This window comes from Quercus lobata, chromosome 11 (assembly GCF_001633185.2).
Source record: "Quercus lobata isolate SW786 chromosome 11, ValleyOak3.0 Primary Assembly, whole genome shotgun sequence".
Classification (NCBI taxonomy): domain Eukaryota; kingdom Viridiplantae; phylum Streptophyta; class Magnoliopsida; order Fagales; family Fagaceae; genus Quercus; species Quercus lobata.
In genome coordinates this window covers 23,806,006-23,932,946 of record NC_044914.1, presented here as the reverse complement: position 1 = coordinate 23,932,946, position 126,941 = coordinate 23,806,006, and the positions used below count along the sequence as shown (strand labels likewise).

The 126,941-nt window shown below is 36.0% G+C and overlaps 6 protein-coding genes, 1 long non-coding RNA gene and 1 pseudogene across 11 annotated transcripts; 5 read left to right on the top strand and 3 right to left on the bottom strand.

Annotated features, from left to right (window-relative positions):
* The first annotated feature begins 38,130 nt into the window (after positions 1 to 38,130).
* Positions 38,131 to 38,644, top strand: LOC115967757 (S-protein homolog 5-like). The gene has a single exon (XM_031086888.1). It carries the CDS (start codon positions 38,132 to 38,134, stop codon positions 38,561 to 38,563), a length of 432 nt encoding a protein of 143 aa, XP_030942748.1. The 5' UTR covers position 38,131; the 3' UTR covers positions 38,564 to 38,644.
* An 18,550-nt stretch (positions 38,645 to 57,194) lies between these two features.
* LOC115968825 (cyclin-L1-1-like) lies at positions 57,195 to 62,459 on the bottom strand. Of its 3 annotated transcripts, XM_031088337.1 has the most exons (6): positions 62,256 to 62,459; positions 62,000 to 62,088; positions 58,205 to 58,392; positions 58,014 to 58,095; positions 57,657 to 57,797; positions 57,196 to 57,401 (listed from the first exon to the last, which is right to left on the bottom strand). In XM_031088337.1, exons 3-6 carry the CDS (start codon positions 58,354 to 58,356, stop codon positions 57,219 to 57,221), a joined length of 558 nt encoding a protein of 185 aa, XP_030944197.1. In that variant the 5' UTR covers positions 58,357 to 58,392; positions 62,000 to 62,088; positions 62,256 to 62,459; the 3' UTR covers positions 57,196 to 57,218. The 3 variants fall into 3 exon arrangements, with proteins under 3 accessions (XP_030944198.1, XP_030944197.1, XP_030944196.1); XM_031088336.1 differs by lacking the exon at positions 62,256 to 62,459 and having other exon boundaries at positions 62,000 to 62,179; XM_031088338.1 differs by lacking the exons at positions 62,000 to 62,088; positions 62,256 to 62,459 and having other exon boundaries at positions 57,195 to 57,401; positions 58,228 to 58,311.
* A 5,044-nt stretch (positions 62,460 to 67,503) lies between these two features.
* Positions 67,504 to 72,031, top strand: LOC115969412 (peptidyl-prolyl cis-trans isomerase FKBP12). The gene is made up of 5 exons (XM_031089048.1): positions 67,504 to 67,697; positions 67,785 to 67,818; positions 67,914 to 67,975; positions 68,816 to 68,868; positions 71,718 to 72,031. The coding sequence occupies exons 1-5, from the start codon at positions 67,610 to 67,612 to the stop codon at positions 71,817 to 71,819; spliced, it is 339 nt and encodes a 112-aa protein (XP_030944908.1). The 5' UTR covers positions 67,504 to 67,609; the 3' UTR covers positions 71,820 to 72,031.
* A 6,920-nt stretch (positions 72,032 to 78,951) lies between these two features.
* LOC115968650 lies at positions 78,952 to 80,030 on the top strand (annotated as a pseudogene). Its single transcript, XR_004086784.1, has one exon. The product of XR_004086784.1 is annotated as a mitochondrial uncoupling protein 5-like (transcript).
* A 14,959-nt stretch (positions 80,031 to 94,989) lies between these two features.
* LOC115968210 (transcription factor bHLH143) lies at positions 94,990 to 99,310 on the top strand. Its single transcript, XM_031087524.1, has 4 exons — positions 94,990 to 95,141; positions 96,202 to 96,858; positions 96,995 to 97,158; positions 97,247 to 99,310. The coding sequence occupies exon 4, from the start codon at positions 97,263 to 97,265 to the stop codon at positions 98,334 to 98,336; it is 1,074 nt and encodes a 357-aa protein (XP_030943384.1). The 5' UTR covers positions 94,990 to 95,141; positions 96,202 to 96,858; positions 96,995 to 97,158; positions 97,247 to 97,262; the 3' UTR covers positions 98,337 to 99,310.
* A 10,397-nt stretch (positions 99,311 to 109,707) lies between these two features.
* Positions 109,708 to 110,970, bottom strand: LOC115966605 (putative nuclease HARBI1). Its single transcript, XM_031085808.1, has one exon. It carries the CDS (start codon positions 110,968 to 110,970, stop codon positions 109,708 to 109,710), a length of 1,263 nt encoding a protein of 420 aa, XP_030941668.1.
* Positions 110,971 to 120,063: 9,093 nt separating this feature from the next.
* LOC115968167 lies at positions 120,064 to 122,734 on the top strand. The gene is made up of 2 exons (XR_004086682.1): positions 120,064 to 121,674; positions 121,783 to 122,734. It is a non-coding gene; the product is annotated as an uncharacterized LOC115968167 (long non-coding RNA).
* On the bottom strand, positions 122,513 to 126,493 carry LOC115968166 (root phototropism protein 3). 2 transcript variants are annotated; one of them, XM_031087473.1, is made up of 5 exons: positions 126,302 to 126,493; positions 125,973 to 126,168; positions 125,592 to 125,661; positions 124,172 to 125,464; positions 122,566 to 123,354 (listed from the first exon to the last, which is right to left on the bottom strand). In XM_031087473.1, the coding sequence occupies exons 1-5, from the start codon at positions 126,342 to 126,344 to the stop codon at positions 122,806 to 122,808; spliced, it is 2,151 nt and encodes a 716-aa protein (XP_030943333.1). In that variant the 5' UTR covers positions 126,345 to 126,493; the 3' UTR covers positions 122,566 to 122,805. The 2 variants fall into 2 exon arrangements, with proteins under 2 accessions (XP_030943332.1, XP_030943333.1); XM_031087472.1 differs by having other exon boundaries at positions 122,513 to 123,354; positions 125,973 to 126,493.
* Positions 126,494 to 126,941: the final 448 nt, after the last annotated feature.

The window sequence follows — 126,941 nt, the reverse complement described above, 5'->3', positions numbered from 1 at the left end:
TTTAAAACAATACAAGAATCTGTATCAAAAAAAAAAAATAATAATAATAATAATACAAGAATCAGTCTTACTTAGTTTGCCATGATTCTTTTCTCACCCAACTAGAATTATTCTAGCTAAGAAAGAATCCATTGTGCTTTACTAGCCAATAGACTGTCCCATGGCTCACATCCCTACGAGGCTGAAATGCATGCCAGGAAGCAAACCATCTTTCCCATAGAGCTTCACTGTAATGTAATGACTTATGTGTAACATTTTGGTAATCATCACTGACGTAGAGCGTGTACTCTCCGAGGTGTGTATCTGTACGTGGTGAGATGCATTGAATCCTTATCGGTTCGGAGTTGTTAGGCAAAGCGCTGATGACATGAATGATGGCCAAATGATTGTCATGCTTCTCAAATGCTATTGCAATAATAATGAAAGACCACGCAAGAGCAAGGAAGAGAAAGCAGCTCCATGTAGTCATTTTGTGAATATTGCGCTTCTGAGGATGCATAGATGGAAGCCTAAACTCTACAACATAAATAGAGAAAAAATATATGTCACTATGTAATGACTGTTGAGTACAAACAAAAGATGGGATTTTGCATACTCGTTAACCAAGATTTGAGCCCATTTAACCCTTTATATTAACTGAAGGGGATACGTAGTGAGTGCTCTTTATCTCACTTTATTTGCCTCCCTTACCTTTTTAATTGAAAATCAGTAACTAGCACATAATTGTTTAAATTATCTACTTTTTTTTTTTTAAGAAGAATTATGTGATAGTTGTTGCAGAAACTTATCAATAAATTAAGTATTATTATGAAAACTGTAGAATCAATTCATTAACTAAATTTGAACTAGTTTTAGTGAAAACAATCATTCATAATTTTATAATTGATAGACACCATTAAGGTGGGAGACACACTAATGCAGGCCATCCCTTTTCTTGGCATATTGAAATACTATAGTACTAGTTACTGCTTATTAAAACAATTGAAAAGCCTTAGATTTATATTGGGCTTCTTTAATTATTAATTCTACTTCTACTAGAGGGACACTAATCAACAAACTTATGTGAAGGGCTCCCTTGGCCCTTGCCTTGACCTGGAGAGTATAGATGACTTTCTTAATGGTGTGGTGGAAACTCTTCAAATGGTATCTGGTACCACGTGTTTCATGTACGCAATTATTTGTCAAAAGTTCATGCACGAAAAATTTTCAATTAGAAATAATGGATTCCACCGCTAATTTAAATTTAATTGGACAAAACTTGAGTCCACTTACTCCAATACATAGGATATGTAAGACCAAAATTAGACACGAGTCCAATGTACTAAAGCATTGGACCTAAACTAAGTTCAATTTAATTAACGAAACTAATTATTATATATGTGAAGATGAAGCATTATTCTTGTGTTATTGTACTTGTTTATGCATGCATGTCGTGAATTGTGATTTCCACCGTCTGCCATCAAGTAAGCAATCTTTTGGGAAAAAAAAAAAAAAAAGACGTGATAAACCAATAGTTGGATTCTTTACGTGAATAATTGCAGACATGGCTGACTTTCTAGCCAATATTCATGTACTTTTTTGGTCACTTCTAGAAGTTTAATACACAAACGTAATAGAGAAAGTACTTGCCATTCAAGTATGAAGTATCGCATGGCATTGCTTGCGTTTTAGGAATGGAACTCGGTGGGGGGTTTGTCGGCCTTTTGGGGTTTGTTATCTATCTTTTATTTTTTTTATAATTGATATTACCAGTGAGAGAGGGATTTAAACATTGAATCTCATTGTAAAGGAGATAATATAATACTATCGAGTTGTAAAACTCATCGATTATAAAAATTATTAGGTTTGTCAGAAATGATGTGACTCTCTTCTCTCATATGAATGACTGATCTATCATGAATTTCAGTACTGAAATTTACTATTATATCAGATAATAGAACACCGTATTTTTTTTTTTTTTTATTCTTTTATTTATAGGAGAACATCATGTTATTGTATTCTTAGAATACTGAATAACTACTCAGTGGTTTATTAGGTTTGAACTTCAAAACATGATTCATAAATTATTGTTTTATTTTACGATTTACTAATGTAAATGATTTAATCCATTGTGAATATAAGATTACTGTTCTAATCATCAAGTTAAGATACCAATCACTTTTTTGGTGTAAGTGGGGTTTGAACCTTAAATCTCTATTGATGATAGTATACTTTACTAGTTAAGCTAATTAATACCCACATAATTATAGTTAAACTAAATGATTATTTTCTCTACGTGGCAAGTGTTACACACAAATATTATTAATTAAAGATTTGAGTAATTTATATAATGCCTATAATTTTCAAGGTGTTATATATTAATTTTTTTTAAATTAAAATTCTTTAAATTATTTCAATTGTTGTCCTTAATAAGTTTTTTTTTTTTTTTTTTTTTTTTTGAGGAAGAGTCCTTAATAAGTTTGTTAATTAAAAGTAACAAAAATCAATATAAGTAGTGACTGAAATCTAAGCAGAAAAGATCCTTCTATAAAACTATATGTTGGAGCATTTTAATATTAATTAATTAAAATGGATTTATATGACAATATAAATATAAAGATATGAGAGTTAATATGGAAGATAAGGAATTAGTGGAATGTTCAATCCCACATTGAAAAGGAGAGAGACTCTTTTATTCTTTTTAATTGTGGTGATTAATGAGCTAATATGTATTGATTCGGATATTGGGCTAGATACGTGCGCAAATGAAGGTGAAGGGAGGACGTGTTTTGTTTTATAAAGTTTAGCCAACCAAGGGCTTAAATCTCCTTAAAGAGAGCGAGCGCCAATAAATAAACAATATTCAGAAGTACTATTTAGTTCATCTTTGTGTTATTTCCATTATTATTGTGTTTACACCAACAATTTTAAGGAGATTCCACACATGGAGCCTACACGAGAAACTAAATGAGACTGTTGGAGATCTCAACAAGCCCTTATGCTGCTAATAGATGTTTTTGTTACCAAATGGTAGATGAGAAATTGGTGGTGGATCAAGCACAAGACTTCTAGATGATCATGGCAGAATTGAAATCCGAAGGCATAAAGATTGGAGATAATATGGTGGTAGCTGGCATAATTGATAAACTACCACAATCTTGGAGTGAATTTCAAAAGACTTTGTAGTACAAACAAAAAGAGACATCTTTAGAGACATTGATCACACACATCCGTGTGGAGGAGGAGGTTAGAGGATAAGATGCACTCATGACACAGGAGAGCAATGGTAATTTCACCCCAAAGGTAGACCTTATTTTAGCCAATAATAATATGCCCAAAAATCATTTTCCTAGAAATGGTCAATTGAAGTCTAAAAAGAGAGTTTTCAAAAATAATAATAGACCTCAAGGAAGGGAAAACCCGAATAAAAATAACAATAAGAACTAAGGACCCCTTCACAATATCAATTTAATAGATCTTGTTTTATCTGTGGCAAGAGTGGGCATAATCAATATTTTTTAAGAGGCAACTTGGAGATAAATAGTAGGCCTCAATTTCTGAGAAGTGATTTTATGTAAATTGCAATCAAAGATTTGGGAGAAAATGGGCAAATGCCCTTTTCGCGCAAATTATCTAGCGTTTTGCCATCTTTCCCAAACTAATTAGGGGAATGCCCTTCTTTTGAAACTCGATTTGAGATAAATCGAGTTAGGCCCTATAGTAGCGTTTTTAAGAAGTCTATAGTGACGTTTTAAGGACCTATAGTGGCATTTTGTAACTCGACCTCCATGAACTCGAGTTATAGGTAAAAATAAATAAAAAAAAAAAAAAATTTGCCTATAACTCGAGTTCATGGAGGTTGAGTTACAAAATGCCACTAGAGGTTCTTAAAACGTCACTATAGGCTCCTTAAAACGCCACTATAGGGCTCCAATATATATATATATATATATATATATATATTTAACTTGATTTATCTCAAATCGAGTTACAAAAGAGGGGCATTTTTCTAATTAGTTTAAAAAATGGGGCAAAACGCTACAATTTTCGCTCAAAAAGGGCATTTGCCAATTTTTTTCCCAAAGATTTGACCATTTCCTTATAAATGCATGTTGCATGCATAATTTATAACCTACTCCTGCATTTTAATACAAGTCAGATCATACAATATTTCTTACCAATACAAAATTCATTTCGGTGTTGTTAGTCAATAAATTCGCCTTAACCAAGCGAATTGAACCATCTTACTCAGGTGCTTTCTTTCGCAAATCAGTGGCTCTGCTCAGTTCTTTTATTTGATGATCACAACCAACCAAATTTGGTTGGTTCTTTCCATTTGCTGTCCTTAAGCTTTTTGGAACATTGAAAAATAATATCGTGTAAAGGATGAACAGATAAACATAATTTGAAGTGCAGGGTGTGAAAAGAAGGAATGTTTTGAAAAAAGAGAGAAGAAAATGACTAATTAGTATCTCCATGACAATTAACAAGCAATAATCAAAACGAAAGCCTTCCCAATTGTTGGGCCGTCTCTCCTATGAGGAGGTGATTTCATCAGCCCAATCAATTAAAATACCAGAAAAGAACAAGGAGTAGTAATTGACGTGGCTGCGCAAAGCCATGCCTAACAGGATTAAGATTTACACTAGCTATAGAGAAGGACAAATTTACAACAGGATTTTGTTATTATATGTATTAATGCTTTCAAATCTAGATGGAATGGACATGTATTATAATTGTTACATCCAAGCTCGATACTTTTGAGAGAATAATTTCATCTTGGGAAATGTTACATCCACAATATTTTTACAAAAATTTTATATCGTAGGTTGTTACGTTTAATTAAAAGTTAAGTTACAAAAAATAAAAAACTATAAGAAATAGGTTCCAGTTAACTCAACTTGTAAAAAAATTTATCGTTGCATCAGAGATTTTGGATTAAACCCTGTTTACACTAATAACCAATTAATGTCTTAACTAAATAATAAAAGCAATAATCATAAAGTGCGTGTTATAGGTTTGAATTCTACCGTGTCAAAATACAACTATACACAAATTTTGTTGGTATTATAATAGAACTAGTATGCAACCCGTGCGGAATGGATATATTATTAATCATGAGTTTATTCATGTTTAAAAGGCTCAGTTAAGTCTAAATTCATATTATTAACCAGAAAATTTCATTAACAAAATTTAGCAGTATATATATATATATATATATATATATATATATATATTATTTGTTACATTTTTGTGGTTTGAAAATGATATTTATGTGCAGATGGAAGTTGTTGATGAGAATGAGCGGCGGGGTAAGATAGAGCAAATGAAAGGAGGAGGGGAAGAGAAGATGATAATTAAGCACAATTTCAGTCGAGCAGGCCAGCAAACCTTATATGAAATGGCTTGTACCTTAATTCAGTTTTCACATCACGTATGTACTTCCATTCTCCAATTGACCATTTGGAGGAACATATGAAATGAGCAACCACCACTTTTATTACTTCCATTGTGTTCAAATGAGTTTGAATGAAGGGAATTCTCTAGGATGCTTCTCTATTTTGCATGCAAAAATGCAATATCTTCAAAGCAATTAAAACTTGACTTACTTTGACATCATAACTTACTTAGAAATAAGGGGAAACAAATAATAACAATTTATTACAGTGGAAATCATTTAGGAAATAGTGCAAATATATCCAAATGAGTTGGTATAACATCATTGTCTAAACATTTGGGACTAATCTTCAAAGTCAAGTCAGTACATTGAGGAGGATATTCATCAAGGGTTTGTTGTAAATAATATTATTGTAGGGGCCTTTTTTGTGTATTGTGCGTTGGGCTGGGTTGCCTCCCGCGGTAATGGACCCGAATGTTTCTGAGTAAGGGAGTTGGGACCGGTCTAACTGTAACTCAACTTGGGCTGGCTTGTGCACAAACTATGCCTCGTCTGCCAGGAGTGTGCTTACGGCAACTGTTTCAGATGAGTTACGACAGACAGATATAATAATAATAACAAAACAGAGTACTCTGACTATTTAATGGAAAATGGCCAAGTAATCCCTACTTATAAGACATAATTACAGTCATAACAACGTCATTTACAAAGAAAGTAAAGGAGAAAGAAGGTAATATGAACTAATCAAAAATGAGCATAAAGTCAAGTTTAAGTTTGGTCCGCAAAAGCAAAACCAAAGAGAGGAGAACGCCTCCTCTCAATGCAAATAATTTCCTTGAAAAGATCCTGCCGTGGGGATTAATAGCTTTGAAGGGAGTCGGACTTGAATAGTTAATGCCCAAAAGGAATCCTTGTTATGTTTTGGAAGAGAGCAGGATTTAAAGGGGGAGAGAGGGAAATCGACCTACTAGTGTATGCCCATTGTATTATCCCTCCTTTTTCTTTTGTTTTCTCTCTTATCTTTTTTCTTTCTCTTGTTTTCTTTTCATTCTTTTCTTTTACTCCGCAGCACTCTCTGTTTTTCGATTCCCCGTTCAGGGCACGGCAAGGGTCCTTTTATAGTGCCTGCCGTGACTAGATTTTATCACTTTGCCCCTTAACCGCCTTTGTCTGTTCTGGGCGTACTTGCCGACCACTAAAGGGTTTGTCTGTGTGCCACTCACCCTTGCCAGACAAAGGCAGGTTTGTTTCATTCGTTAGTCCACTGTAGCACTCTTACCTGACAGCGTAAATGCTTTCTCTCTCTTTCCCTCAAGACATGCACTTAACGGTTCCCCCCTTAACCTTGCCTCTTTTGGGTGGTCTGTCATCCCAGCAAGACGTACCTCTCAAAAAGGGCTTGGACAGGAGCCGCAAAATAGGTCCTTTCCCCTCTCTCCACCACCAAATCATACCCCTCTTACCTCTTACCTCTAACCCATGACCCCACCACGTCCCATATTGGCTGGGTACAGGCTGGTGGTGCCTGGGCCTTGCGCGTGTTTTCCTTTCAGATATGTCTAAAAATCTGCCTGCTGCTCATGCGTTTGCCGCAGTCTGGAGCTTTGTTTGCACAGTCTGCCTTACTTCTTCGTTCTTTTACGTGGGCCGTTCTTTGTTTCCACGCTCCACTCACGAGCTAGGCTTTATTTGATAATGGGTCTTACATTTCTTTGACCCACTCCTTGGTTTCCTTTATTTCTTGTAATGTCGTTTTGTTATTCCTGCCGTAACAACTTAATCCTGCTAGGCCTCTTTTAGGCCAGCCGTTTATTCCTTCTCTCAATGGCTTGGAATAGCCATTGTTTTGCTTTTACTTATGGGCTCCTATATCCCTTTGGGCTTTCCTTTGGGCATCCTTGGCCCGTTTGCTTTCTTTGGGTTTCCTCGGCCCTTTTGCTAATTCCACACTCTCATGGGCTTTTTACTAACTTCATTGGGCTTCCCTGGCCCAATAACCTTATTCTCATCCTTGGGGTTCATGGGCCAGCCATAAACCCCTTACTTTCTTAGTTTGCATTACCTTGGGCCTACGGCGGCCCTTTCTCGCTTTTCTACCTCATACATTGCCCATGGGATGCTATTTCTTTCTTTCAGGACTTCTTTGAGCCCACTTGCCTCTTCAAGACCCATTTGTTTATTTCTTGGGCCTGTGATCCATTATTCCTGCTGCTTGGACCTAATGGTTTTGTTGTCTACTTTGTCAATTCTTTGTTGCCCTTGTTATTGGGCTTTCTTTCTCACAAATGACCCTCAACAATTATGATGGGACATTTGTTCTTAATCTTTGAGGGCCTATTTCTAATAAGCCATCTGAAATATAGTGAATCCAAAATATCACTATAAAAAATAGTTATAGCACCGAATTTGTCAAGAGTTTGATGAAACCTAACACAAAAAATTAACACAATGATTACATAATGACAAGATAATATGTTTGTAATTTAGATAATATATAAACCATCAAGAAAATATATTAAAAGGCAACCTTTATAAAAAATTGTCCCTTTCGACTCATCTCTATTCAGTATTAATAGTATTATTACAAACTTATATAATATGTCTTCCCCTGTAATTCCAATTCACGTGAAAATTGCTCTAGGTATTATAAGTTCTATTGCAATTTTGTTACAAACCGATTTGGAAGCTGAATTATGATGCCATGCATAACTGATCGACAAGTCCACATCAATTCACAATAGAAATGTACTTAATGTCTGGTAGTATAGATTGTTGTGAATTAAGTTCAATGCATAATTAACCATTATTCCTCACTAAAACAACCACCATATGCTCAAGAATTAATGAACATAGAAATTAGTATCGATCAAAACCAAATGTCAAGAAAGCATGCAATACCAGATTATCATTAGCTTGCATCCACAATCAAGATATCATTATTAAAGTAAGTGATCATGCATATCATAACATAACCATTCAACAAAAATTTAATTGCAACTTATATTCTTTAAAGCAACATGTATATAACCAAATTGAAATCCTTCTTCTAGTATAGAGCAATGCAAACTGCATGGTGATTAACTCTTCCCACTCTACCTAATTCTTGATAATTAGACACTTTAATGTGCATGACAAATCACTAAACTTTTATGATAGAGGTTTATAGTTCATCAAAAATAATAATAATAATAGAGGTTTATAGTTACATATCTTTTAAGTAAATCAAACACAAAAAATAACTTTGTTGTAAGCATATGGTACTGCTAACAAATGTTGAAACACCAATGTAACACACACACACACACAAAGATAAATAAATAATTTGAATAATGTTCAATATTCACCTAGTGTGAGTAGCAACACTTTGAGCTTTGGTGTGATACCTAATTGACCAAGTCATCTATTAAATCTAATGCTTTTCTAACATAAATCATGAATGCAAATTTTTAAGTCAATTACCAATCTGTTGATACTATTTTTGCGAAAAGAACTCAAGTTTCATTACAATACACTACCGAGAATTTAGGAACATACCTATTTTGCAATGAATTGTCTAGGTCTTCATTTTCTTTGCCTTTGCCCTCAACATCACCCGCCACATCTTTCGACATAAAAGAGAGAACCAATTGTGGTAGAATATAGATGCAAAAATAAAAAGTACAATGAAAAAAATATATTAAAGTATTAACCGTACGTATGAGGATTCTGTAAAAGTGTAAATAATTGATACATAATATGATAGAGTTGAAATATTAAATAAAGCCGAAAACTTTATATGCAAAAGAAATGAAGTTATTGTAATCAGTAGATAGATACCCAAAGTACCAATCCATTAAAACTACAAACTTTGAAACACAAATTGAAAGGGATTTCAATAAAGGGAAAAATAGACCTAACCGTACCCATTCTTCTTGGACTTTGGGTTGCCTCAAAGGCTTGGCCTTTCCACATACAAACCCAGAAATAAATAAAGAAACATTAACAAAGATAGCAGTCGAGATCTCATAGGGAATCTATACTTGAAATAAATCAATGATAAATGATATTAAAATCGAATCAACAGAGAGTCAAAGGAACCTACCTAATAATGGCTCTGGCGGTGCGACGACAGAAGAAATAAAGTTTCACAAAAGAGGGTAGAAATAGACATTTGCAAGAGTTCTGCTATATGTATGGAGTGCCTCATTCTTGTCCCCTGTAGATAAATAGAAAAATAAAATAATAAAATTTTACATTCCAAACAACAATCATAATTATAATAAGAAAAGGGTAATACAAATCAAATAGTTGGCGTGCAATACTCAATCCAGTTTGGAGTATTCATTAAATTAGAAAGTTAACATTGTCACCCAAACCAGTAGATATGAAAATTAAAAGGAAAAAAAAAAGACACCAAAATCAAAAGGAGTTAAAAAACAAATGATTAAAAAATAAAACTAAATAAAATTCAGAGAATGAATTGAAATAAGAAGAAGAAGAAGAAAAGAACATCACATAGGATGACAACCAAACCACGTTTAAGCAAAGAAAATTCCATGTTTCTCGGCAATACCTTCAATAGCTGTCAACCCTAAGCTAAATGGGTTTCAAACGTCTTTGATCATGCCCTTTATTTCTTCGTCATTCAAGCTTAATCTAAACCAATAACCCAAATACCTAAATTAATAAAAATCAACCCAAAATCTTGAAAAATCATCAAGCAAATCTGGATGATCATCAAAAAGAGTTGCAACCTGAAAATTGTAAAACAAAAACCACTAAGAATATTAAAATCCAGCCCACTAAGACTACTGAAAGTTACATGAATAAGAAAACTTTAGAATTAAAAAAGAAAAAAAAGGAGCCATAACACGCTAACCTCATTGTAGGCCTTAATTGTTATGCCCTTGTGCTCTTTCTGGCACACATTCATAATGTCTTAGAATGCTTTATAAACATGTTCATCATTTTGAAAGCGTCTCTGTACCAAAAAAAAAAAATTCAACATTAAATTGCAAGGAACCAACATTTGCAGTTGAAATTCATCAAGGCAAAACAATATCTTCACCTTTATCTTGTTCACAAAGCTGATAGCTTCTTGAAATTCAACCTTATTTTGTGGAGGACCTAGAAATTCAACTATTGACTCACTCTTTAAGGTATCTTTGTCATCATAAGAAGCCAAATTTGCATTCACTCCAAAACCTTCACATGTCCTTTACCGCATTGAGATAGGTTAAGGCGTCAGTCTTTTTTAGTTTCCGCGTGGTAACACCAAGACCACTACCTCCTTCTCCACCCTCTGGGACGTGGGATTGCCCATAGCTTCAAATCCACAAACACATATACCAAGAGCACAATTCAAACTCAAACCAATAGCCTCTTTGGTTTTCACGTTTGGCTGCAAAATTAAGAAAAAACTTAATTAGCACAGTAACTCACTTGACCCGATACATAGAAGTGGTTTTAATGAGAATGAGCCCACAAACATCTAGCCACATGGAGCAAAATTCAACTTCAATTTCAGATTCTAATTGAACAATTGGAAGGATAATTATGAACTGATTGCCACATAGATATAGACACATGGCACAAAATTATAGTTCTAATTTGAAATTGCAATTTGAGTTTCTCTCTACTTCACCTATTATTATATATATAGATTATGAAGAAAAAGACCAAATCCTCAAAAGATCTGGCGGCAGATGCCTACCTTTCATATTTACATGTTCCAACTTTCAAATCTAACTTCGCGGTTGGTTGGCTAAACTTTTTGTGTCTGTGGACTTTTGGCCAAAGTTTGTTTATTTATTTATTTTTATTATATCTTTGGAGAACATTTTGTTGTGAATTATGATCTTCTTGATCGTTCTTACAAGACCCAATAGAATCCAATTCCCCTGGCATGAACGTCCACAACTACTTTATAAACTTTTGTATAGTATATTCTGCAACATGATTACACATGTCTTGCTTCCTTAAAACTTAGGCGAAGTTTGGAATTCGAAGTCTTTAACTTATAAATCAAATAGCTTTTGCAATGATAATGGTCCCATTATAACCCCTCTTTACTTAATCTCCAGTTAAAAAAATGCATTTTGGAAAACGCAACCGCCATGGCTTCAATCTCTTTGACTATAAAAAATTTGATTGTCCACTCAACCTATTTGTTCATTGGACACAAGTTGTCTCCAATGCATGCACTGGACACATTAAAATACGGAACATGTCTAGTGCACTAATACACTGAACACAATTCCGACTCTTGTTTATTCACATGAACATTAGCTAGAATAAAAAGTCTCTACTACTCTCACCATTACTTGAATCTCTTAAAATATGAAAATTTGACTGTCCAATAAAAACCATTTTGTTCATTCACAAAAACATTTAAATAATTTGTATCTGCTTAGTGAGTGATTTTTCTTTTAATTTTTTAGTTTATTTACTTATGTATAGCTTTTTGAAGTCTTTTTTTTTTTTTTTTTTTTTTTAAATCACTTGTATTTGTATGACTTCTTTCTAATTTCTAACCGGAAAAATTACCATTTTTCAATTGAAATATAAAGATGATCTCTCATGGACCATTTCTAAACATTCTAAAAGATATTTTTAAATTTTATTATTAAACAAGCTTGTGTGACACCGTGATACCCAGCTGGGTTGAAACTGGCTGGGTATCTACTTACATCAATTATCATCATCTTTGGCATAATCTAATGTTAGTTTGTATTTATTTAGGATAAAATTTAGCTAAAAAATTTGGTTGTAGCTAATGACTACAACTTCACTCAATATTTTTTTATTAGATTTAAATTTTGAAAAATCCATCATTGGATTACATTTTCTTCTTATATCCTTCATACTTGCAAAATTTCTAGAAAATCAAAGATTAATAGCTATGTCATCAATCAAATATTTAAATTTCAAGTTTTTGTAATTTAAAATTATGCATAAAAAATAAGTTTATAAATTGAATAGTAAATCCGATTGGGATGAAATTTGATATATATGTTAAGAATATAAAGAACATACAATCCAATAGTTAGATTTTTAAAATATGTAATCATGATAATTGTTTTAGTGGAAATTGTAGTAATTGGCTAGAACCAAGTTTGTAGCCAAATTTTGTGCATTTATTTATTCATCCCTTAAAATATATGTAAATTTTCTTCTATGCTCGTGACAAACCATTAATCCCTTTACATCAATACATATTGAAACACATTGATTCAATTTGGATTTCTCCTAATGGACTCAATTAATTCAGCTGAAAAATGAGCTCACCCATATTACCAACTACAATTAAGTTTTTACCATAACTATTTCTATAACTTTACCACAACTTGCTAATATGGTAGCTTGTGAGTTGTGAAATTGTAAACCCACCATTTTTTTTTCTCCCGTTTACAACTACCAACTACAGATTAAAACTTCAGCGTGATTCTTATAGAATTGGTGGCAGTTTAGAGTAAAATTTGAACCCCTCCACTAATTATAAACTTGGGGTAAAACCCTAAAATATCCAATCTCAACCCCCCCCCCCCTTCCCCTCCCCCTTTTTTTTGGGGTATGATAACTGATATCTCTAGTAGTTAACCACGAAAGAGGTTAAAATACGTTATTTCCTTTTCTTTTCTTTTTTAATAATTTATCTAGTTGCCAAAAACCTTCTAGCTCAACTAATTGGAACTTTTTGGTAATTTTAAGTCATCCATTGTGAAAATCCTCCTTCCATTTTGTAATTATTGATTTATAAAAAATAAATATAAAAATCTCTTTTTTAGTATCAGTTTGGAAACAGCTTATTTAGCTTTTGCTGAAATTTTTTTGCTGAAAGTGTGCTAAAATATACTTGTACCTTAAAAAAAGTGGAAAAAAAAAAAGTGAGAAAAAGTGGGGAAAAGTGAGATTTTAAAAAGATGTACATAAAAAATAAAAATTAAAAGTTAAAAGCTGAAGCAGATGCCAAACATACCTGTGGGGCCCGACCCAGAAATAATGGGCTATTCCAAATTCAGGCCCGTCCGAGGAGCGTCCTGTCCGAAGAGAAACCACATATGAAGCATTACTCAATCCCAATAAACGCCAAGGAAATCTGTCCGAGGAGTAACTCCTCCTCGGACATCACGAAGCCCAGACGAGGAACTCTCCCCAGCCATTTCAGTTTATCCTCCCAACATATAAAATAAATAAAATCCAAAATATCTCATGGAGAGCCACCACCACATTAATTGCGCCCCAACCACCCTCTTGGCCGCATTAATGAGGAAAAGACCCCTGAACAGTACCGCCTTGGCCTCTGCAACTCACAAAGGGAGAGATGAGGGCGTCTGATGGGACAGGTACTCAAGTAGATGCTTAGATGATCAACAAGTGTAAGGTTGAGATGAGAGGAGGGGAACTATATAATGTAGTGGAGTCCCTCAAAGAAGAGGACGGAAAAAACTGTATTATGAACTGAAGAAATAGAATTATACGTGAGAGATCCATTCTTGTGCTTTTGTTTTCTGCAACAATACTGTCCATGTATCAGACCGAAGAGGCTCACTGAGGCTAAGTTCTTTGACCCATCCTCTACAAATATTTATTGTGGGTTGCGCTTTGGGCCAAGGCCTGATCAATAGAATTTGGGCCAGGAAAATCGTGCAACTACAATTGGCGCCGTCTGTGGGAAGAACTAGGGCATCAGCTAGCACAACGGTCGAGCATGGCAGAACTAGGTCCGCACCAGGAGAATCCTCACCAGGCTAACTCCCAACAGACAACCCGCCGAGTCCCAGAGGCAAAATAACCCTGTCAACCCAGGCCACAGGGGAAATCGTGAGGGAAGTGTGCATACTATCCGGACAAGCCAGAGTCACACTCAGATAGGTAGTCACGTGTCCCAAAGGCGAAATAGTCACCAGGCCATGCAGCGAGAGATAGACGATCTGAAGAGGAAGCTACGACGGGTACAGCAAAAGCGATCTCCTTCAGACTCAGACGAGTCCTTTAATGCGGAGGATGCGAGTTACCGACGGAGATCAAGGACCCCCCCAAGTGAAACCTTTTCCTACGAAAAGGAACCACGCCCTGTACGGAAATATGAGAGCACATCTAGCAAGGGTTCGGGAAACGATGCCATGAAGAAGGCATTGGACCAGGTTTCAAGGTCCCCCTTCACGTACAGAATTGAAGGGGCTAAGCTGCCTCGACGGTTCAACCAACCGGCATTCGCCATCTATAACGGTCGAACAGACCCGGTAGAGCATGTGAGTCAATTTAACCAAAAGATGGCGATCTACTCGCAAAATGAAGCCCTTATGTGTAAAATCTTCCCGTCTAGCTTGGGATCAATGGCGATGAGGTGGTTCAACGGCCTGAAGACAAATTCCGTAAACTCATACAAGCAGCTCACTCAGGATTTCTGCTCCCGCTATATCACCAACACCAGAGTCCCCAGGCCCCTCGGTTCGCTATTGTCCTTATCCATGTACGAGGGAGAGACTCTGAAAGCATATTCGGATAGATACTGGGAAGTGTATAACGACCTGGATGACAACCATGATGCTGTCGCTATCAACACATTCAAAAGCGGGCTCCCCACCGACCATGGCTTAAGGAAATCCCTCACTGGTAAACCGGTTGCCAACGTTGATCAGTTGAGGGATAGGATCGACAAATACAAAAGGGTGGAGGAAGATCAGCTGCAAGGGAGGGGAAAGGAGAAGGTTATCCCCCCCAAAGCGACTGATTTCAGGTCAGAACGACACAACCCTGGTCAGCCGAGGAGAGATTTTTCGCGACAGGCTGGGCAGGGCAACCCGCAAACAGTGAATGCCGTATTCAGAGAGCCAGTACAACAGGTACTGGAGAAAGTAAGGGATGAGCCCTATTTCAGGTGGCCGGGAAAGATGGCTAGAGACCCTTCCAAACGTAACCAGAACCTGTACTGTCACTATCATTAGGACCATGGGCATACTACTGAGGACTGCAAGAATCTATGGAATCACCTAGATTAGTTGGTCCGAGAAGGAAAGTTGCGCCACCTGCTGCACCCATCGAGTGGCCATCCCGGCCAAGCAACACAAGAGCCTCGAAAGGACGTGTCCTTAAGACCCCCCACCGGGACGATACATGTCATTCTCGCTGCACCAGGAAGAACGGGGCCACCCATCCCCAGGGTGTTAGCTGTGGATTGGCTCCTCTCCGAGGGCAGGTAAAGGGAACCCAAAAGGTCAAAAAAGGGAAGCTCTTTGATACTGGGATTCTCGGATGAGGATAAGAAAGGAACTATTCAACCTCACGATGATGCCTTGGTGGTCACGCTGAGGATTGGGGGCTTCGACGTGAAAAGGGTGTTGGTGGATTCGGGAAGTGCAGTAGAGATAATGTACCCCGATCTATACAAGGGGCTGAACCTGAAGCCGGAAGATTTGACAGCTTACGATTCTCCCCTTCTCAGTTTCGAGGGAAGGATTGTTACGCCAAAAGGGCAAATCCGACTACCCGTGCAGAGTGGGGCGGAGATAGTGGAGGTAAATTTTATTGTGGTCGACGCTTATTCACCTTACACCGCAATAGTTGCAAGGCCGTGGATCCATGCCCTAGAGGCCGTGTCCTCCACACTTCACCAAAAAGTAAAATACCCATCCAGAGGACAAGTAGAAGAGATCCGAGGAGATCATGCCGTATCCAGGCAGTGTATGGTGGCCGCCGTCTTACATCGGCCCCATGCCGAGTCCTCAGCCCCTGAAAGTTTATAGCAATCAGCCGCCTCGGCAAAGCAAGACGATGGACTAGCCGAGGAGATAAGGTGTAAAAGTTTAGATAAAATCGCTGTCAACGACGACCCGGAGAAGTTCTTTCTGGTCGGCTCTGAATTACCCTCTCAAGAAAAGGAGGAACTGGTCAGATTTCTTAGAGAAAATATCGACGTGTTCGCATGGGACGCCTACGACGCCCCGGGCGTTGATCCTAGCCTTATTTGTCACCACCTGAACGTCAACCCCTCTTCCACTCCGAAGAAGCAGCCACCCCGACGCCCTTCAAAGGAACATGCTAGTGCCGTAAAAGACGAAGTGGCAAAACTAAAAAGAGCGGGGGCTATTAAAGAGGTCTTTTACCGGGAATGGTTGGCAAACACTGTGGTGGTAAAGAAGAAGACAGGGAAATGGAGGGTCTGCGTGGACTTCACGGACCTAAACAAGGCGTGCCCAAAGGACCCATACCCCCTACCCCGAATTGATCGATTGGTGGATGCAACCGTGAGGCACCCTCGAATGAGCTTCCTGGACGCCTTCCAGGGCTATCATCAGATACCCCTTGCGCTAGATGACCAAGAGAAAACGGCTTTCATGACGCCCATCGGAAATTATCATTATAAGGTGATGCCGTTTGGGCTAAAGAACGCAGGCTCAACCTACCAAAGGATGATGACTCGGATGTTTGAACCACAACTGGGCAAGATCATTGAGGTTTATATAGACGATATGGTTGTGAAGAGTAAAAGGGTGTCCGAGCACGTGAAGGACCTCGGAACAATCTTCACTATATTAAGGGAGCACCGGTTGCGACTGAATGCCTCCAAATGTTCATTCGGGGTCGGGTCTGGGAAATTCCTAGGGTATATGGTCACCCACAGGGGAATAGAAGTAAGTCCCGACCAAATCAAAGCCATTAATAGCCTACAGGCTCCTCGGAATCCGAAGGAAGTACAGAAGCTCACTGGCATGATTACGGCGTTGAACCGGTTCATATCGCGATCGGCGGATCGATGTCGGCCTTTCTACCTCCTGATATACAAGTGGAAAGAGTTCAAATGGTCGGAGGATTGCGTTCAGGCTTTCCAGCAGCTTAAAGACTACCTGTCCCGACCACCCATCATGTCCAGCCCTGAGGCAGATGAGGTGCTGTTTGCCTACATCGCCATAGCTCCCCACGCCGTAAGCCTGGTACTGATACGGGATGATAATGGGGTGCAGCGACCAGTGTACTATGTGAGCAAATCACTACATGAGGCCGAGGTGCGATACCTACCTTTAGAAAAGGCAATTCTGGCGATAGTGCATGCAACCCGAAAACTTCCTCATTACTTTCAGGCGCACACGGTCATCGTTCTAACTCAGCTTCCCCTTCGAGCAGTGCTTCGAAGCGCTGACTACACCAGAAGGATCGCCATGTGGAGTGCGCTTTTGGGGGCCTTTGATATTAAATATATGCCCAGATCCTCCATCAAAGGACAGGTCCTCGCAGACTTGGTAGCGGAGTTTGCTGAGCCCTCTATAGAAACAATAACCGAGAAGAAAGACACGGATGGAAAGACGGTTGGTGCAATTTCAACAGGGAGGAACACGCATTGGAAGGTCTACGTAGATGGCGCAGCTAACCAGAGAGGGTCAGGAGTTGGGATAGTTTTAATATCCCCGGACGGTGCTGCCATTGAAAAATCATTGAGGCTCGGATTCTCGGCTACGAACAATGAAGCCGAATACGAAGCCTTACTTCAAGGGATGACGATGGTTCAAAGATTGGGCGGAAGAATAATAGAAGCGTTCTCGGACTCCAGACTGGTAGTCGGACAAGTGATGGGTGAACTGGAAGCTCGAGATACTAGGATGCAAGAGTATCTGGGACAAGTCAAGCGGCTGCAGACGAATTTTGAGTCCTTCAATCTGACACACATTTCCAGGAGTGTAAACACCCATGCAGACTCGCTGGCCACTCTCGCCACATCCTCGGCACATAATCTGCCGCGAGTGATCCTGGTTGAAGATCTAGCCCAGGCAAGTCCCATCAGCAGAAGCCCGGCCAGAGTCCATCAGATCAGAAAGAGTCACAGCTGGATGGATCCCATAAAGAACTTCCTTCAAAACGACGTCTTGCCGGAGGAAAAATCGGAAGCCGAGAAGATACGTAGGAATGCTCCTCGGTTCTGGCTGTCAGAGGACCACAAACTATATCGGCGCTCTTACTCTGGACCGTACCTACTCTGCGTACATCCAGAAGAATCCGAATCTATACTTGAGGAGTTACACGAGGGGATTTGTGGAAGTCATACCGGAGGGAGGTCGCTGGCGCACAGGGCACTTACCCAAGGGTATTGGTGGCCGAACATGCAGAGAGAGGCCCAAGAATACGCTAAGAAGTGCGATCAGTGCCAAAGGTTCGCCCCGAATATCCACCAACCCGGAGGAGTTCTCAACCCCCTCTCTAGCCCATGGCCGTTCGCACAATGGGGCCTTGATATAGTTGGACCCTTCCCCAAAGCTGCGAGGAACAAGCGGTACATAATAGTCGGAACTGATTACTTCACTAAATGGGTGGAAGCTGAACCCTTGGCCAACATTAGGGACGTGGACGCCCAAAAATTCATCTGGAAGAACATCATCACCCGCTTCGGGACTCTGCGTACACTCATTTCCGACAATGGTCTGCAGTTCGACAGTAAGAACTTTAGGGAGTATTGCCGCGAGTTTGGAATCATCGACCGATATTCCACCCCCGCCTACCCTCAGGGAAATGGGCAAGTCGAAGCCGTGAACAAGGTCATAGTGAACGGACTGAAGAAGAGACTGGACGAGGCAAAGGGGAGATAGGTAGAAGAACTCCCCCACGTCTTATGGACTTATCAGACGACGCCGCGACGATCGACCGGTGAGACCCCCTTCTCGATGACTTATGGGGCTGAGGCCGTGCTCCCAATCGAGAACAACTTTCCCACACTAAGGTCTAGATCGTTTACCCCAAACGATAACGACGAGTTATTGGATCGGAGTCTGGACCTAGTCGAAGAAAGAAGGGAAAAAGCGATGATTCACATGGCCTATTATCACCAGAAGCTGAGACAAGGGTATGATGCTAACGTCAAACTGCGGCCTCTGGGTCCAGGTGATCTCGTGATGAGGAAGATTCTTGGCAGCGCAAAAAACCCCTCTTGGGGCAAGTTGGGGCCCAATTGGGAGGGACCATACCGTGTCACATCCGTGGCCGGAATAGGCGCTTACTACCTAGAAGATTTAGATGAAAAAGCTGTACCTCGACCATGGAATGTAAATAACCTTAGAAGATATTATTATTAATGAGAATGGCTTAGCATACGTTTTCTTTCATGACTATCCGCTACTTGCTGGTCTACTGGCAACTATTCATAGTTTTAAACAGAACCTAAGTCCTGCATGGCTCCTCGGACCACAGATTAAGGGGAAATTATTACTCATGACAATTTTGATAAGTTTTAAACAGAACCTAAGTCCTGCATGGCTCCTCGGACCACAGACTTAGCGGAAATTATTACTTAAGGCAACTATTCATAGTTTTAAACAGAACCTAAGTCCTGCATGGCTCCTCGGACCACAGACTTAGGGGAAATTATTACTCATGACAATTTTTATAAGTTTTAAACAGAACCTAAGTCCTGCATGGCTCCTCGGACCACAGACTTAGCGGAAATTATTACTTAAGGCAACTATTCATAGTTTTAAACAGAACCTAAGTCCTGCATGGCTCCTCGGACCACAGACTTAGGGGAAATTATTACTCATGACAATTTTGATAAGTTTTAAACAGAACCTAAGTCCTGCATGGCTCCTCGGACCCCAGACTTAGGGGAAATTAATACTTAGGGCAGCTGTTCATAAGTTCTAAACAGAATCTAAGTCCTGCATGGCTCCTCGGACCACAGACTTAGGGGAAATTATTACTTATGATAGATTGGGAGGTTATTACTTAAAGGAAATCATTTTAATGCGCAGCCCAAAAACTTATTTCATTTTGACCGTCTACCTGTATCCCCATCGTTGCAAATGTTTAAAAAAAAAAAAAGGCGCTACTGACATACATCCATAGTAAGCAAAACGAACATTTTATATTAATATTCCAAGTACATTAGAAAGAGAGGTCCTTACAAAAGAATGGAAAAATAGGACGACTCTCATTCAAAAAAAAAAAGGGGGGCGGGGGGAAAGAGTACAAAGATCAAAAGCCTAAAAGGCTAAGCCTTAGCAGGAGGATCTTCTTTCTGCTCGGGCTGAGGAGGAGGAACCTCGATGGTAGAGTCTGCGGCGGGATCCGTCGCCATATCAAGCACGAGGACGGCATTAGGCACCGCCAGGTCCTGCTCTGAAGCCACTTGGGCACCATCAGGATTCTCTCGGATCTCCTGAGGATAGAAGATGTTCTCGGGTAGTCTTAGTGCCGAATCCGCAGGAACTCCTGCAGCATCGAGAGCGTGAGCCCATGAAATACTGCAATAATCCCTGCACACCTCGGGGATCTCCTCGGATAGTCTGGCCTCCGTCTCTTCGGCCCCAAGCTGGCTAGCAGCATTCTTCTCAGCCTCTATAGCCTCTCGGATCAGCTGGGCCTCCTCTTTGACCCACCGCAGCTCATCCTCGACTTTTTGCAGAGCAGTCTTGAGGTCCTGCACTGCCTGCTTCTCGGTGGCGAGGTTAATCTGGGTCGTGAACAGCTCTTTGCGCTGGTCCTCCGCCTGGGTCTCGGCACTCTTCAAACCAGCCTCTGCAAATTTGCGCCAGTTCTCTAACTCCTTGAACTTGTCCATGAGTTCACCGTGATCGTGCTTGAGGGACCCCAAGGTTTTCTCCATCTCCGCCCAAGCCTGGTTCTCGACCTCAGCCCGACTACTGTCACCGCGGCAAAATTCCTCAGCCACAAATACCTGCTGAGTAATCTACAAACGAAACAAGATTGCTTTAATCTAACAAGGTCAAAAAATTAATGAAACAGTAAAAGGATTACTTACCATCGCGAGATCCCTTTTAAGGGATAGGAAGATCTCGGGCTGAGAAAACCGCCTATAAGCCTCCATGTCCCGAGGAAGGAGTAGGGGTTGCTCTAAGGCCTCGGCCACGTACCCTGCTCGGCCTCGATTGTACTCTCGGACTGAAGCATTGTAGGGGATGGCAACCCCATCCAGCTCCAACTTGAGGCTCCATACACGCGGGGTAACACGTACCTCCGCAAGGTTCTCCTCGTCCCGACTCTCCGAGGAGTTGCCCCTTCTGCTCCTTGGCGCGCGAGTGGTTTTTTGCTGCTTGGTCGGCTGGGTGACCACCCCGCCCTCCTCAGGAGTGTTAGCCGGCCTTTTCTTCTTTAAATCCGGATTAGCCTTAAGGCCAAGGTCCGAGGTGTCCGGAGGGGCCACAGGAGGGAGGGTTTTGACCTTTGGTGGAGTTGGTCCCTTCGATGACTGTCCTTTCGATGACTGGCCTTTCCCTCGAGAGGCCATCAACTCCTTTAGAGTTTTTCCTTTTCCTGCCATGGGCTCTGTCTCTTCGTCCGAAGTGTCGTCCGAGCAGATAACAATGGAAGGAACGCCAACTGCAGAATGCCGGTCCCGCTCTCCTTCAGGATCGGAAAGTTCCACCAAGGGGGTTTGTTGAACTTCCTCCTCAAAATAAAACTCGTCTATCTCTTCCTCAAGGGAAAGACGAGATGACTCAGCTTCCTCTTCAACCTGAACGGCAACACCGGGCTCGTTTGGCGGAGGTAGCTGCTCTGCTAAGTAGGGATCTCTGACACCGGGCAACACAACTGGTGGCAGATCGTGATCAGCTAGGAACCCGTCCTTGGACACGTCAATCCTAGCCAACCTCGGACTGCCAGCCCTTATAGCGTGACCGATAGCCTGGAAAGAGTTGCTCAGAGGTTGATAGCCCAAAACCAGATGGGCCGCACGCAACTATCCGTCCTCGGAAACGTAAATCTCCAACCTAAGAAGGTAGTTCAACGCTGGCACATTCACAATGTTCAACCGAGGAGCGACGTGAACTTTATCTGCAAACAACCAAGAAAAGCGGGGTTAGTACATGAAATTTTCCAATTACAAAGAAAGCAAGAAAAATAACCCCTCAATACTAAATCCTTTCCCAAAAAGGACCGATCCTAAAAACGCCGCACCTGGGTTTCCTACCCGAGTTGGACAATGAATACCGTCGAACCACTCCCCAGAAGCAATAAGGAAGTCATTCTTCACGGTCTTATTGGATATTGGGAGACAAGAGATCAACCTAACGTCCTCGTTCCGAGATTTAAGATAATACCCATCATCCCCGAGGCGGTGACATTCGTACAGATAAGCCACATCGTGCCAAGTAAGGCCTAGATTCATCCGCTCGTCTAAGACATCTACACAGCCTAGTATCTTGAACATATTCGGGGCACACTGATACGGCGTCAACTTGTGGTTGAACAGGTATTCCCTTGTAATCCTACGCATGGGAAGTGTCATCCCTTCCTCTATGAAAGCAATCATGGGGATAACAACTTCTCCCATACCTCTCTCTGTCAATACTCCTTCAAGAGGACAGTACTGCAGCCCAACCCCCGAGGGAATGTGGTATTTAGCCCTAAAGACCTCCATAGCGGCTGGAGTTTTTACTAATTTCTCAAATCTACCCATCTGAACTGAACTGAGGAAACGAAAGTAAAGACTGAGAAGAAAAGTAGAGTCCGAGGAGGGAATTGAAACAGCAAGATGAACGAAATGTACTGGTACCTTCACAAAACGCTCAATGAGACGCCTGGGAATCTCTCGTGGACGAAACGCTTCACAAAAAACGGCTACGGTGGCGTAACGGACGCAAGTGTTCGTATATCTCTGGGGTTCGATGGAGTTCTCTAGAAGCCTCTGAGGTTTATGAAATGCAGATAAAAAGAAGAAACTGAATCCCTATGACGTCTTATATAGCCAGGAGGAGAGAGAAAAGATCACTCCTGCCTAAAAATACGAGAAAAAACGATGGTCGTTCGATCTACGCCACACCGTTGGATGAGGGAATATAACGCCTCCAGAAGTTAATGGCCGCGCCTCGTAAATTGTAGCGGGTCAAAAATAACGGTCCGTACGCGCGCTACACGCTCTCCTTATTTCCATCCTCTCCCAAACATCAAAACCCCGTTTTTCTCCTCGGAAGGAGATAGAAACCGGAGTTTTGAGGGGCTATTGTGGGGCCCGGCCCAGAAATAATGGGCTATTCCAAATTCAGGCCCGTCCGAGGAGCGTCCTGTCTGAAGAGAAACCACATATGAAGCATTACTCAATCCCAATAAATGCCAAGGAAACCTGTCCGAGGAGTAACTCCTCCTCGGACATCACGAAGCCCAGACGAGGAACTCTCCCCAGCCATTTCAGTTCATCCTTCCAACATATAAAATGAATAAAATCCAAAATATCTCATGGAGAGCCACCACCACATAAATTGCGCCCCAACCACCCTCTTGGCCGCATTAATGAGGAAAAGACCCCTGAACAGTACCGCCTTGGCCTCTACAACTCACAAAGGGAGAGATGAGGGCGTCTGATGGGACAGGTACTCAAGTAGATGCTTAGATAATCAACAAGTGTAAGGTTGAGATGAGAGGAGGGGAACTATATAATGTAGTGGAGTCCCTCAAAGAAGAGGACGGAAAAAACTGTATTATAAACTGAAGAAATAGAATTATACGTGAGAGATCCATTCTTGTGCTTTTGTTTTCTGCAATAATACTGTCCATGTATCAGACCGAAGAGGCTCACTGAGGCTAAGTTCTTTGACCCATCCTCTACAAATATTTATTGTGGGTTGCGCTTTGGGCTAAGGCCTGATCAATAGAATTTGGGCCAGGAAAATCGTGCAACTACAATACCCTTAATGTGATTTTTCTAAATGAATTAATTTGTACGAGCATGAAAAACAGAATTTGAAGATAGATAAGCAGCCCAATATTTTCACACCACAAAATAGGAGAATTGGATACGGGAGTACCATGGCTCCCCTTTAATGTGGGTTTTCAAAATGAACAAATTTGTTAAAAGTTACATTCCATGAACTTTGAAACTTGTTTTCTCACCAATTAATTTATCCAAATTATGTGTCTTCAAAATAGATTTTTCATAGAAACATTTTCTTTTTTCAAATCATGAGATTTTTACACGTACAAACACTGCTTTTTCACCCAAAAAAAAAAAAAAATCATGAAGTTACTTGAAAATATTTTCCAAAGAGTTATAAATGAAAAACTCATAGATTTACATTCAAAACAATTTTTCCATAAAAGCCATTGGACATTTTAATGAAGAAGTCATTTTCTCAAAAGCTTTTCATGGAAAGTGTTTTTCTTAAGAATTGAAAAAAGAGTAATGCTAGAAATACAAACTTTTTTACAAAAAGTTTTACAAACTGCTGATGTGATGAGTGATTATTAATAAATGAAAAAATGATGTTAATGGTGGGTCTAAATGAAAACCAATAAGAAAATGCCCACATCAACAATTTGTAAAAATATTGTAAAATAGTTTGTGACTATAGCATTACTCTTGACAAAATGGATTTTCAAGACACATGAACTTTATTTTCCCATAAAAAATATTTTTCCTAAAGGGGTTTTTTTCCTTATAAAATCTCATTCTCTATAAAAACTCATGAGAAATTACAAAATTTTCCATAATATCTATTTTCGCCAAGGACAAAGTTTAGCTACAAAATTAGTTGTAACTTAAAACTACAAATTCACTCAATAAAATAAATATTATTACATATTTTGAAAATCTAACCGTTGAATTACATGTTCTTTACGCTCTTAATATACATGTCAAATTTTGTGTCAATAAGATATTATTTACTATATGATCTATAAGTTTATATTTTATGCATAATTTTAAATTTCAAAAACTTTCAATTTAAAAAATTTATTGATAACATAACTAGTGATCTTTAATTTTCTTAAAATTTTGCAAGTATAGAAGATATAAGAAGAAAATGTAATTGTAGGAACCAAGTATGAGGCTGTTGGGCCTTAAATCACTTGGGCTCACAATTTATTTGTAGTGGGCTTGAGGATTTCCTACTCTGAGTTGTTCTCGGTAGAGAGACTCAAAGTAACACTCTATTTACACTTTTTCACTAGACTGTTTTCTCTCTATTTCTCTAAACCCCTTCTTCCTTCCAAACTTCTGCTATTTATAGCCAAGGTTAGTGGTGAGATTACGTTTTCAGCCTCTGTTAGTGCTATGGAAGGTCCAGTATTATCTGATTTAAGTGGATTTTTAGGTGAGAGTGGGGTGCAACAATTATGACCTTGGAACTTGGTTCTAGCTTAGTTGATGGTGCTCGGTAATGCAGTTTACCGAGCATATCACGATTAACCCGGACACGGTTAATAAGCTTGTTCGGGGAACATATGCCGAGCACACATCGGAACACAAGGCCCGAAATTGTTTTTTTGCGCTAAGGCAGATCCAAGAAGGGCTTAGGGCAATGGGGTTGTTCCTGTTGGGCCTGGGCCCAAGGGCCTTTATAGGTCTTGGGATCTCGGTGCCGTACATTAGCCCCCCCTTGATTCATACCCGATTGTCGGGAAGAATCAAGGAGTTGGCCGAGCCTCTTGACCTCGGAGACTTTTATGGCCTGGGAATCGTCGTTATGGTTCCCAATTAATGCTCACCTCAAAAGACGTGCCATTTCGTAGCGCCAGGTACAGTCGTCATTATTGCCTGACGCTTCGTGAACCGGGGCGGCGCGCGTTTTGCTTACGTTTGGCATCCGTAGGGTCGTTTGTAAATTGTGCCCATTTACTACTTGATTAAACGCTTCTTTGCCCCCCCCCTTCTTTCTGACTCTATAAATAGTTCCCCACAGAACATTCTTTCATTTTTCCCCCGCCTCTGATATTTCGTGCTCACTCTCTGCCGACCAACTCTCTGTGTGCTTATTCTCCTGCCCAGTGTTCTCTTCCTACTTAGAACCCAAAGTAAGTTTTTCTTCCTTTTTCTATTCCTTCAGCTTATTTCTTCAAGTTTCCTTTCATAGTATTAGGTGTTATAGATGGGTTACTTTTACCTTCTAGAATCCTCGGATGCCTTGGCCTCCTTTAGGAGCACATTTAGTATTCCCGATGACGTGGATGTGGCTTACTGCCACGAGAGTGATATTGATCTCCACCGAGGATTTGGTACAGCCTTTTTTCCTTTTATGGCAATCTTAGAAGGAGGGGTTAGGTTCCCCGTGGATCCCTTTTTGTCCGATATACTTAGGTATTACGGGCTATGTCCCGATCAGCTTCCCCCCAACTTTTACCGGGTAGTTAGCTGTGTCAGTAGGTTGAACCATACCTTCAATTTACAATTAAATTACCATGACATTAACCACATGTATAGACTCTGTGGGAACAAAGCTACCAACTATTATCTAAAGGCACGAGATAATCGGGTACGACTGATATCATGCCTGCCTGATTCGAACAGGAACTCCGCCGGGGAGTTCGTTAGGGTGCGCGGCAATTGGTTTGCCGGGGATGTCCCTTGCCCCCTTTCACGGCGTGAAGTGGGTTTGTACCAATCCTTTGATCTAACTATTTTCCCCCGCTTTTCTTTTTTCTTTTAATGGAATAAATCTTTATATTCAAATACTGATATGACACCTGTTCTTTTGCAGACGGCAAAGTGTTCGTTCCAGACATCAGAACCATCCTCGCCAAGGATTTGAACTTCATCCTTCGCTCGGAGATATACGTGCACTGGGACGGACAACTCCGAGCTTCGCACCTGATCCTCGGGGTAGAGCCGGTTTACTCCACATGGCAGAATTTTAAGCAGGCGCTTTTGGTCAACAGTCCCCTTCTGTCCTACATAGACGTCCGATACGTGAATTTCCTGCCGCCGACGCTTACAACTGGGGAGGCGAGAGACCTTGGACGGCGCTTTACCTGCTCGGATGAGCTAGCCCCACTGCGAGACGAGTTCGCGGAACGGGTGTCTCGGTGCATTAGGGAGTTAGCGCACGAAGCTGTCCAACAAGAGGGCCTTGTTCAAGAGTAATCACAGCCCGAGAATCCCCCGGCTGAGACTCAGCAACCAGTGGTTGAAGCAGCTTCCCTGTTAGCTGAAGCTATCCATCCCGGCGTAAGGATGGTGTCAAGGAAGGTCATGACCATTGACCGTTTCGTGCCCGGTGCACGGCAATCAAACCAGACCCCACCTTCTTAGGGCCGTGGCCAGGGGCCTCAGCCTCCACCCTCGTCGCAGGCTAGACGGGCCCGTAAGAAACAGAAGGTAACTGATCAACCTTCCACGGGCCCGGGGGATGCCGCCGTCCAGACTCCTCCCCAACCAACAGGGGGAATTGTCATCCGTGAGCCGCCAACCCAAGCTGGTACGGGGGTTGCGTCCTTCTCTCAAGTGGCTCCAGCGTGGAAGCCCAAATTCCTATTGGACGGCAAGCCGCTGCCTTCAACCGCCTGTGTTCGGATGTGGGAGAAGGGTGAGGGCGGCCGTATTGCCCAAACGCTGGCCGAAGGCCTTCTTCTTCCCGAGGACGTGCATGCCTTCGAGGAGGGATCTGAGGAGTCTGTGGGGCGCCGGTTAGAGTGGCACGCCATTGCGGTAATTACTTAGTTTATTCGTTTTCTTTCCACACATTCACTTCTGCATCTTTATTAACTTTTGTGCTTGCTAGGCTGCCCAACTGGCTCACATAGTAGCCAGCCGGACGCGAGATCTCGCCGAGGAAGTCGAGCGCGAAAAAGGAGCGCGGGAGTCAGCGGCCAAAACGGCAAAGGAAAAGCTCAAAATAGCTGACACTGCCGAGAAGAAGGCTGCTGCCGCGGAGAAGAACAGGGCACTGGCTGAGAAGAGGTGTGCTGAGCTCCTGGCCAAGCAGAATGAGACGGAGGTCAAGCTAGCTGAAGCCATCCGCCTCAATACTGCCAACGCCGAGGAGTTAGTCGACCTTAGGGCAGCCCTGGCGGCCGCGGAGCAAAAATGGTATAACGAAGGCTTCGCTGATGCCGAGAATTCCACAGAACCGGTAGTCGCTCGGGCTCGAAACCTAGGTTTTGAGGCCGGGTGGTTCGCCGCTCTCCAGGCACTGGGTGTTCCCAAAGATTCGCACCTGAGAGACCCTGGCCAAATCCCCTTTCCGAGCCCTGTCACTGTCGTCCAGGATACCCCAGCTGCTATTGACGAGGAGGAAACGACCAGTATGAGGGAGCTGGTTGAACAGATTGACGCTCATGCCGAGCCAGAGGATACGGAAGCCACCAGCATCCCGACTGTGCAGGAGCTTCTCGGTGAAGACTCGCATTTCCCCTTGGCTGACCAGCCAGAAGCGACGGACCCTGCCCGACCCTCCAGCTGATTTTCTTATAGTCATTTTATGCTTTCACTTTGTTTTTATCATATTTCTAATTTTAATGGTTTTATTTGCCTAAGGCACAGGGATGTGGTGCATGAACAATTACCCTTATTTATTTGACTGGTAAAATGCTTTCCGTTTGACTTTCATTTTAATCTGTTGAATGAATTTCTGTCTATTTGTATGTTTCACGTGGATTATGCCAGTGTTTTGGCCATTTAGCTTAACCGAGAGCCAGGCTTCTGTCCTTTATGTTTTTAATCGAGCTGAGTATCAGGTCTTTGTCCTTAGAGATTTATTTGTAAGGTTTCCACCTGCTCGGCGATTTTGATCGAGCCGATGGTCAGGTTTCTGTTCTTAGAGATTTATTTGTAAGGTTTCCACCTGCTCGGCGATTTTGATCGAGCCGATGGTCAGGTTTCTGTCCTTAGAGATTTACTTGTAAGGTTTCCACCTGCTTGGCAATTTTGATCGAGCCGATGGTCAGGTTTCTGTCCTTAGAGATTTACTTGTAAGGTTTCCACCTGCTCAGCGATTTTGATCGAGCCGAGGGTCAGGTTTCTGTCCTTAGAGATTTATTTGTAAGGTTTCCACCTGCTCGGTGATTTTGATCGAGCCGAGGGTTAGGTTTCTGTCCTTAGGGATTTATTTGTAAGGTTTCCACCTGCTCGGCGATTTTGATCGAGCCGAGGGTCAGGTTTCTGTCCTTTGAAATATTATTTGCAATTCTCTTGGTGTGCAGTCATGGAACCAAAAACAGTATATACAAATAAGTTCATCATAATCTTGATTTTAACGAAATACAAGTTCTGACTTACGGATGATCATGCGTAGAATTTCTTTAAGTTGTTGGCGTTCCATGGCCGGGAAAGTGGCCTCTCGTCGAGGTCTTCCAAGTAGTAGGCCCCTGCACTCGCGATGGCTGTAACTCTGTATGGTCCTTCCCAGGTCTGAGCAAGCTTCCCTGCAGCTATGTCTCGCATGTTTTCCATGACCTTTCTTAGCACTAGTTCCCCGGCACTGAATTCCCTCCCCCTCACATTTCGGTTGTATCTTTGGGACAGCTTCTGCTGATACTCGACAAGCCATATGGTCGCGGCGTCTCTGCATTCTTCTAACCAATCTAAACGCTCCATCATCAGGTCGGCGTTCTGGACGGGGTCAAACCTGGTGACCCGTGCGCTGCATAGGCTCACCTCGGTTGGTATCACTGCCTCCGCTCCGTATGTCAGAGAAAACGGGGTTTCTCCCGTGGATCTCCTGGGTGTCGTGCAGTAAGCCCACAGTACACTGGGTAGCTCTTCTGCCCATCTTCCTTTTGCCCCGTCCAACCTTCTCTTGAGCCCGTTCAAAATAGTCTTGTTTACTGCCTCAGCTTGGCCGTTGCTTTGTGGGTAAGCCGGGGTTGAATACTTGTTCCTGATGCCGAGTTCGTTGCAGAAGGTCCGAAAAGCTTTGCTGTCAAACTGTAGCCCATTGTCTGTTACTAGCGAATTTGGCACCTCAAACCTTGTAACTATGTTTTTCCATACAAACTTTTTCACGTCAGTATCCTAGATATTGGCCAAGGCCTCAGCTTCTGCCCACTTTGTGAAGTAATCTACAGCCACCAATACAAAACGGCGATTCCCCGTTGCTCGGAGGAACGGTCCCAAGATGTCAAACCCCCACTGTGCGAACGGCCACGGGCTGCTGACAGGATTTAGACGTCCTGCAGGCTGATGGATCAAAGGGGCGTGCTTTTGACACTGTTCGCAACTCCGAACATATTCAGCGGCATCCTTCTGCATCTGTGGCCACCAAAACCCCTAGGTCATCGCTCTGTGTGCTAAAGACCGTCCCCCAACATGTCTGCCACACACTCCCCTATGTAGCTCGGTCAGAAGCTCTTTGACTTTCTCGGGATGTAAGCACAAGAGGTAAGGGCCTACGAAGGACCTTCGGTACAATTTGCAGTCTGAAGACAGTCAGTACCGGGGAGCCACCCGACGAATCTTGTTGGCCTCGTCTTCGTCCTCTGGAACTTTATCCTCGGCAAGGAAATCTATGATCGGGTTCATCCAACACGGATCAGCCACTGCTACCCGCGCAACCTTTACTCTGGCTTGGTCGGGAACACTCTTCACACAGATACTTGGCTCCCTTATAAGTTCTATTGTGACTAGCCGTGGCGTGTCCACGGTAGCCGATGAAGCTAACGTGGCAAGGGAATCAGCGTGCTTGTTTTGTGACCGAGCTACCTGGGATACCTTTACCGTTCCGAATTGACCGATAATCTGCTTTGCCGCACTTAGATAAGCTTTCATTCGAGAGTCCCGAGCCTCGAAGTCTCCTGTGATCTGATAAACAACAAGTCGAGAGTCCGAGTAAATCTCTACATCCTTTGCGCCCAGATGCAATACGGCCCTCAAACCGGCCAGTAGGGCCTCATACTCGGCTTCATTGTTTGAGGCTTTGAATCCCAATCTGAAGGAGTGTTCCAATCGTATGCCCTCAGGGGTGATTATGACAATACCAGCCCTGGCCCCCATAGCATTTGATGCGCCGTCCACAAATACCCTTCACGGGCTAATTTTTGCACTACAGATTACCTTGCCGTCGTTCTTGGGTGTGAATTCTGCGATGAAATCTGCGAGAACCTATCCCTTCACCGAGCTTCTAGGTCGGTATCTTATGTCAAATGATCCCAACCAAGTCCCCCATTTGGCAATTCGGCCTGTGAAGTCTGATCTCTTTAACAGTGACTGCAATGGATACTTAGTGAGGACGAACACCGTGTGAGCCTAGAAGTAATGCGGCAACTTCCTCGTGGCGTGCACCAGGGCTAAAACTAACTTCTCCAGGGGCAGGTACCTTGTCTCGGCATCTACTAAGGTTTTGCTTACGTAATACACTGGCATTTGTACTCCCTAATCCCTTAGTAGTACAGCACTTACGACATGTTCGGTAACTGAGAGGTACATAAACAAATCCTTCCCAGGCTCCGGGGCTATCAACCTCGGAGCCTTTGCCAAGTATTCCTTCAGCTCTCGAAAAGTCTCATCACATCCCTCGTCCCAACGAAACCCCTTCCACTTCTTCAGAAGTTGATAAAACAGCCGGCAACAATCGACAAACTTGGAGATAAATCGGTTCAGGGCGGCTAACATTCCAGTGAGCACTTGCACTTCTTTAGGATTGCTTGGTGGTTTGAGGTGGTTCACGACCTCTATTTGGTCGGGATTAGCTTCTATTCCCCGAGTAGAGATCAGATATCCCAGGAACTTACCAGTTCCCACTCCGAAAGTGCACTTCTCGGCATTCAAGCGCAATTTATGCTGCCGTAGTATCTCGAATACTTCCCGGAGGTCTTCGGTATGTTGTGACTCTTTTCTACTTTTTACCACCATGTCGTCAATATAAACTTCAATCGTGCATCCAATTTTTTCTCGGAACATTCTCGTCATCATTCGCTGATACGTGGCTCCAGCGTTCTTCAATCCAAACGGCATGACCTCGTTGTGATAGTTTGCATTCGGGGAAATAAATGCTGTCTTTTCTCGGTCCTCGAGCGCCAAGGCAATCTGGTGGTAGCCTTGGAAGGCATCCAGGAAGCTCATCCTCGGGTGCCCATACGTGGCATCTACTAGTTGATCAATCTTGGGCATTGGGAATGGGTCCTTGGGACAAGCCCTGTTCAAGTCTGTGAAGTCCACACAAACTCTCCATTTGCCGTTCTTCTTCTTCACTACGACAGTGTTTGCCAACCATCTCGGGAAGAATATTTCTTTTATGACTCCGGCCTCCTTCAGTCGCTGGACCTCCAGTGTTCTTTTGACGCTCTTCTCGGTTTCTGCTTCTTCGGGGGAAATGATGGGTCCACGTTCAGTTTATGGACAATGAACTCGGGATCTACGCCGGGAACTTCATATGGTTTCCACGCGAAAACATCTACGTTCTGCAAAAGGAACAACAACATCTCTACCTTTTCCCGGTCATTCATGCTTGTACCTATCTGGAAATATCTGTCAGTATCTGGAAGAATTCTAACCCTCAACACCTCCTCGGCCACGTCCGCCCCTGTTTCCCCTAGGGGTTTCTGTAATTGCTATGAAGTTTCTTTCTCGGCCTACTCGGCTTGCCCGAGCTGTTCATTTTTCCATCTGACCGCGACGACAAGGCACTGCCTCGCCACTTGTTGGTTCCCCCTCACCTCGGCAACTCCATACTCAGTAGGAAATTTTACTTTCACGTGGAGGGTGGACGGAACGGCCTTCATGGTGTGAATCCACGGCCTCCCCAGGATTACGGTGTATGGTGAGTATGATCGGACTACTATGAAGGTAACTATAACTCCCTTGCCTTCCATGTCCACCGGGAGAGAGATTTGTCCCTCGGGAATTACGACTCTCCCGTCAAATGAGACCAGCGGTGTGTCATACTTCGCCAAATCCTGGGTCTTTAAACCGAGCCCTTCGAAGAGGTCCGGGTACATGACGTCAGCCCCGCTCCCTTGATCAATCATTACCCTCTTCACTAGAAATCCGCCTATCCGGGCTGTCACCACCAAAGCATCGTCGTGAGGTTGGACCGTTCCTTCCAAATCGTCTTCTCCGAATGAGATGGTTAGCCGTCCAACTTTCTTCTTCTTCTCGGCTGATTCTCCCCCCGTGCAAGCCACTGTCAATACCCTTTTTGCTGCTGCTATTCCTCTTGGTGCGGCATGGATAACTTCGATTACCCCCAGTGGAGGCGGGAGGGGTTCCTTTTCTGTTGGACGCCTTGTCCGGCTTCTTGGTCAATGGAGTCTACTACAAACTCTTTCAGGTATCCTGCCTTTACTAGCTGTCCGAGATGGTCTTTTAATACCCGGCACTGCTCGGTGGTGTGTCCTTTGTCTCTGTGATAGGTGCAGTATAGGTTTCGGTTTCTCCGAGACGGGTCGCCCCCCATTTTGTTTGGCCACCTGAAGAATGACTCGTTCTTGATCCGCTCCAAGATTTTGTGCACGGGCTCTTTAAACGCCACATTAACCCCTTCGATTTGCACCTCTGGTTCCTGCATTCTGAAATCTCTTTTTGGTTTTGTTGGCAAACCGCCTTGCCAAGATCGCCCAATTAATGGTGCTTTCCCCCTGCTCTGCAGCCAGTCGTCCTCCAGGCGTTTGTACTCCTCTATGCATCTCATCAGTTGCCTCATATTCTCGGGGGGTCTTTTTGTCAACGACTCCCGTAATTCAGAGTCCTCGGGGAGCCCCATCCTGAAGGTGCTTGCCGCAATTTTCTCATTCCCTCCACCAATCTCGTTGTAGAGTTCCCAGTATCGGCTGGCATAACTCCGAAGGGTTTCCCCGACCCTCATCTTCATGGAAAGTAGCGCGTCAACTGGCTGTTACACTCGGCTGCATGTCATGAATCTACTGCCAAACTCTTGAATCAGCTCGGCAAAGCTGTGTATGGAGCCTTTCCGTAACCCATTGAACCATCTCAGGGCCGTTGAGCCAAGACTAGAGGGGAACACTTTACACATCAATGCGTCATTGTGTGCATGCAAAGACATCATGTGGATGTAATGACTGACATGCTCCACGGGGTCTGTCCTACCCTCATAGGAATTGAACGGCGGTCGCGTGAATCTGCTAGGCATAGGGGCCCGTTCAATCTCATCGGAGAATGGAGACTGGGCTGTCATCTGCAAGGCTCGGCTCATGGCGTCCATGGCGGCATTGTGGCACTGCCATTCCTCCGGCAATTCTGATCCTCGGTCATCGTATCCATGCGACCGCGAACGGTCCCGTTGATGACGTGGTTCCCGGAAGTGCCGTTGTGACTCTTGAGAGCATGATCGGTCTCGGGATCGTTGCGTTCCAGATCAGCTGGAGCCCTCCTCGCCCCGATTTCTTCTTTGCTGGGGGTTGCAATCCATTTCTTGGCGCCGACCCCTTGCCTCCAGCTCCAAATCCATTACCAACCTGTGCAACCGCTCCAGCTCTCGGTCTCTATCATCATACTGCCGATGTGCCGAGATGCCTGAAACCGTTCGGTGTGTCTTGGCCGACCCTTCTCCTAATCCGGACCTTTCCTCTCCTCTTGGGTGCTCCCTATCCTCACGTCGTTTCTGCCTTCTCTCCCTCCATGTCGATCCCCGAGAAGATCCTATGGAACCACTCGACGCATGCCCTCCTGAACGCTCCTCAGACATTTCCCTTGTTTGAGTCTCAGTCGAACCACGGCTTCGTAGGAGAGCCCCACGGTGGGCGCCAATTGTAGGAACCAAGTATGAAGCTGTTGAGCCTTAAATCACTTGGGCTCACAATTTATTTGTAGTGGGCTTGAGGATTTCCTACTCTGGGTTGTTCTCGACAGAGAGACTCAAAGTAACACTCTGTTTACACTTTTTCACTAGACTGTTTTCTCTTTATTTCTCTGAACCCCTTCTTCCTTCTAAACTTCTGCTATTTATAGCCAAGGTTAGTGGTGAGATTACATTTTCAGCCTCTGTTAGTGCTATGGAAGGTCCAGTATTATCTGATTTAAGTGAATTTTTAGGTGAGAGTGGGGTGCAACAATTATGACCTTGGAACTTGGTTCCAGCTTAGTTGATAGTGCTCAGTAATGCAGTTTACCGAGCATATCACGATTAACCCGGACACGGTTAATAAGCTTGTTCGGGGAACATATGCCGAGCACACATCAGAGCACAAGGCCCGAAATTGTTTTTTTGTGCTAAGGCAGATCCAAGAAGGGCTTAGGGCAATGGGGTTGTTCCTGTTGGGCCTGGGCCCAAGGGCCTTAATAAGTCTTGGGATCTCGGTGCCGTACAGTAATCTAATTGTAGATTTGTCAAAATTTACCTCTAATAAAAAGATATTAAATAAGGTTGTAATTTAAGGTTACAACCAAATTTGTAACTAAACTCTATCATTTCGTCAAAAGCTCATAAGAGATTTCACCATTTTCCGTATAATCTTTTTTTTTTCTTAAAAACTCATTAGAGGTTGCACTCTTTTTGCTAAAATATCTTTTTTTTCCTCAAAAATTCATGAAAGGTTGTGCCATTTTCCACAAAATCTATTTTTCTTAAAAACTCATGAGAAGTTGCACCATTTTCATTTCATTCTCTACATAATCTCATGGGATTTTCATGTTAGTTTGCAAATAAAATATCTCTCAAAAACATCTAAGGAGAATATTCCTTTGTCAAAAATCTCTTTTTACAGAAATATATAATAAAGACTTTTCTAAATGTCTTCCAAAATATTCAAGGAATATTCCCTCTTTTCCAAAATCATTTACAAAAATGTTTTCTTAAAAAGAGAAATTATCCTTAACTTAAATCAATTGAGTTAATGGGTACATGAGTCACATCAAGCCAACACTCCCCCTCCCCTTGAAACTATCTTACATTTTTTACCTTTATCTTGTTTACATGTAATTTACAAGAAAAATAAATAAATTGTTTTAAAAGGATGATAAGGTAAGCTTCTTGAAACTCTTTTTCTCTTGGATTCCATGGTATAGTACATGTACTTCAATTGAAAAATGCATGTTTTAAATATTGCTCTCATGTCATGTCGTGCATTCTCTCATGTTAAATATTATTACATGTTGAAAGCCTTGAGGAAACACTGTGGGAAACCAAAATATATATATATATATATATATATTATTACATGTTAGTACATTTCATATCACATATTAGTATTTTTCATTCCACATGTTAGTACTTAGATCTTATATATCATTCTTACATGCCAAGTACATATTTGTGATACCTATCTCACGTGCTAATTATGTATATATTATCTTATATGTTAGTTGTCTATATATCTTGATTCACATGTCATGTATATAATATAAAATTGAATTCACATCTTTTTTCCCAAAAGTCAAATATAATATAAAATTAATTGTTAGAATTCACACCTTTTTCCCAAAAGCCAAATAGTCAAATATAAGAGTTATATTTCAAATGATTAAAATTATTAATACAATCAAAACAAGTTATTATCTTAAGATAGGCGTTGTGGGATGCCTAACACCTTCCTCACATATAATCAAACTTCTTAGTCCATATCTTTGGTTCAAGACATTTACCGTACCCTTTAACTTAAGAACCCCTGGGGAAATCCTTAGTTAATTAGGTAATAAATGGATTAGACATAAATGACTAATCACACCTAAAAAACTAATGGTTGATGGCGACTCTAATAAAATGGAAACATAAAATGGACTCACTAAATACACATCTGTGCACTCAAGCGTCCACTTATCACACACATTCACGACATGTCTCGCCAAATAACCATTCAAGGAACTCTCAAAGTGTTGGAGGGGCAAACTGTCCAAAATCTGGCATCAGCAAGTGCCATTACTCACAACCTGTCAATTCAACAAATCTATAATTTATAATCTTATATAATATAAATATACATAAAACCAAAGCAATTTGAATTTTGGTTGGCTTCATATTGTTGTGTCACATAAACTTTTGAATTCTCACAATTTTACACGTATTTGTTTCTAATATATTAATAGTTTGTGTTGGGGGAATGGAATCCTAGATGCCTTTATTGAAAATATTAAAAGTTGTTAATTGAGTTACTAGACTATAGGCTACATATCATTATTTTAATGTATTTTTAATTGAGTTATTTTTAAAAAATAATTGAATTTAAATTTTATTCTATATTTAAACTCTCTATTAAAATTTTGACACATCATGTTTTCTTTAAATGGTACTATGGAAGAAAATATAGAATATATGGTTCCATATATAAACACAATCATGATAAATGCCTATTAACAATTATCATATTTTATATTTATTAAAAAAATAAAAAGGCAAAAGAAATCATATTTTGTTGAAAATTCCTGTGCATTGCTTGGGTTATCATTGTAGAAAAAAAATTATTAGCCTACCAAAGCTGTGTAACCAAAATATTCTTTATAATTCATTGCTCATGCATATTCATGATACTTGATTTTTTTTTAATAAGTAGTTTATTAAATGAAGAAAAAAAATGGACTGAAATATAGTACAATAGCTAGAACTATGCATCATTTAATTATCACCTCATGTGAGATGTTAAAATTGATAGGGAAAAATCTTTCTTAACCTTATTTTTTTACCCTATTAGCTCTTAAATATCACATAGAGATGGTAATTGCATGGTGCAATAGCCCAAATTCAAATAATAATAATAATAATAATAATAATGAGATGAAATTTGTTATGTAAAGCACCAAATCTACCAAAAAAAGGAGAGTTAATTGATTTAAAAGTAACATACAAATATTACACTTTCTCCTTTTGCTAAAAATACAAATAAGCTACACTTTAATATTTGCACACATATAGAAATAACCTTTACAAATAACAGATTTAGAGTAAGTAATACATCCTCCTAGAGCACGGTGGCATACATAGTATTTACTCCTCTTACATTTATGGTACATTTCACTAATAAAATTAATATTACAATCTACTATAAATATGAGAGGAGGGACACCAAATTATTGTGCTTTGGAAGCACATAATTTTCCTAAAGAATTGCACATGAAGTACAAATGTTATTTTTTCTTAAAAAAAAAAAAAAAAAAAGTACAAATGTTATTGCTTTATATAATATGCATTCTCAAAAGTGGGAACACCACTATCATTGCACTATCACCCGAACAACATGAAGATTGCCATCAGTCTTATGCTTCCTTTCTCCTTCGCAATTGCATTGTTGGTTGTTTACATGCTAATATTACAACCTGACCAGTTACATGGCAGGGAATATGACGTTCGTGTGGTCAATGGCTTCACAAACAACGACTCGCTTCCTTTGGTGATTTGGTGTGCATCCAAAGACAGTGATCTCGGAGGGCGTGCACTCCAAGAGCACGACGACTTCAGCTGGAGACTCAGGACCAACTTATGGGGCACCACTCATTTCTTATGCAACATGAAATGGGACCAAAAGAGGAAGAGTTTTGATGCGTTTAAGGTTCCCAGGGATATTTATCGCTGTGGTCCTCTTAGGAAGTGCTCTTGGTTGGTGAGAGAGGATGGGTTTTATTTCAGCAATGATGAAGTGAATTGGAAAAGAGAATTTTCATGGTATTAGCTTTCATGGTTCTTCGGTTCAAGCTATATATCCTGGATTTTGCAATGCTAATTGGGCTATGTTAAACTTGTATGAGGTAGATCAGATCAGTTACCGACTATAAAGGAAAAGTAAGTTTATGTTTCAGTTTTCACTCTAATTAAATGGGTCTGTCGTGTTTTACTTTATATTTGATATTCTTCTCCAAAAAAAAAAAAAAAAAACTTTATTTTTGATAACATAGTATCATAAAGTAAGGATTCATTGAAAAACTGTTATGCAATCATTAGCTTTGAGAATACTAGAACAACTTAATCATACATGGACTGGAATAGAGTACATTTCATAATTAAAATTTTATTTAATTTAACAGTAACATGACCTTAGATACATCTTTAAATTTATATTATTTGATCTAAATTATGAAATATATCTATTTCAAATTAATATAACATACAAGATTGAGTGGTAGAGATTTAGTTATTTCGGATGGAAAATACTTGTTGCACCACCTAAAAATTGCACTAAAATCATGACTAAAGTCATGGTTTTCAATTTGAAAATCGTAACTTCAAATAATGTTTTTAGTGCAATTTTCACACAAGTGTGAAGATGTGTGCAACAAGTAGTATATAATAAACATCACCCTATTTTGGAATGGAATATGCTGGATATAAATCATAAACCATGGTAATTCTCTATGTTCTTTTACTTTTCCTTTTTTTTCTTATTATCTATTATTAGTATGTTTATAATTTAATAATTTCTTTAACTATCTCATCTTCTTTTTATTTCTTTCTAATCAGTGGTGAAGGAAAAAATTTTCCTGGGGAGAGGGGATGATAAATAAATAAATATATATATATATATATATATATGTATATAACGAAAAACCAACTTTTTGGAGGGCTAAATATATGTATATACATGTAAAGTATGTTTGTGTACATGATCTAACATATTTTTCTCAAAAAAGAAAAAATATATGTTATTGTATCATTTATAGTAAATTTTATATCAAAATAATCTTTCTACAACTCAAAAAAATATTTTCCTAAAAATTAGCTTTAACTAAAAAAAGTTGTGTTCCTTGTTCTTTTATGGTACTAAAATCATTTATAGTGATGCTATACTAAATTTTCTAGCAAACTATCTTTCTATATGATTCTTATTATAAATTTAAAAAATTCTTTCTACATGCACACAATTTTTTTTTTTAAAGAAACAAACACACATACAAGGAAGAGAGAAAGTGGTTCTAACATAAAGGCACACCACTTAATATATATATATATATATATATATATATATTTTTTTTTTTATCTTGGTTCAATTCTTGATCCTTTTTAAGAGCATTCTCATTAAGCATTCTAAAAAATTTAGCATTTACCCTCTCAAAACCTAATTTTATAACATATAACACACCACTTTATAATCTTCTTTACATCAAAACTTCTAATTTTTTTAACACTTCATTTAAATATTCTATCTTTATTCTTTTTTTATTCTTCCTCTCTCTTTCTCTGTCTCTCTCTCCTCTGTCTCTCTTTCACAACCCAGCACCACCGGCCACCATATCCACCCACCCATATCAAAACCACCACATCCACCCACCATCGCCACAACCACAAACAACAACAGAAAAAAAAAAAAAAAAAAAAAAAAAAAAAAAAAAAAAAAAAAACCTCCACATCCAAAGCCACCAAATCAAAGAATCACAAAACCACCCCGAACAACCCACACCCAGCGCCCAAAACCACCCCGATCAACCCACAAACCCAGCCGCGAAATCAAGAACCCACCAAAATCAATCAAAACCATTGAAATTAAAACTCACCGACATCAAAATTGCAAAACCCACTCACTGAACCACCGCAGAAACCCACCACGAACCACCGTATAGACCCACAATCCATGAAAAACCACCGCAGCCCAACCACACCCAGCATCGCATCCCGGCCACACCCAAGACCCACGAACTCGAGATGCAGAGATAAAAGGAAAAAGAGAGGCGGAGAAAAAATGAAAGAAAGAGTAAGAAGGATTGGATGGAGAGCACGAGATCGGCGGCGGCATGTGGGTATGGAGATAGCGCAGAGATTGGAGGGTAATCGGATGGTGGAGGAACCGTATTCGAATCGGACAGTGGGGATGGAGATAACGGCGATGATGATGAGGAGGAGAGAGCATGTGGGTTTGGAGAATAACGGCGGCGGCATGTTTTGGCGAGCTATGGAGGGCATGCCAGAGAGAGAGACACCAGAAGGAGAGAGGGACGGAGAGCACGAGAGAGAGTGACAAAGGAGAAGTGAGAGAGGAGAGAGAAGAGACTTGGAAAGAGACAAACACGGCAGTGAGAGAGAGAAAGAAATTAATAAAAAATTATAGCATAGTGCTACAGTGCGGTCTTATTTTTGAGACCGCACTGTAGCAGTATTGCAAAATTTTTAAGATATACAATCTTTGATGGAGCACGTTTTTGGGTTATAAATGCTAAAAAAGAGCATCTTTTAACATATACACTGCTTGATAAGAATGCTCTAAGTGGTTTACAATTTAACATTCAAGATAGATGACGGGATAGTGATTTATAAATCTTAAACAAATTTTCCCTTAAAATATTCATCATTGACATGGTTTCCCATAATTTACTTATACCTTGAGACATGAATATTAAAATTTATAAACTAGTTAATACAATCAACTTAAGAAAAATGTTAAGTGTGTTCTACTTTTAAATTACTTTTATCATAATTGATGTTCTTCAAAAGTTTAGGCTTTTGCTTTTAAAAGAGATTTTCTAATCTATTCGTGTAGTCATATGTTTTATATGCACCTTATTTGAGTTAGATATAAAAAGTAATATTAAAATGTACCTAAATGACATTCTAGGCCTTTGAATAGGTCATAATATAATTATTCTTAATATATATCCTAAGGGTCATTAAGTAAATTAAAACCTTTTATAATTTTTGAAGTAAAAGGAGGGATGAAATTAAAAGGCAAGTTGAGGGGCACATGGCCCCTTTGCAACCCTTCCCTCGTCCATTTTGCCAATTTCACGATCTAGGTTAGCTTCTACATATCTAAAAGTGTATATATAGTCTAGTGAATCCTTTAAAATTTTTAAATGACTTATACACTATTAAATCCAAAAATAAAATCTAAATTATAAAGTGAATGAAAACAACAATTTTCTAAATGGAGATGATCATGTTCCCCTTTGCATTGCCACATCGCTATTATTAGTAACTATTTTTTTATAAAGCAAAATTTAGGTACAGTATTTATGTGCTGTTCCTTAGGTTCCCATTTTAAGATTCTATCATGTGGATGTTTTTTCTTATGGGAATCTAGTATATTTTTAAGTTAAGTAATCACATGACTAAATCTTAAAAGGAGAACCTAAAGTACTGTACTTAAATTTTGTCATTTTTTATATTTTGACATGGTAATATAGATAGATTGTAGAATCAGACGCTTTATATATTATTTTTTTAACTATAATATTCTCTCCGCCATTGCCCTTCTCTATTGGAAATTTCACCATTGTGCAGATATCCTCTCTTATGTGGTTAATTAATTGTGAATAATAAAAAGAAAAGAAGTGGTTAATGTAAATTAATAAAAAATTAATCACAATTTACCAGGTCAAAGAGATGTTACAAAAGTAATAATATAAAAATTGTGATACTAAAAAGAAGTCTTTCGACCATGTGTACGTATGACCAATCGTCCCTACAGTGCTAAACTTAAACGTCAAGATTTGACATACACATGTCAATATATATATATATATATATATATATGTTCCATCGATCAGTACTCCGCCTAGAATTTGTTATCCATACAGTTTCCAAATTCTGCTTTATCGCCGGTCACATTTTAACTTCAGTCAACTTCAAAAATCCACTTTGAGTTTGATCAAGAGGGATACTAGAATACTTTATAGAATACACACATTCGTCTACGTTCTATCTTTCTCTGATCTTCTCTTTATATGTGTTTTGGTGTTTTATATTTAAGAGTGGCAATTACTATAAGACCCACTAACCGAATATTCAACTAAGAAACTGAGCCATCGATGGCAGACATCAATGGGACATCACGGTAGTCGGTAGGATAATCAAAATCTTTCTGTCGGACGTTATATGGACCATGCAACTAATATATAACTGTGGTTGGTAAAAAAATTAAAGAAAGAGAAAAACAGGTAATATAATAATTAAGACTGCCATATTCATTCTTTTACCTCTAAACTACCTATTGATTGATAGAGATGTAGGGTAATATGCTGATAGTATCAAAAAAAAAAAAAAAAAAAAATTATCAAATCTTAGAATTAGGATTGATACAGGCCATTATATATAAATGCTGTTCGAATAAGACCTGCTTCATCAAAAATTATATCTACTGGGGTTTGGTCCCCCCCTTGGCTTTTTGTGAAGCATCCCATGTTTAGGAACTTTAACTGTTTTGAGTTTGAATAATCAGGATCGAGTTTAATTTTACTCCTACTGTATACTAGTGTATGCATTGCCATATGTATAACATTTTTCATATATATATATATATATATATATATATAAAAGTCTGTAACCCATGCATTCATTCACACAAAAGTTTACCATAACATGATTTTAGACATTTTTATAATTGTATTTGTATATAGAATTATATATTTCACTATTTAAAAAAATTAATGTACCATAATTCTAAAATAACATATAAAATTGTGTGATTTTAAATTTAAATAACATGTTATATTATAAAATAACATATAGAATAAAATTTAAATTTAATTAAAAAATATATTAGAATATAACATGTAAAAATGTGTGGTTTCCAAAGCTTTTATATATATATATATATATATATATATATATATACTAGTGTGGGTTGCACGTGCTGGCACTTTAGTGAGAGAATTAATATAAATTTTTTGTTTTTGAAGAAGTATGAAGTCATGTACTTAAATTTAAAATAGCTATTTGAATATCTATGTACTATGACAATTTTTTAGAACTTATTTACTAAATGTAATATCTATTAACCAAAAAATGCTACAAAGAATGATAATGAATGTCATCATCTTTCAACAATATTTAAATTTTCGTAATGAATGATAATATATGCTACAATTTTTTTGAAGATCTTCATTAAATTAAATATTTGCAATCATCTACAATGAAGATTTTTTTATTCATATTTCATTCTTTATTATCTTAGTTTATGTGTCTAACTACGGTGTTTAGCTAGCTTACTTATTTTTAATGAATACCCTTTTAAGTAGGAAAATAAATTAAAATAAGAACAAAATAAGAAAAGACATATGTCATCAAAGTTTTTATTAGATAAAATTATAAGTGTAGAAGATTTAAACCTGATAAATTAGTGTTCTCTAGGTAACAAATAGAATACCATATATCATCATTCTAACTTTCCAAGCATGACTACCAGTCTACCACATAAAATTCAAAATACACAAAGAAATTTTTTGGGACATTAAAATTTAGTAGAAGTATATTAGACATTGCACAATAGAATATTTTAGGAATTATAAGATTTTGTTAGGGTTTAACTAAGAGAGAACAATATGGGTATATGCACATTTACAAAATATAAATGATGAAATTATTCAACTTTACTTTAGAGGGGAATGCAACTATCCAGAACATAAAGGAGGAAAGTGTTACTTCGTCAATTTGTGTGTGTTATGTGTGTAAAACAGTGTGTGTGTGTGTGTGTGTGTGTTTATTTTTATTTTTTTTTTGAAAACTTGAAACAATGTGTAAAAACAAATCAACCTAAAAAAATTATGCATTAAATAATGAATTTTAGTTCAACAAATTGAATAAACCAAAAAAGAAGTCTAGAAACACAACAACAAGTGACGATATTTTTACAATACCTTTATTTTTACCTATGGTGAGTCCTAGTCTGATATTTTATTATTTTATTTTAGAGTAATGTTACGTTCACAATATTTTCATAATAAATCTTAGGTGGTAAATTGCTATTGTTTTAAATTTGGCTAACCACTTTTAACCGTGTATTTAAAAATAAAATAAAAGGCCAATGGAAGAAAATTGTGCCTAAAACAATGAGTTTTGGCTTACTAAATTTGACTAAACAAAAAAAGAAGCCTAGGAACACAACAAAATGTCACCCAAAAAAAAAAATTTAGGAATATAACAAAACGTCACAACATTTTCGTAATATTTTTTATTTCCAGCTGTGGTAGGTTCTAGTTTGATATTTTATTATTTAATTTTTACGTTCACAACATTTTCACAACAAATCTTAGATAAAAAATTATTATTGGCTTTAAAATTATGCATTAAAAAAACAAGCAAAAAGACAATATAAAAAAATTGTGCGTGAAACGTACAGTGAATTTTGGCTCACCCAATTTGACTATATATATTAAAAAAGAAGTCTAATAATATAACAAAATATCAAAACATTTTCACAATACTTTTATTTTTAGGATTTGAATAGATTTTTTTTTTTTTGAGAGAAATGCTACATCCATAACATTTTCAGAACAAATTATAAATGACAAGTTGTTATTGGTTTTATCCACTACTGATATCACTTTTTTATCCTTCAAAAATACCTTGCCACAAAATTTGTTACAAAATTATTGTGAAAATGTTATGGACATAGCATTTCTTTTTATCTTCTTTTCTTTTGATCTATAAGGAACTGAGATCTCGTGATTGTGAAAATATTGTGACAAGAAGAAGATGTTATAACATTTTCATAATACATTTATTTTTAGTTGTGATTGTTCTCAGTCTCTTATTTTATTATTTTATTTTGACCTTTAAAAAATTGACACCTCAATAATTATGAAAATATTGTAAAAATTTGTTGCGTCAGTGTAATTGTGTATGCACATATAATATTTAAAAGCACAAGCAAAACCAGCATATTGTGAAGAAAAAAAAAAGGGCCAATGAACAGTGTAAATCGTCAATAATTGTGAAAATATTGTAAGAATTTGTTAAGTCAGTGTAACTATACATACACATATAAATATTTAAAAGAAAAGACAAAAACAGCACAACCAAAACTGGCGTACTGTGGTTTGTGGAAAAAAAAAAAGCCTAATGAACAATGTTGTGAAAGTGTTGCAAAAAATATTATAGATGTAGCACTTTTTTTTTCATAATACCTTTAATTTTAGTTTTGGATAATTCTAGTATAATATTTTATTTTAACATATAAGGAATTAACATATCAACAGTTGCAAAAATATTGTGACAATTTATTATGTTAACTAACAGTTTTATATATATAAATAAAATAAAAAGAAAGAGTGGACAGGATATTACCCGAAGAAAAAAAAAAAAAAAAAAAAAAAAAAAAAAAAAAAGAGAAAGGGACTCACTAAACCAAAGTACTGTAGCTATAGTGCATAAAATAAAAAAGAGTATATTAAGCCCCCCCCAAAAAAAAAAAAAAAAAAAAGAAAAAAGAAAGCAGTGTGGAAAAAAAAAAGCAGCAACTGTTCAAAACTTTGAAAAAAGAAAAGAAAAGAAAGGGACTCACAAAACCAAAGCAATATAGCTACAGTGCTTTAGCGCATTCGCGATATATATATATATATAGTGTATTTCTCTAATTAATTATAAGTGGACAACCTGACAAAAATCAGGTCAGATTGTGTAATTATTTGAAAAGTATGGCTCCCTACATGTATAGCCGAATACAAATAATCTTCAGTAGAGCCCTGCATTATAATTTATAACCTGGCACCGCAAACACTTGTGGCATAAGTGTAACTATAAAAGTGTGGCACCAGTACGTGCGAGCCAACATCATTACACACTAACTACTAAGATCATCAGCTAAACCTGGAGGAAGAAGGAGTAACTCACAATGATCATCTATACATTTGAGTTCCTTCGTAAAGCTGATATACACTTGGAATTTCTACTTGGCATTTGGTGGAACTGATTTTTCTCTAACCAACTAATTGACAGTGGCTTTGAAATTATTATTATTTTTTCTTCTAATTAAATATTATCTTGACATTCTAGTTCATCAGATAGATATTAGATATAGATAGTGAGGCTTTGGGGGTAGGGTCTTTCATACATATATAAAGCTTTAGTTGTGCATGTGGCTGTCAATTAGTCAAGTCATTTTCAATATTCCCCATGAAAGCGCTTCATCAAATTTCTGTCACGCATGCCTGCTTTTCTGTTTGCATCCGATATGTAAGAATATGATTAAGTGTAAGAAATAAAATGAAAAGAACTGTGTCAAGTGTCAACTCAACTTGCATCAAGCAAAAGCACCACACTGCAAAACCAAAAGAGACATTTTCAATTTGAAAAACTCTTGCACTATAGCAGCAGTCTCTTTCTAATTTCAATTGCCAATAAAGCATGAAAATGGCGGATGGGAATGATCCTCTTCTGTAAAAAATTTCCACTAACACAAAGATATCAACAATTCTTTCCAGGAGATCTTTTTATCTTTGCACTGTTTCCTTAACAGCGATCTATCTTCTTGGCACAGTTGAAGTCAGCCATTACTCAACTCATAGTCGTTGCATTTCTGTCCCTAGTGCATTTGCTAGGGCCACAACACAAACGTGAAGGGTCACATGGCGCATGTACGACATAGATCTTTAATGGTTTTGGCAGCTTTAGAGAAGATGCTAGGAAGGATTTCTCTTTTATATTCTTGTTTTTTTTTTTTTTTTTTTTTTGGATAATTCCATAGTTATAATAATAATAGGAATAGAAGAATGAAAGTCCATGTTCATGTTCGAAGTACCTAAGAATTCAATTCCAAATATTAATTTCATCAAAATTCAATTTCAAAGACCTGAGAATTCCATTGATTTGATTTTGAAAATTGCAGGATTATATTGAAATAATTAACAGTTAAGTGATCAAATTGAACTTTGTTCAATAGTTAGAGGACTCAGTTAGGAGTTTAATCTCGTAATAATAGTGATAATAAACATTGAAAATAAGTTGAATTTATTAGAATTTTTCTTTTCTTAGATTCAAATATGAAAATAAGTATTCATAAGATAAAACAGGTGGTGCTTAGGCTCAATTGAATGAAGGTTTTGGGCTGATTTCTCCAATTTATTTGTATTGTGGGTCAAGAATATCCTACAATGGAAGGTATATGGCAATACAACTTCTACAAGAAACAAATGAGAGTTATCCTTTCAATAGGGCATCCTTTCTCATGTCCCCTCCCTTCCCGAGACCGAGAGCGTAACAGCGTGGCCGGTCCTTTTTTAAGAAATCCGGATTGGACTTCCTTATCCCTAGGAAGTATTTTTCCTTACCACACTCGTGTGCCTCTCCATATTTTTTTTCAATCCCCTCCCCTTTACCCCTCAGTTTTTATTTATAGGATCCCCTTAATGAGGATGTCATGATGAAAGGGCTACTCCCCAGGTTGGTGGGTCCCTCTGTGCTATATTCCTGACCACATGGGACTCGCCACTCACAGCTAATGTGATTTTCTTTGAACTTGCATCAGGTACCAGTTAGTGCTCGGCAAGCGCATCCCTCCAAGACATTATTTTTTGATCTCGGTATAATAGGAGATGCTCAGTTAGACTGTGAGCTTAGGCCAAGCCCATCTAGCATATGGGCTAGGTGCTCAGTTAGCAAGCAGGGTGGAAATGGCCCGTTGTAAAAAAAGTGTAATGAGTTAGGTATAGATCGATAGCTATGGACCGTACAAAACAATAACACTTTTTTGATGTCTCCTTTTTTCATTTCTCACATTTTTTTATTTTTTTTTTTATCAATTTTGTTATCAAAGGGATGTAACAACGTACCTCCAAAACACTTTTTAATTGTCGTTTGCTAAATGCTAACAAGACAGTTAAAGTCTTTTATTGCTAAAGCCTAACTTTTTAATTGTAGTTTGCTAACCGCTAACAACTTCTGCAACTTCTAGATCAATAAATTTTTTCTAAGTAAAATCTATTCTTACAGCCATCAAATCCCGAACTGACACAATTCTATTAGCATTTATTCACTATCTCCTAACCTTTTGTTTTTTGTGAGAAAACACTATCTGCTAACTTACTTCATCCAAGACTAACACATTTGGTGAAAAACAAAAAACAAACAAACCTATTTGGCTGTCACACTACGTACCCGTTCGTCTAATTCATCATTTTATTTGGTTGCTTTTGTTTCATCTTGTTATGAACAAGCATCCTCTCAAGATTGGTTTGTACATCCACAAGTGGAGACTTTTAGAAGAAAATATATATCCTTGATAGCATTAACTGCACCAATGACAATATAAGCATTCTCTTCTTCTACCTAATACATGAATAATGAAAATCTTCGTCCTTAAAATCTACGTCAAATCCTTTCACACAAAATAATAATAATAATAATAATAATAAAAGCTACATCAAATTTTGTTTTAGTACTTATTAAGATGTTTTTCCCCCTCTTATTTTAATTGTCTAAACTATTTAATCTATTTTTTCTGTACGTACTTGAGATATATTGGGCTTTTTAAAACTATTTTTCCCCTCTTATTTTAATTTTCTAAACTATTTAACAATGGTACTCTATTAATTTTCAGCTTCCATGGTTGAATTAGCAATTCTTGTTTGCTTTTTAAATTTCCAGCAAATAGCACCACTATCTGAAGTAAAAATATAAATAACGGTAGAGAGAGAATCACCTGACAAAGTATTCCAATCGACTTCATTAAAAGCTTCAATCACAACTTTTTATAAAATAAGCCATAACTTTTGGTGCCAATTAAATATCTCATGACTTACACAATAGCTAGCCAATGATCTCTACCAAGCTTGCTAGAAAATCTATTAAGCACTCCTACTGCATATGCAATGTTAGGTCTAGTATAATCAATAGCATAACGCAAATTACCAATGATGCTAGCATAATCCTTTTGATTAAAAATCTTAGAATCATTATTCACAGGAAATAAATGAACACTAGAATCAAAAGAAGTAGCTACACTTTTTTATCATGAAAATTATATTTTCTCAAAATTTTCTCAACATAATGTGATTGATCAAGAAATATTTCATCACATGTTTTTGTAATTTTCATGCCCTATATAAAATTAGCCTAACCAAGATCTTTCATATCAAAATGGCTTTTAAGCATATATATATATATATATATATATTTGTCTAATTTATAACATGCATATTTAAGCCAAAAATCAACATATCATTCACAAAGGCTAATAATGACATGTAAATTATTCCATGATTTATAATAAATACATTTATCACCTTCATTTGATTTATAACCATTCTCAATCATGCAGGAATCAAACTTTTCATGTCACTGTTTAGGTTCCTGTTTTAAGCCATATAGGGATTTAGTTAGCTTGCATAGCTTTCTTTCTTTTCTAGGCTCTACAAAGCCTACGGGTTGATTCATATAAATTTCTTCCTCTAAGTTTCCATTTAGAAAAGCAGTTTTTACATCCATTTGATGAATTTTCAAATAAAAAATTGCAGCAGTAGAAATTAACAATCTAATAGATGTAATTCTTATTACTGAAGAAAATGTATCAAAAAAACAAAGATCATCTTTTGGTTTAAAGCCTTTCGCAACTAGTCTAACTTTAAACTTATCCATTGATCCATTTGGTTTTAACTTTTTTCTAAGGACCGATTAACAGCCTATGGTCTTACAACCCGATGGAAGATCTACTAATTTCCAAGTTCTATTAGAAATTAGAGACTTCATCTCATTATTAACAGCCTCTTTCCAAAATATAGTCAGGTGATGTTAAAGCTTCTTTTAAATTTTAGGGATCTTCCTCAATATTAAAAAAATAACAATCATGACTAAAATCCTTTTCAACTCTAGCTCTTTTACTTATTCTAGATTCTATTTCAAAATTTTCTTAATTTTGTAAATGAGAAGTACAAGAATTAGGCTGTGACAAAACATTTTCTTCACCCCCACTATTTTTTAATTTAAAAGGAAATTTTTGTTCATGAAAAATTTCATCACTAGACTCAAAAATTATTTTCTTTTCAAGATCAAAAAATCTATAGGCTAAACTATTAATTGCATAATTAAGAAAAGTACAGGTAGTAGCTCTTATTCCTAACTTAGGAATTTTAGGGCCAATAAGTCTTACATAAGCAAGACAACCCAATACTCTCAAATATCCTAAATTTGACTTATGTCTCTTCCATATCTCAAAATGTGTGATATGTGATTTTTTTTATGTGACGCCCTATTCAAAACATGACATGCAGTTAAAATAACTTCACCCTAAAAATGTAAAGGTGCACCAAATTCAATTAACATGAAATTTGTTAACTCAATTAGAGTTTTATTTTTTCTTTTAGTCACACCATTAAAAGCAGGTGAATTTGGTGCAATAGTTTAATAGATAATTCTCAAAGACTGAATAAATGAGTTGAATGCACTTGATTCATACTCACAGCCTCTATCTTTTCTTATTCTTTTTATTTTTCCACCAAATTGATTTTCAACTTCTTTTAAAAAAATCTTGAAATTTTTCAAAAGCATCACTTTTAGTTTTTAACAAATAAACAGTTGTATATTTTGAAAAATCATCAATAAAAGTGATAATATATCTATTTCCTCCACTAGTTAAAATTCCCTCAAATTCACATAAATCAAAGTGAATTAACTCAAGCAATTTGGTAATTCTTACAACACTTTTATGAGGCCAATTTGTAATCTTAGCTTGACTTTTCACATTTTTCAAAATCTTTTGACAGTCTTGGAATTAATCCTAAACTACCCATGATCCCCACATATCTACTATTTATATGATACAAATGAGCATACCAAAAATTAATAGAAGAAAGCATATAGACTGTACTAGTAGATGCTTTATTATTCTCAACATTAAACTTAAGCATTCCATAACAAGCATAACCATTGCCCACAAATAATTCCTTTTTAATGATTACATAATTATCAGATTTCATAGTCTGTTTGAAGCCAGTCTTGTTAAGCAAAAAGTTTGACATCAATTTCTTCTTCATAGACGGAGTATAAAGTACATCTTTTAATGTTAGCACACGTCCAAAAGTGAATTTCAAATCGACCTCACCATTCCCAAGAACCTTGGTTTTGCTAGAATCACCAAGCATAATTGTTTTTTCTTCTTCAAAGGGAGTGTACAACTTGAACCAATCTTTGTCATAGCAGACATGCCTATTAGCACCAGAATCTGCCCACCATCCTTCAACATATTGCACCATATTGATGTCTATAATTATAGTCACTAAAGACTCTTTGGTTACGTTAGCCAGCGGAACAAATTCATGTTTCTGATATTTGTAAAATCGAGCAATATGCCAACTTTTGCCACAGACAAAACAAGATCTATTAAATTGATATTGTGAAGGGGTCCTTGGTTCTTGTTGTTATTTTTATTCGGGTTTCCCCTTCCTTGAGATTTATTATTATTTTTGAAAACTCTCTTTTTAGACTTCAATTGACCATTTCTAGGAAAATAATTTTTGAGCATATTATTATTGGCTAAAATAAGGTTTACCTTTGGGGTAAAATTACCATTGCTCTCTTGTGTCATGAGTGCATCTTATCCTCTAACCTCCTCCTCCACACGGATGTGTGTGATCAATGTCTCTAAAGATGTCTCTTTTTGTTTGTATTGCAAAGTCTTTTGGAACTCACTCCAAGATTGTGGTAGTTTATCAACTATGCCAACTACCGCCATATTATCTCCAATCTTTATGCCTTTGAATTTCAATTCTGCCATGATCATCTGGAAGTCTTGTGCTTAATCCGCCACTGATTTCTCATCTACCATTTGGTAACGAAAAAATCTACTAGCAGTATAAGAGCTTGTTGAGATCTCCAACAGTCTCATTTAGCTTCTCTTGTGTAGGCTCCACGTGTGGAATCTCCTTAAAATTATTGGTGTAAACACAATAATAATGGAAATAATATAAAGAGGAACTGAATAATACTTCTGAATATTTTTTATTTATTGGCACTCGCTCTCTTTAAGGAGATTTAAGCCTTTGGTTGGCTAAACTTTGTAAAACAAAACACCTCCTCCCTTCACCTCCATTTGCTTATATATCTAGCCCAATATCCAAATCAATACATATTAGCCCATTAATCACCGCAATTAAAAAGAATAAAAGAGTTTCTCTCCTTTTCAATGTGAGATTAAACATTCCACTAACTCCTTATCTTCCATATTAACTCACATATCTTTATATTTATATTGTCATATAAATGCATTTTAATTAATTAATATTAAAATGCTCCAACATATAGTTTTATAGAAGGATCTTTTCTGCTTAGATTTCAGTCACTCCTTATATTGATTTTTATTACGTTTAGTTAACAAACTTATTAAGAACAACAATTGAAATAATTTAAAGAATTTATGATTTTAATTTTAAAAAAATTAATATATAACACCTCGAAAATTATAGGGCATTATATAAATTACTCAAATCTTTAATTAATAATATTTGTGTGTAACACTTGCCACGTAGAGAAAATAATCATTTAGTTTAACTATAATTATGTGGGTGTTAATTAGCTCAACTAGTAAAGTATACTATCATCAATAGAGATTTAAGGTTCAAACCCCACTTACACCAAAAAGTGATTGATGTCTTAACCTGATGATTAGAACAGTAATCTTATATTCACAATGGATTAAATCATTTACATTGGTAAATCGTAAAATAAAACAATAATTTATGAACTATGTTTTGAAGTTCAAACCCAATAAACCACTGAGTAGTTATTCAATATTCTGATAATACAATAACATGATATTCTCCTATAAATAAAAGAATAAAATAAAAATAAAAAATACGGTGTTCTATATCTGATATAATAGTAAATTTCATTACTTAAATTCATGATAGATCAGTCATTCGTATGAGAGAGGAGAGTCACATCATTTCTGGCAAACCTAATAATTTTTATAATCAAAGAGTTTTATAACTTGATAGCATTATATTATCTCCTTTACAAGGAGATTCAAAGTTTAAATCCCTCTCTCACTGGTAATATCAATTATAAAAAATAAAAGATAGATGACAAACCCCAAAAGGCCGACAAACCCCCCACCAAGTTCCATTCCTAAAACGCAAGCAATGCCATGCGATACTTCATACTTGAATGGCAAGTACTTTCTCTATTACGTTTGTATATTAAACTTCTAGAAGTGACAAAAAAAATACATGAATATTGGCTAGAAAGTCGGCTATGTCTGCAATTATTCACATAAAGAATCCAACTATTGGTTTATCACACGCCTTTTTTTTTTTTTTTTTTTTTGGGGGGGGGGAGGGGGGGGAAGATTGCTTACTTGATAGCAAACTATGAAAATTAAGGGTGTGCAGAAAACCCACTGACCCGCCAAACCCAACCCGACCCAACCCAACTTGTCGGGTTAAGTCGGTTTTTAGAGCTTGGTAGGTTGGGTTGGATTACAAAAAATTTTTTTATAGCAAGTCGGGTTGGGTTTGGGTCATAAAATTACAAACCCGCCAAACCCAACCCAAACCCGACCCACCCATATTTAATAATTAAAAAAAAAAAAAAACCAGTTGTAGGGCACTTTGGTTCCTACTATCATATATTATATATTTTGTTTATCAACTCAGTTGGATACTTAGACATATTTTGTTTACAACTGAGTTGGAATATTAGTTTATATATTAATATATATTTTGTTTATCAACTCATGTGGCAAGTGTGATATATTTTTTTCTGCTCAATTTAATAATAATAGTTAAAAAAAAAAAAAGTGTCCAACCCATGGGTTCAACCCGAGCCATGCACACCCTTAGCGGAAATCACGGGTCATGACATGCAGAAACAAGTACAGTAACACGAGAATAATGCTTCATCTTCACATATATAATAATTAGTTTCGTTAATTAAATTGAACTTACTTAGTTTAGATCCAATGCTTTAGTACATTGGACTCGTATCTAATTTTGGTCTTACATATCCTATGTACTAGAGTAAGTGGACTCAAGTTTGTCCAATTAAACTTAAATTAGCGGTGGAATCCATTATTTCTAATTGAAAAATTTTCGTACATAAACTTTTGACAAATAATTGCGTACATGAAACACGTGGTACCAGATACCATTTGAAGAGTTTCCACTACACCATTAAGAAAGTCATCTATACTCTCCAGGTCAAGGCAGGGGCCAAGGGAGCCCTTCACATAAGTTTGTTGATTAGTGTCCCTCTAGTAGAAGTAGAATTAATAATTAAAGAAGCCCAATATAAATCAAAGGCTTTTCAATTGTTTTAATAAGTAGTAAGTAGTACTATAGTATTTCAATATGCCAAGAAAAGGGATGGCCTGCATTAGTGTGTCTCCTACCTTAATGGTGTCTATCAATTATAAAATTATGAATGATTGTTTTCACTAAAACTAGTTCAAATTTAGTTAATTAATTGATTCTACCGTTTTCATAATAATACTTAATTTATTGATAAGTTTCTGCAACAACTATCATATAATTCTTCTTAAAAAAAACTAGCAGATAATTTAAACAATTATGTGCTAGTTACTGATTTTCAATTAAAAATGTGAGGGAGGCAAATAAAGTGAGATAAAGAACACTCACTATGTATCCCCTTTAGTTAATATAAAGGGTTAAATGGGCTCAAATCTTGGTTGACGAGTACGCAAAATCCCATCTTTTGTTTGTACTCAACAGTTATTACATAGTGACATATATTTTTTTCTATATTTATGTTGTAAAGTTTAGGCTTCCATCTATGCATCTTCACAAGCGCAATATTCACAAAATGACTACATGGAGTTGCTTTCTCTTCCTTGCTCTTGCATGGTCTTTCATTATTATTGCAATAGCATTTGAGAAGCATGACAATCATTTGGCCATCGTTCATGTCATCAACGATTTACCTAACAACTCCAAACTGATGAGGATTCAATGCACCTCACCACGTATAGATACAAACCTCGGAGAGTACATGCTCTACGTCAGTGATGATTACCAGTGGAATGTTACACATAAGTCATTACATTACTGTGAAGCTCTATGGGAAAGATGGTTTGCTTCTTGGCATGCATTTCAACCTTGTAGAGATGTGAGCCATGGGACAGTCTATTGGCTAGTAAAGCACAATGGGTTCTTTCTTAGCTGGGATAATTCTAGTTGGGTGAGAAAAGAATCGTGGCAAACTGAGTAAGACTGATTCTTGTATTGTTTTAAGATCATTGACAGTGCACCAATTTGAAATTTTTTTTTTTTTTTTTTTTTAATACAATATGTGGGATGAGAAGATTTGAATCATGGACGTTCCGTTAGAAACACTTAGAGGTACCAATTAAGCTACATGTAATGTGATTGACATTATAATCAAGTTTTAATAACACTTTGAATGAATTTGGTTGTTTTACAAGTCTTCTTTATTTTTGGTCTAATATTTTCTCATACTATCTCATACCACAACTTGCTATTTGTATGACTATTTTCTTAAATTTGTAGAAAGATAGCATTGCTCTAAATTCAATGACTTAGGCTCGTTCTTGGTCTCAAACTTCTCTAGGGTAATCTACTCCCTTGTCATACTGTCTTGGAAACTGCACCTTTGTGAGGGAATCCAGGATCTTGTTTAGGCCTTCTGGTCTCCTGCCAAAACTAATTGAAATAATGAATTACATTCTTTCATGTTGATTAGGCATGGAGGCTTCCATTTGCGGAATGATAAACTCATGCAATTCCCATCACATTTCATGCTACTATAGATCTCTTGATCACTTGATCTCAATTCTCATGCTACACATGGTACTACTTCAGTCAATATTTTCAGTGATGGCAAGTTGGGATGAACCCACAGAAAATTATTGAATACTCCGGGAGTACCATACATCCGTACTTCCCCCCTCCCCCCTCTTCTCACATGAATTGTGGGTCCCACCATGAATTTTATTAGTGGGACCCCCAATTATGTGAGAGGGAGGGGGGAGGGGTATGCATTTATAGTACTCTGCAAGTATTCTATAATTACCCTGAACCCACAAGGTAGAATTTCCATATTTTGAGTGGACTTGATTGTAAAGTGTTGCATCACCATCCTCATGACCTGCCACACCCATTTTCAGAGAAAATGCTACTGTTTGGCTGCATTTTCAGAATCATCACCAGCTTAACCAGTCCAGTTCTCAATTCTCAATTTACCTATTGAATTTCCGGTTTCTGGTTTTTTCCAGATTTGATTAAATTTCCAGTTTTTTAGCATAACCAGGCTGGATTATTGGCCGGTTCATGGTTGAACCCGCCGGTCCAGTGTGGCTTTTAAAACCATGGAGGGGCTCCCACACATCAACATATACATATGTAAACTAAATGACACTTAGAGTGTATTTGGGAAGTGATGAAAGTTGAAGCTTATTAGAGTTTTTAGCTTATTTTTGCTACTATTTATGAGTCCTATTGCACTTTTTGTACTATTCGTGGATCTCACTGTACTATTCAGCTAACATTTAGCTTTTTCTACAGTACTTTCAGCAAAAAGTTTTTAGTTTCAGCTAAATAAGCTGTTCCCAAACAGAGCCAATTGAACAATAAAAATTCTAGATGCAAAGTTTTCGTGTTCAACGGATAACCAAACGATAAGAATAGAAAGTGCATAACTTGTGTCCGTGAGTAGTTAATTTATAAGAAGTACCTATCATTTGCTAGATTCCAAGCTTCCTGCCTCAGTTCTGGAGGTGTTTCAAGAGTAGCAAGGTAGTTAGATATGAATTTATGAGGATGTTCAACATGACAAACGAATCCCATCTCTTTCAATATATGTCTTTCTGTTCTGCTCAAGTCAGTTTTGAGGTCATGATATTTCTGTTAGGAAAAAAAAAGGAAAACATGAGAATTTACTGGTTTTTTTAGAGGAAAAAAAATAATTTTAAACGCAAATACACATGAACTGCTAAAATTAAAACCTATTCAACAAAGACATTATACTTGGTGGCTGCCAAAAAGAAGGGGGGAAAAATAAAAAAATAAGTAATTTGGAAAACTCAATTCTTGTGCCAAATAAGAAAATGAAAAACAAAAACCAAGTTAATATCATAATAAAGAAGGTGGATGCCTAACCTGCGAACCAACCTCCAAATGCTCTATTGGTAAGTTCTCCCTCCTACATTCCATTCTGTGGAAAACAACGAGGACTTGTCTTGCTTTTCTTGGACTTTCCTCAAGCTTCGATGCAAGCCATACACAGCTCGCAGCAACTTTCTGCAAAACAAGGTATAGAAGTTTTATAGAACTTTCTGCAGAGAAAACGGACCCTAATTCAATGAAGCTCAATGCAAATATTTGACTTAGCAGAGGGGCAATATCGATATGAAACTAGAACATGAATGTACTTCCAAATAAAAAATAAAAATCATTCCTTTTCCTTTGTTTATTATCTATATCTCAGCAAGAGAGTGATGGGAGACAAAGTTTAACCTTCACATTGAAGCGGGCAAATGATTTCTTGCAATAGAAACGATGGAATAGAACCTGCCCAGTGGCCATTACTGCTTGAGGTCTGTAAGTAAGAAGATTAAGGCAACATGATGAACCAACAAAATTAGGAAAAGCATACAATTTCATATACCAACATATATTCAATATATAAAGAAATCAAAACAGGATACAGTCTAAGCAAGATGCCACTTTCTTGGATGAGATCACAGCCATATATTCGTAAGATAGTTTCAGTCGCTTCATCTATACCATCTTTCCTAGATGGTGAGTTCTTTAGCTCCTCATCAGTTAAGTAGAAGTTGTCAATCGCCGTGTATATCATTCTAATCGTAAGAACTCAACAAGCTTTAACAAACCGCTACAAAATAACAAATCAAAATTTTAGTCTCAAGAATTAACATGCATAAACCAATAAGTGGAAACAAAAATTCACATGAATTATAACTACTGTAAAACCATAAAGTAAGTTGTGTTTGCACAAAATCCAAAAGAGGATCCTTCACTAACCTATCTATCTTAATTAGTAACTGGTTAACCAGTATGGAACCCAAGAAAATAAAACACTCCCCTAAACTGTGCCGAACAAGAACAACATACACAAAACAAAATAAAATTGTCAAAATCCAAAGAGTTTCCTTCATTAACCCCTTTCTTCCATTGTCAGTAAATTAGTTAAACAGTTTGGAAACAAAGAATACAAAATCATCTGCTAAATGTTTTAATGTGCTCATAGAGAGAGAAATATACATGCTTAACAAAAACTTAAGGGGGGGAAATAAAAGAAATTAATGCGGCTTAGTTGTATTTAATTTTGGGGAAAATTTAATAAATCCGGTTTGTCTTCATTTCCAATTGATGAAAAAGACTTTACAATTCACACCCCCCCCCCCCCCCCCCCCCTTCTTATTATTCTCAGTTAATTTAGACTTAACAAGACACCTCTGGACCTTGAATAAAAGTCTTTAAGGCCTTCTATCACTCATTTCATAAGGTTAAACTTAACTCTAACACTCATGATGTATTCAAGTGACCCACAGAAAGTCAAATTTTACTACAAACATTTATGTAGGATTCAGCATTCTTGGCCACAATAGGGTTGGGCCAACATAATGCATTCTACTACAACTCATAGCAACCAAGTGTCAAGTGATCAACACAACAACAAAAATTCGCAAATGAAATCATCAAATTCATCCTAACATACACATTAAATAAATTTTAAAAATTCCACACTTGAAAACACTACTTCCATGGGGTTTTGGCCCTATAATCTAAAATCATGAGTTTCAACCTTTTCAGCCCTTTGAAAGGGCAACTTCCAACTTCCGTTGTATTTAGATTATTTCTGACCTAATTGTGTATAAATGTGAATCAAGCATTCCAATTGAAAAAATTTGGAGATTACTTCAAATATTCCATGTGCCAAACCCGGTGGGTCTCCAGCTCCTATCATTGTTAAACTCGTTGGAAGGGAGTCAGCGGTGGTGGTAATACAAAGACTAATGAGGGAAGAAGAATGATATTTTTAGGAGAAAAGAGAGCAAAACGATGGGAAACACCTTTCCTAAACATATACTTCCAATATCATTATACTTTCATACCATTGCAAGTAAAAATGACCAAATATCAAACCATTTATAAAACATAATGAATAGTCAAACATTAATTTCTTAAAAAGAGAAACATCTCAACATGAAGATTTTTGTAAGCATTCAAAATCACCAATTACAATACATTCTCAAAACATCATGAATAAAATTGAGCAATAAATTTCTCAAAGAAAATAATAGATAATTGAGCTATAATATTTTAGAAACATGTATACATATGAAATGCCTCACCGAACACATGCATCACAACAACAGCAACAAGCCTTAATCCCAAATTTTAGGGGTCGGCTATGGATCCTCAATAAAATAGTTAGGGTTGTTGAGAATTTAACCAAATTCCCAGAATTTGTGCAATGCAAAAATAGAAGAAAGAAAAACATGCAAAGAATTATACAACATAGAAAATAAAACACTCCGCTAATGTTATTCTGTATGAAATCGTACTTTGTTACTTCCTTAATTGATAAGTCTTTTTTTTTTTTTTTTTTACTTCTACTAATGTTATTTTGGGTCTTCCTCTATCTCGTCCTACAAGATCTCATTGTAAAATGTATATTTGCAAAAACTTCCACATAATAACAAGATACTTAGCATAATATTTGAATACAAGTAGCACTCTTATTTCCTTTGAAAACAATAAGTTTGAGAAAACTAGTATGTCTTTAAAAAAAATCCCAAATCAGCAAATTCTGCTCACTTTGTAACGCTAACCAAGCTCAACCAAGTGATGCCAACAAGAACCTAATGAAGAATAGCACAACCATGTCAAATAGGCACAAGACTAAAACTGCCATTACATTTTTTAATAAGTAAAAATTGGTTGATAAAATATTAGCCTTCTACCTAGGTATAGTATACTAGCTTATTTTAGAGGTTTAAGGATTGGTTAAATGCCTCTAGTGATAGAAAATTAATTCAATATGAAAATATAAGCACGGCATGAATACATATATAATATAATGCTTACTATTATGTGCTGAACCCTTCAAACCCATTAAAAATAAAAATAAATAACAAAAAAAAACCCAAAGAGGTCCAAGGCACCACCCAAACTCCACTTTTTGTCCACCATAAACCTCAATGTCTCAACCACATGATTGCCCTAAATAGAAACCAAAACCCAATCTTTACATATTAAACTAACCAATCCTTAAACCTCCAAAGTAAGGTTTCCACAGCTTAGGTTAATTTTTCAAAATTATTTTACCTATGCTGGCCTGAACCCTGGAGGGCCTGGACTTTAAACAGTAAAGCCTGATTTAAGGAACCCAGAAATATATATTTCTAAAAAAACCAAACTCCTCACTTAATAACATTAAAAAAGTATTTCAAAATGCCCAAGCTTTACCACAACAAGGCCAATTTTTTGGTCTTTTAAAGACCCGTTTTATGCATTGTTGGAGAGCTTTAAAAGGGAATAAAAAAAACCATGTTTGTGTACAATAATGACAACCCTGATGACACTAAAAAACACTATAAAAAGGACCATAGGCCTCCCAACATCCAATAGTTACAAGTGCAACTCACATCCAATTAAGAGTTACAGCTCAAACATATATCTTACTATGGACTTTGTCCTCAACCAACCCATGAAAACTTAAAATCCTAATATTTCCAAAAACATTACAGCACCATAACTCAAGGGATCTGTCCACTTCCCTCTCTAGTTTGCTCAATAAACCCAAAGACAATACACATCCTCAAGGCAATTTCCCTATATTCACTCTCAAACTCAAAACAGGTTGTAGCTCAACTGGCAGCTGCTGGTGTTTCCTACAGAGCGATCCAAGGTTCAAATCCCCCTCCCCCAACAATCAAATTATCAAAAACAAAAACAAAAACTCAAAACAGTCCAATTAATGAAGTGGACCCAACCCTTGTACCCATTCGCTATGCTGTTCACATGCACATGCTCACCCATCCATTTATCAACACAATGGATGGGAAAAACTTTAATTTCTACCAAAAACAACTCAATCTCTGTCTCCCTCAAAAATTAAAATGCTGAGGAAGAAAAAAAAAAGGTTAGTAGTACTTAGTAGACTGTGACACATATTAAAGTAAGTTAGTTAAGACATATTAAAGTAAGTGGGACTAAAGTAAGTTACTTAATACATATTAAGGTAAGTTTGTTATAACCCGAAGACATTCATGCTTTCCAAAACTGAATCAAACCAACTTAATCATTCATGCTTTCCCAAACAAATGAAAACCAACTTCATAAAAATAAAAAAAATAAAAAACAAAACCCGACCACATTCATGCTTTCCCAAACTCAATCAAACAAACTTAATCATTCAAGCTTAACCAAACAAATGAAAACCAACTTCATAAAAAAGAGAGTTAAAGCCTTACCGTTGGTTTGCCGTGACTGGTGAGCGACGGCCAGAGCTCAGGCCAAGCGTCGCTGCGTCAGGCGAGGGCGGGAGCTCAGGCGAGTGTCACTTCGTTAGGCGAGACCGAGAGAGAGAGTTAAAAGAATCTTCAGACCGTTAAGAATGAATTTATACCCCTTTCAGACTAAAAACGCACCGTTTTGGTTTTTTTTTTTTTTTTTAATAACACCCAACCCATACGACGTTGTTTCATTAAAAAAATTTAAAATCAAAACCTGTGAAATGACGCCGTATCGAAAGTGGGGGAGAACTCAAACTGGGGTCGGTTCGGTTCGGTGTAGATCGGTGGAGGCTGCTGCGATCCGATGACCGCCCCGCACCGGCATCGGAATCGGTCGGCGTTGGTGTCGGGACGGTGTCGTCGGCGCCGGTCGGTTGGGTCGGCACCGGCAACGTTTTGCTCACCCCAATATTTACCCAAAAAAAAAAATCTAATCAATTTTTATTGGTAAAAAATAGGTAAAAGTTAGTGCTATCATTTCTTCTTTCTAAAAGTTTTATAAATGAAGACTATATATATATGTGGGGGATCGATTGGTACGGCCGTATTTATTTTTTGCTGTTCTTCTAGATCCTCTTATCTAAGTATCCCCAACCATGATGAAAAATGAATATGACAGACTATCTTTGCCAAACATGAATATGGCAGACTTGCAATAACATCTTATAGGAGTCAGAAAAATTGTGCACCTTCTTTTATTTTTAATTTTTTTTTTTGGGTAAATAAAAAATGATTTGGAGGGATTAATGTAGCTTTCCTATTTGGACGTGATCATAATTACACCTTAACCGCTCTCTCGTAGGATCTCCTAATTAGTTGTTGAGACTCGAACTCCAGTTTTGAGACTTGTTAACTCGATTTCTTACCGATTAGGTCACCTGAATGTTGGTGCACGCCTTCTTTTATGCATAGTACTAATTTATTTATTCTTCATTATTTGTCATCATTCATGAAATGATATTAACCTTACAAAAGATTTATTTATTTTATTAGCATGACTGTTGTTGAAATTAAGAGAGAGGGAAAAGAAGAGGGAGAAGAATACATTGTTTGCCTTCTGTATATTATTTGTGTCCCGTACATTTACAAATGATCTTTATAAATATACAATAGAAGTTGATTTGAGGGGCCCTTAATTATTTTTAAATGAAGAATCGGTCCATTTGAGCATGTGTCAAAAGCATATATGGTGAATGTCACAACTACATGCTAACATCTCTCTCAATCTCGTGGTAGAGTGGAGAAAATCATTTGGATTTTGGAAACAAGATCACGAAAGTGGTTAGGCAAATGTTTTGGATTTTGGAAGCAAGATCACCACCAAAGCGGTCAGGCAAATGTGATTCGATGAAGATGTGTGCAAGTTGGTCTTCAAAAAAATCGAGTGGAGGTGGAGACTATACTACTTGAAGTGATGTCGAATGAAGTGACACTTAATCTTAATATGCCTTGTTTGTTCATAGAAGACTTGTATGCAATGTGGATAGACTATCACACAAGAGTGTTGTGCTAGTGGGCTAAGGAGTGCTCAAATAAGTGAGAAGACATGTACTCACATTCGAATTGGGTTAGCTCTATTACGTTTTCTTTCTCTCATCTAGAGAGCTCCTTCTCTCAACTAAGTTGGTGTTTCGACGGCGTCATTTGTATCAGCGTTGTTTCCTAAATCTTTTTGCTTTGTCCTAATGTACCTTTCTCTTATCACTGCCTTCCACTACAATCTCATCTCTATGACTTACCTATCTCCTGTCTTTTCCCACTTCTTCTATCTCTTTTCTTAAGTTGGTGTTTTGTTTTGACGTGTTTGAGATATAGGTTCTGTTTGTATCTTTTGTATCAATCTTTCTCTATTCTCTGTTGTTATCTTTTCAACACACCTTTGCAACTCCTTTACCACCCGGTCTTTCAACCTTTGTTCCTTTTCTTAACCTTCTTTGTCTTGTTCTTCTTCGTGTCTTTCTCTGGTTCCTTTGGAATCTTGTACTTTTGATTTCCTTGCTGACCATGGGGGACCAGTTCCCAGCAAGGGAGTTTGGTTGGTCTGAGAGTAGTGGATTTGACATAAGTGTTGGTCCTTTCACTGAAGACTCTGATGATTCTTCTCATACCAGCGATGAATTTGAGTCTCCTTTTGCTAGGTATGGGCCTGTTCTTGAAGCGAATACTGAAAATCTCAACATGGAAAGGGATTTTTGGAGTCATTGCGCCATTGGCTTCCTTTTAGACTACAGGAAATTTTCCGTTCACCATTTGCAACAGATTATTAACTTTGCATGGATTTTCAGAGGGGTGGTTTCAGTTATAGGAAGGGATTCGTTCTTCTATCTCATACATTTTGAGATTCCTGAAGATCTAAACCATTTCTGTGCTGAGGGTCCATGGTCTGTAAATGGTGCGTTTTTTATTTTGGAGAAATGGAGGCCTAATTTAGTTCTTAGTTAGTTATAGCTTAATTATGTTTCTCTGTGGGTTCAGCTACATGGTCTTCCACTGGAGTATCAATATCCTGAATTGGCTGAACGCATGGGTCAAATTATGGGTATTTTTGAAAGAGTGGATTGGGAGGACTGTATTCCCAGAAATATTAGATTTATGAGAATAAGGGTTCGAGTTGATCCTTGGATGCCATTAACTGCAGGTTTTATGCTACGCCTTGATGATGGCTCTCGAACTTGGGTGCAGTGTAGATATGAGGGAGTACACAAACTGTGTACTCAGTGTCGATTAATAGGACATATGAGGAGCCAATGTAATGAGAGCATGGATATGATTGAGAGAATGCTCATTCGTCAAAGAAATCGGGTTCAACGCACTCACCATGTCCAATTTGGGTTTGATTCCTTAGAACCTCATTTTCACAACGAGCTAAGGGCGTTCTATAACAGAAGACGAGGATGGACTACCCAAGTGAGGTATGGAAACTTACAACAATATCATCACCCACATGCAAACTTGCAAACTTGTACACCACTTTTGATGCCCCTGTTCTTAACCCCTCCCCCCCCCCCCCATACTGACCATATCTAGGAAGATAATAACCATATGTTTCCTGACCCTGAGACCCCACGCATGCCTAATCCAACAGGTTCTTTCCCTAATCCATCTCCTTTGGTCACCCCTCAATCCAAGCATGACCATGCAAACCTTAATTCTGCGATTTTATCCCTGTCATTAGGTAACCCTCCCATCACTCAGGCTCCCCTTACTTCCCCTGCTTCCAACCCAAATCTGTCCCCGAACCCTGACAATCTGCCTAACACTAACCTGGATCAAACAACCCTAACTACTCAGTCTCTTGACGACAATCCTGAGGGTACTGCTACTTTTATTCTGAGACATCCGTGTGCTTTACCTTCTGGTTCTAATCTGCACTGGACTTGGGTGGGAGATAATGGACCCTTCATGACTAATGGTTCCTTAAGAGAGAATTCTAGATCTTCCTTTGCTACTGACAATGATGAGACAGTGTTGATGTTCAATTTATATAGGCTCAATAAGGACTGCCCTGAATGGGTACGTAGGAATGCATGGAGTGGGGAACAGATACCTGAGATGCCTGTCCTTTATTTTGAAGACTTAATTCAAAGAGTTGATAGGAACAGATTTGAAGTTAATGGCTCCAGTGATGGGCCTCAGATTAGAAGGTCTTAAGAATTGGGCCAGGATGAGTCTTGGACCTAGTATTTAGTGGATAATGAAACACAGGTGGAAACAGCTCATAATCAAACAGTTAGCTTGGACATTGGACTCAGCAACATTCTTAATACTAAGCTTACAAACCTTGGCCCAGGCGCACCCTCCCCTGCTTCAGTTGCTTCTGACTCGGGTTGGTCTCTCAACTTGCAGAGTGAGGAATGTTTGGAAAATAGGCAGCTGCTTACAAAGAAAAGATTCAGAGTAGAATGTGGACGGCTAGGGAGGAACATCCGTTAGAGGCTTCTTTGTGGTTTCTTCTCAAAGGAAGGTAAAAGGATGCATTCTCAGACCAATCCAACTCAGTTTTCCTCCCAAGAAAATCTCAATCTCCAATCCAATCCACAGCAGGATCTTGAAGCTGCTAATCTTCAAGGAGTTCGTGTGTTCTTTGGTGTTAATAGTAGTTTAGCTGATACAACACTTGGTTTTTTGCTTGAAGCTGTGGTGGAAGCTTGTCTTACTACTAAACATCATGGTTTTTCTCGTGTTTTGCTTTTAAGTGACAGCAAAGGTATGGTCAAGATCTTCAACACCAGGAGAGCGTCTGATTGGCAGGACCACACAAGACTTGTTGATCTGAATTTTCTTGTACAAAATGGTCTCCTTTGTCATATGATCTTAGTATCCCATGTGCTGGTTAAATACTTATGTAATGTAGCTAAAAAGGCAACTCAGATGCCTACCAAACTTTGCTGGTTTAATCCAGCCTTTATGTAAACTTCTTATTTTGGTATCAACCAAAAAAAAAAAAAAAAAAACCATTCGAATTGGGTTTTATATTTAAAAGCTGTTGTCAAGTTGGGTCCAATAAAAAATCCATTTTTGGAAAGATTACTTATTGTGGGGAAGATTGGTTAAGTTTCTTTGGCTATAAAGGCACTTGAGTCAAAGATCCACTGATATCATTTAGTGTGTATTTGACATTGGTTTAAAAAGCTAGTTTTTTTTTTACTATTTAGCTTATTTTTGTTACTATTCAGCTTATTTTTGCTACTATTTATTGGTTCCATTGCACTTTTTGGTATTATTTGTGGGTCTTATTGTACTATTTTTCAGGTACCTTTAAAGCTTTATATACAGTACTTTTAACAAAAAAGTTTTTAGTTTCAACTAAATAACCTTATACATAAAATAATACGAAAATCAAGAGATTTGGTATTTTAGGGAAAAACTATAGGAATTTTTGTGCACTTTTTTTTTGGGGTAATATCTAAATAATTGCTAATTCCATTTTAACTCTATCAAAACAATACTATAAACACATCCAACTTTACAACTTGTTAAAGTAACCAATTATGAATGATGAGCCTATGTACAAAGTGTTCATCACTCACCGAGCAATTTAGCATGCACATTTATTTTTTTATCAAATTGGGTTGCTTTTTGCTTTGAAAAAAAAAAAAAAAACCTCTGGTTGCTTAAAATAAACTAGCCTTATCACACGCACTTCACGTGTATGATGAGGCATTTTTTTTAAGTGGTTTTAGTAAAAAAAAAAATCTAAGTTTTTTATTTATTTTTTATATATATATATATAATTTTTATTTTAAGAATCTAATTTATAAGTAGATAAATAAATTTGAAAATCAAAAGGAGAGTGGTCCTATTTTTTAAGCAATGTTTTAGTGAAAAATAGGGTTATATTTTTATCTGATTATCTTTTAGTTTTGTCCCTATTTTAACATAAGGATGTAGAGGTATTTTAGAATAAAAAAAATTCGGTCCAAACAGGTAGGATACAAATAAATAAATCTCATCTTAAAAAAAAAAGAAAAAAAAAAACCATTATAAAGCGTGTGAAGGGGCAAATCGAGGTCGAGTGTTGGATCGAACAAAACCCTAAATCAAAGAAAGCAAAGACTGAAAACAAATATGGGAGTGGAGAAGGAAGTTTTGAGACCCGGAACCGGTCCCAAGCCCGTACCCGGTCAGAACGTCACCGTCCACTGCACTGGCTACGGTTACCCTCTCTCTCTCTCTCTCTCTCTCTACTTTTTTTTTTTCCTTCATTTCCTTGATGTTCTTATTATTATTATTATTTTTTCAGGGAAAAATGGTGATCTCTCTCAAAAATTTTGGAGGTAAGGATTGTACTACCTTTTTTATTTTTTAAAATTTTGATTGGAATGAGGAGTCTTATTTACAAATATATTTCATATTTGTCATGGTTTTTTAGTACAAAGGATCCTGGGCAGGAGCCATTCAGTTTCAAAATTGGCCAAGGTTCTGTAATTAAAGGTAACTCTACCGATTTTGTTGTTTCATATTCTATGTTCTGCAAATAAAACATAGGCAAAATTACAGTTTTAACCTTCTATTCTAGGGGTATAACAAACTAATGTGGAATGACATTGTGTTTGGAATTTAATATAGGCTAGGTGTTTAATTTCTTGTTTTTGAAACCACAAAGTTTATTTTGTTACGATCACAAAGTTCTGACCAGTTAGTGTCATTGGGTTGCTTTCTCGTATGATTTTGTTTTTTAGTCTGATAAGTTTAGCAGTATTTAGGCAATGAACTCTGGCTCAAATGATGTCTCATTTACTTGTAAAAGGAAGGTACGGAATGAGGTCGTGGGTTCAAGATCTAGTATATGCGTGTGTTGTCACAAAAGTTTACCAGTATTTGGTTCATGGGTAGAAAGATAGGCTTGATAGTTGATACTCCAAATTGAAGCCTGACCTTGTTTTGTCCCATCAACCTTGATCACCCATTTTCTCTTCTCCGTTGCTCTTTGCCTGATAAAATTTGCCAATCTGCTACTGTTGTTGATTAGGTGGAAGGTCTGAATATTCGGTGCTGTCGTATGAGAACTAATGGTTAAACATTGTAGCAAGTTACATATTTTCTATATGGATCAAATGTCTCAAGATAAATGATATGACCACTATGTTCTGTTTTTTCATACAGTTTAAAGAGAATTCACTATAAATAGCAGAATGGCAGATTTATCGTACAACTTGAATTTTTTTTTTCCCCCTTCATATTTCATGTTAAGGAGTTCATCCTTTTTGGTTTAGCAGATTTATAGAGTATACCTTTGGAAATAATTATTTTTCCCTTTGAACCAATTTGTAGGATGGGATGAAGGTGTGCTGGGAATGCAATTGGGAGAAGTTGCTCGTCTGCGGGTAATAATCAATTTGTGTGCTACTTTTACTATTTCAAATTTCTATTTTTTTTGCACATCAAATGGAGTCTGAAAGTATTTTGAAGTTCAATGGTGTCATCTTTGGAAAACTTCCATTATGGGACGTGGTGTCATCTTTGGCATGTTTCACTTGTTTGTCATTTTTGGGGAATGAACATTATGAACTTTCTCATAGGTTGTGATTATATTAGCACCATACACATTTTTTGTTACATGAGGTCCTGGATCAAACCTTTTTTTCTTTCTTTTAACTGTCTAAAAAATTAGTATGTTCTGCATATTTGTTGGATTAGTGTTCTTGATACCTTCTTAACTAATGCCCTAGGCTTTGTGTGCTAAACTATGGAACCGGTTTAGTTTTTCATATAAATTTCTCCAAAGTTGAAACCTGATCAAATTGGTTTTATTTGATATCCAACTGGTCTATATATGAATTATATAGTTTTGGTTAATATGAAATTTCTCAAAAGTCTGATTGAAACTTTTTTTAGTTTATATCTATTTTGTTTATACTCTATAGTGAACTTAACACACACACACACACACACACACACACACAGACTATATTATGAAGAGCCACAGCATTTTAATGTCATAAGTTGGTAATTATACAACCAAGAAAACCACACACACATTAACTATATTGTTTTTCTTCTCACATACAACAACAACAATAATTAAACCCTAGTCCTAAAATTTGCAATTGCCACATCAGATTTGCAATGTCTCATTTGTGAATTACCACCCTTTTCTTCATTTCTGCTATGAAAAATTTATCGTTGAAGCCTTATTATAAACCTAATCCTTTCTATCCTCCTGGCTTATATTTATAATTATAAGGTTGAAAGTTCAAAATTAATTGGGAAGGAATTTTTTATTTACTTTTAAAAGAAGGAAGTAGTTTTTGTAGGAATATTTATCTGGAAATGTAAAATTTAAAATATCTTTTGGGTGGGACTATGTATGCTTTTAAAAAAGTGAATATTTAAAATTTGTTTTGGTGGGAATGTCCATTGGAAAGATTAAGAATTTGAAGTTGATTTTTTGTGGGTATCTGCTCCAGTTCTAAATGGAGCAGAAGTTGAATTTGAAGGGTTTTATTTTAGAACTAGTTCTCTGAATCAAAAAATTTGGTCTCAATTATATTTTACAGTGTCTAGGTTTGTTTTGTTTTCATTTTAGTCCATAATGTTCAATTTTGTCCTTAAACTATGAGACCGTGTTCAATGTGGCACTTCCATCCACTAGCTAGTTACTGTTGAAAAAATTTAGTTTTGAAATTTTTTCTCATTTTGCCCTTAATTCCCCCCCCCCCCCTCTTTCCATCTGCCCCTTTCACATGACCTTGCCCACCACCGGCCTCTTTTATATAGTTGAATTTGCAACAGTTTTTGCCTTAATTTTATATAAAAATTTTCCCCTGATTCTTTAACTCAGATCACCTATCTCATGCTATTGTTCTCCAAACTAGAGGGAAATAAAAAGGATTAGGAAAATGAAATCCTATTCTATTGAAGGAGGAATTTCTGGAATTGTATATCAGGATGGCTTTTTCACACACTGGCAAAAGATATTGTAAAGAAAAAAGAACATAGAAAAATGAATGACTACCGAAGGAAAAAAAAAAAAAAGCGATTAACCCACCCCCCTGGATATGATTGATATTGGAATTGAGAAGTATTGGGCTTTCGTTGGAGTAAGCAGAAGATTGGAACTTTTCAATGCAGCCAGTGGGATTAACATCTTCAATGATGTAGCTGTCCAACTTTGTAGGTTCCAATTAGCTTAAATGGTTAAAGCCTCTTGTCTTCAAATAGGAAATTAGGGCTTCAAACCCTACCTACACCAAAAAAACCAATTGGTGTCTTGGCCTAATGGTAAAGAGCAATCATCATAGAGCGGACGCCATAAGTTGAAATTCTATTGTATCTATCGGGCAGCACAACCTATTTTGATAGATTACTGCTGCACCTACAACATTCAGTCAAATCCAAGCTACCTCTGCCTGACACATGCTGCTGTCGACGCACCAAGCCAAATCACCACTACCATCATTGAACCTCCATCAAAGCCCATTGCTGGCCAAGGCTTCAAACACAGCCAATCCTGCTTATAACACATATACACTGTCAATTTACATCTTTATCAACGCTGCTGAATGCTCAAACCGCTACCCCAATTTCCCTTCAACCCATTGGTGGCTGCTCATCATCCCAAATTGCCTCCAACCCATTGCCGTTAGGCATCAGCACATCACTCCAAATCGCTTTCAACCCACACCCACACACAACCAACAACTCAAACTGAGAGTGAAGCTTAGTTTGGCTAGAGTAAGAAGTAGAGGAGTGGGGTGGCTAGAGGAGAAAAGAAAAGTGAAAAAAAAAAAAATAGAGAGAAAAAAAGTGGGGGGGGTGGAGTGTTTAGGTAAAATGGGAAAGAATATGGTTCTACATTGTTTTGGGGCCTTAACAGCAGCCCAGTTGAAGGATGACATCAAATGCAGTTTGGAAGTTTAGGGACAATTGAATTTCAGGGATCAAAATGTAAAAGACCCAAATTTAGAGTCTAAAATTTATCATATTGAAAACATTGACCTGGTTCTATTATATGCCAAACACCACCCTAATTTTGAATTTCTTTCATTACTTAACTCGACATCCTAAATTGTCGCTACTCATAACCTTACAAGCTGTTTCTCTGCCTCTTCAAGATAATTGCTTTAAGGTTACAAGTCCATTGTATGTCATTTTGCTTTTCATTTGGCATGCATTTTGTGAGTCATAACAAGAAATATTCCTTATCTTGTGTTCCTGTTTGATAATTTTTCAGTGCTCTCCTGATTATGCTTATGGTTCTTCTGGCTTTGCTGCTTGGGGTATAAAGCCTAACTCTGTCCTAGTTTTTGAGATTGAAGTCCTGCGTGCGGAGTGAAAACTCTCTGGGCAGTTGGTAGCTGTCAGTAAAACCATATCGTTATTCAGAATAACTTGCCTTGGAATGAAGATGTATGAATATCATGTCATAAGAATGTTATATTCCACTATATGATACATTAAGATGCTTTTTATGGAAAAACTTATGAGAAAACGGTATTACTCTATATGTTCAGTGAATTTCAGCTGCGTGCCAATTGCTGTTTTAAATTAATTGCTCCGTTGACACAGGCATAATTTTCTGACTAGGAGGGCACCAAGTTCTTGCTTTGCCTAAAATATGTCTCCAAAAGGACAATAGCTTGGGTGAAGCAAGGTGCCAATTCTAAATATAGCTATTATATTTATAATGAAGTCAATTCATATGTATCTAATGTTTATCAGGCATGGTATGATTTTTTCTATTAATTAATCTCTGAATAGACTTGACAACTAGCTTGTTGGGCTCTTAGGACTGATCCAGGAAGTGAAGAGATGGTGAACATTCCTCTTCGGCTACAATTAGATGCCCAGCGCGCTATAGAACGGACTAGTTCGTTAGCATGCCTTCCGAAAAGAAGAGAGATACGTCTTGTCATCTTGATATCGAACTCGACGTGTTATTTTTTCCTATTCTCAAAATGTTTGCAACTAACTCTGACTCTTGTCATCTTGATATCAAACTCGACATGTTTTCATTCCTATCCTCAAAATATTTGCAACTAACTTGAGTAAAAAATTGAATGGATTGGTCTCCTTTCCACTGAATAGGACTATTATAGATTAACTTTGAACCCAATTAACATGGATAAGGTGATTTGGTTTAGGTTTAAGCTTGAAATCTAGAAGGGAAGGAACCCAAGGTTTCTCCATCACATAACATCCAACCACATTTCCTACTTTTAAGCAAACTCCCCTTTGCAATAAAATCTTACTGCCTAAAATAGATTTCCATTGCCAATAGCATTTTTTAGGAGCTCTAGCTTTCATGAGTTGCCTCAGATATATTTCAATTTAGAATCTTCATCCAGCATATCTTGGTCAGGTAGCATGTTTCTACTCATTTTGGCTACAAGTGCTTTATTTTATGTCTTTCACGTGTCTCATCCCCAAACCTCCAACCCCTTTTGTCTTACAATAGTATCCCACGGGGCCACGATTCTAAATACAAGCATTTGTTATTCCCCAACCATTTCAAAGCAGGCAGATTTAGGAAAATCCAAAGAATACGGCAAGTAAAGAGGAGAAATAGGCAAACTCTTTAGATTGGGATAGCACCTCTTCCTTCGACTGTTGATTATTTATTTATTTATTATTTTATTGTTTTATTTTATTTTATTTTTTTAAAATGGGATTACGCATAAGGCTTCTGCTTCTACAGGGTATGAGAGAAGTGTTTGGACGCAAAGTTACATCCGATTCTGGAGATGCTAATTCCCAAACTTTGAACCTTGCGATGCTTTCTTTTCCCCCCTACAATTTATGCTAGATATTGACTTCTGGATTTGTTGGGGTTTAATGGAATGGCCATGTATCTTGACTGGAAGGTAGCAAGGCTTTGAGATTAAGGAGACTACCTAGTTCTGATAAGAGTACATAACTAATGTTCTTGCTTTAGACCATTCTAGATCATTATAAATTAACTGTTTGCCCAAACAGGAACCAAAATTGTTTTTTAAACTAGCAAATATTAGTAACTCCTGTGCAAATAGAAGATGCCCCATACTGGGACAAGATCTAGATTCTAGACACTTTGAAGCCATTCAAAATATGCTCGATTTTAGCACATACTATAAAGAGGAAGGGAGAGAGGTCTCCTTGATGAAGCCCCCTCTCCAGTTTAAAGAAACCATGCAGAGAGCCATTGACAAGGGCAGAGAAATATGAGACATATACATTCTTGGACTAGATTTATCCACATATAATTGAAGCTAAAACTTTGAGAATCTTATACAAAAAGCCAAAACTTTATAATATCATATGCATTCTCTATGTCCAATTTGAGAGTCATAAAGCCTTTCTTCCTCTAGTTTTCTTATTTAGTTGATAACTTGTGTAATGATCAAGTTGTCTTGAATTAGTTATGGGCAGACAAACTTTGAAAGGATCAGCTTGAGTCTTGAAGTCATGATGTTATTTCTCAAAGTCATGTGGGTGATACATTTGAAGTCAGGACTCAGCTGAAATTTATCAAGTTGTTGAGAATTCTATCTGCTGTCTGTTTAGTTAATTTGCTATCTGTTGGTTGATTTAATGAAATAAGAATTCATGTTATTCATGTCATTATGGACAATTTCTCAAAAAAGAAAAAAGGAAAAAAGAGCTGACATAACGTCAGGGTAGGGAGATTTATGGGAACCTAGCCTAAAACTGCCTGCTTGATTTCCTTGAAGTAGTTCTTGACAACCACATATAAAAACCCTCTCATCACTCATCTCTGTTTTGATTTGGGTGTCTATGGGTTTATGTTTGTATGTTTAAGAGAGTTTGTATATGTGGTTTTTGGGCTATGGGTAAGAGAAAAAAAAAAATCTGAAACTTGGACTGGGAAGAGAGAAGAAGTGGTGTTGGAAGTGGGAGGGAAATCAGTCTCTTGCTAGGTTTTGTGGTGTGTGTAGGCGTAAAATTTGTTTCTTGCTGGGTTTTGTGATGGTCAATGCAGAGCAATAAAATGAAAATAGTAGAGAGAGAATGTCAACCGTAGGTACCCTTGTGACCATTTTGTGTAGTGATAGTGGGTGGGCTCCACCATTTTGCCAAAAAGTGGAGTTAAAGAGTGAGAGATAGAACTTAGATTTGGAACCAAAAACAAATTTTAGAGATATTTGAGCTAGTGTGGAAATAGAGATATGAGTTATAGGTTATGAGTTTTGAGATATGGGTTATGAGCAAACCAAACAGGGTTAAGTATCACAGTTCTTCCCTTTTTTTTTTTTTTTCTTTTTTTTTTTAACAAAATTTTTTATAATAATTTTATAGTTGAGCCAGTGGCGGAGCTAGAAATTTATTTTTGGAGAGGCCATATATAAATTTGTGTGTGTAAAATATAAAATAGTAATATACAATATTTCATAACTCAATTTTTTCCCTTTTATTTGTTGAGATAATTGTTAAAATACTTATGTGTTCATTTTAAAGATGATGAATGTTTAATTATTGTAATTTGTTAACATATGTATTTATGGATTGGATTGTATTTTATTTAAATGAAAATTAAGTTTATTTTTAGACTTTCTTAAATATATATGTATATTATCAAGTATGAGGAGCCAAAATGATAAGGTTATTTAAAAATTTACAAAATTTTTAGGATATTTTCAAAAAAAAAATTATTTTTTTCAAAAATTTTGGGGGGGCCTAGGCCCCCCTTGGTCATCAAGTGGCTTCGCCACTGAGTTGAGCTATAAAGTTCTTGGGAGTTACAATTCTTGTGTTAGGAAGATAATACAGTTTGTTTTTATATTGGTCAATGCATGTATTTGAATATGAACAAACACTTAGGTTGTGTTTGAAAACATGGATTTAGATTTTAAATTAATAGATTTGAAATTAAGAGATTTCAAATCCTTTAATTTTAGGAGTTATTTCAAATCCAAGGATTTTAAAAGGTTTAAAATCCTTTGTGGATTTGTCAAATCCAAATTCTTGACATTTTTAAAATTTTCAAACAAGTTATTTGGATTTTAATCACCTGAACTCAAATTCAAATTCAAATCTAAATGCCAAAATCATGTCCTTCAAACATACCATTAAAGAATTTTACCTAAGCTTTACCCTTTCATAGTATCTCTAATGGGCAGGCATTGAATTTGAATATGACCGTGCTCATTAGTTATTAGTCATTACATAAGCAATTCTGTGGACTGAGCTTTCGTGGTCTTGCATTGTCAATTTGAGCCGCAATATGAACTATTTCCTCACTAATCATTACTATCGCGTGGCTTTTTAAATATTGAAATACTGATAATATATGGCTAAAAAGAAAAGGAATATTAACTTTTGACTTAGAAGTATTTACTATTTAACGCATTAAACTAACTTTAATAATATCTTTTATAGTTGTATACTAGTAGTATATAGTCAAAGGAAAATTATTGTGTACTTTCAGAATATCATAAATGCGTACTTATCATCTCACATGAATTGTGGGTCTCACTAATTAAATTCATGGTGAGACCTACCATTCACGTAAGCGGGGGAATTACGTATTTATGGTACTTCAAGAGTACCTAATAATTTTCTTATCTATGTACCAGAAACCTAATATCCACACTTTTTAAAGGATTTCCACAATTGTGCACATTAGATATCCACTATTTGGAGGTTTGGACGCTTTACAACTACAAGATTTTCAGTATTGTGTATGTTAAACATCTATGCTTTGGTTAGGTGACACATAATCCAAAAAGAGGTTTGGAAACTTGATATCCACGATTTACTTGGATGATCAAACATCCACAATTTGGTTAGGTAACACAAAACCTATTTGGAGTCTCTCTTGAACAGCTACATAAACCCATCTCTTGAATGGTTCAGTTGGACAGCTCTTCCTCTGCCAATGGAACCTTTGTTGACCATAGCCTCCATTACTTACGCTCTTGAAGACAACTGAGCCTTGAGAGAGAGAGAGAGAGAGAGAGAGAGAGAGAGAGAGAGAGAGAGAGAGAGAGAGAGAGAGAGAGAGAGAGAGAGAGAGAGAGAGAGAGAGAGAGAGAGAGAGAGAGAGAGAGAGAGAGAGAGAGAGAGAGAGAGAGAGAGAGAGTTTTTGGTCATATGATTAGTTTATTCGTGGATGATAGGAAAAATAATTAGGTGGAATTAGGGATAGTTGTTGACTCATCAACGAGAGAGAGTTTTTGGTCATATGATTAGTTTATTCGTGGATGATAGGGAAAATAATTAGGTGGAATTAGGGATAGTTGTTGACTCATCAATTTGCCCAATTGGCCTTTTGTTGTAGCAAAATGAGTTCTAATATTAGGACGGTAATTAAACCAAACTATTTATGAATTACTCGAGTTTGGCTCATGAAAAAAGTTTGTTTATGTCTGTTCATTTAGCGAATAAGCCAAGTTTAAGCTCATGTTTAGTCTTGATTATTAAACAAACTAAACTCAAGCATAATAATGTGTTTGTGAACAAGTTCTTGAACATGATGCTTGATTTAACTATATGAAATATTATATTTTTATATGTATACTTGTCTAAAAATATAGTTTTGTATAGACTTGAGATTAGATTGTATATGTTTGTAAATAGATTAATATGATATAAAATTATTATTTGTAGTTTATAAATAATATAATTAATCCATTCTTAGTGAAAATTCATAGATTTGTGAATGCGTAAAATATTTTAGTCTTGATTTTTCTATATATATAGGAAAACAATAGGTCAATCAAGTAGTTAGTGAACAAACTCGATCTTATTCAACAACAAAATAAACCAAGTTTGAACATGTAATCTTGTTTAGTAGTGAGCTTGATCAAGCTCAACTTGCATTTGAAATGAAATTAAATAAACAAGTCTGAACTTTTAACGGCTCATTTATGGTCTTAGGTTCAATCTTCTATCCCCATCTTTGACTTGCTTGTTGTATGTTCATGATCAATTTGATATCTATTGAGATGGATAAGGAACCATTCTCTCTTGTTATTGTCAACTATTAGTTTAATAAATCGTTATTTAGAGAAAAAGAAAAAGAAGCAATCATGCTTATATATGAGGAGAAATATTGTGTGTGTTTACAATATTTTTACAAAAAATCTTATATGACAAGTTGTTATTGGTTTTAATTTGGGTTTACCACTGACATCATTTTTATATCCACGTACTGTTAACAACTTGCCATCTAATATTTATTGTGAAATTGTTATAACGTAGGATTAGTATCATAATACTCTGGAAATAATGTTCATTTCTCACCTTGAATTAATAAACCCCTTGTTGAATTAAGAAAGCCCTTGTTAGGTAAGAGAAATGGGTATTACTCACTTTTGTTTTACTAAGAATTGCTCCATATATATACGGTGGTGGTGGGGGTCAATCAATACACCTCATGCGAAGCACCCTATTTTTCTCCAGGACACGTTAAACACGTATTATTATCAGGTCTGCGAAATGTCTAGCAAAATTTGCTTTAGAATGGACAGAAACGTATCTTGCTGATTTTATTTGGATTTCATTGCTTCCGATTAGAAAACATTTATAGAATTTCGTGGCTGTAGAGATAAGGTTTTCTTTTTTCTTTCTTTGTTTTTTTCCCCCTTCTTTTTGCTAACGGGTTGTAGATAGGGTTGGACTAACCTTTCTGTGACCCAATGATTATTATCATGGAGCCACATCATATATACATATTAAAAAAAAAAATATATATATATATATATATAAATATATAAAATTGTAATTTTACACAATATTAATTAAGATATTGTTGAAAATAATGTAAAAATCTATATAAATGCTATTAGTGGACCATCCATTCCATTTTTACGGAGAATTCAGGTTCTATATTCAGATATCACTAAGTTGATAGCTTTTTGTTAGTCTATTCAATTCAAATCAAGCTGCCCATGTTTTAGATTTTTGGTCTTTTAAAAATAAGTTTTCAGGTTGTTTTGTTCTTACCTCTGTTCCTTCGGTTTTTTGTAATATATTAGCTCTTGAGCAAGATAAAATCTTGCCTTCTTGTATGTAGTTTATGGTTCATTTATTAATAAAATTGGTTGATTATAAAAAAAAAAAATTGGTAATTATTATATTATAATTTCTGAAATAGAAAGTCTGTAGTTGTGTGGCTTCATGGCCTCAGTTCGATTTTGATTTTTGACACAGGAGAAGAGTGCCAAGCTTCAGGCTCACAAATAGTCTTGGGTGGACTCACTCTAACTGGTCAATCAGAACCAGTCTATTCCAATTTGGTGCCCATAAGTGTATTACTCAGCAACATACTCACTCACCAGGCCACTTCATTTGAAAATTATTGAGTGTCTTACTCTTAAAGTCAAAACCGAACTGCCAAGACTAGTCAAGAGTCATACAACACGCAAACGAAGGAGAAGAAACACTGAAACACAGAGAAGACCGCGTAACTTTGTTAACTCGCTATAAATATGCTCTCCCTTTTGGTCTTTCTCAACAACTCACCACTTCAAACTCTCATTTCTCACTGCTCTGATCTCTACTCTCATTCAACTACAAAATGGGTTTGAAAGGCTTCGTTGAAGGAGGCATTGCTTCAATAATTGCCGGAGCTTCCACTCACCCTCTTGATCTCATCAAGGTCCGAATGCAACTTCAAGGCGAATCCAATCCTGCCCTAGTACAGCCCTATCGTCCCACAGTTGCTGCTCTAAACACCCCAAATGGATACGTATCTCTCCACATCGCACCACCACCTCGCGTTGGACTTGTTTCCATCGGGACCCAAATCGTCAAATCCGAAGGCGCTACCGCCCTTTTCTCCGGTGTCTCCGCCAAACACTCTACTCCACCACCCGCATGGGCCTTTACGAAATCCTAAAACAGAAATGGTCTGATCATCATTCTGATTCAGACACTGCAGCCAAATTACCAATCATGAAAAAGATAGTAGCTGGCCTTGTTGCCGGCAGTGTCGGCGCGGCGGTCGGGAACCCGGCTGACGTGGCAATGGTCCGCATGCAAGCCGATGGACGTCTCCCTATTGAGCAGCGCCGGAGCTACAAGAGTGTGGTCGATGCAATAGGTCAAATGTCAAAGCAAGAAGGGATTGCTAGCCTGTGGCGCGGCTCGGCTCTAACTGTGAACCGTGCGATGATTGTGACGGCTTCTCAGCTCTCAACTTATGATCAGGTGAAGGAGATGATATTGGAAAAGGGTGTGATGAGTGATGGGATCGGGACCCACGTGACGGCGAGCTTTGCCGCTGGGTTTGTGGCCTCGGTGGCTTCGAATCCAATCGATGTGATCAAGACTAGAGTGATGAATATGAAGTTGGAGGCAGGTGGAGTGGCACCTTACTCTGGTGCATTGGATTGTGCCATGAAGACTGTGAGGACAGAGGGGGTTATGGCTTTGTATAAGGGTTTTATTCCAACTATCTCAAGGCAAGGTCCATTCACTGTGGTGCTATTTGTCACACTTGAACAGGTCCGGAAACTATTCAAGGATTTGTGATCATGGCAGAGTTGAAACATACTCATTAGAGTCTAATCGAGGAACAAAGCAAATTGACATTTTTTTTTCCCAATTTTTTTATTCTTTCTTTTGGCCTATGATATAAATATTCAGCTAAAGGTTGTGTTCTTGCTATCAGTTTCAACTAAATTGCATACAGTAAATGGCACTATATTGAATAAAACTGATTTGGATGGATTACTCGAATCTTCAAGACTTGGTACAATAAATTAAGGGTGTTCATTCCCATCTTGCCGAATTAGCAGTGTCTCCAAAATTATATAGTAATTTACTCTCCACTACTCACCATTTAAGAAATTTTCTGAAAAAGCTTCGACCAAATAGCTGAAGAGTTTTGGTTCTTTTTCAGCTGCACTAACTTATCATAGGTTAAGACTTCATTCTAATTTTTCCCTTCAATTGTCCCCAGAAGACAAAGAATGACAAATCTCTTTCAATCCTCTGTTTTACCCCTGTTTCTGAGAATTCGCCAAACTCTCTTGTAAATACATAAATGGAACAAACTTTCCACACAACACAAGAAATCAATCAAACTGGTCAATTCCACCACGAGCTGAAGGAAATCTCACACATATGTCCAAAATTAATTGATATATTTGAAAAAAGGAGTGCCTAATAGGAGCTGTTTTACTTTCAATCCGGCAATTTGGATAAAGCATGGACTCAAACTAGGATGCAATAATAAGGGTCTGTTTGGATAGAACTTATTTTGTTGAAACTGAAAATTGAAAACTGAAAATATTGTATCAAAATAATTTTTAAATGTGTGAATAGTACTGTGGGACTCATTTTTAATGAAAAAGTTGATAAAAAGTGGAGTTTGTGGGACCCGTGAATAGTGCATAATATACTATTCACAGAAGACCGGGTCAACTGTTGCGGCTGAAAAAAAAAAAAAAAAGGGAGTGAAAACGCAGATGCAACACTTAAGTGCTATCCAAACTAGCACTAATACCCAAGTGAGGAACATAATATATTCGCCCACCTGCCTCCAAAATGTTTTTCATTACTTTACCGTATATATGGCCAAAATGGCCAAACACCACCGTTTATCTAAATATATATCAATTTACTATTGTTTTGAAAAATATTTAAGAATCTATCACTTTTTGGATATTCGAGTTTTTCATGGTACTTGAGTTTTATGAACTTGAGTTTTTTGAAAAAATAGCCTTCAAATTTATCGGAAATTTTTTTATGAAACTTGAGTTTATAGAACTCGAGTTCCATAAAAAACTCGAGTTTCTCAAACTCGAGTACTCAAAAAGTGGTAGATTTCTAAATATTTCTGAAACAGTGGTAGATTGATATATATTTCGGTAAACAGTGTTATTGTGCCATGTTGGCCCCATATATACGCCTAATATTATTATGATTTTGTGTACCTTCCTTTGCAAAAGCTAAAGGGGTCACTAACTGAAAACAAACAAAGCGAAAGCTATAATGCAGAAAGGAAGAAAGAAAGAAGAGCTATAAGAGATAGAAATGAGAAATAAAGCTGTTTATACTAATACTAATTTAGTAATATTCTCACTGCTTATTTACAAAATGAGCTACGCTTGGAACCGAGAGACTGTACAAATAATTATACTGCATACATATATAATTTGTATTAAGTATCGATTTAAGAAATGAAGGACTATAATTATATAATAATACATCATAGATTCATAGGAGATTTATTTAATTTCCCATAATATTTATTGATGGTACAATTGTACAATAGTACAAAACATCCTCGCTTGAATGAAGATTTGTTGGCCTTTTGCCGTCCATATTTCTCACTTTCAAATGCTTCTAGATTCCCAGAAGTAACATGTTTCTAAAATTATTATATTTAATTACAACCATTAACCCTAAACTATAGGGGTATTTGTAACATGCACCCTAAACTTCCAACATTTTATAGTCACCCTACTATTTATTGCAATATCAATATGACATCAAGATGTTTTCATTATTCTTAAACCACGTAGGTGAAAAACGTGGAGAAAATGAAAATGATGAACAAAAAAACTTTTTCATTTTTTTTTTTTTATATATATAAAAACTCACATAATATCGGTGTACATGAAATTATGAAGTGTTAGATCTATCTTGGTCACACCCACCTTCCACATAATCAAATTCCTACCAAACTTCACAGACCATGCTGGTTGGTGGCATGTGTTGCAGGCTACCATCAAGGTCAAACGTTCAAAGGGTGGTGGAAAGAGAAGTAATGAAGTTCCTAAGTGTCTTTCGATTTAATGACTTCTGCAAATTATTACGGCCTTGACAGTTGACGTTTTCAATTTTAGTCGAGGCTAGAAGAATCACTTATGATTTATAAGTCTCGGAAATATCTATTTTTTTTTTTTTTTTTGCTGGGTAATTGTTTATTGCGGGGATAGAACCTCCACGCTAACAGTTACAAGAAGAACCAGGTACCACTAGGCTACAAGGCCCAGTGGATCAAAAATATCTAGATTAACACACCACAGAAAGTAAGAAGGTACATCTCTAGTTTAAATGAAAAATTGTGATACCTAAGTGAATTGGATAAGTGTGTATTGTGCAAACATGTTAAATTAATCGTGCATGAACTTTACAAACAACTTAAAGAGGAACCCTAATTACAAATTGACTAATCATTTTAAAATGTAGGCTAATGGGGCGTGACTAAATTTTCTTAGATTGTGAGAGAAATAATCAGCGTAAATAAGTTTCTCCAAAGCATCGGTTATATACTGTTTTGAATCTAATGGACATTATTGATTTGTGGACTTATACTGTGCAAGTGGAGTCACTCATAATAAGAATCAAGTGAAATCTTTGAAGTATTAATAAAATCTAATCCAAGGCTCAATAACATACCATTAGGCAAGAATTAATAAATTGCAATTTCTTTCAAGATTTTAAGTTTATGGGATAATTATCAATTTATCATAATATCAAAGCATATAATCCCGAATTTGAACATTGTTGCCACTTTATTTCCCATTAAAAATAAAATAAAATAACATGTGTTGGCCCAATTTTTTAAGAGGGAATTTGAGTCCATATAGAAGTATTAAAATAATGGTTAAATGATTAAAAATTATTTATTTCCTTAAAACTTATACTTTAAGGATAGATTATAGTTTATCAAGATCTATAATGTGTGAGTTGTGGTTTCCTGGCTATACAATAAGAAGCTCTAAAGAAATTAAAAAGGTTTGAATATTTTTAGCAAAATTTTTCATGTAATTTTGCAAGATTTTTTATGTGTAAAACTGAAAAAATGCTTTAAGTTAAAGTCAAAATTTTGAAACTTTGAATTAAAACTCTTTTTGATTATTATTCCAACTCTTAAGGGAAATGATATCGATACTTATTTTTCAAGAGAGATGCTACGTTCATAACATTTTCATAACAAATCATAGGTGATTAGTTGTTATTGGTTTAAATTTGAACCTAACACTAAGATTACTTTTTTATCCCAACAATAATAACTAATAACAACCTGCCACTTAGGATTTGTTGTAAAAATGTTGTGGACATATCATTTCTCATTTTTCAAAATGAAAATAGCAATAAAAACAAGTAAAAATACAAACTAATTAATATGTAGTCTAATACTAATATTACTAAGAATAATAATTTGGTGAAAAATTCATATCAGTTTTATTAATTAGGTTTGATTACGAAAATGCAGAGCACATTTATTATGTCATTTTGTTGTTGTTGTTATTTCTCACATCTAAAAACTAATTATCAAGGTCACCAATCAGGTTTAACAACTTCAAAGCACTTCATTATTTTAGTTAATCTGCTAAATGCTCTAAATAATAAAGATTTTTCAATAAATTTTTTTATTTAATCATAAAGCTTCACTTCCTACAACAATCCCAAAGGGACTCTAGATCTTCATAATTGTGAAATGTGAAAGGATTTACATAATCCAAATAATTTAGTCCTTCTGAATTTATAATAAGAGTTTTCATACTTTACACAATTAAATTTAGGTACAGTTTTTTAGCTGTAATATGTTAGGTTTTCCAATTAAATATAAACATGTGATTGTGTAAATTAAGAAAGCACAAAAAATAGCATCTTTTCTAAAAACAATTAAATTCAATATATTTATGTGTTTGAAGTTAATTGAGTTTAAGGAGATGTATTTTACTTCAACCCTTTTATACTAATAATGTACTGCATCAAGATTATTACTATTGTTGATTATTATGTTAACGTGTGTTCTTAAAATATTTGTTAATGGATAATTTTAGAAAAATTTTAACATCACTCTCATTGAAAATATAAAAAGTTAAACAAAAAAAGAAAAATCTGTTGCCTTTTTATTTTCCCATAAAATAGTTCTTAAAAATATTTTCTAAACTAATGCTCATAGGACATCCATTAACATTTTTATTATTATTATTATTATTATTTTGGAATGTTGGCTTCCAAATGGTTTCTTCGATTGTGTCATTTCCTATCCTTCATAAATCCACTCTTTGACACTCTACTCTATTTTTACTCCTTTCATGTAAATTTTTTCTTCGTAATTATGATTTTGCTTTTAGCACGAGTAGCCCGTGCAAGAAAAAAGGTTTCCACCGTCAAACGCTAAATCCCATCTGTCTAGACACTTAAAGCGTAAGTTACATTAAAAGGAGGCAAAATGGATTTCAAGCACTATGATGATAATATTCATTATTCTCCTTAGTTTCCTTAATGATCAGTTCCTTCTCCTTCTTTTCTGCCTTTTGTTAAATATTTTTAGTATTTTTCCTCAAAATGTTTTCGGTTAATCATCTCAAAGCTTCGTCAAGGTGTGCCTTAACTTGCAAATTAACCAGCTTGATCATCATCTATTTGACAAACCACGAGACGAAATTAGCTGTAAAATCAATCAATTTTAATTTTTATTGCATTGGTTGAATTTCCTAACCGAGGAATTGATTTTCATTTCTGTAATTTTTGCATGGTTTTACCCAAGTTCTTTATTCGTTAACAAAAGAATTTACAGTTAGAACTTAAAACTATAACTAGAACCACTTCACAACATGATTTAAACAAGCTGTAAAGGGATCAAATTCAGTACAAAGTAATTAATTTTTAATTTAGAACCAAAATGAAAATGTTCTGCAGTGTGCCAAACATCCCTTTAGTGATTCTATAACAGATCTTGGTAATAAATTCTGGATTTTCTCTATTTGTTTTGACACTACCATTTTTTGGAAAATGAATTATTTTTCAAAAAACATTTTCTTAAAAATTACTCCATTTTTCTCTATTTGGTAGTGACTTAAAAATTAGTTGGAAAATTATTTTTTAACTTCTCTTATTTAACTTCGCGAGAGATAGAGATATTTTTCTTATTTAGCTTCACGTGAAATAAATTTGTTTTCTAGAAAAATTTTGTAATAAAAGACTATTTGATACCAAGTTAAATAATGAAAATTAAGAGATAATTTTTCTTTAACTCATTTTTTTTTAATGATAATACCAAATACAAAGTGATGATGCCGAAAATCGTCAATAAGTCACACAATTCTTATGTGCTTAAGACAATACCTGCACAACATAGAACAAGAAGACCTTTGGAGAGTATCAGTGTGGTATCAGCCAAAGACCTTCTGAAGGTTAAGTTAGAAAACTTTCACAACTCTAAAGTGCCAGAGCTAGGATGAATTATCCATATCTTGATTTATGAGGGATTTGGGGCTTTTATAATAGTGTAGAACTAACTTTTTTTCTTTCTTGGGGAAGGGAATTTTTTCCTTATTAGGAATTAAGATCCACATAAAAACACTTATTTTTCAGGATCCTTTCCATATAATGACTTTGTTGATCAGAGTTAATCGTGAGGCGCAAAATATTTCATTTTGAAGTTTCTTGAGGAATACTTAAACTACATGGATGTCATGTGACCTTGCCGTCGTCCACATTGTATCCGTCACCTTAAGGACAACTTACACCATGTGGAGGTCACGTGGCCCCACCCGTCGTCCACATTGTATCTGTTCACTTTCTCATTCGTCTTCTTATGTACACGCTTCCCGTCTTCTTCCATTATCTTGACCACAAGTTAAGGTACCGTCACTTGTGACTGATTCAGTAGAATGAGACAATCTATGTTTATTTCTCCCTCTTCACAAAGAATTAAAATGTAAAAAAATATTTTTATATAAAATTTTCTATTGAAACAAACGAAATGTAAAGCGAACCTCTCACTCACTAGCTATCAATGCCACAATCGGTGTTCTCTTAACCTTATTAGTTTGTTGCACATGCTTTCTGTTTTTTTATAGTTTTAGGTAGAGAAAAAAGTAGGAAAGAGTACTACCGCATAAGAATGGTTAATCAAACATGTTCTTTTTCTTTTTCTTTTCTTTTATTTAGCATATAAACAAAACAAAAAAAAACCTAGTAAGTTGACCCACTTTCCACTAATACTTTCAAATCACCTTGCAAAAGTATACTTATTTGTTGATGCAAAATTTCAACGGTATGCACTTAAGATGAGATATAATTAAAGCAATCACATCCATTATTTTTAGATGCATAAGATGAAGAAGGAATCCCTAAATTCTTGCATGCCACCTGAAAAAAGCTTGAAAGCATATATTAGTGCCTCCAAAAGGGCAGACCTCATAATAAGATGAATAAATTAAATTGGGTAAGTGATACTTGTTCCCTCCACTCAAAGCAATATGGTATTGTACCATGCGTTTAAATATTCATAATTTATAGAATTATATAAAAATAATTGGGTGTGTTAAATCTTTTTTTTTTTCTATAAATATAGACTATGGTTATATAATGTTGTGTTTTCTCTTTTTGGCTTTTTATACACGGTGCCAATATGTTGCATTTATGATGGCTGCTAGTGGGAAAAATATTATGGAATATGCACTTGATGGCTCTTGTATAATTCTCTTTTTTAAGGTCATTTTGTTGCATTATTCATAGTTTCAAAACTCGGCCCCTTAATGTTACTATACATTCATTGGTGTTGCCAATGTGGTCCATAAAATTTGGTAATGGTTAATGACCAAATTAGCTAAGATAACTAATGAGTGTATTAGATTATTAGCAAGTGAATGGCACATGTTGATGTTTATGGCGTTAATGTTCTAATATTATTAGTGTCATTATAATTGCTATTATCATCAACATCAGCAAACTCCACGATAATTAAGAATGCTGCACGCTTGAGGCAATTGCCTGGACCTTATTTCATTAGACATGGTAGAAGTGATTTACGACCTGAGTTTCACCGTCTTACTGATGAAGGAAGGGTAAAATATTTTTGAGGCTAATTACTCTCTCTCTCTCTCTCTCAAGTGGAAATCTCATTTTATATATATATATAGATTAACACAAGGTTGTATTTTGTGTAACACTCATATGCCCTTTTATATAACTGTGAGTCCCATAAGTGTAGGTTTACTCCCATGTTAGAGGGATGTTGCATGCATGCAACGGTTACACAAAATAATAAATTAAACTACTTATGAGACTCATTTTTATGTGAAAGGGATATATACAACCCTTGTCAGTGATAAAGCTAGAAATTTATCGTTGAGGGACCAAATATAAAATATGTTGTCTACATTTTGATAACAAAACATTGGTATTCTATTATCTATCCATATAAATTTGTAAATTTTTGTCAAACATAGCAAACATCATTATGCTAACAACATGTTTGTATATCATTATAAGTTAGGTTCAAGTTATACGTAGTGTAATTCTAAATAATGTTACAATATCCAATAATTTGTTATTAAATTCATATTTTAAAAATCTCACTGTTGGATTACGTGTTCTATAAGATCTTAACATATATGCCAATTGGGTGTTATTTACCATTTGATTAATAAATTTATTTTTTATGCATAATTTTAAGCTAATAAAATTTAAATTTAAACAATTGATTGATGATATAGTTATTGATTTGTAATCATTTTGAAATTTTGCAAGTATAAAAAATATATGAAAATAATGTAATTTAACGATAAATTTGTCAAAATTCGCATCCAAAAACTTGAGTTCAAATTGAGGGAAAAAAAGAACAGAGAAAAGACATGCAACACAACAGTGAGTGCTGGGCGGGATAATTAGATTGTAGGCATATATTTTGCCCATAATAGACCCAAATTTACCAGAAGCAAACATTGAGAGGGAAAATTTTATTTGGCAGTTCAAGTCAACCGCTTTTCATTCTACTAAAAACAATAGAGAAATATTGTAACGTAACTTTTGCCTTTTTATGAGTGAAACACCATCATGAGAGTGTTTTTAGTTTTGACACGTTAGTTTTATAAAGACCATTTTGTTTTTGATGAAGCGATCTGTTGTTTGCTTATTTGCAACTTCCCATATAAAAACACACACAAAATTTTATCAAAATCTTGGGGGGCCATGCCCCCCCTCCCCTCCCCCCAGCCTCCATGTGGCTCCGCACTGACCGTCCTACAAAAGAATTAATTGATTAACTAAAGCAAAAGTTTACCAAAGTTACGAAAAGTTTAGTATATACAATCTAACGTTAAATCTATCCCCAATAATAGGTCTGGGGAAAGAGAGGTCAGACTTATCCTAGCAAATATGTATGATACAAATCCATGGGTAGAACTTATTTTTAAAAATTGACCTGCAAGGGGACGGTGCATTTTCTCTTTTAATTTAGCCTCTAGGTCGCCCCCTCCGTGATCTAACCACAAAATCGCAACTCGATCATTTGATCCCATACTCAATGAGCTACATTCGATTACTTAACATAGTGGTTGGCTTTGATACCAAATGCTACAAATCCATAAGTAGAATTCACCATTGAAAACCGGCTGTGTCACCTATATGTATTAAGGGTGTCTAAGAACTTATATACACATTGTTAAGCTTACACTAAAGTCATATATGACATTAGGATCATAACACAATATGTATTGATGGTTGTAAGTTTCTTAATAGATATCAGCTGAAACTCCATATATACTTTGCAAACCAATTTGTCACCAAATTTGCTTATTCATAAGGGAAAGGGAAAAAAAAAGTTTGTCATAGAAGCTGCAAGAGTCAAAATTGTCCAAGACAGTGTTCACAAACTCACATTAACTCAATAATCATTAACCTAGTTATCAAACCAAAAATTGGTAGAAGCTCTAATCCTATTAGCCCATCAAGAACCTTTGAGGAAGAGGGGCCAACTTTAGAATCAAATATGAGGTAGGTGTTTGTTTTAGAGGACCTTTGCCCAAAGCTTATGTTTGTTGTCGTGGGTACACCAGACCAACTTGGCCACAGAAGCAAGGTTTATAGGCTTTAAGTGTTTTCAAGGAAGATGGATAACCGAAGTTTCAGGAAAATTAGATCGCTAACCTAGATTAGCCCAAGATTTATCCAATTGCTTTTATATTAAATTAGTAGTAATTCATAAATTTAACCAAGTGAATGTGTCCCAAATAGGGATGGCGATTTTGCCTCACCCCGCTTGACTCGCCCTTCCCCACTTCGCCCCACGCGAGTTTTCCCCGCTCCGTAAAGGTAGTGGGGTAGGGATGGGGGGAGATTTTAGTCCTGTACCACGGGGCAGGGCGGGAATGGGTTTAGACTTTTTAGACCCAACCCGCCCCACCCCACATTGATAAGGGTTAAATTGTAAATTTTTCATACCCTAAAACCCTACTATTTAAACAAACATATCATTAGCTTATTTTATTCTACTCAACAAGGTTTTCTACCTATTTTTCTCTAGCAAGGTTGGAAATAAGGTACCAATTTTAACATTTTCTTTTGTCTTTATTATAAACAAATTTATATACTATTGAATCATTGATTTTTGTATTATGAGATTTTTGTTTTTGTTGTAATATTGTCTTGTTAAACACTTTAATTATATTATTCAATTTTTGCTAAAAATTAGTTTGATTTGATGAGATAAATTTATTTGTAATTTTAAGTATATTCTTATTAACGAAACAGATTTTATTAAAAACAATTGTAATAGTAGTGGGCAAATAAACAGGTAGTAGAGTTTTCCTGGATAGGGTGGGATTTCGCGGGGCCCCAAGGGGCGGGGATGAGGCAAGAAATTTTTATCTGTCATGCGGGACGGGGCGGGAATGGGGTAAAATAAAACCATGTGGGAGGAGGGTTAAGTCTCCATCCTTTAGACCTGCCCCGCCCCATTGCCATTCTTAGTTCCAAAAAACCTAAATCAATGAGGCCACAATGAACCATAAAGTATTGATAAGCTAGGAATCTTCTTTTAGATTAAGACCATTCCCCCCTAAACTTTTCACAGTTGTTTAAAATATCCTTAAAGTCACCCAAGACAACTTAGGGTAGATTATGACACTAAGAAACAACCCTCAAATTATTGCACAACCTACACTTTTTTTCTTTTTACCGAAAGTGGATTAGAATAGAAAGAGTACATTTATAATTAAGGGAAATAAACCTTACCTCTGCTTAGATTTCTAGCTCAAAGGACTTCAATAATTGAACACTCAAACTCTGGCGGAGCCAGGGGGGCGAGAGGGTGCAATTGCCACCCCCTGACTTCTCTTTAAAAAAGTCTTTCTATTATGTTTACTTACTGGCATGAACAAAAACTTAAATTCTTTGCCCTTCCTCACATGGAAAAAAAAAAAAAAAAAAAAAAAAAAAAAAAAAAAAAAAAAAAAAAAAAAAGACAATTCCCATTTACCATTTTAAACCAACCAATCATTGACTGAGTATAAAAAACCAAAAATTATCACAACATTTTTATAATAATTGATACTTCAGTAAAATAAAATAATGAAATATTAGAATAGAACACCAACAATTTTGTGAAAATATTGTAACAATTTGTTGTGTCCCTAAATTTTTTCTCTAAAGAGTAACAAACTTGTCTGCTATGAAATAATAAGGAAAATACTACCTGACACACCAATCTCTCATTTTATATTTATTTATTTATATTTTTTTTAAAGTTAACTCTATCTCAATTTTCACTTTACCACTATTCAGTATTCATGGCACTTTTTTGAGTTCTTCCTTCCTACTATCCCAAAATTTTCCTTTTTCTCACAGCAATCCATCCCACATTTTATAGAACATAATTATAAATTAAAAAAAAAAAAATACAACTTAATGTCCTTGTAATGTATTACAACCTTGAAGCCTCCACTATTATTATTTTTTTTTCCATCCATTTCTTGACTTTATCACAATTTTAAAGTGTAGGTTTTTATTGTAAACCACTTTTTTCTTTTGTTTTTTGCCATTTAAGAACTTAGAAAAATAGAGAAAGAAATGTTGTATTCTACATTCTTTTTTTTTTAAGCAATCAAGACAGTGAGACTATATAACTTTGCACATTTTTAGATTGACTTATTTTCTCAATTTATTTTGAGCAACAAATTAGATGTCTAAAATTTACGTATTGAGATAATTTCTTACTTTGATTGTTAGTAACTAAGAATTGGTTATTTGTGTTTCTTTATTTTAATGATATGAAATATATACTTGTAGTAACTAAAAAAAAAATGACAATGAATTGTTTATTTATTTTGTTATTAATATGGGTTAATATTTTAATTAAAAAAATGTTAATATTTATTTGGTTATTTTTTTTAATGTTCTTGATAATCTTGCTCCCTTTAGACTAAAATTCTAGCTTAGTCATTGATTATACTAGAGCAACCAGAGGCCACTAGAAAAACCCAATTGTCTTAGTGTAATGCTAGCCATCAAAAGTTAGGAGATCCACAATTGGTGGAGCCAGGAATTTTTGTTTGGGGGGCCAAGTTGCAACACTAATATATTTATCAAGACAAACTCATACACACACATAAATACACATGCTTTTTTTATTATATACACACACTTCTATATTTGATAAGTTATATATATACACACACCCAACAAAATAATAGCTTAATATTTTCAATCAAAATTATGTATGATGGCTATCTTTCATAAAATTAATAAAACACATTTTCACAATTTTCATAGTGAAATTCTTAAAAAGTTTCATTTTCTATAAAAATTATCAAATTTTATACTAATGTAAGTAAAATTATTCAATTGAACTAATGTAATTTTCAAAAACAAGGGAGGAACAAATTAGGCTTAAAACATATTTGAAACTATTTTGCTTTGACCCATTATGTAGCAACTAAAAAGACATTTCATGTGTAGTTTTAGTGACAATAATTTTTTAATGAGTCAATGACTTATTAATCGCCACATAACAGGTTAAAAAAGATAAATTCAAACATGTTTGGTGCCAAACTTTTTTAAATATTTAACAGATATAAAAATACATTTTACAATAAAAAATAGATTTGCGAAAAATAAAGTTGTATCTATAACTATTAGACCAATTATTTTTTTTAAAGCATCATTGGACTAATACAAATACTGGGGGGCCAGCTCTTATTTTTGTATACTAAATTTTGAAAACATTAAAATAATTATATATATATATATTTAAAAATTTTTCGAAATTTGGTGGGGCCATGGCCCCCCCACCCTTCAACATGGCTCCGCCCATGTCCACAAATGAGTGGCACTCAACCTTGCTTAAAAAAATGATGATTTTCGCAGCATGAGCTTGAATGAACTCCATAATTGTTCTACGAATTCGAAAGTTGGGGGTTAAGCAAACCCCTACAATTCCAACATAAAATCTTTGTAGGGACAGAATCAACAAGAGTTTGGGTGGGCATCCTGCAACCAATCCCCATTGTTGCATTTTCTCCACTGGAGTAGGAATATCAGTGAGGAAACACCACCACAGGTTTAGGAGAAGAGCCACCAATTCGTTTGTTAGGTAACATATATGAACTGAGCAGAACGACATTCAATGGGTAACTCTAGAAGCCTGACCCAAACCACAACAGAAGAAAATGAGGCAAATGATGCCCTACAGTTAGGCTCTGAATGTCTCAAAGGTGAGAAAATGGTTGCCAATGAAACAAGGTTCGTCTCTAAGGAGTTGTTGAAAATCCTCAAGAGACTCAAATTTAACCTTGAAGAAATAAAAGTCTAGTAAATTCAAGTGAAGTGTTAGTAGGACACCAAATATATAGTAAGAAAAAAAAAATTAAGAGGAAATTAAAAGAGAGAACTCCTTCCTCACTGTCACGATCATCATCTGAAACATCATCCTCTGCCAACATAACATCAGATAAAAAAAGACTGTTCGAAAGTACTAGGAATACTATGAAAAGTTTATCTTTATATTATAGCTATTGGGAACTCTTAAGAAATGGTTCTACACAGTCCACAATAGGGACAAGAATATAGCTCTCTGGCCATCTTTCTTTATGCATTTGGTACTTCTCTGCAGCTTGGTTGTTCCTCACCAGAAAACGTAGCTATTCCAATGAGTTCCATTCTTTAAGTGGTGGTAAGATCTGCTAATTAAGGTCATTAGTTACTTATTAAGTTGTTGAGTTCACTCACTTCCTTCAATTTTTTAGATTCTAAAAATTAGCAAACATATTGGACTTCAGTTGGAGATGATAAATGTTTAGGTTCTATGCAAATAAATGTTGGACAATAATACTTTTTTTTTTCGTAACTCTTGAAAATCTTATAATTTTTTTAGATTTTCTTTTGATGGTAATAGATTGTTTAAAGGAGGTTTCAAGTGTTGAATTATTCCTATAGAACAATTATTTATATTAATTTATTATTGAATATCTTTTGCAAAATAATCTCTCTTTTTTTCTTTTTTCTTTTGGTGAAAGGAAAGTTTAAAGCCTTACGCGTTTATAAAACGAAATTTTATAGGTGTGCAGTCGTTGTCATGTGTCTCACTCGTAGCCTTAGGTCGGAAAGCGGAAAGGTGGCAATAATTTTTTCATTCTCTTTCCCTTTCTCTCTGCTCCATTCTCAAGGCTTCCCAACATATTGTTCATGAGCTTGTTGCTCAAACTTTTTCTTTATTGAATAAAAAGGGGTTAAGAGGGAAACCAGTCATGGCAAACCTACGTGAACATGACTATATAATATAGTCTGTATCCATTGAACAACTAATGCTTACAAGACTTCAATAGAGTCATAAGAAGGAGATTTAAGTGGGTGATGGCTGATGGGGTGCCCTTTTTGGTGGATTGAGTCACTTAACCTTCACCCCAATTATGAGTAACAAGAATCTTGAAAGATATCAAGTTATCAACGTACGTCATGTAAATAACAAATTGCACATACTTTCTATTTACTTATTTATTCTTTTTAATTAAACTTTTTATATGAAGTCAAATATATAAAAGCAAATAAATAGTTACATGAAATCTGCACTAAAAGTAAATAAAACTTCCACTTAAAGAAGACACCCTTCTCACACCTAAATCTACATTGTGCTAATGTGTCAATTCATGATTAGATTTCGGTATTTTCATATGAGTCTATCATAAGTACTTGAATACATTGTTTTAGTTTATACATTAATCACGGGTTGATACATAAGGAGGTATAAATTTTCCCCGATTGATTGTCTATTACTTCCACTTTTAAATAAACCTATAATATTTTTTTTCATCTTAGGATGTGGTTATTAAAATTGGATTTCAATAGTAAACCAATTTTGAAAAAAGTTTATCGGAAATTAGAAAAATTTTAACAACTTTGGGCACACATCAGTAAAATACAATTTTGAAAAAAGTTTATCGGAAGTTGAAAAAATTTTGACAGCTTTGGACACACATTAATAAAATTCAATTTTGAAAAAAATTTATTGAAAATTGAAAAAATTTTGACAGTTTTTCAATTCCTAATAAAACTTTTTCAAAAATAAATTTATTAATTTATACCTTAAAAACACACATTAACCGGACGCATTAAAATTTACTACTTGTAAAGCCGCCCGCCACCGTCATCATCAACGGCAAAACAAAAGTAAATTAACCAAGGTTTAAGACCTTAACCCTTCGTATTCATCAAGGTCATTTACTGTTCAAAAACAGTAAATGCATAGTAAATAAAGGGGCAGAATTGTCATTTGGTTCTCCCTATATAGTCCTAGCGTTCCCAAACAAAACTCACCTCTTTATAGGCTCTCTCAAAGCATTTGCACTGTCTCTCACTCTTTTCTCTTCATTTCTCTCTCTCCTATTCTGATTGAAAACTTTGATACTTTTTCCATTTCAGATCAGATTCCAAAACAAGATCTTTCAGAGCTTTCTCTAATTCCACTGTAAGTTATTGAATTTGTTTTTTTTTTTTTCCTTTTTCAAATTTGTGATTTTTTTTTTTTTTAATTTTAGTTTGGTAGGGTATGTATTCCCTGTTTGGCTTCTGAGAAAAAAATGAAAAAGAAAGATTAATAATTTGAATCTCGAAAATCTGATCTATTTGATTGTGCCTGACTCAGCTGCAAGGAATTTTCTTTTACTGTTTTTTAATCAATAATTGAACTTGATATTGAAGAGCTTGGGACAATTTTCTTACAAGCTCTGAGTTTTTGTTGTGAATAGTAAGATTTTCGTACAAGTTATGAGATTTTTCAATTTTTTTTTCTTTATCTGGTTGTAAAAAAATTGAGATAGTGTTGAATTTCTTAGCAGTTAAATTTCTAACTTTCATACTTAACTTCAATCATTAGGATTTCATAAGATCATTTTCAATCTGATATATGCATATGTGTGTTGTGTGTGGGGTTTTGGTTTTGGTTTTTTTTGCTTGAAAAATGATAATTCAAATAAGCTGAGTTAAATTCAAGTCATAGTTGAGTGGAGGTCCAGGATTTCTTGGTAATCTAATAATGACAATTATGTTAGTTTATTAATATTTACACCCATTTCATTATTGGATCCAATTAGGTGAAGAGTGCAACCTGAAAATGAAAAATCTCTGAAATTTGTTTATTTCTGTGCCGAAAATTTATTCTTTTGAACTGGATTACCAAATACTTTCTGCACTGAAAGCTAGTAAAAATTGTTTCCAGATCTTGTCTTTGAAAAATGTTTATGGGATCAGTGTTAAAAGAACTACCCTTATGTTTTTTTGTTCTTAGTTTTTTCAATTATGGAAGTACTCTGGTCCGGAGAGACAAGATGGGTTTGTATGGCTTAGTTTAAAGTTATTTTTCTAAATCTCCTAACATTATCTTAGCAACTAGATGAGGCATTTGTTTTGTGTCGAGATTCTTCATTTATAACTTTGGTAATGCTTTCTCTTTATCATTTTGATAATTTTACGCATCCTTTGATCTTATAGATATATTCTTTTGCTACATATATATGTTTTTTTTCCAGGAATATCAGTTTCAAAACATAGCACCAGATTTAGCAATCGTGGATAATTCGGTATTTCAAGGAGGAGAACAGTATGCCTTGGTTGAGTTTATCGGTTGATGTGTTCCGCAAAGTTGTGCGCCTAAACTTATATTGCAGGGTTATTCTGTAAATTATTACTTAAGCGAGTCCTAATTTTTCTTTCTCTTGGCCTATTATTCTTAACTCAAATTTCCATGGGATCCAATCGATTTTTCATCGTTTCTTGTGACATGCATAGGATTAGTTGAAAAGATAGAAACAAAACCTAGCTTGAACCCAAAGCTCTTCTTATTGGTCTCTCGTCTTGTTTTTTTGTGACAAGCTCTTCGTAGAACTCAAGTACTCAAACAGAATCCCGTTCTTGTTTAATCTCATTTTGTTTGTCAATCTAGTCTGCTTTTTTGCTTAATATCTACCTTTCCCGAGTTCTTGCTCTCTGTTCTTCGGTATTTGTTTCGTGTCTCTATAGTCGTCAGATAAATCAAGTTTTTTAGTCAAGGGTTGAAAGAAGTTATGGTGTGCCAAGCAGCGAGCCAAACTAGATTTCGGGCATTAAAACATGAGAGTGGAATTGCAGGAAAACCTACAATTATAGTGAGAGTGATTGCATGCTTTCAACCATTACAGGATTGCCAGGTGAGTACAATAAACCTTTACATTTTTGCTCTCATTCCATTCTTCTTCCCCTGGATAACTGTTTCCATGATCAATTAATTAGCTTTTCATATCAAGAAGTTATTAATAATGGTGTGTTCTTATTGCTCTTTTCCAGGCTGAGTATTTCCGTCATTTGCTTAAACCTGTAACGTAGATTGATTCTGAATTTTCGTTATCAAATTCAGCTGGAATTCGTAGATTTTCATTTTCTATTCTGTGTTCCTAAAAGAAGCAGCAAGCATTTTAATATTCCAGATTAAAGCTCCAATCCTTCTCCTGGTAGGTTTCAACTGTCCAGCTGATATTGCAACTATAATGATCTTGTTTCATTTTTGAATGACTTATCTTTTTTCCTGCTCATTTTTAGGTGATTACTTACCTGGATGGTTAAGGCCAGTGAGCCTCGGCTTTATCCACAGCATCTTGCTGGGCAAGCATCTGAACTGAATTTCATGAGCACGACACTACAGCCAAGGCAACAGGAAAGTTTGCCAGCATGTGTAAATCCTGGCATTTGTGTGTCCTCTGCCCGTGTGGCATTGCCTGGGGTTGTGGTTCCTGGTATACCAGACTTGAAGACAGGACAAACAAATGAAGCTCATGGATTGCTTCAAAGTTTGCCACTTCACTTGCAGAGCTTGCTTCCTACTCCTAACCCATATCATAAAGAAAAACAATCTGTGTTATGTTATGGGCTTGATGGGAAGGCTGTGCCAAATGCAAACGCTGGGTCTTCTCCAACGAGATTCCTTATTTTTGATCAGTGTGGAAATCAAACAAGACTAATTTATAATTCTGGTTTTCCCCCTGTTCAGAATCCAACTACTGCCACTACACCAATTTGTTGTTTTAATGTGGATGAGAAAGAGCAAGTGGATGGAAGGGGTCGAATTGATCCAAGCAAGTACTTTTTGCATGAAGAGTCGGGTGAGAATAAGATGACTCGTGATGAAAGTGAGTTCCATGAGGATACAGAAGAAATTAATGCCTTGCTTTATTCTGATGACGATTGTGATGACGAGGATGATAGTGAAGATGATGAAGTAGCAAGTACAGGCCATTCTCCGAGTTATGAGAAACATGAATATGATGAATTCATAACAGAGGAAGATGCTGGTTTGGAAGGCCCAATCAAAAGGCAGAAATTGCTCAATGGTGGATACAAACAGTCATCGCCTGTTGACACTGCTAGCTCAGTAAATCTGGACAGATCTCTCGAGTATGATAGTGATGCGGAATCAGGCTATGCCATTGGCCAGAACCAAGGTGAGGAAGCAGGATCTATTTTGGGTAAAATGTGTTTTAAAAGGGATAGGGTCCGTCAGACATTGAGAATTCTTGAGAGCATAATTCCTGGTGCAGAGGGAAAGGACCCATTGCTGGTTATTGATGAAGCTATAGATTACCTGAAGATTTTGAAGCTCAAAGCCAAATCTCTAGGGGTGAGCCATCAATAGGTTGCACCATCTTGTAACATGTTCGATAAAGAGTTGAAAGAGGGTTGAAAAAGGTGGTTACCTTAGGTTTCTTGGCTTGAATAATTGATGAGTTTGAAATAAGTATAGTGGGCTTTGGTATTGTGGGGTCCTTCTTCATCTTTTCCAGAATAGCTGTTGAATATAATGGGCCAATAAAGGAAACTTGTAATGGTATGGGAATGCACTTTGGTTTGCTGGGATGAAGAAAAATGAGGCTTTTCTTTGGTTGACCAGAAATAATTATCTTTTAGCTTTTGGGGCATTAAAGATTAAAGAAAGTCACAAAGATTTGAACGCATGGGGGATGTAGTGGTGGGCTGTGCTGTAAATGAGGACCCTTTTTTCCTAATTGTTGAGAACCTCCCATGGATTAAGAGCATGCGCGTTTGGTAATTAAAGGGTCCCACTTTGAATCCATCTTTTCTTCTTGATTTTATGCATTTGTCCTCTCCCTTTACCTCTCACGCATGATGTTGGTATAAAAATTCCAAAAGCATGAAGAAAGTTGCTGGGTGTGGATGAGTGCTTGGAGAGTGTTCCATCATGTATATTTGGGGCCCTTCCTCAATCAAATCATGTACTAAAAGGTTACCTTGTTTTACATGAGGGGAGGTGAAAGTCATTGTGGTGTACATCACAGTTGTAGCTTGAGTCCATTACACGAGTTTTGTCTTTGTGAGGACTTCTTTGAGTGGATTTGGATTGTTTTCTGTTGATGCTATTATGGGTTTGTCAGTTGTGTGTTTTGAGTGTGAAAATAATTGGAGTGTGAATGTTGCAGTGATGGTGGTGGGAAATGGGGATGGAGTTATCTTGGTATGGATGGCAAGCACGGACTTTATTTTGTTACATGTTTTGTTGTGCCCATTTTCCTATGTACGTGCCCTCGTATGTAACTTCTGTAAACTTCAAAAAAACTTATGGTGTTATGTACCTCTTGAATGGAAGAGTCACTTGGGTCTTGTGAAATTAGAGAAAATTTAGGGCCCGCAACCTTTCCACAAGTAATGGAGAAAAAAAAAAAATGGTAAATCTATGTAAAAGGAAAAAAAAAAAAAAAAAAAAAGTCACAATTCATTACATGTAGTTGTAAGAAAAAGTGTGGTAAAGGTTGTGGTCTTAGAATTATTATGAAATTATTTGAGTTTTTCTAGGACAAGACGCTTGGGCACGCACTGTCACAATTAGCTGGGGTGCAATATTTAGGCATAGGTTGACCACTTAAAGCACTCTAATCACTAATTGACACCTAACAAAATTGTTTAAGTGTGGGTCCCTATAATATTTGATTATGTACAGAAAAATTGAGGCGTGACTATATCATCTCGTTACATTGCTCATAGAGGCAACCGCAACGATCTCATGGGGCCCATGATGCAAGCAAAGCTCCTTGTTGCTAGAGACTTCCGTTCTCTCTTGGCAATGGTGGTTCTAGGAATTTTTTAGGGTAGTTGTTAAGAAACTTAAATTATAAAGATATGTAAGGAAATCTTATAAATGAATTAGAAAATAAAATGTTAGTGTGGATCTATTTAGAAAAAGAAAGAGGAAATGTCAATATGAAGTCTAGACATGCATTTAAAAAAGATAAAAGAAAAGTAAAAGAATGGTAAATAAATCTAATCAAGAAAGCACAAATTATTTTGTTTACTTCTACTTGCTTGCTTCTCATGTTCTTTCATTGTTTCACTTTCTTTTGTGTTCAAGAAAGTTTTTCCTTTTTGATGCAATAGCATAATAATTCTATGTGTAGTAAAAGTCATAGATGAACTCTACATGAACTTTGTTTTAGTAAAATTGAAATTGGCACTAACTCGGAAGTTTCCCCTAGGTGTGTTTTAAAGCTAAAATTGGATTCTTCTTGTTGTAAGTATTGATGGTTGCTTTTACAAATTTGTTATTGCCTGTGTGATTTTTTTTCTTATTTTTGGGTTAAAAGGATAAAGCACATGCATTAGATAATAGAGTTAACCTGAACTCTATGGGTGGTGGTACAAGCAAGAGAATTGTCAAAGCTTAAGATAGTAGATACATTATTAGGAGGACAAACATAAGACAAAGGAGGTGGATTAGTGCCAGCCAACTTTAGCAAGATGGTCCGCAGCTTTATTTGCCTCCCTAGAGCAGTGCTGGATCTTGACTTCGTGGAAAGTTTGAAGTGAATTCCTGCATTCATTCAGAATAGAATTAAAGAGCATGTTAGAAACTGAGTTTTTTGATAGAAGCTTGACAGCTTCAAAGGCATCACACTCAATAATAAGATTTGTAATTCCTGCAGCTTTAGCCAAATCTAAGAGAGCCCAGTGATTTTCTGTTACTTTCATAAATAAAGGGTTGATTTGGACATGTTTAGGAAAATAATGAAAAAGAAAAAGAAAAAGAAAGGAAAGATGAAATGTTAGTATGAAGCCTAGACATGGATAACAAAAATAAAGAAAAAGAGAAAATAAAAAGTATATAAATATAAGCAAGAAAGCATAATGTCTCGTCTAATTTCTTACTTTTAATGTTATTTCTTTGTTTCACTTTCAATTGTGTTGGAGAATGTTTTTCTCTTCTGGCATAATTACATAATAATTATATATATAGTAGAAGTCATAGATGAGCTCCATATAAACTTTACTTTATCAATATTGAAAATGAACTTGGAAGCTTCCCTAGGTGTGTTTTGAAGCTAAAATTGGATTCTTCTTGTTGTAAATATTGATGGTTGCTTTTGCAAATTTGTTTTTGCCCGTGTGATTTTTTTTTTTTTTTGGAGAGGGGAGGGGGGGTGGGGGTTAAAAGGATAAAGCACATGCATTAGATAATAGAGTTAACTTGAACTCTGTGGGTGGGTAGTACAAGCAAGAGAATTGTCAAAGCTTAAGATAGTAGATACATTATTAGGAGGAGAAACATAAGACAAAGGAGGTGGATTAATGGCAGCCAACTTTAGCAAGATGGTCCGCAGCTTTATTTGCCTCCCTATAGCAGTGCTGGACCTTGACTTTGTGGAAAGTTTGAAGTGAATTCCTGAATTCTTCTTGTTGTAAGTATTGATGATTATTTTTGCAAATCTGTTTACATGTATGTTTTTTATTTTATATATATATATATATATATATATATTGCTTTTCATATACAATGGGTTGGTTTGGACATGTTTAGGGAAAGGAGGGGAAAATTTTGGATTAAAAAAAGCTTTAAAAAAAGAGAGCAGAGACGATGTTGCATTGTTACCAATCCAACGATCATACCTGCCTTTTGTTTGATCCTTTTTTTCAGTGGAAACGATGAAAAGTGGCCTGGTTTGGGTGTTCAGGTTTGATCATTCTCCATTTCTTTATGTTCTTCTTGTGTTCTCCATATTGTTTATTTATTTTGTCTTCCATGTGTAACATCTGTCTTACTAAGCTAATTTTGTTGGTCCCTAATATGTATTGGGTAACGATGTTAGACCTGTTTAGCTTCATCATGCTTATATCTGATATACTCTTTTTATACATGCTTACATAGTTAAATACTTATACAATAGATCCTTGTTTTATAGCTATTTGATGAAAGTACCATATCAACGATTCAATTGCAGTAATGTTGATTTCAAAACTATTATGCCCCATTTTTCATTCATCATAGACTTTTAGGTCTAGGAATCGGCATCTAAAAAAAAGGGGGTAAGACTACTAATCACCTCTTTTAAACTTACAAAAAAGTGAGAGTTTTGTACATTGACAAAACCATATATAATATAGCTTTCTTGGTAATCATTTTTAAAACCTGCAGTGCACTTTCAGCTGATTGTTAATGTCTGGGATTCCAAACAGTCAAATTGGGTTGCTAAATGACACATGAGGTGCTAATGCTTGAGACAAAATTTTCAAACAAAATATGGGCACAGAAGTGAAATTTTAGTAGTTTTATGCAAATCATATTGGTAAGTTGGGTGAATTATGGGTTTGACAATTGCGATAATGGGCAGGGTATATTGGGCCAGTGCCAAGTGGAGAGTGTTGTGTAGCCTTTTAGAAGCATGACCAATATCTTATTATAGGAAGGCCTAGAATTCTTTATGGGCTAGTGTTGTTGTTGTTGTTGTTGTTGTTGTTGTTTTTTTTTTTTTTTTTTTTTTTAATTTTTTTTTAGAGAACGAAGTTGCTTATCAAGAAGCAATTAAAATCATTCTTTAAAAAAGAAAAAAAAAAACCTATCGTTTCTTTAAAAAAAAAAAAAAATGAAATCCTATAAAAAAAACCAGTTGAAAAATAATTAGTATTAGACACTATAACTATCATTTTAAGAGAGAATATGTGTACACATGCCATGCCACAATTTATTTCAATTGTGATGTGGTGCACATTGTGATATCATATGTTGATGATGTTTGTGATTTTGAGTTAAGAAAGCATGACACATATGACCATAAATCAAATTCTAAAGATTTTTTGGTGCAATATTCATAGATTTCAGTTCGTAGAAAGGCGAATGGTATTCTAAGAATTGCTTTGAAAAACTTCTCTACAGACTGCAGTTCATTAATGTCTCCATCATAGCTAGAGAGCTTAGCCTCTTCTTTCTTGGTAGGTCCGTACCATCTTCAACAATGCCTCCAGTTGTTGCAAACCCAAACCATTACCTACTTCCCACCATTTGATAAAATTATAATCAGGTAATGGCATGAATATGTCTGCATTTTCAATGTTTAACACAAACACAAGCACAAATACACTCATGTTTTAGCCCCCAAAAAAAAAGTTAAATAAATATTCTATTAATATTCAAAGTATAAGAATAGATCTCATTTAAAGTAGTCGCTTTAGACCCCACAATACCTTGAGCCAACCTTGAGCGTGTCCAATTTTAATTTTGAGATCATTGATTATTGGGTGACTATCATATTGTTATGGAATTAGATTAATGCAAAGAACTCGGATTTCATTGCCATTTGAGAACCCCACCTCCTCCTTCTCTCCCACGCCCTATATATCTAGCCTCACCTCACACAAGGGAGAGACCTCATTTTCTCAGAAATTCCCATCATTCATTCCTAAAATCCTCTCTACTACTCTCTTATTTCCTCAGAGTCACATGTAACATCATGTGACACACATGTGAGTTGTGCATGATCATACGTACATACACAAATTCTCATCAGCCAGTTTTAGGCACCAAGGCCTAGATCCTACCGAACCCTTGAAGCCACAAACACATTCAACTAAGCCCAGCTTCAAACTTCAAACAAAAGCGAACTCCAGCTATACAGGCTTAATCCGATAATCAAATAAGACCCATTCGAATCTTAAAAACTTAAAACCCACATTGACCCAACCCAGAACATTCCAATACTACTTCATAAACTCAAGCCCAAATTTTCGAGTCCAAAGAACAAAACCACTGACCACCCAGATTCAAACTAAATTACGAAAACATCATTAAGGCCATGCAAAAATTACAAAATTGCCCAAACCTTCCTAAAATCATACATTGGTCACCCATAATGGGCAGGGTATATTGGGCCAGTGCTAAGTGGAGAGTGTTGTGTAGCATTTTAGAAGCATGGCCAATATCTTATTATAGGAAGGCCTAGAGTTCTTCATGGGCTAGTGTTTATCGAAGTTTATTTGGGGCTTTTTTTTTTTTTTAGAGAATGAAGTTGCTTATCAAGAACCAATTGAAATCCTATCAAAAAAAAAAAAAAAACCAATTGAAAAATTATTAGTATTAGACACTAGAACTATCTTTTTAAGAGAGAAAATATGTGGACACAACTTGTGCCACAATTTTTATGTGAATGACAGTTAACGGTGGAGAAAAAATGGTGGGTCTATGAGAAAGTGACTTGTAGTTTGTCATGTTAGATTTGTAACAAAAGTTGTGGCCCTAGAAAAGTAGTGTTAAGAAGGAAACTAACAATAAATATTCATTAAGCAACTTGATTTGTTGCCATCGTCATAACAGCAAGTGTTTAGGCCATTCCTCTTACCCCTTTTATAAAGTGCCATTCTTGTGTTGACATTGATGGCTACTTACCATAGCATCATCACATGCAATTATTTAAAACTACACCTCAAAAGTGCCTGCAGTAACTGGTCACCTTGAAATTTAGCTATCATCAACTCTCAAGCTCTAATAAATTCCAGATTAGAAAGGAGAAATGTAAATGAATTATATCTAAAGCCTTATATACAAGCATTAGTGTTAGGTATGTGGAGGCTTTAATCCAGGTGAGGGATTTGGCCCAAAGTGGTCATCACTTGAGTAGTTTGGTGGATTTTGGGATTGAAAGAGGACTTTGAGGCTAAATTGTGAGTTCATGTAAAAGAAAAAAACAATCAATTGCAGTTCATCACATAGGCTAGCAGTGAGAAAAAGTGTGATAAAGGTTGTGGTCCTGGAATAACTATGAGATTATTTTGAGTTCTTTTAGGACAAGACACTTGGGCACACACTTTATCACAATTTTCATAGGTTTCATCCACTAGCGGCTCCACATGGAGTTTAGGGTAGTCACAGGACTATCTTAACCTGGCAAAAATTTAATTTTTAAATATAAAATATAAAATATTTATGATTTTATTATCCTTAGAAAATATTTGTGACCACCCTAAAATTTTTTAGGGTCAACATAATTAATTTTTAGGCAAAATTTGGCAACAAATTTGATTGTAGAGTAAGGCTACAACTCCACTCAATATTTTTTTATTGGATGTGAATTATGACAAATTCATCATTGAATTACATTTTCTTTTTATATCTTCCATATTTGCAAAATTTCAAAAAGATCAAAGATCAATAGCTATGTCGTCAAACAAATCTTTATATTTTGAGTTTTTGTAGTCTAAAATTACATTAAAATTTAAGTTTATGAATCAAATAGTAAATAACATCCAATTAACATGAAATTTGATATGTGATTTAAAAACATAAAAAACATGCAATTCAACAATTAGATTTTCAAAATATGTAACTATGTTAATTTGTTTAGTGCGAGTTGTATTCTTAGGCTACAATTAAGTTTATAGTCAAACTTTGCCTTTAAATTTTGGCTCCCTCAACAATATATTAAGTCATTACAAAAAACTTTTCTCAAAAAATGAAAAAAGAAGAGTGATTACAAACAAAAAGAAAAATCCAAATAAATCTGTTATCTAACTAAAATTTTGAAAGAGATGTAACTTGTAATATTGATAATGAGACTATCATGCAAAGATTTCAAAATTAGAAAATTTGTAGAATAAAATTGTAAGACTTTATGTATTTATGTGTGTGTTTTGGTCAATATATAAAGTTATCTTTTTATTAAATTTTGGTCAATAATAACCACCATGGAAAATATTCCTGGAGCTGCCACTGGCGTCATCATTTACACATGAGTTTATCACTTAAAGCACTCTAGTCACTAATTAACAACTAAAGAAGTTTTCTAAGGTTGGGTCCCTAGGCTTTTTGATTATGTAGTACACTTGGTGTGTGTGAGAGACCGCGCCCCCGGCCCGTTTTTGTTTGGAATGTTGGGCCAAACTCACGTGAATGGGTGGAGTCGTGTTATTGCCTCTCAAAATGGAGGTTCAACTAGTTATACTTTTCCCTTTAGATTAAGAGTTTTACAATGGAGTTGCCACTTATTTAATTATTGAAAAAATAAGAAAACCATAATTGAAAAATTCCTCATTTTATTAATTTGAAATTGAATTTACATTGATCATAGGAAAATTACATGGCTTTAGTCCTAAATACAATCTAAGATAAAGTACATGGCTTTGTTTCCTAATTACAATCTTGAAATTGAAAATTACATGGATAAGCATTTGATCTACTAACCCTTGATTTAAGTTCGGAGACTATGTTACAAGGTGGGAAGGTGTTAGGCACCCACCTTGCCCGGTGAAATCGGTCTTCTAGACTATGGTGGCCAACATTCATATTACATCATCCAATATGTCAATCAATTTGTATGTTGAATTTAATGTGTGTGCATGTGATAAACCCTAATTCAATTTATTAAGCATGTCATTTGGATTGAAAAATAAACTCTAGTGAATGTGCGTGGATAGTGATAACCTAGATTCAAGGATTTGAAAGAATTACTAAACAAACATGTTTTTCATATTTTTGATGTGGATTTAAGATTAAATCTAGTGATATGCATGAACATGTGATGAACAACTAAGAACATGTGAAGAACACATAAGAACATTCAAACATATTTAAGTGAATTATCATGCTTTAATCTTAAATTCTCATCATGGCAATATAAACAAACAGTTAGGGAATGAGACTATACCTTCATACAAGATCCATATAATAGAGGAGGGGATTCTTGATGGAGGTCCTAAGGGTGGAGGAAAAGAAGAGCTAGGAGAGGGAGAGGGAGTCTCACTCAATACCTTAAATCTCAAGAAGATCAAGATATGACAAGACTACTCAACTTCACTAGAATTCAAGAGAAGAGAAGAGAGGGGAATTTTTTGTGTCATTTGGAATGAAGGAGAGGGGGGGTGGGAGTTTATATAGTAGTGGTGGAGGAAATTTGAATGGAATGCCATTTAATGAGGGTTGACAAAGAATCATGAACCTAGACCTCATTTTAGCCTTTGGGGAAATCTGGTCCATTAAATGTGGGGATTGATGAGAGTGAATAGCAAACAAAGTTCGGTTTTCCCGTAGCTACTGTAACAGCCTGTAGAGCCAACTTTAAAAAATCATATCTGCCTCAATTATGATCGGAATTGTCTCATTCTTGTGCTCAAATTGAAGCCCCGGATGTCTAGTTTCTGGAAAAATTAACCTCATTCACAGATTCAAAATATGCTGAGAGATATCGATGAAATGGTGAGTAGAGGTCATTTGTTAGAAAATGGTTTCAGCACAATTAACATTAATAGGTCCCAAATTGGCTCCCAATTAAAATTAAATGGCTCCAATCACTCCCATTTCAGATTTAATTGGTTACAAATTTACTCTAATTAAAAGATAATTGCACAAATTACTCATTGAATAATTAATGTTTAACTATCTAGTTAATTAGGTGTGTGCAACCCTACCATAAAATGTAGTCCTAATCAATCAAATTATGACATATCATCGATCTCAAATTGATTATACTTATAACCAATTGAAATCAATTGTTCATAATCACATATAGTCGGACTCAATTTGTGATAGTGCATCTTAGCCATTAAAACTTGATTTGATGATAACTTTCAATCTAATGGTCCGATTAGGGCTCATGACCAGTCGATTTGATCGTTACAACATCAAGATCATTTTGGTAAAATGAGATTAAGGATCTAATGACCAGAATCAAGATGCATATTTCGAATGTGAAATTATCTTTTTACCCTCCATGTGAGGTTAAATATAGGTTGCAGAATAGGGTGTCAACAGTGTGTTATATATTCCTCTTACATTTAAGAAGGGTTCTATACTTCTATTAGTGATGACTATATATGAGATTCATATTTATATGATAGGAACGTATATTTATGTGATAGGAATGTATTGTATATTGGGTATGAAGAGGTTCTCATGAGTAGCCTCTAAGAGGTTCTCGAGTGTGATTTTCTATTACTTTCATAAATAGTGGATTGATTTGGACATGTTTAGGAAAATAAAAAGAAAAATAAAAAGAGAGGAAAGATAAGAGGTTAATATGAAGTCTAAACATGGATAACAAAAATAAAGGAAAAGAGAAAAAAACGTATATTTAATGTTTTTCTGACATCACTGTATTCATTAATTTACCCTATTATGCCGTATTGGTATGATGAATGAATCTTTGAAAGTTCGTGATTCAGTGAAGACTGAAGAGAGATTGAGGCCGTTGATTTGGTGAAGACTGGAGATTAGAGAAAGAGAGAGCGTCAGAGATTGTGTCTGTTTGGATTGGGATATGAGATTGAGATATCTAATGAAATTGATCTCTAATTGTGACCGTTGGATTGTGTTATCAGCTTTGATTTTAATGATTGATTTGTAATTTGGTACCTTTGCTCTAAATCACTGATACGATTTTTTTCTGTACTACTGTGCTAGAGTCTACTAATATGACTTGACTCAAAGGAGTTTTTAGAGTATAATTGTAACCGTAGAATTTGAATCTTGATTTGGTTTAACAGTTGGATTTGAAATTGGGAATTTGTGATAAAAATGATGTTCAGATTGGTTTCCTCCCTTACCCAATAACCGAAGCACAAGGCATGTGACTTAAATGATGTGAGTGGAGGACTCGCATTTGGTACAACATTTATATTATATATATATATTGATTATTTATTGATTGTTTTAATCTTTCTCTAAAAAATCTAGGCTCTTCCATCTGTAGATTCTCAGGTACTGTTATTAAGAAAAAAGAAAAAAAAGAAAAGATCCTACCAATGACATCTCTAATAGTTACGGATAGCAGTAGTAGAGAAAGCATCTCAGCTCAAAGAAGAATAGCTTTTAATGTTAGCAAGTTGAAAGTACAACTAAAGGCCTCAGAAGGGATGTCACTTCGCATCCATCTTCAGATTCTCAAGCACTGTTATTAAGAAAAAAGAAAAAAAAGAAAAGACCCTACCAATGACACCTCTAATAGTTACAAATAGCAGTAGAGGAAGCATATCAGCTCAAAGAAGAATAGCTTTTAATGTTAGCAAGTTGAAAGTACAACTAAAGGCCTTAGAGCATCCACAGCAGTGGAGCTAAAAATTTAGCTTTTTAGCTCCACCAAAAGTTACTTTATTTATTTTACCTACATACATGCTGCAGCAGTGGATCTATTTTAACTTTTCACACAATAAAATAATATAAATATCACAATAAAATAATATATCCATTACAATAAAATAATATATCTACTACAATAAAATAATATATCTTATACAATAAACAACAACCACAACCACCTTCAACCGCCACCGCCGTCGCCGTTGCCACCGCCGCTGCCGCCGCCGCCACCATCGCCGACGACTTTTTTTCCACCGCCGTCGTCGCCGTCACTGCCACCGCCACCGACGACTCTTTTTCCGCCGCCGCCGCCGCATGATAGCAAATAATCGTCTAGTGTTATATTTTTTTTTTAACCTCAAATTATACTCGTACATTTTTTTTTTTACTAAAACAATTTTTCAATTATCATGATAACGTATTATCATCTCAATTATCCGGAAGCAACCTTGGAACAATGTGAACTATGAAATGAAGGAACTTTATAATGTAGTCCATAGATTTATAAGAAAACATATAAAATAAAATACATATTATAGCAAGAACAATGTAGTCCATAGATTTGCTCACATACATAACTCAAACCAAATTACAATAAAACTCACACACTTGCACAAGTTCGACCGACTCATATTAAACCCACATACAAAAAAGAAAGTTCCTACGACTCGCCTTGCAATTGCCATAAATGTTCGATAAGGTCCGACTGGAGTTGAAAATGAATTTCTCGGTCTCTAATGCGTCCGTGCCTCTCAATGTATGACAAAAATTCATCACTTTGTTCACGTAACATTTGCAGAGGAGGATTATCCACTCCATCATTTTGTTCATAATCCAAATCTACCACTTCATTATCATCCCGCTCATCTTCTCGCTCATCTTCAACAATCATATTATGGAGAATTATGCACGCTTTCATGATCTTTTTGAGTGTTTCAAGATGAAAAGATCGTGCAGGTCCACGGACAATTGCGAAACGTGCTTGAAGCACTCCAAATGCACGCTCAACATCCTTCCTATACGCCTCTTGGGCTGCTGCAAATAATTTATACTTATGTCCTTGTAGAGCTGGGATTGTTTTCACAAATCTTGCCCACTTTGGATATATACCATCAATAAGGTAATATCCCATAGTGTAGTCATGACCATTAATTGAGTAATGTATTGTAGGAGCACGTCCTTCAGCAAATTCATTAAATACATGAGATCGCTCTAACACATTAATATCATTATTTGACCCAGGTAATTCAAAAAATGCATGCCATATCCAAAGATCATATGATGCTACTGCCTCCAAAATAATAGTAGGCACACGAATATGACCACAATATTGACCTTTCCATGCAGATGGATAATTTTTCCACTTCCAATGCATGCAATCAATTGAACCTAACATACCTGGAAAACCTCGACGTTCGCCGTGAGCTAACAGTTTAGCAATGTCTTCATTGTTTGGCTTTCTCAAGTATTCTTCAGAGAAAACATCAATTACCGCAGTAATAAAATTTTTCAAACTTTTTAATGCAGTAGTTTCTCCAATCCGTACATATTCATCTACCAAATCACCCGATACTCCATACGCAAACATTCTAAGTGCAGCAGTTATCTTTTGTAGTGAAGATAAACCAAGTTTTTTGGCACTATTTCTTTTTTGGACAAAATAAGATTCATGAGCTTCAACTTGAGATTGAATATGAAGAAAAAGAGAACGTTTCATCCGAAATCTCCTACGAAATAAAGCGGGTGGATATATTGGTGTGAGAGCAAAATAATCAAGAAAAAGCCTTTCATGCCCTACCAAATGATTACATTGAATAGAACGACGACGACGCTTAGGTTGTGATGCTTCCATAACAAGTTCTTCGATTATCTCATCTTCATCTGAGTCATCAAGAAGGAACTTGCGAAACAAAAAGTGATTCATGGATGCAACCTTCAAGACAATTGAAAATCAATTATTACTATAGATGCAAGATTAAAATTAAGTGACATAAACCACATTAAAATGAATATAACTAATTCATGCACAAATCACAACACAAACACATACATCTAAAAATAAAAAAACTTGGAAATACTATGAATGCTCATTGTTCATAGATTTATTCTAAGACCTGTCATCTCAAAACCAAGCATATGATATTAGGAATGTTCAATGAATAGAAATAATTGGATGAAAGACATTCATAGTGGCTGTACCAAGCATATGATACTAGGCACTTATGGTGGCTGTAATACTCATAGTTGATCAAATAATAGTTTCATTGAATCAAAGAATTATATCAATGCCTATCACAAGATCAAATAGAACTTAACAAAAGATAAAAAAGATTGCACTTCAAAGTCTTTGCTAGATTGCACTTCAAGTCACAACACAAATACATACATATAGTTTAAGATAATTCATCAAGTGACATAAGCCACTACAAAATACATAAACCACTACAAAATACATAAAAGTCTAAACTACATCCAAAATACAATTAAACCCATTAATTACGTGATCTTCGTTTTGCCATGATTTTCTCTTGGAGTTGTTTATAAAAAGCTTTTTGTGTTCCGGTTAAGCCACTTGTATCTATCATCATGATTCTCTTTTTCTCTAACCTTTCTTCTCGCTCATATTTTTTCTTCTCAATCATCATTATTTTCTTCTCAATCTTAAGTTTTTCTTCCCTACTTTCCTTTTCAATTGCAAGTTTTTCCCTCTCAAAAGACATTTTTTCCTCTTCCAACCGAGTTACATCCTCAATCAATTTCAATTTTTTGTTCAAATATTCCCCTATATCTTTTCTGGCGGCTTTGTTCTTTCGGATGGCCTTTCGGCCTTCCTACCAATAGGTCTCTCAAAATTAGAAGTGTCACTAAGTCCGGACCCACAATCCCCTTCACTAATAGATATTGCCTCTGAAGTTGGAGGCACAAATGATCTCGATCTAGCATTGTTAGGATCGGCAAACTTTGGTTGGTCCTTTAACATGAGCCAACAATGATCAAGAAGAAAGGGTTTCTTGTGCTTCTCTAAATACAAAGCCTTCGCATTGATAATCTAAAAAAAATTTAAAACAAATATAACATGATTAATATCTTCAAACTATTGGTGAATGAACATTTTAATACTATTGTAATATAATTTATACCTTATCTTCTTCGGTTATACCACTTTGATGAAGTGCGTTAATTTGAGTCATACACCCAGCAAACTTATTTGTCTTTTCACTAATCGTACCCCAACGACTTATTAAGGAGATAACAGTGCGTGTGGTACTGGATGTATTGTACTGCATAAAATATTTCCCAAACTTTTTGACGAAAGGTATTTTGTGTTTGTTCATTACTGTTTATGGCATCAACACTAGTATTGAGTCATGCTGCCACTAAGAGTTTATCTTCCTCTACAGTAAAGTTAGAGCCCCGTTTTCCTTTTGTAGAAGATGTATTTTCAACTTGTGGTGGTGAAGGTGGAGAATCAGAAACTGACACAGGAGTATTTTGAGACGTTCCCAAAAATTGAGAGTCAATTTCTATATCCCCGTTCATGATACCCGTGATAAATGTTAGGTCTCTACGTAACTCTGTGTCCCTACGTGACTCCATAAAATTAGAAAAAATATATATAAACTTTCCTGTACACAAAAATTTCCAAACTAACATTTATATCGACACAACAAATTACATAAATAAATTACACAATAAACTTACATTTATATTACATTTATAGACAAATTACAAATTACAGAGACCACACAATAAATTACAGTGACCCAATACATTCATGTGGTTTTATGCAATACAGGAACGTGGTTTTGTGCAACACAACAATTTACAGAGTGTGGTTTTGTTTAACACAACAATTTACAGAGACCACCCAAATGTATCTCTGTTTTTGTGCAATAAAACAAATTACACTAACAACAAAACATAAAAGCTTTCCCGCACAAATTACAGAGACCACATAATCTAGACAAAAAATTCCTGCAAACAGAAAATTCCCAATACAGAGACCACGTAATCCACACAACCAATTCCTGCAAACAGAAAATTCCCAATACAGAGTGCACAGAATCCACACAACAAAATAACAGAAAATTTTCAAACACCCAATTTCCAATACAGAGACCACATAATCCACACAACCAATTCCTGCACATAGAAAATTCCCAATACAGAGAGCACAGAATCCACACAACAAAATAACAGAAAATTCCCAAACAGAAAATTCCCAATACAGAGACCACAAAATCACACTAAACCCAGAAAAATTAAGCTCTGAAAAAATTCACTACAAAAGAAAAGAGAGAGCACTGACCTGAAGTGGATCGGCTGGGACGGCGACGGCGTGGGCTGGGCTGGGACGGCGACGCCGTGGAGAGCTTGATGAGTGAGATGAGAGCTTGCGATGGCGACGGTGATGAGTGAGGGAGATGAGCTGGAGTGCGATGAGTGAGGGAGATGAGTGAGGGAGATGCGGCGACGGCGTGGGCTGGGTTGGGCTGGTCTGTGGTGGCGACGGTGATGAGTGAGGGAGATGAGTGATCTGGAGTGCGATGGGTGAGAGAGATGAGTGAGGGAGATGCGGTTGGGACGGCGTGGCTGGGCTGGGCTGGGACAGTGAGGGACAGCGTGGGCTGGGCTGGTCTGTGGCAGCGACGATGATGAGTGAGGGAGGAGTGATTTGGGAGATGAGTGAGGGAGAAGGAGATTGAGAGTGAGGGAGAAGGAGATTGAGAGTGCGATGGGTGAGAGAGATGAGTGAGGGAGATGCGGCTGGGACGGCGTGGCTGGGCTGGGCTGGGACGGTGAGGGACGGCGTGGGCTGGGCTGGTCTGTGGCTGCGACGGTGATGAGTGAGGGAGGAGTGATCTGGGAGTTGAGAGTGAGGGAGAAGGAGTTGGGAGTGAGGGAGAAGGAGATTGAGAGTGACGGTGAGATATAAAATAAAAGAATGAATAAAACTGAGTGGGAGTGATTATTTTAATCGGGCTGATGATTAAAAAATTATTATTTTTTTAGATGAGTGCTACAGTGCACATCTATCTATAGATGTGCACTGTAGCAAATCAGCCAAATTTTATGGCTTTGGCTCTACTGCTGTGAGCTTATTTTGCTATATTGGTGGAGCTAAAATAGCATTATAGCTTTTTAGCTCCACTGCTGCAAATACTCTTAGAAAGGGTGTTGTTGATTCCAATCGTAGGCATTTGTTTTAGCAGTTATATTTCTTTTTGAAGACTCAGAAAGGGTTTTTTGCAAGTTGCAACCCCATAGAGCACAACTTTCATGATAGTTACATATCATAAAACCCCACAAGTAATATACATTTTTTTGTTTTAAATATAAAATAAAAGGTATGTACAAAAGGCACAATAGCCCAAAAGAAAACCAGACTGATTTTATTCTTTTTTGCATGGAGAAGAGAAGAGAATTGTAGGCTTGTGTGGCCTCTGTGCATGAGTCCAAGGAAAGTGATAAATGATTCATAATAAGATAGAGCTAAAACTAAAACTAAAGAATAGCTTCTTTGATATGAATATTCGTGAATGAATACTTGAATATCAGATTATATGATTCCAATCGTAGGCTTATTATTTGTTTAAGAGCAGTTATATTTCTTTTTGAAGACTCAGAAAGGGTTTTTTGCAAGTTGCAACCCCATAGAGCACAACTTTCATGATAGTTACATATCATAAAACCCCACAAGTAATATACATTTTTCTGTTTTAAATATAAAATAAAAGGTATGTACAAAAGGCACAATAGCCCAAAAGAAAACCAGACTGATTTTATTCTTTTTTGCATGGAGAAGAGAAGAGAATTGTAGGCTTGTGTGGCCTCTGTGCATGAGTCCAAGGAAAGTGATAAATGATTCATAATAAGATAGAGCTAAAACTAAAACTAAAGAATAGCTTCTTTGATATGAATATTCGTGAATGAATACTTGAATATCAGATTATATGGGTCTACAATAAATGTTTGCTTATTATTTGCTTAAGACGATGCGGGCCAAATATTATTTTTAATGATAATTTAACTATTATACTAAATGGAAAATAACCCAATCTTTTACTTAGCTGGGATTCCAGGCTAATATAACAAAACAATATAATATCCAAAAAGAATCAATCCCTGTACTTCTGAGCTTCCATCAATCTCTGGTATTCGGACAGCAGGGTATAAGCACCATCAACAATAACTTTTAGTTGCAACTGCACATTTTCAAAATTGTACTTGTTGTGTGCGTTCCAAAGGGCCCAGGCGGTGACAGCCCGGACCTTAACTTTTTTTTTTTGGGTTAAGAGGGTACTGCAATAAGATTATCTAGCCATAAATGACGATGTTCTGACTGAAAGCCTTAGAGTATACAAACCATCAGCATCCGTATTTAAAATAGGGTCCGGTTAATGTGTGCCCTTAGGGTACACATTAACCATTCATTTTGGGAAAGTTTTTATGGGGAATTGAAAAAACTGTCAAAACAGTTAATTACTTTTTTGTTTTTTCATAAAAAATTTTCTAAAATGATTTACTAATGTATGCCCTAAGGGCACACATTAATAAATCCCTTTAAAATATTACATAAGCTATCATTAGGTGGTCCATTAAGTACCATAAAATTTCCATAAAAAGAATAGCCTGCAGTCAGTCCCGAAGTCCTCTTAGCAACAGAAAAATATTAGTCAATATCCTCTTAACCAAAAAGTAGTAGATATTCATATATATAAAAAAAAAAAAAGTTGTAGATATTTTTTTTTAAGGATAATTTTGGAGTCTTGATGGCAATAGGATTTAAAAGCAGGGTTGACCAACTTTGGATTGACATATGACGTGGTCTAGGGAGGATAATACAAAACTGCTAATATCTTTTTCACTTTTGATCAATGGTTGCAATTAAATCCTGTAGTGTTTTGAGGAGCTGTGTATTTTCCATTAAAATAAAACAAAGGTTAATTAAATTTTAAATGTAAATATTTGTAGATAATCACTGCCCTTTATCATAGGACTTACACGTCAATTAGTTTTTAATGTAAAGCAAGTAAGCCTAAATATCTTATCTAATTTCTTGCTTCTCATATTCTTTCTTTGTTTCACTTTCCTTTGTGTTGGAGAATGTTTTTCTTTTCTGGCATAATTGTATAATAATTTTATATATAGTAGAAGTCATAGATGAGTTTCATATAAACTTTGCTTTATCAATATTAAAATTGAACTTGGAAGCTTTTCTAGGTGTGCTTTGAAGCCAAAATTAGATTTTTATTATTGTAAGTATTGATGGTTGCTTTTGCAAGTGCGAGCGCGCGCGCACATATATATATATATATATATATATATACTCTGCTTTTCACATACAATGGGTTGGCTTGGACATGTTTAGGGAAAGGAGGGGAAAATTTTGGATTAAAAAAAGCTTTAAGAAAAAGGAAGAGACGATGTTGCATTGTTACCAATCCAACGATCATACCCGCCTTTTGTTTGATCCTTATTTTCGGTGGAAGCAATGAAAATTGGTCTTGTATTGGATGTTCAGGTTTGATCTTTCTCCATTTCTTTATGTTCTTCTTGTGTTCTCCATATATATTGTTTATTTATTTTATCTTCCATGTGTAGCATCTGTTTTACTCAACTAATTTTGTTGGTCCCTAATACTTATTGGGTAATGATGTTGGACCTGTTTAGTTTCATTATGCTTGTATCTGAAATACTCTTTTTATACATGCTCAAATAGTTACATACTTATACAATAGGTCCTTGTTTTATAGCTGTTTGATGAAAGTACAATATCAATGATTCAATTGCAGTAATGTTGATTTCAAAACTATTCTGCCCCATTTGTCATTCATCATAGTAAAGACTTCTAGGTCCGAGAATTAGTATAAAAAAAAAGTGTAAGATTACCATTACCTCTTTTAGACTTACAAAAAGTGAGAGTTTTGTACACTGACAAAATCTTTTATAGTAAAGCCTTCTTGGTAACCATTTCTAAAACCTGCAGTGCACTTTCAGCTTATTGTTAGTGTTTGGGATTCCAAACAGTCAAATTGGGCTGCTAAATGACACAAGAGTTGCTAATGCTTGAAACAAAATTTTCAAACAAAATATGGGCACAGAAGTGAAGTTTTAGTAGTTTTATGCAAAGCATATTGGTAAGTTGGGTGAATTATGGGTTTGACAATTGCGATAATGGGCAGGGTATATTGGGCCGGCGCCCAATGGAGAGTGTTGTGTAGCCTTTTAGAAGCATGGCCTATATCTTATTATAGGAAGGCCTAGAGTTCTTCATGGGCTAGTTTTTTTTTTTTTAGAGAACGAAGTTGCTTTTCAAGAATCAATTGAAATACTATCAAAAAAAAAAAAAAAACCAATTGATAAATAATTAGTATTAAACACCAGAACTATCCTTTTAAGAGAGAAAATATGTGGACACAACTTTTGTGCCACAACTTTGATGTGGATGACAGTGAATGGTGGAGAAAAAATAGTGGGTCTATGAGAAAGTGACTTATAGTCTATCATGTTAGACTTGTGATAAAAGTTGTTGTCCTAGAAAAGTAGTGTTAAGAAGGAAACTAACAATAAATATTCATTTAGCAACTTGATTTGTTGCCATCGTCATAATAGCAAGTGTTTAGGCCATTCCTCTTACCCCTTTTATAAAGTGCCATTCTTGTGTTGACATTAATGACTACTTACCATTGCATCATCACATGCAATTCTTCAAAACTACACCTCAAAAGTGCCTGTAGTAACTGGTCACCTTGAAATTTAGCTATCATCAACTCTCAAGCTCCAATAAATTCCAGATTAGAAAGGAGAGAGGTAAATGAAAAACTATGATCACACTTTGGAAAAAAAAAAAAAAAAAAAGAGATAAAGAAATAGCTATTATCGCATAGTGAAAAGTTATGAATAATGAATTGAATATGAAGCCTTATATACAAGCATTAGTGTTAGAGATGTGGAGGCTTTAATCCAGGGAAGGGATTTGGCCCAAAGTGGTCATCACTTGAGTAGTTTGGTGGATTTTGGGATTGAAAGATGACTCTGAGGCTAAATTGTGAGTAACGAAGAAAAAATTGTGAGTTCATGTAAAAGAAAAAGACAATCAATTGCAGTTCATCACATAGGCTAGCAGTGAGAAAAAGTGTGGTAAAGGTTGTGGTCCTGGAATAACTATGAGATTATTTTGAGTTCTTCTAGGACAAGACAATTGGGCACACATTTTATCACAATTTTCTTGAGTGTCATCCACTGGCGGCTCCATATGGAGTTCAGGGTGGTCACAGGACTACCTTAACCTGGCAAAAATTTAATTTTTAGATATAAAATTAAAAAAATTTATGATTTTATTATCTTTAAAAAATATTTGTGACCACCCTAAAATTTTTTAGGGTCAACATAATTAATTTTTGGGCAAAATTTGGCAACAAACTTGATTGTAAATTAAGACTACAACTTCACTCAATATTTTTTTATTGAATGTGAATTATGAAAAATTCACCATTAAATCACATTTTCTTTTTATACCCTCCACATTTGCAAAATTTCAAAAAGATCAAAGATTAATAGTTATGTTATCAAAGAAATCTTTATATTTTGAGTTTTTGTAGTCTAAAATTACATTAAAATTTAAGTTTATGAAGCAAATAGTAAATAACATCCGATTAACATGAAATTTGACATGTGATTTAAGAACCTAAAGATCATGCAATTCAATAGTTAGATTTTCAAAAAATGTAACTATGTTAATTTGTTTAGTGCGAGTTGTATTCTTTGGCTATAACTAAGTTTATAGTCAAACTTTGCCTTTAAATTTTGGCTCCCTTAACAATATATTAAGTCATTACAAACAACTTTTCTCACAAAAAAAAGTGATTACAAACAAAAAGAAAAATCCAAATAAATCTGTTGTCTAATTAAATTTTGAAAGAGATGTAACTTGTAACATTGGTAATGAGATTATAATGCAAAGATTTCAAAATTAGAAAATTTGTAGAATAAAATTGTAAGACTTTATGTATTTATGTGTGTGTTTTGGTCAATACATAGAGTTATCTTTTTATTAAATTTTGGTCAATAATATACACCCTGAAAAATATTCCTATATCTGCCACTGGTGTCATCATTTATACATGAGTTTATCACTTAAAACATTCTAGTCACTAATTGACAACTAAAGAAGTTTTCTAGGGTTGGGTACCTAGACTTTTTGATTATGTAGTACACTTGGTGTATTATATATTCCTCTTACATATAAGGAGGGTTCTATACTTCTGTTAGTGATGACTATATATGAGATTCATATTTATGTGATAGGAACGTATATTATGTGATAGGAATGTATTGTATATTGGGTATGAAGAGGTTCTCGTGAGTCGTCTCTAAGAGGTTCATGGGTGTGATTTTCTATTACTTTTATAAATAGTGGATTTATTTGGACATGTTTAGGAAAATAAAAAGAAAAATAAAAAGAGAGGAAAGATGAAAGGTTAGTATGAAGTCTAAACATGGATAACAAAAATAAAAAAAAGAGAAAAAAAATGTATATAAATCTAAGCAAATAAGCCTAAATGCCTTGTCTAATTTCTTGCTTCTCATAATCTTTCTTTGTTTCACTTTCCTTTGTGTTGGAGAATGTTTTTTTTTTTTTTTTTGGGTATAATTGCATAATAATTTTATATATTGTAGAAGTTATAGATGAGCTCCATATAAACTTTGCTTTATCATTATTGAAATTGAACTTGGAAGCTTTCCCAGGCGTGTTTTGATGCCAAAATTGGATTCTTCTTGTTGTAAGTGTTGGTGGTTACTTTTGCATATATATACAATGGGTTGGCTTGGACATGTTTAGGGAAAGGAGGGGATAATTTTGGATTAAAAAAAGCTTTAAGAAAAAAGGAAGAGATGACGTTGCGTTGTTACCAATCCAACGACCATACCTGCCTTTTGTTTGATCCTTATTTTCGGTGGAAGCAATGAAAATTGGTCTAGTATTGGATGTTCAGGTTTGATCTTTCTCCATTTCTTTATGTTCTTCTTGTGTTCTCCATATATATTGTTTATTTATTTTATCTTCCATGTGTCACATCTGTTTTGCTCAACTAATTTTGTTGGTCCCTAATACGTATTGGGTAATGATGTTGGACCTGTTTAGTTTCATCATGCTTATATCTGAAATACTCTTTTTATACATGCTCAAATAGTTACATACTTATACAATGGGTCCTTGTTTTATAGCTGTTTGATGAAACTACCATACGACGATTCAATTGCAGTAACGTTGACTTCAAAACTATTATGCCCCATTTTTCATTCGTCATGGTAAAGACTTTTATGCGGTGCACTAATGCTTGAAACAAAATTTTCAATCAAAATATGGGCACAGAAGTGAAGTTTTAGTAGTTTTATGCAAAGCATATTGGTAAGTTGGGTTAATTATGGGTTTGCCAATTGCGATGAAGGGCAGGGTATATTGGGCCAGTGCCTAGTAAAGAGTGTTGTGTAGCCTTTTAGAAGCATGGCCAATATCTTATTATAAGAAGGCCTAGAGTTCTTCATTGGCTAGTGTTTACCGAATTTTATTTGGGGCTTGTTTTTCAAGAGAACGAAGTTGCTTATCAAGAACCAATTGAAAAATAATTAGTATTAGACGCAAAAACTATCCTTTTAACAGAGAAAATCTGTGGACACAACTTTTGTGCCACAACTTTGATGTGGCTAATTGTGAATGGTGGAGATAAAGTGGTAGGTTTATATGAAAGTGATAAACAGTCACTCACAATCTGTCACGTTAGAGTTGTGACAAAAATTGTGATCCTAGAAGAGTAGCGTTAAGAAGGAAACTAACAATAAATATTCTTTCAGTTACTTGATTTGTTGCGATCATCATAATAGCAAGTGTTTAGGCCGTTACTCTTACCCCTTTTAATAGGTGCCATTCATGTGTTGATATTGGTGGCTACTTACCATTGCATCATTACATGCAATTCTTCAAAACTACACCTCAATAGTGCTTGTAGTAACTGGTAACCTTGAAATTTAGCTATCAACTGTCTCAAACTCCAATAAATCCCAGATTAGAAAGGAGAGAGGTAAACATATAACTATGATCGCACTTTGGAAAACAAAGAGATAAAGAAATTACTATCATCCCATAGTGAAAAGTTGTAAATAATGAATTGTATTTGAAGCCTTACATACAGGCATTAGTGTTAGGGATGTGGAGGCTTTAATCCAGGTGAGGGATTTGGCCCAAAGTGGTCATCACATGAGTAGTTTGGTGGATTTTGGGATTGAAAGATGACTTTGGGGCTTAAACGTGCATGCATTTTGGTTGGCTTTGCCCATGGATGTAGGCATGAAATTGATTGATCATGCTAAAATTTTCTGTAACATGTGGATGGCTTGTATCATCTTTTCTATAAGTGTGCATCTGCTAGCCCCAAATTTAAGCATACTGATAGTTTTTGTTCAACAGTGGAATGCACAAGCTGGATTTTTCATGACTATTTAAAACTGTTACATAAATGAATGTGTGGCAAATAATCTACCATATTTCAGTCTCAGACATTTTAAGTACCCACAACTTGAGCCTTCTACCTGGACATATCACATCAGAAATCCCTCTTTCCATGTAAGATGATATATTATTTAAAGTGGAATTCTTATCATGTTTTGTCCTTTCAGTATTTGACATGACTCATTATTATGTACTTATCATCTTCCATGTGTGGCCCCATAGAACTGGAGTAGGATTCTAAAACGGTCATTCATTGAATCTTTTTGTAAAGCAGAAGATCAAAACAACATAATCTTTTTGTACAGCAGAAGATCAAAACAACATAATGAGCCTATTAAGCAAAGTTTACATGGAAATCTCTCATTGCCATTAGGAACTCGAATTGTCTACATTTCAACAGTTAGAATATCGCAGAGCAAAAGAGCCTGTGTCCCAGCAAGGACTGTTCTACTCATATCATTGGAACCTTGATGTAATTTTGGAAGGTAACATATGTCACAACTCACAAGGTCATCCTCACTTGATATGAGCTTTTCCTTTGGTAAGTGCATTCTATGGTTTTGGGCCATGAGTGGGTCTAACCATCTCTAAAGGGTTTAGTATCTGGTCATTTGCTATCAACAAAGTGCATGATATGAAGTCAGTTAACTCTGGAAGATGAATGAATTTTAAAAACTTCAGTCCCTGCATGTGCTTTGTAATGGTGGGGCTAACTTAACCGCCCACAATCTCAGTTGGCAACAATGTCCCTTTTTGAAGCACATTGACAAGCTTTCATGAGTTCTGCTCATTGTATGACAGGGACATTGGTCGTAATTTTATATCTGTTATCTTTCCTTTCTATTTTCAATATGGTTCCCCCTGTGGCAGGCAGTAATTTAATCAATCATGGCAGTAATTTAATCAATCATATGAAGTATGTGAAACTATGTAAATTTGGATGCCACTGTGCTTTTCAACCAAGGTATTTCAACTCTAGCTTCCCCTATTAAAACCGTTCCACAATTGACACAAAAATAGTTCATATCAACAGTGATAAAATACTGCAAGACACTCAAAATACACACAATTTGGTGACATGCTGTGATTAAGGTACTTTTCCAAAGCAGATTCTGTGTAATTGAAGACTCCATTGACTCCCAAAAATAAGAGGGAACCAAAAAAAAGAAAAAAAGGAAATGCAATTTTGGAACATAAAATCAAAATGAAAGATATATCTTTTGGCAACTGCAACCTTCTAATCTATCAGGATATTGAATTTCTCCACCTTCTAGGAGTCTTTCTAGTCTGTTCTGCTGCAGTTGAGAGCTGAGGCCCAATTTCCTGGTTTTCTAAAGTAGTCGTCTTTGTAAGTTTGCTCAGTTTCTTCCACCCACTGCTCCATGCTGATGTCTGTTTCTGCTTTAAAAGTTTATCAAACTGTCTCTGCAGATTCTCCATATCATTCTGCAGCTCAAGGTACTTAGCTTTAACACTTTCCAGCTCAAACTTGAGGGTGTTAATGTCCTTTTTAGCGGCTGTCCATCCTTCCTGGAATGATTGTGGTGTTCCTTCAAGTAGTGTTTTTCGGTTTGAAATTATTGGCTGGTAGAGAGATTCACTAGTTTCTTTCAGGGAGCTGTTGGCTAGTGCATTGCTTATCTTTACCTGCTCAGAGAAGAGGACTTGCACAACAACTCTTAATGGAAGGCGTTCATTTTGGGCAGCATGCATGCATGCATCAATTGAGAGCTTCTGGCAATCCATCACACGGCAAAGTCGCTTCCTTTCATGCTCAGAAAGTGTTGGATGGGCCTGTTATTTTGCTGGATGGATAAGAATTCAAATAAAAAGAATTTGCAGGGTACATGGAACTCCAATACTCTCATCATGGGGCTGAAGCACATAAATATTCATACTTTTTCAAGAATATATTTTTCATTTCTCCAAACCAAAGGCAAATAACATTGTTTGTTATTATTACTTTCTCTTTTAATCCAGTCAAATCATGAGATTTTGTTTACTATACATGTTTATGGATCTCATAACATGGATTTTACAAACAAAAGCATAATATTACTTGCATCATGATTGCGCATATATATGATATTATTATAGAATAAGCATGTCTGTTTATATATGACACTATGATTGTAGAATGAGTACTGCCTACATTCTATTTTGATTTACTGGAGGACAAAGTTTTTCACATGGCAAAAGTTTGGCTCAGATTATGGTTTCTTGCATTCCTCTGAACGTTTCCTGTTTTTGATCCGACTGAAGTTTTCCCATTTACCATCCACATATTTATAATATATGTGGATATTAAAAATTTCCATTATAATTCTGAATTTCTGGTAGACAGGCATGAGTGCATGCTCATATTTGTAACATGATGCTTGCGTATAAAATATGCAAATTAATTGTAGAGTTCCTCTGATTTAAAGCAGTAAAAATCTTGATTCTTACAACTAAACTGCTTAAATTAATCAAGTATGCTAATAAGTAGACATAAGCTAGCGGGCACTACTACAAAGGAGTTCCATATATTCACTAGATTAATGTATGAGGTACAGTCTATATTGAGCAATTTTTTAAACTAGACATCGTAACTTTAGGAATAAGGAATTACCTTGAGGTAAGAATCAATTGCTCTGTAAAGTCCATCATCACAGGTCCTTGCAGATTCAGGCAAAGCTTCTGCGAGTACCTGAAACTTTGTTAGGGAAAGGCTTCTATCTCTGGACACCTCTGTAAGATAACTGTCAACAAGCCTTGAAACTCTCATCTTAGCATTTGGAGTAGAACCCCTTTGACTACCTTCATACATGTGTTTATCAGAAAAAGATTGACTGCTGGGACTTGAACTTTCTGTCTGCTCTTGAATTAGAAAATGCTCCAAAAGCCTGTGGACAAGATCCACATCATACATTGTCTCACTTTTATTGTAAGAAGGAATAAGAAGATCTGCCAATGTAGCCTGTTCAAATTGCATTCCCACTCGTTTCTCCAATTCAGTTACCAAAGCTGGAGCCACTTTCAACATGTTTGCCATTCTCAAGAGCCGAAGTAGGAAGCTGCATGAGACACTATCCTTCGGTGGTGGAATTATGCTGATGAGGCTCTCAATGATCATTCGCTGTTCTTTGGCCTGAACAGTTGGAAGATCATCTTTGGTTCCTGCAACAATCATATGAAGTCCTCCCTTCCAACTATTGCTGCTGCCACTAGTATTACTGTTGCTGATATTGCTTCCTTCATCTCCTGGCCCTGTCCCATCACTTATCAAACCTGGAAGCCATTTAGCTGCATAATGCGTTATTGAAGCTCCAATCAGTTCAAATCTCATTCCCTTTACCTTAATTGCAGTGATGACCCTGACAAAGTGATCAATCCTAAGGATTGAAACATCTTCAAACCACCAATCGGGAGGAACATGCTGATTTTTACTGGGACTGGAGTCCTTCATGTCATTCCACTTTGGGCTGGAAGCTTTTGGGAGTTTTCCAGTGTACGCCCATCTTATTCCTTTTGGATTGGCACAAGCTTTCCAAGCAATGGACTCACTGCATCTTCGGACAATTTGAAGGTTCTCTGCCCATGGTGAGAGCTTCTCACAGCTTTTTAGCACCACTATAGAGTCCCTCCATGAGGATAATACTACATAGCTTAGAAATGCTTCAGTTTTGAATATAAGATTTCCTTCTTCCAAGTCCTCTGTCATTTCAAGATACTCTGCAGCACATCTTAGGCCAGAAATATTGGCTGCTGTCAGATCAACAGCAATTCCATAGCAGAATTTTGCTGCTAACTCAAAAGCCTCAGGTCCACCGGGTTGGTCATCTAGAGCTATCATATTCAACTCCGGGTCGCGTGATTCATATATGAGTCTGTTCATCTTTCCACTCCGAGAAAGCAAGGGATACTTGCACAAGAAGAGAAAGAGAGAAACAGCCATGAAATCAATACATAAGTTAATAGTAATTAACTTTGAATTCTGGAGCTACAAGAAGTATTATTCAACCATTTGTGTTTGGCAGAAATTTAACTACCTTATGCAGGTGGAAATTAACACCCCCAACTTGAACTAGAAGGTCACTTGGAACATCAGTTGCAACATACCTGCATACAAAACAAACACACCACATGCTTCAGAAGTTTACAAAGTCTCAGTTCTGCAGATTTTTCTAAAAAACCAGATACATACTAGCATGAATAAAGGAAAAATTCATAGCTGTATTAGATTTAAACCGTACAAACACCATTTTGGATGAATTAAATTATAAAAAAAAAATTATAGCAAGATACTATTTTGCATTTTGTACCGAACAAAAGTTAACTTACTGAACCTGACATGCTCTGGACTACGCTAATAGTTCTAATAAAGCATTTATCTACCAGTACTAAGATGCTTTGTACTTTATCATACATACCAAGACTGGCCCCTTAGCTCAAACCCGTCAGTCTTGACGCCATGCTTGCTTGAACTAAGAACTCCATTTCCATAGTCTCGGCCTCTAACTGACTCAGTCTCTGACTCCTCCCACATGATGAAACCAAATAGCCAGGAAACTTGGGTAGGATCTTCTCGAAAAAGTGCCTCTAATTTAGAGGCAAAACAGAGAGAAACTGAGCACAAGAAAGAGGCAGTTAACAACCAGAAAGACACAGGACTAACAAGTATAAAAGGAAAATTCCCACATGGGATGCTGGGAATTATCTTCAAATGTCGGCTTAGTAACTGATTTTCATGGCCACTCACAGGCTGTGAAGTAATGGGCATAGTAACACTGTGCTTGGATCATTTGAGTTTTGCATTTCTTTAATTTTAGCTTTGGATTTCAGATACTTTTCACTATGCTTAAAGCATGGGATATTCAGTTTCATTTTTCTGACTTTCTTTCTGCTAATTTTTCTTTCTAGATCTTTTCTTTCTTTTTTTTTTTTTTCTCTTTTTTTTTTTTTGACAGTTAGATCTTTTCATTCTATATAAGGAATTTATTGTAATCCCAAAATATTCCTCTTTGACGAGAAAGAATAAAAAGGTTATTTACGTAGCAGGTGTTTTATTTATTATTATTATTATTATTATTATTATTATTATTATTATTTGTTTTAAATCTATTTATTTATTTTTCCCCCGTAACAGATAAAATCCTTCCAAATTGTCACTGTTCTGGGACCATGGTTTTAGTGGGATGTGGATGTGGCTTCTCTACAGACTACAGTGAAGTTCCTCTCAAAGAGTCACATGCCATCAAATTCATCAATGCCTCACGTAAACTTAAATTAAAATAAAGATTTATAGTTACCTTGTAATGAATGGTTAATGGCTTTGTTTTATAATACTCAAGCTTACATAAGTACTTAACTCCGCCTTAGGGTTGTAAATCAACTGACCT

Bases quoted from the DNA above. Each gene is read 5' to 3' on its own strand.
- LOC115967757 (XM_031086888.1), top strand. From the start codon at position 38,132: ATGAAGATTGCCATCAGTCTTATGCTTCCTTTCTCCTTCGCAATTGCA.
- LOC115968825 (XM_031088337.1), bottom strand. From the start codon at position 58,356: ATGATATACACGGCGATTGACAACTTCTACTTAACTGATGAGGAGCTA. The intron at 58,096-58,204 runs GTATCCTGTTTT...TCTTACTTACAG, and splicing joins AGTGGCATCTTGCTTAGACT to ACCTCAAGCAGTAATGGCCA. The intron at 57,402-57,656 runs GTTAGGCATCCA...TTTTCCTAACAG, and splicing joins ATTTGGAGGTTGGTTCGCAG to AAATATCATGACCTCAAAAC.
- LOC115969412 (XM_031089048.1), top strand. From the start codon at position 67,610: ATGGGAGTGGAGAAGGAAGTTTTGAGACCCGGAACCGGTCCCAAGCCC. The intron at 67,698-67,784 runs GTTACCCTCTCT...TTATTTTTTCAG, and splicing joins CGTCCACTGCACTGGCTACG to GGAAAAATGGTGATCTCTCT. The intron at 67,819-67,913 runs GTAAGGATTGTA...ATGGTTTTTTAG, and splicing joins CTCTCTCAAAAATTTTGGAG to TACAAAGGATCCTGGGCAGG.
- LOC115968210 (XM_031087524.1), top strand. From the start codon at position 97,263: ATGGTTAAGGCCAGTGAGCCTCGGCTTTATCCACAGCATCTTGCTGGG.
- LOC115966605 (XM_031085808.1), bottom strand. From the start codon at position 110,970: ATGAATCACTTTTTGTTTCGCAAGTTCCTTCTTGATGACTCAGATGAA.
- LOC115968166 (XM_031087472.1), bottom strand. From the start codon at position 126,322: ATGCCCATTACTTCACAGCCTGTGAGTGGCCATGAAAATCAGTTACTA. The intron at 125,662-125,972 runs GTATGTATGATA...TTTTGTATGCAG, and splicing joins GAGCTAAGGGGCCAGTCTTG to GTATGTTGCAACTGATGTTC. The intron at 123,355-124,171 runs GTAATTCCTTAT...GCAAAATAACAG, and splicing joins CAATTGATTCTTACCTCAAG to GCCCATCCAACACTTTCTGA.